This window comes from Sabethes cyaneus, chromosome 3 (genome assembly GCF_943734655.1).
Source record: "Sabethes cyaneus chromosome 3, idSabCyanKW18_F2, whole genome shotgun sequence".
Lineage (NCBI taxonomy): Eukaryota > Metazoa > Arthropoda > Insecta > Diptera > Culicidae > Sabethes > Sabethes cyaneus.
In genome coordinates, this window is record NC_071355.1 from 136,132,472 (window position 1) to 136,276,650 (window position 144,179).

At 38.0% G+C, this 144,179-nt stretch overlaps 1 protein-coding gene across 3 annotated transcripts; it reads right to left on the reverse strand.

The window, feature by feature from the left end:
• Positions 1-8,774: 8,774 nt before the first annotated feature.
• Positions 8,775-75,759, reverse strand: LOC128742487 (ras-specific guanine nucleotide-releasing factor RalGPS2). 3 transcript variants are annotated; one of them, XM_053838864.1, is made up of 10 exons: positions 75,640-75,759; positions 74,855-74,941; positions 74,672-74,767; positions 73,679-73,899; positions 73,299-73,623; positions 73,020-73,245; positions 35,099-35,324; positions 34,796-35,047; positions 9,165-9,485; positions 8,775-9,109 (listed from the first exon to the last, which is right to left on the reverse strand). In XM_053838864.1, exons 3-10 carry the CDS (start codon positions 74,729-74,731, stop codon positions 8,857-8,859), a joined length of 1,884 nt encoding a protein of 627 aa, XP_053694839.1. In that variant the 5' UTR covers positions 74,732-74,767; positions 74,855-74,941; positions 75,640-75,759; the 3' UTR covers positions 8,775-8,856. The 3 variants fall into 3 exon arrangements, with proteins under 3 accessions (XP_053694839.1, XP_053694838.1, XP_053694840.1); XM_053838863.1 differs by having other exon boundaries at positions 74,855-74,950; XM_053838865.1 differs by lacking the exon at positions 74,672-74,767 and having other exon boundaries at positions 74,855-74,950.
• Between the last annotated feature and the right edge of the window lie 68,420 nt (positions 75,760-144,179).

The following is a 144,179-nucleotide window of genomic DNA, read 5'->3' on the forward strand; positions in this document are numbered from 1 at the left end:
TGGTTCCATTTGATTAATTAGTTCTCGAGTTATGAGGAAATTTGTATTTCATTTGTATAGGAGCCCCCTCTCCTAAAGTGCGGAGGGGTCCTAATTCACCATAGAAAAAATTCTGCCTCCAAAAACCTTCACATGCCAAAATTGGTTCCATTTGCTTGAATAGTTCTCGAGTTATGAGAAAATTTGTATTTCATTTGTATGGAAGCCCCCCCTCTTAGTGGGGGGAGGGGTCTCTAACCATCATAAGAACCTTCCCTGGCGCCAAAAACCCCTATATGCAAATTTTCAATCCGATCCGTTCAATAGTTTTCGATTCTGTAAGGAATATACGGGCAGACAGACAGAAATCCATTTTTATAGGTATAGATTTGTATGGGAGCCCCCCTCTTAGTGGGGTGAAGGACCTCTAATCATCATAAGAACCTTCTCTGGCCCAAAAAACTCCTGCAGGCAAATTATTACGCCGATCGGTTCAGTAGTTTTCGATTCTATAAGGAACATACGGACAGACAGACAGAATTATAGGCACAGAGAACAGACTACCAGGTAATTGACAAAAAGTGTGTAAAAAGTTTTTATGTAATCTACGAGTAATCCTTCAATAGAGCACCCCTCGAGCAGTAAGTGGCAAACTAAATCTTGATGTCGCTGCCATCGCTGGTATGTAACTCCAGCACAAAGAAATATTGATAAAGGTACGTGAATATTTTTTAATGCGTTTGGCAAACTATTTCTGGAGGGCGCTACCGACAGATTTTACACACAAAAAATCGATTGCTTCCTTCGAGCCTGTTAATCTGTTCTCTGTGTTATAGGTATAGACGATTCATGTGGGTATTTGCGGCCCATTAAGCGGAAGCCTGACCAATAATCAAGTAATACGTCGAAGTCACGAATGAACCAAACTGTTAAAGTGACTATGATCTAACAAAAAAAAAGTAATACGTTGAAACTATATTTATTCGAGGCAAGATTTTTATACCAATTGGTAAAATAATATCTAAATATCTGAGTGTATTTTGCTCTTAACAAAACGCTATTAAATTTGAGTTATAGTCGTCAGAAATGATGAAGTTGCTGCGACTATTTTAGGTCCAGTTTTTATTGTGGTGTCTGTGTTGTTTAAATTTCCGGCAGGATGAAAAAGCCTGCATGGTACAAACGAAAACAGTTATAAAGAAATCCCCCGAATAACTCAATGAATCAATTGTACTGCGCGGACGCCCGCTGTAATTTCTTAATTGCGCAATTAACAATAAACCAATAGATTTTTGGCATTTTGTTGGGGCATGTCAACCTGATTTTTGGCATTTTTGGGGCTTGTCAAAGGCTTATCGTCAACCAAAAACCAGCTGTATCTATTTGAAGAAGCTTGACAAATTGCGATAAGTAAATAGCACCCTCCAGGGGCAAAAAAGCCTTGGGCTTAAATGTCTTTGACTAGACCCTTCTTTATCGACAGACTTCATAGTCAGCTTCTAGAGTACAGGACAGTTACAGGGTCAGTGAAACAATCCTACTGACTCTATCCAGCAGCACCGCCTAACCGAGATTCGAACATACGACGACTGGCTTGTTAGACCAGCATCGTCTCTCGGAGCTAACTGGGCGGTTACCACCCAGGGGCCTATTCGATAGATTTGTGTCCTTCAGATGGATGGATAACGTTTCGGTGTTGCCTACATTCCGGCTCATTTAACATAACTAGTATTGCAGTGACAACAGCTTGTGTACATCAAATCATTTATATACACTAGCACCAGAAGCAAGTGGTTGTCACTCAAAAACTAGCTTGATAGAAGAGTTTCAGGCGCATTTGCCTCGTATATTTGTAGTAGTGTAAATGGAGTACCTCATTTTTAAGGGAATCAGCACTGGGGGGTTGAGAAGAGGAGGGGGGGGGGTCCAAATAAGTAAAGGGGGTTGCGTGTCTTTTGCAGTTACCGATAGCAGTTGTGTAAGTGATTGTGAGAAAAAAGGGGGTTCCACCGAGGAATGATATTGTGCATCCAGCACTAAATTGGTCTTCCGAAAAAACGGCAAACGATTTTTCTTCCGTACGATACCGTACATTAAAACTAGTGTCGGAAGTAATGCGCTGTATAGCAGATGACACTAGGTTTAATATACGGTGGAAGAAAAATCGTTTGCCGTTTTTTCTGAAGTGCAATTTAGTGCTGGCGACACAATATATGAAAGAAAGCTTTGTTTCGTTTCCGTTTTAGAAATTTTCATAGAGCAAACCAATGCATAGAAGGGAGAGCTGACTAGGAAGGAGTAGACAAGGGGGGGGGGGGCACGGAACGTGACTATAACTCTATGTTCCATAACTCCAGAATGTCTGGATGTAAAACAACGTTTGTTAAACACATGTTTTTTTACATAAAAGAATCAGCGCAGGGGGTTGACATAAGAGGGAGATGGGGAGAAAGCTCCAAATGGGAAAAAGGGTGCGTTTCTTTTGCATTTGAAAAGATAGCAGTGGCTGGATGGGGGAATAGAGTGGCCATTATCAAGGGGGAGGTTCAAAAACGTAAAAAAGGTTTTGTGTCGATTTTTAAGTAGGGATGCTTTACCGGTTTTACCGAAATACCGGTTTTTACGCGATCAAAAACCGGTATTTTCGGTATTTTTTACATGGTAAATTTAATTAAAAAATTACTCAAGAAACTTCCATTGCCGTTCAGATTGTTAACGTATAGGGCGATTTCAATTCAATGCTTCGAGGTTCTGGAAATAACAGCCCAATTATATAATTTTAATAAACGGAAAATATTTATCTAAATATCTATGAAAGTGACTTTAACAAAAATACAATTAAGAATATTGCGCAACAGTAAAGATTTGCCATACACATTGTAGCTCTTCAGAAAAATTTCAGTGAAAAATTACGGAGTGCTTTAAAAAATGTCATAGCATATCACGGAAGAAGAGTTCGTTTATGGACCCGTTGTTGGCAATTCTCAACGGATAGACAGGATGACTGTTTTCTGAAACCACCATCAAAGATTGCATCGCTGCGAGCATAGACTGACTTGTAAGAACCATTCATACTGCGAACTGTGAAACGAGCTATGTTGGCTTGCTGCCATTCCGACCATGTTCAGTTCCTGAGCAATTATTTATCCTCCGTCTTAAAATGCGTGTCTCAAAAATCACTAATGCTCTATGTCACTCAAAATAATTCGAAAAACCAGTAAATATTTCAATTACTTGGCACCACGTGGGCTTCAAATGGTGAGTTGACAACCTGGAAGGAGCGTCAAACACAGCTCTGGTCCTCACAAGCTCCCGCCTCACGCCTCCACGAGTCATATGATACCAAATGCGGCGTAGCCTGGCCAATGTTGTCAATCTGACAATAGCGAAGTGAGGACGTGTGACGCGAATACTGGCGCGGTAGCCATAGCATGGCGGTAGAGGAAATGCTTCGTCAAACACGAGCATCTGTTCACCAAGGAGGGGCGGCTCAAACAGCGTCTGTTCTCCATGTTAGGGGCGGCTGATTATTATACTCGTCCTTATGCCAACAGGGACTCTAAACAGTGCTGTGCACGATGGTCCTCCGGCGAGACAGGGGGTTAGGGGCAGGCCCAACAAGCCGCCCTGGAAAACAAAAAGTTACCAACAACGAAGAAGAAAATAGGGATCGGAACAATCGGCGTCGACCTACACGACGAAATAAGGGCTACGATTGGAAACTCGGGACATGGAATTGCAAATCGCTCGGCTTCCCGGGTTGCGATAGAATAATATATGATGAACTACATCCTCTAAACTTCGAAGTCGTAGCACTGCAGGAACTTTGCTGGACAGGACAGAAGGTATGGAAAAGCGGGCATCGAGCGGCTACTTTCTACCAGATCTGTGGCACCACCTACGAGCTGGGAACCGGCTTTATAGTACTGGGAAAGATGCGCCAGCGTGTGATGATTGGTTGGCAACCGATCAACGCAAGGATGTGCAAGTTGAGGATTAAAGGCCGTTTCTTCAATTGCAGTATCATCAATGTGCATTTCCCACTCGAAGGGAGACCCGATGACGAGAAGGAGGCGTTCTACGCGCAGCGGGAGCAGGTGTATGATGGCTGTCCGCGACGGGACGTGAAAATCGTCATCGGTGACATGAACGCGCAGGTAGGACGGGAAGCTTTATATAGACCGGTAATCGGACCAAACAGCCTGCATGCCGCAACGAACGACAACGGCCAACGATGCGTACATTTTACAGCTTCCCGCGGTATGGTAGTCCGAAGTACCTTCTTCCCCCGCAAAGATATCCACAAGGCCACCTGGAGATCACCAGACCAACGAATAGAAAACCAAATTGACCATATTCTAATCGACGGTAAATTCTTCTCTGATGTTATAAACGTTCGCACCTACCGCAGTGCGAATATTGATTCGGATCATTTCCTAGTTGCAGTCTGCATGCGCTCAAAAATCTGGACGGTGCATAACACGCGTCGAAGCCGTACGCCGCGACCCAACATCGAGCAGCTACGAGACACCAGGAATACGCGCGGCAGCTGGAAGCAGCGCTACCAACAGAAGAGCAACTCGGAGCAGCAACTCTTGAAGATGGTTGGAAAGGCATTAAGATCGCCATCGGTAGTACTGCTCTAGCGGCACTAGGTACAATGAATCCGAACCGAAAAAAACGATTGGTTCGACGGCGAGTGTGAGCAATTAGTGCAGGAGAAGAATGCAGCACGTGCGAGAATGCTGCAACGCCGTACGAGGGCGAATATGGAGCGATATAAACAAGCACGGAACAGGTAAAACTCGGTCTTCCGGAGGAAAAAGCGCCAACAGGAAGATCGAGATCACGAGGCGATGGAAGAACTGTACCGTGCTAACGATAAACGGAAGTTCTACGAGCAGTTAAACCGTTCGCGCAAAGGCTATGTGCCGCAGGCCGATATGTGTCGAGACTCAGACGGCAATCTTCTCACGAACGAACGTGAGGTGATCGAGAGGTGGAAGCAGTATTACGACGAGCACCTTAACACCAATGTAGCTGAACATGGAGGTGACGATATGGCAATAGATCTTGGAGCACGTGCAGAAGATGACAGAATACCAGCCCCCAACCTCTAGGAGGTAGCAGAAGAGATCGGTCGACTGAAGAACAATATAGCGGCTGGGACTGTTCAGCTACCCGGCGAGCTGCTGAAATACGGTGGTGACGCACTGGCTAGAGCGCTGCACTGGGTCATTGTCAAGATTTGGGAGGATGAGCTACTACCGGAGGAGTGGGCGGAAGGCATCGTGTGTCCGATCTACAAAAAGGGCGACAAGTTGGATTGTTGCAATTACCGCGCAATCACACTGTTGAACGCCGCCTACAAGGTACTCTCCCAACTTTTATGTCGTCGATTATCACTATTTGCAAAGGAGTTCGTGGGGCAATATTATGCGGGATTCATGGGTGCCCGTGCCACCACGGACCAGATTTTCGCGCTTCGGCAAGTGTTGCAGAAATGTCGCGAATACAACGTGCCCACGCATCATTTATTCATCGACTTCAAATCGGCGTACGACACGATCGATCGAGATCAGCTATGGCAGATTATGCACTACAACGGATTTCCGGATAAACTGACGCGATTGGTCAAGGCGACGATGGATCAAGTAATGTGTGTTGTTCGAGTATCAAGGGCAGTCTCGAGTCCCTTTGGATCTCGAAGAGGGTTTCGGCAAGGTGATGGGCTTTCATGTTTGCTGTTCAACATCGCTTTGGAGGGTGTGATAAGAAGAGCGGGTATAGACACGAGTGGCACGATATTGACGAAGTCCGTCCAGCTTCTTGGTTTCGCTGACGACGTTGACATCATTACACGTACCTTTGAGAGGATGGCGGAAACGTACATCGGACTGAAAGCTGAAGCCAAACGGATTGGAATTGTCATTAATGTATCGAAAACAAAATACATTAAAGGAAGAGGTTCTAGAGAAGTGAATGCTGACCTCCCTCCCCGGATTCATTTAGACGGTGATGAAATCGAGGTGCTAGAAGAGTTCGTGTATCTGGGCTCACTAGTTACCGCAGACAACGACACCAGCAGAGAAATACAAAGACGCATTATGGCAGGAAATCGTGTCTACTTTGGACTCCGTAGCACGCTGCGATCGAACAAAATTCGCCACCGCACGAAGTTAACAATCTACAAGACGCTGATTAGACCGGCAGTCCTTTACGGCTATGAGACATGGACTATGCTCGTGGAGGACCAACGCGCCTTTAGTGTTTTCGAACGGAAGGTGTTGCGCACCATCTACGGCGGAGTGCAGATGGAAGACGGAACGTGGAGGAGGCGAATGAACCATGAATTGCACCAGCTGCTTAGGGAACCACCCATCGCTCACATCGCAAAAATTGGTCGCCTGCGATGGGCTAGACATGTCGTGAGGATGTAGGACGACTGCCCGGTTAAAAAAGTTCTTAATAACGATCCGACTGGAACGAGACGGCGGGGCGCGCAGCGAGCAAGATGGATCGATCAAGTGGAAGGCGACCTGCGGACCCTACGTAGACTACGTGGCTGGCGAATTGCAGCCATGGACCGAGTGGAATGGAGACGACTTCTTCGTACAGCAGTACAGAGGAAACCACGGTCTGGAGCTGATTAAGTAAGTAAGGCACCACGTATCAGAGATGTTTCAGCATGAACAGGGCTTTAAAAAAATTAGTTAGAAAATAAGCTGTCAATTTGGACCACAAGACCATATATTTTGGTATTACTCAAATTGTATGCAGTTTCCCAGTAAAGTCTGTCTCGTTTTAGAGTTGACACGATAAACACTCTTTCCGTACTTATTTCTTTTTAAGAGAGCTAGTCACTTAGCTGTTTCAAAAAATTGAGTACCATTGATTAATAGAAACATTTTCTATAAATTTAACAATTTTTAAATTTATTTTTCAAGAATTGGCTTTTACCGGTTTTTTACCGGTATTGAATTTATCAATATCGAAAAACCGGTTTTCGAAATACCCCCTCGGTATTGGCATCTCTAGTTGCTAGTAAAAACTGGAATAAAAATTTGCTTAGTTAGAATAGCCGGAATAAAAATTTGCTTAGTTAGAATAGCCGGTTGGGCTGAGCGAATTATACGGGCTCCAATCATCGCTTCGAACGTCTCTGTCCGATCTAAGAAATAAGCATACGCTTTACTTAAGCGATGACTAGACTTTCAGTATTAATTTATCATAAGTGTCAGTATCTAGTCCGCTTATTGAAAGTTCTTAAACAAAGGTTTTCCTATGCCACATATCAAATTTATCGCTGGGAATTGCTCTTCCTTTTTCTGTGGACACCGGATGAAGATTCTCTACCTCCGGAAGTTTTTTCATTAAAATTTGATATGACACGATAAATTCTCTTCGCGTTCTTAAATATTATTTTATTAATGAACTAATCAATTTTTTATGCCAAAAGAAATTGAGTACCATAGATTATGGAGAGATCTTCTTCAAATCATATAATTTGTAAATGTGGTTTTTAAGTATTGAATGTATGCTTATCGACTGTGAAACTATATTTTTTGGGATAGTTTTTCGGATGGTTGTTGTTCAATACCGAAAAACTGGTTTTCGTAATACCCCCCGGTATTGGCATCTCTATTTATAAGGATTACCGAGAAAAAGACACTTTTATAAGTAGCTGAGGGACAACAGGAGGAGAACTGACAAAGGGAGTAGACACATTCAAATGAAAAAAAAAAATGTTTTGTTTCTTGCATTATGAGAATTTTCGTTACAACAGAAGTGGCTGTGCGACAAAAGCGCCCCGAGTAAAATTTATAAAAAAAAATCTTCCGAATATTGACGAACAAGACACAAACACGTATCACTTAAAATAAATTTCAATTTCGGGCAATTTTGCGCTAAAAAGTTTTTGAACGCTGAATTTTTTTCTTAAATATTTAAATATAGCTCATTATGCGTCCTAGCAACAAACAGTCTTAAGAGAAAATGTGTATTTTAAGATATTGCAGAACATTTGAAAGAAATGAAAAAGAGCGTGTGCAAAATTATTGAGCATAATTGATTTTTAGGTGCTCTTTTCAAAAAGACCATTATATTTCGCAACCAGTAGGAGATAGTCACTACACTCAAGTCTTTTTTACACGGTTTGTTTCTTTCGATTGCTCAAGAACGGTGCAACTTGAGGACCATTTACAAACTACGTGACGTATATCGGTCTTCTCCCAAATGTATTGAGAAATAAATGAATGGACCCTAAGTTGCCCCGTTCTTAATAACCGATAAAACAAACCGTGTAAAAAGTATTTGAGTAAAGTTGCTTATTTTAGTATATTCTGCTACTTTTTTGAAGATGTTTCGGCTTATTATCTTATGTGTTCGTTCAGAATAGCTATTGAATTTATCATATCTGATGTACATATTTTGTCGATAGGTAACCTACTTTGCGCTGTGCGCTCGATATACCCTGTGATTGGTGCTGTAGGCTTGCGTTCGGATGATCAACTGCTAGTGTCTGCCGGGAAGGACTTCGTCCTAAGTATATCCGTTGCTTTCCTTATCTCCGTCCCGTTTCTTAGGTAGGTAGAATGACAGGTAATCAGTGAGTTTTTACCTGGTTCCTCATTGTATAAGTTGAAGATAAACCGAAAGAGTTGATAAGCAATCCTTTTCAATTGTTATCAGCAGACTATTTGTTGATAAATGAAAGTTCGATAAAAATTTGCTTTCGGATAAAATAACATTATTAGTCGAATATTTTGCAAATTAGAGACTATATTTCCGACAGCTTTTAGAGAGCCCATGCTGTAACTATATTTTATCTACAGTTAAGCAATGTCACATTTAAAATCGTTTTCACATAGAAACTTATTACTCAAACGACATCAGATTAACTTGAGGTTTATCGGCGATTTCTGGAGTGAGCTGTGAGATCACAGTGCTTAAAGCCTTCAACCAAAGTGCATTTAGCGTTGTTGAACCAGTTCGAAATTTATAGATATGACCGAGCTGTTGATTAACTAACTGAAAAGTCTCACTTTGCCCGATATCTTTCGCTTCTACATGCCAACCTTCTAGGTTACATATTTTCGATGGTTCGCGTTTGTAGTCACTTCTTTCATTTCTAAAATAAATTAACCGTTTAATAGAGCTGTCTGTTTTAAATAAAATAGCAATACCCTTTGAATGTTTTAGGAGAGAAATAAATTAGCGAATTTGCCCATATCTGTACCCAATACCGCTGCCAGGAAGACACAGTAGACTTACGTCTGTGCTTCATGAGTGTTTTCCGCCTTAAGCAACCTTGGAATCCTAGAAGTTCTCCATCAGTTTCGAATCCTTTAACACCATCAGAACTGCCAGTTGATGCGGCATCTGCAGATACTTTATTCTCCATTACCGAATCATCAAGCAAATGCCGAGGTTTGACAAATGATTCAGTTAATTGAACCGAACTTTCAGTACTTTGTACAGTTGTACACGAAATTTTGTTAAAAATGCTGTAAAATTTGAGTAAAACATTAGTAGAGAAGTACAATTATTACGGTACCGCCATCCAGGGTGACATTGGGTCACGGGGTTAAGATTATGCCAAAAACTAACAATGTTTGTTTATAAAAATATAGTAGGTCTATGCAAGTTGATGGCTCAAATTCAAGATAACTTATTTATTCATAACGTGGAATGAAACACAAATAATATTAGCGATCAGTTTGGCTTAAAAAGGGTTTCAAACTATAGGGTCAAAAATACTGAAAAAAAAACGTTTACAATAAACGTTTATGTGGGACAAACCCCAACAAGAAATCGCATCAACTTGCTATTCTGAAGATAGATAAAGTATTAATTTACAGTGTATTGAAAGGTTATTATACTTTGGGCGGCTTTTGATTACGAAAATAATTTTTTTCTAAACTTTGCACTTTCCAAGCTTCACGTGGTGAGATTGTGCCAAACTATAACAATCGGTTCGGCTTGTGCAATTCACATATACAATAAAATAGGTCAGTGTACATCAATACATTTGCATTGTTTTTTTTTTGTATGGGCTTATCACTTTGACTACAACATTATTGATCTATTGTAATGTTGCCCGGGTGTATGCTGTATTCTGCACTGCATTTCTGTGCTTTATCGTTATTGAGCTTTATCGTTATTGAGCTTTATCGTTTTCATTGTTTACTAGCGTGTATAATATTTCGGCAGTATTATATTTAGATTGCATTATCTTTTTAGGAGCAAACAGTATCGTAAGTCTGCTAAATAATTAAAATTCATGTTTACTTTTTCTCTAGAAATATCAGATCCTTTGAATAAACACTTTAATGTGAGACAAATATGCTATACCTTATATATATATATTTATATATATATATATATATATATATATATATATATATATATATATATATATATATATATATACTAGCTGACCCGACAAACTTCGTATTGCCACAAATTAACCTGTGTTGTACATAAATCATGAATCTCGTCCTGAATGATCTAGTGTTACTATAGATAGTTTTTGTGGTCTTGATAAATTTGGTTCCATTTGCTTGATTAGTTCTAGAGTTATGAGGAAATTTGTATTTCATTTGTGTAGAAGCACCCCCTCTTAAAGTTGGGAGGGGCCTAATTCCTAATTCACCATAGAAAATATTTTTGCCTCCAGAAACCTCCACATGCCAAATTTTGTTCCATTTGCTTGATTAGTTCTCGAGTTACGAGGAAATTTGTATTTCGTTAGTATAGGAGCCCCCCTCTTAAAGTGGGGAGGGGTCCTTATTTACCATAGAAAATATTCTTGTTCTCGAAAACTTTCACATGCCAAATTTTGTTCCATTTGCTTGATTAGTTCTTCAGTTATGAGGAAATTTGTATTTCATGTGTATAGGATCCTTCCCTCCTAAAACGGGGAGGTTTCCCAATTCATCATAGAAAAAATTTTTGTCTCCAAAAACACCCACATGCCAAATTTGGTTCCATTTGCTTAATTACTTCTCGAGTTATGACGAAAATTGTGTTTCTTTGGTACAGGAGCCCCCCCCTCTTAAAGTGGGGAGGGGTCCTAATTTACTATAGAAAATATTCTTGCCCTCGAAAACCTTCACATGCCAAATTTGGTTCCATTTGCTTGATTAGTTCTCGAGTTATGAGGAAATTTGTATGGAAGCCCCCCCTTTTAAAGAGGAGAGGAGTTATAATTCCCCTTATAAAGAGGGGAGGGGTCTCAATTTACCATAGAATAAATTCTTGTCACCGAAAACACCCACATGCCAAATTTTGTTCTATTTGCTTGATTAGTTGTCGAGTTATGCAGAAATTTGTGTTTCATTTGTATGGGAGCCCCCCCTCTTAGTGGGGGGAGGGGTTTCTAACCATCACTAAAACCTTTCCTGGCCCCAAAAAACCTCTACATGCATATTTTCATGCCGATTGGTTCAGTAGTTTTCGATTCTATAAGGAACATACGGACAGACAGACCAATCTGTCTGTCTGTCTGTCGGGATGTTCTTTATAGAATCAAAAACTACTGAACCAATCGGCGTGAAAATTTGCATGTAGAGGTTTTAGGGGCCAGGAAAGGTTTTAGTGATGGTTAGAGACCCCTCCCCCCACTAAGAGGGGGGGCTCCTATACAAATGAAACACAAATTTCTGCATAACTCGAGAACAAATCAAGCAAATAGAACAAAATTTGGCATGTGGGTGTGTTTGGTGACAAGAAATTATTCTATGGTAAATTGGGACCCCTCCCCTCTTTAGAAGGGGAATTAGGACTCCTCTCCTCTTTAAGAGGGGGGGCTTCCATACAAATGGAATACAAATTTCCTCATAACTCGAGAACTAATCAAGCAAATGGAACCAAATTTGGCATGTGGGTGTTTTTGGAGACAAAATTTTTTTCTATGATGAATTGGGACTCCTCCCCACTTTAGGAGGGGGGCTCCTATACAAATGAAATACAAATTTCCTTATAAATCGAGAACTAATCAAGCAAATGGAACCAAATTTGGCATGTGGGTGTTTTTGGAGACAAAAATTTTTTCTATGATGAATTGGGACCCCTCCCCAATTTAGAAGGGGGGGCTCCTATACGAACGAAATATAACTGGAGATCTAATCAAGCAAATGGAACAAAATTTGGCATGTGGGTGTTTTCGAGGGCAATATTTTTTATGGTGATGCAGCGTCAGTGCCCAGTACGGGTAACATTGACCACCGGTGGCCGCGACTGTTACCATTGACCGAAGCTGCGCGACAGCGACAGTTTTACCTTTCTGTACGGCTGTAAGGTTTATTTCTATGCCAGTCTCAGGGGCAAGCGCAAATGTTTGCACATGGAAAATAACAAACATTGTACGTCGAACGTGCGATGGGAGTTAGCTTAGTACATGTGTGAGGGGTTTCGCGCGCCAACTGAAACTCTCATAGAACTTAAGTTCCGCTCTACTCTCTCTTTGTTTTTCTCAGCAGCTGCTCTAGTACTTCTTGCTACGAGCAATTAAAAGCTGTTATAAATACGGGCGGCAACGCCACGAGCAGGGAGGATGGTAATTTAAAATCTCAAGTGAAAAGTGGATCCCCCGGTGGGGGATTCAGATTCAGATGGATGGTAATTGTAGTTTTAGGAATAAACCAGGAAACCAGGAAACCAAACACCAAAAATGTGCTTTTTTTTATCTCCGTAGCGTTTAGGCTACATCTCCGTAGCGTTGAAGCTACAGTGAATTCTCCCCACTTTAAGAGGGGGGGGCTCCTGTACCAATAAAATACAAATTTCCTCATAACTCGAAAACTAATTAAGCAGATGGAACCAAATTTGGCATGTGGGTGTTTTTGGAGACAAAAATTTTTTCTATGATGAATTGGGACCCCTCACCACTTTAGGAGGGGGGGGGGGGGGTCCTATACAAATGAAATACAAATTTCCTTATAACTCGAGAATTAATCAAGCAAATGGAACAAAATTTGGCATGTGGGTGTTTTCGAGGGCAAGAATATTTTCTATGGTGAATTAGGACCCCTCTCCACTTTAAGAGGGGGGGCTCCTATACAAATGAAATACAACTTTCCTCATAACTCGAGAACTAATCAAGCAAATGGAACCAAATTTGGCATGTGGGTGTTTTTTGAGGCAAGAATTTTTTCTATGATGAATTTGGACCCCTCCCCACTTTAGGAGGGGGGGCTCCTGTACAAATGAAATACAAATTTCCTCATAACTCGAAAACTAATCAAGCAAATAGAACCAAATTTGGCAAGCGGAGGTTTTTGGAGGCAAAAATATTTTCTATGATGAATTAGGACCCCTCCCCACTTTAGGAGGGGGGGCTCCTATGCAAATGAAAAACAAATTTCCTCATAACTCAAGAACTAATCAAGCAAATGAAACCAAATTTGACATGTAAGCGGTTTTGGAGGCAAGTTTTTTTTCTATGGTGAATTACGACCCCTTCCCCTTTTAAGAGGGTGCTCCTATACAAATGAAATACAAATTTCCTTATAATTTGAGTGCTAATCAAGCAAATGGAACCAAATTTGGCATGTGGGGCTTTTAGGGGGCAGAAATTTTTTCTATGATGAATTAAGACCCCTCCCCTGTTTAGGAGGGGGCGAAGGGGTCCCATACAAATGAAATTCAAATTTCCTTATAAATTGAGAACTAATCAAGCAAATGGAACCAAATTTGGCATGTGGGAGATTTTGGAGTCTTGAATTTATTTTATGATAGTTAGAGACCTCTCGCCCCTGTGGTAGGGGGATATGGACTCTCATACAAATAAAACAGATTTTTTTGCGAAACTCAAAAACTAATCGAAATCTAGAAATTCGAGACTCTTCCATAAAACATTAGTCAATAACAAGACCACAAAAGCTATCTATAGTAACACTAGATCATTCAGGGCGAGACGGCCGCAAGTGTTGCCGGTGACCCGTCGTCGGAAGCGCCGCCCACTGGGGGAGGCAACTCCTCGCAGAAATCACTACTGTCTAGGTTTATTTGTTTTCCTAGGTCTACCTGGGTTTCCTGGAACGAGCGATAGCGAGTAAGGAGAGGATCGCGAAATGGGACTTTCCACAAAAAAGTTTTCCGTGAAATGGTACATTCCACTTTACGTTTTTCGCAAAATGATATTCGGCGAAATGTTGTACAATCATGGCGAATATTACTATCCGCTTTCTGGCTATGCAATGAGGGGACAGGGGAGTTGTTTTCTACTTTACTGTATAATTTGTATATTAAACTACCCATTCCTGGTAACTAATAAGCATTAACATAAGCAGCAAATCAGCGTATCTGGCATTTTATACTGCACGTTGTTGTATATTATGTTTTTGACTGCATAGGTGTTGTAAATTGGCATCTAAAATTGTATTCAAATTCTTCGTGTCGGTAATTAGCTGTAAATTAGCATTGTCAGCACTATAAGAAGGTTATCAGTAAAGTAGCTGTATATTTTGCCAAAATAGCATTTAATTAGCATTTAAGGCGACTTAAATGCTTATTAGCCTACATTGAAGTAGCATTGGTGATACTTATTAATTACCTGGGATGCTTTCATAGTTACGTAACTGAATCATCTAAGGTTGAACTCCTCAGAAACTTGCAAAACTCGAGATTGTGACAAAGATCATCCAAGATTCATGATTTATGTACAACACAGGTTAACTTATGGCAATACGAAGTTTTTCGGGTCAGCTAGTATATATATATATATATATATATATATATATATATATATATATATATATATATATATATATATATCTATACCTATAAAGAAGGATTTCTGTCTGTCTGTCTGTCTGTCTGTCTGTCTGTCTGTCTGTCTGTCTGTATTTTGTTCCTTATAGAATCGAAAACTACTGAACCAATCGGCGTGAAAATTTGCATGTAGAGGTTTTTGGGGCCAGGGAAGGTTTTAGTGATGGTTAGAGACCCCTCCCCCCACTAAGAGGGGGGGCTCCCATACAAATGAAACACAAATTTCTGCATAACTCGAGAACTAATCAAGCAAATAGAACCAAATTTGGCATGTGGGTGTTTTCGGTGACAAGAATTTATTCTAGGGTAATTTGAGACCCCTCCCCTCTTTATAAGGGGAATTATAACTCCTCTCCCCTTTAAGAGGGGGGGCTTCCATACAAATTTCCTCATAACTCGAGAACTAATCAAGCAAATGGAACCAAATTTGGCATGTGTGTGTTTTTGGAGACCAAAATTTTTTCTATGATGAATTAGGACCCCTCCCCACTTTAGGAGGGGGGGCTCCTATACAAGCGAAATACAAATTTCCTCATAACTCGAGAACTAATCAAGCAAATGGAACCAAATTTGGCATGTGAAGGTTTTCGAAGGCAAGAATATTTTCTATGATGAATTGGGACCCCTCCCTACTTTAGGAGGGGGGGCTCATATACAAGCGAAATACAAATTTCCTCATAACTCGAGAACTAATCAAGCAAATGGAACCAAATTTGGCATGTGAAGGTTTTCGAAGGCAAGAATATTTTCTATGATGAATTAGGCCCCTCCTCACTTTAAGAGGGGGGGCTCCTGTACAAATGAAATACAAATTTCCTCATAACTCGAGAACTAATCAAGCAAATGGAACCAAATTTGGCATGTGTGTGTTTTTGGAGACCAAAATTTTTTCTATGACGAATTGGGACCCCTCCCCACTTTAGGAGGGGGGGGCTCCTATACAAACGAAATACAAATTTCCTCATAACTCGAGAACTAATCAAGCAAAGAGAACCAAATTTGGCATGTGTGTGTTTTTGGAGACCAAAATTTTTTCTATGACGAATTGGGACCCCTCCCTACTTTAGGAGGGGGGGCTCCTATACAAGCGAAATACAAATTTCCTCATAACTCGAGAACTAATCAAGCAAATGGAACCAAATTTGGCATGTGAAGGTTTTCGAAGACAAGAATATTTTTTATGATGAATTGGGACACCTCCCCACTTTAGGAGGTGGAAGCTCCTATATAAGCTAAATATAAATTTCCTCATAACTCGAGAACTAATCAAGCAAATGGAACAAACTTTGGCATGTAGGTGTTTTTGGAGGCAAGATTTTTTTCTATGATGAATTAGGACCTCTCCTCACTTTAGTAGGGGGGGCTCCTATACAAATGAAATACAAATTTCCTCATAACTCGCGAACTAATCAAGCAAATAGAACCAAATTTGGCATGTGGAGGTTTTTGGAGGCAAAAACATTTTCTATGGTGAATTAGGACCCTTCCACACTTTAACAGAGGGGGCTTCTACACCAATGAAATACAAATCTATACCTATAAAGAAGGATTTCTGTCTGTCTGTCTGTCTGTCCTGTGTTCCTTATAGAATCAAAAACTACTGAACCAATCGGCGTGAAAATTTGCATGTAGAGGTTTTTGGGGCCAGGAAAGGTTTTAATGATGGTTAGAGACCCCTCCCCCCACTAAGAGGGGGGGCTCCCATACAAATGAAACACAAATTTATGCATAACTCGAGAACTATTGCTTGATTAGAACCAAATTTGGCATGTGGGTGTTTTCGGTGACAAGAATTTATTCTAGGGTAATTTGAGACCCCTCCCCTCTTTATAAGGGGAATTATAACTCCTCTCCCCTTTAAGAGGGGGGGTTTCCATACAAATTTCCTCATAACTCGAGAACTAATCAAGCAAATGGAACCAAATTTGGCATGTGAAAGTTTTCGAGGGCAAGAAAATTTTCTATGTTGAATTAGGACCCCTCCTCACTTTAAGAGGGGGGGCTCCTGTACAAATGAAATACCAATTTCCTCATAACTCGAGAACTAATCAAGCAAATGGAACCAAATTTGGCATGTGTGTGTTTTTGGAGACAAAATTTTTTTCTATGATGAATTGGGACCCCTCCCCACTTTAAGTGGGGGGGGCTCCTATACAAACGAAATACAAATTTCCTTATAACTCGAGAGCTAATCCAGCAAATGGAACCAAATTTGGCATGTAGGTGTTTTTGGAGGCAAGAATTTTTTCTATGATGAATAAGAACCTCTCCCCACTTTAGGAGGGGGGGCTCCTATACAAATGAAATACAAATTTCCTCATAACTCGAGAACTAATCAAGCAAATAGAACCAAATTTGGCATGTGGGTGTTTTCGGTGACAAGAATTTATTCTATGGTAAATTGAGACCCCTCCCTCTTTATAAGGGGAATTGTAACTCCTCTCCCCTTTAAGAGGGGGGGGGGCTTCCATACAAATTTCCTCATAATTCGAGAACTAATCAAGCAAATGGAACCATATTTGGCATGTGGGTGTTTTTGGAGGCAACCATTTTTCCCATTATGAATTAAGACTTCTTACCTTTTTAGGAGGGGGGGGGCTAAAACATTAATCAATAACAAGACCACAAAAACTATCTATAGTAACACTAGATCATTCAGGACGAGCCGGTCGCGAGTGTTGCCGGTGACCCGCCGTCGGAAGCGCCGCCCACTGGGGGGCTTGCAAAACTCGAGATAGTGACAAAGATCATCCGAGATTCATGATTTATGTACAACACAGGTTAATTTGTGGCAATACGAAGTTTGTCGGGTCAGCTAGTATATATATATATATATATATATATATATCATTTGTCATTTATTTAAAAATTCATTGGATACAGTGCGGTCTTAATGAATACTAATAATAATAATAAAGATAATAGTAGAACAAAAACTTAAATACAATCTACCTTAGCACAAACGCTAAAGAAACAGTCAACTATGTTTTAAATTTTTTAGGCGTAAAAGTGTTTAGACTAATCTCATGTTTTTAGTCTTGACCTTGAAATGCGGTCATACATATACATTAGTATTTTTTGAAACGGTGGTTCTACAATATATTCTACAATATATTAATAATACTTATGTTTCAATAGTTTTCGAACAAAAAAGCACTTTTACATTAATATTTTGTTTTGAAACGGTGGTTTTACAATTGATGAAGGGACGGTAGGGGAAAGAAATGAAAATTTTTGGCGATGGGGGAGAAAGAGCGGAAAAGCGAGGAGGGGGGGGGGGGGGGTTATTGGTAGCTACGCTTAACAAGTAGTCGTTTTGACTCCTACGTTTTGTCCAACGCTGGAAGGTGCATGGGTCGAAACAACCTATAATCTGAGATTATAACCGGATTCGAACCCACAACACCCGCCAGTGCATGTGGCTCGCTGGTACTTGTACCTTTGAACCATAGAGGCACATATTGGTTCAACAGTTTACCGTCTCATTAGGTGTTACAGAGACCACAGTTCGCCGGAAGAAGCTGCAGAAAACACTTTCTCAGGGCAAACATATAGTTTTAGCGTTGGAGAGGAGGTCCTATAAACTTTAAATGACTTGTTTTGCTTATTAGTAAAATCAAGTTCTATTAATATTTTTTGAAACAATGGTTCTACCACAGACAAACAGACGAGACATTCGCGTTAATTCCATCGTCCAACCAAAAACCACTCATTTTTTCAAAAAAGCATTCGCAACATGACCACACCGCGGCGCGCGAGTGCTGCTTCGAGTTTTCAGTTATAAAACCATTCAAATGTAAAAACCCTTCAGCGTAAAACCCTGCAAATGCAAGCTACTCCGCGACATGCATAACAGAGGATGCTAGTGTGCAAGCAAAATGCGTAGGACGATGGTTTTCAAAGGATTTTCTTCTATGTGTCATGTCAGTTCGTCAGTGGTTCTACAATTGATGAAGGGACGGTAGGGGAAAGTAATGATTTTTTTTAAATGGAGGGGAAAGAGTGGAAAGGTAAGGGAATGGGGGGAAAACGTAGCCACGCTTCGTCGCCCATTTTCCAAAAAAAAATGATTACTTTCCCTTACCGTCCCTTCATCAATTGTAGAACCATCGTTTCAAAAAATATCAATAAAATATGTTTGACCGCATTTCAAAGTCAAGACTAAACACTCGAGGTTGGTCTAAAATCAAGTTCCCCAAACGGGTAAGGCAATCAAAAATATTGATTTAGGATTAAGGTTAAATTAGGATACTTTTTTCGCTTGTCTGGATGATCCAATCCTGCAGTTACTGCAGTTTCCGGTAAGCGGCTAATTTAGTTTTTCCTGCGACACCCTGAATCTTGACACTTTCTTAGCTGTCTTTCAAAACAACGTACAGCTGTTTTAGAAGTCATTTCCAGAATTTTCATTGTTAAACACAAGTTATGACAGATTTTTGAATAGCCTGCTTGTGGTTGCAATATAAACATGTCGGATATCTCAATTCTCCCGACGTTTTCGCAAAAACAGGGGTAAAATACATCCACACGAATAACGAAAACCTTGTGTAACTATTTAAACATTGTCGTTTTTGTTAAATTATACTATATTTTCAAGTGCGTCAAATAAGTAACATTTTGCGTCAAATAAGGCACATTGCAAAATTCATGCGTTAATTTAGGAACCCCGAGCATCTCACAAAAACTTGATACAATAAAAAGAATTCAATGCATATTTACTGTTTGTTTATTTTTTACATATTCTTTGCTAGTCTAAGAATTCAATGCATATTTACTGTTTGTTTATTTTTTACATATTCTTTGCTAGTCTAACTATTGCTGTTCAAAATCTTGATTGGCCAAATCGTTATTTTGTAATTAATGTTTACAATTGAAAATTTCTTAACCACGTCAAATTTGGTGCTTCCACGGTACATGTGCATTGTTCATAGATACGCTACTATTTATTAATTAGTTAATTAACTTAACTTTATGTTTTGGCACCATGTCTCCCCTAGAACGGGTAAGATTGTGCCAAAGTTCATGTAATTTTAATATAATTTAACTATAACTGGCAACCATATCGAAAGCGGAACGCTCTGTATAATAGCTACGGAAAATAGCAAATAATTATTGTTTTATACCAAAATTATCACTTCTACTAGCGCTATAGTTTTCGTACTATAAAAAAGTCTGTGGATGTTTTCCTGCATACACTCCATGATTCCAAAAGAAGAACTTCGTTTTTATTGCGAGCAGGCTTGTCCTGCACTCAGTGAACTTATTTTGTTTTTTTAACTGTAGCACCTTAGCCAAGCAAAATGCGAAAATATTATATATGGGTCATTTATAGAGTAAATTATTATCCATAAGATTGCTGAACTAAGTATTGCTCTATCTTTAGTATTTACGGCGCACTCCCAGTTCACACTGGCATCGCACCTTAGACATAGCAGTGTGTAAATGGTCTTGATTTGACCACATTTTATTTTTTGTGATATTGTACTCTTAAACATGAGTGCTGCTATGGCTTTGAAATTGAAAGTGACCCTGAACGACTGCATCAGATACGTGTACAACATTAATCGCCGAACGTCAGTACGTCATTTGCAGAAACAGCTTTCGGGGTGTCCCTTCCGATGTTTTACGCCTTTCTACGCTATTCAAATCGTTGCGTGATAAAATAGACCATGGTAATTCAAAAATCGACGTAAAAAACCGCGTTAAGTCAAAGTCGTTGAAACCGACCAAACTCAAAAATCGCTGAAAACTCCGCGTTAATTGGAAAAATGATGTAAAAAACCGCGTTATTCAAAAATTGCCATAAAAAACGCGTTATTTCAAAAATCGTAAAAAAACGTGTAAAAAGAGACTTGAGTGTAAGCACCGGTTGTATGAAACAAACCTGGATATTCGAAAATTTTCTTGTAATTGCGAAAATTAATATCAAAAAATACGCCTTGTTTATAAATTTAATATAATGGTGATAGTACTACAAAAAAGCAAAGCAAAGCCTAGGTGCTACATTCCGTTATCGAAACTTGACCATCTGTTTTTTATACGACAGACTTAGCAGTCAGCTGTTAGAGTGCAGGACAATTGCATGGCCAGTTGCTGCGATCTTATTGACTCTAACAGCCTCTCCCGGGGGCTCCGTAGCCGCAAGGTTACCGAATCTGCTTTGACAAGCGAGTGATCGTGGGTTCGAATCTTAGTAGAATCAAGCCATTCGATGTCAAGTGACTTTAGCATGGGTTTATTCTCAGGCCTCTCATTTACCCCTTCCTTCCTGCTGAATTCTATATGTAATGTCGCGTTACTTCACGATATAAATCACAAGTCATTACGGTTTCGAACTACGGTTTATTTATTCATATCAACGTATAACAAAATGTGGTCGCTTGTATCTTCTCATTACATTTCGGTTTCATTAGTTCTAAGGAACTTTTAATATCTCTTCCAAGCATTAGGTGCGCTGGTGACATGCCGGTAGAACAGTGCGTAGCTTTCCTGTACCCCATTACAAAATTTGAAACGATACAGCAAACACTTTTGTTTTGTTCACGTAAGTTTTTCAGCAGGGAGGATTTGGAGGTTTTAACTATATTCTCTGCAGCACCATTTGTAGCGGGATGACCCGGACTTGCCAAACTGTGGCGGATACCATTGGCTGATAAAAATTTTTGTACTTCCGCCGCTACAAATTGGGTTCCATTATCGCTTACTAACTCATCAAAAATTCCAAACCGAGCAATACATTCAGACAGTTTATCCAAAACAAATTGTGAGTTGCAGGTTTTTGTGGAAAAAACCTCCACCCATTTCGATAAGGCGTCAATAATAAGCAAATAGTACCATCCTTTCACCGGTCCTGCAAAATCCACGTGAATTCTACTCCAAATTTTGCTTGGTGGTTTCTAAGGAATGAGCTCAGCTTTAGGGGGCGAAGCGCTATACAGTAGACAACTTGAACAATTTTTAACAAAGTCTTCAATCTCTTTATCGATACCAGGCCACCAAAAGTTACTTCTGGCAATACTCTTACTTTTTACAATACCCAGGTGTGACTGGTGGAGTTTCGTCAACACGCTCTTCCGTAGCGTCGTGGGAACTACAACTCTGGGTCCACGCATAATGACGTTACCTTCCACTGATAGCTCATTGATATACCTTGAAAAACGGATGATTTGGTGGAATTTGGCCTTCCTTTTTAGTCAAAAATATGAGTAGTTTTCCAAGGTCTGCATCCTTTTCAGTTTCAACCACTAATTTATCCTTCGAAATTAATCCACATTCGTCCGCATTGATAACATTAAGATACGAGTCTTCCTCTTTCCAAATTTTTCAGGACTCAACTGGGAACCGAGAAGCAAAGTCTGCAACGTCATCAAACTGGCAGCAGGGTTACCGTTGATACGCGCCTTTCAATTGCTCTTAAAGTTTTAAAAATAATTGCTGTTTTTTGAAGATCGGTTTCATACAAGTGGTACAGCTGTGTTATATGAGTGTCACACTTGCGGTGTTTTATCAAGTTTAGTGATTTCGAGTGCAAATTAATTAAATTTGAAATAAAAGGAATGCTCCTTGTGGAATATTGTGTTCTATAGATATCTTAAAAGGCCTTATCGCTTTGCAGCAGTGGTCGTGCATGCCTTGTGCTAAAAATATGATTTCAGTGTGTTAAATTATACCTGCTACAGTGCTCGTGAAGGACCGTTAATCATTAGTTGTGAAATATGTTGCTGAAACTTTTAGACCAATGCGCTTGGTACTACCGCCGTCACTCAGTTGTGGTACTATACCGTGGACCCCCGTTCGTTTGACCATTTTTAATCTGAACACTTTTTAATTTGAACCCCGCTGGTTTGCACGACGTGCAAATTAAAAATGGTTCAAATGTCATTCTCAACATGACATCATTTGTTTATGTAGACAATGCACATAAACACGATTTGTTTGTACTGACCTAGTGTGTTTAATCGGTTTCACATTTCGTTTTCCTAACGATTAAGATAGAAATTCGATCAGAAAATGCTATATTCGCACTATTTGCTAAAGTGGTGGAAGGACTGAGTGTATTGATATGCGTTTGATTGCGTAAGTGTGGGTGGTGCTCTTTCTCGATCAGGCGAATTCGTTTTATACACGGCTATACATCTAATAGTTTGGGTATAATTTCGTGCGTTTGTTTGAAAACATAGCTTTGGCTAGAGTAGTGTGAATGAGTACACTGATGTTCTCTAGTAGCATTACTCAACACGCTTTCCTTTACGTGAACATATGCAGTGTCTGTATCTAACAACGGAGCTCAGCTGATTGGATACGGCTATACATCAAATAGTTCGGGTGCAATCCGGCTACTACCATCGTTTGATACAACCTAAGTATATTGGCTTAAAATTGAATTGTGCGCTCGACTTCTATCACGCAGCGCACACAGTGCAGTGCTACTGTATGCCCGTCTGTGTTGTGCTCTCTGAGAAGATTTCCAGTTGCATGCGGCTATACATCCAATAGATCTAATGCGATCTGTGCGAGCCTTCCAGATAGAACGACACGACAGCGAGGACAAACGTATGTCTGAATGTTTTGATTGTACAATATAGGAGCGCTGTGAATTGCGGCTTACGTAGTATGATAGCACGGTGATTTGTAAGTTTAAATGCATATTTAAAGTACAAGGTAGGTTTTTATTTACACATTTCTGCAAGCGGTAACGGTAGACTGTCACGAGCCGATAGAATACACTCCACAAAAAGCATCTTTTCACTGCGCACGCATCTAGTTTGCGTTAGCGCACTCATTTAGAAATCGCAATCAAACTGTACTGCTGTATGAATTCGTTCATTCACAGATTTTAAATTAAATAGCTACTGGATTGTTTTTGTTTTATTTAAATTTTAAACTTTTCGACGATGATGGTAGAAAATGAAATTCATTGCGTGGAGTGTAACAAGAAGGAGGCTGATCCCAATAAAGTCATTACGTGTTTATACTGTTTTTCTAGTGCGCATTTTAAATGTCGTAATATAAACGGCAATGCGGTTAGACGCATTAAAGAATCTCCCTATTTCTGCTCATCGGATTGTTCAGCTACGTACCAACGAATCATTAAAATGAATCATAACAATCAGTCGATGGTTTCAGCACTTGCTGCTGAATTAAAAACTGCTGTGGCTTGTGAAATGGAAGATGTAAAAAAAGAAGTAAAACTTATCACTTCTGCAATTGACGCATCCCAGGAATTTTTGTCTTCCAAATTCGATGATATTCTTGCAGATTTTTTAGAACTGAGGGCCGAAAACGAGTTGTTGAAACAAGAGGTCAATGTGCTCAAAAAGTCGAACACCACTCTCACTGAGGTCGTTCGCAAACTTGAATTAAATGTTGACAAATCCAATCAATTGACCACTTGTAACAACGTTATGTTATTTGGCATCCCAGTTACAACCAATGAGAATACCTCCGAACTTGTAGGGAAAACTTTAGCCTCCCTTGGAGCATCGTCAGGGATTGACTCAGTAGCATCATCTAGTCGAATTTTTGCAAATACTAAATCTGGTAATCCTCTAGTTCCGATTAGAGTTGTCTTCAAAAACGCAGAGGCAAAAGAAGAGATTTTTAATAAAAAGAAATTGAAGGGACAGTTATTTTCAACGTCAATTGACCCTTCACTTTTACTAAATGGGAAAGCTACTACTATTTCAATTCGTGACGAGCTAACGCCGCTTTCATTAGAAATTATCAAGGAACTTCGCGAATCTCAGAAAAAACATAATATAAAATATGTCTGGTCTGGTAGGGGCGGTGTTGTACTTGTGAAAAGGAACGAGAGTAGCAAACCTGAAATCATAAAAAATCGAGTGGATCTAAAAAACTTTATGTCACGTTTAATAAATTTGTCCGTTTCATCTCCCTCTCCAAAAAGAATAAGAAGTATTACTGAAAAAAAATTAAAATAATAAAAGTTATAAATGCTAAAAAAAATTTGTAAACCAACATTATAAAATGGATACTCCACAAATACAAAATAATCTTCACGAGAGCATAGATGATTTTAAAACACAATATCAGCATGGTAATGGTAGAAGCTTACGGATACTTCAGTGGAATATTCGCGGAATGAATGTATTGGAAAAATTTGATAACATACTATATTTTTTAAACGATTGTGATATAACAGTGGATGTAATTGTAATTGGCGAAACATGGGTGAGAGCGGATAGTGCTTCAATTTTTGAAATTCCCGGTTTTCAGTCCACATTCTCATGCAGGGAATCATCTCATGGGGGGCTGGCGTTGTACGTTAACAACAAAATAATGCATAACATTAAAAATAATTGTTCTTTGGTTGGATTGCACACCATTCACGTTGAGCTTACTATCGATGGGTCTTCCTTCGATGTTATTGGTGTCTATCGACCACCTTCCTTTGATTTTCATAGATTTCATGACGTCTTGGAAGGCTGGTTGCATGATGCAAAAAAGAACACGCCATGTTTCATTGTAGGAGATGTAAACGTCCCAGTCAATCTGATTGGCAACAATGTTGTGATTAAATATAAAAATTTATTGGAATCATATGGCTTCATATGCTCAAATTCAATTCCTACTCGGCCAGCCAGTAATAATGTTCTTGACCATGTAGTATGTAGAACAAGTGACGCTTACCGTCTACGCAATGATACGATTGCCACCAACGTAAGTGATCACTCGCAAATTTTGACTTCAATAAATCTTGCTGGGAGACGACAAAAACAGGTTCTTACTAAAAGAATTATTGATAATGTGAGGCTAACTACGATGTTTAATGATTATATGAACAGTATTGTATGCGTGGATAATGTTGAAAATTGTTTTTCAGAAATAATTGCGAAATACAATCAGTTGCTTACTTTGTGCACAAGAACATTTACGACTGAAATAACTGTTAAAAATGATTACTGTCCGTGGATGACATTTGAATTATGGAGGCTAATGAAGATTAAAACAAAATATCTAAAAAAAGTAAAAAGAAACCCTTACGACGCGAACCTTCGGATAATGCTAAATCATGTGACAAGAAAAGTTGAAGCCACAAAAAAACAAAACAAGAAATCATATTATAAAACGCTTCTGAGTACTACTTGTCACTCAAAACTTTGGAAAAATATAAACACAATCTTTGGGAGGGAAAAAGGAAAGGAAACAATAAATTTATCTCAAAATGGAAGTAAAATTTCTGATGCGCAGCACGTCTGCGAAATTTTCAATAATTATTTTTCTAATATTGGCACCAATCTTGCGCGTAACATATCAAATCCTTTGAACGTTAGTCCTACTAGCAACGTTAGATGCGTCTCTAATACAATCTTTTTACGCCCTGCAAGTATTAATGAAGTTACTGCTCTAATAAAAGAATTAGATGTTAATAAGAGTTCAGGCCCGGATAACATTCCAGCAAGAGTAATAAAGGGTAATCCCCAAGCATTTGCGTTCATTTTGTGTCAAGCCTTCAATAAAATTCTTGATACTGGTGAATATCCCAACTGTTTAAAAATTGCTAGAGTAGTACCAATTTTTAAAGCAGGAAACACTTTAGATGCCTGTAATTACCGTCCAATATCTACACTATCGGTCTTTAACAAGATCCTAGAAAAACTACTTGTAGCTCGATTATTAGATTTTTTGAAGGCAAACAATGTTTTTTACAAATTCCAATACGGCTTTAGGCAGAAATGTGGGACTACGACAGCTATAACAGAGCTAATAGACTACATAGTCAGCGAAATTGAGTCGAAGAAACTTGTTGGAGGGTTATTCCTTGACCTTAAAAAGGCCTTTGATACCTTGAATCACAATATTCTCTTAAAGAAACTGGAATTATATAGAATAAGAGGAGTGGCAAACAATGTCATTCGCAGTTACTTAACACAAAGAATGCAATTTGTAACGATTGGTGATGCACGTAGCACACTCCACAAAATTGATGTAGGGGTGCCTCAGGGTAGCAATATCGGTCCACTGTTGTTTTTGATTTACATCAACGACATTGGCAATTTAAACTTGAAAGGGATACCAAGGTTATTTGCAGATGATACGGCATTATTTTATCCTTGCGTTGACATCGGCAGTGCGATATCGTCAATGGAGCATGATTTAAAAGTTCTTTCTAACTATTTTGATGCTAATTTACTGTCACTCAACTTAACGAAAACAAAATATATGGTTTTCCACTCACCTAGGAAAAAACCCGCCGATCACGTTAACCTATGCGTCAACGAAATATCTATAGAAAAAGTAGATGATTTCAAGTATCTGGGTTTTTACCTTGATGCAACGTTGTCTTGGGACCGGCAAATCAAACATATGCAGCAAAAAATTTCATCATTAGCCGGCGCAATGAGAAAAGTTAGCTACTTCGTTCCTAAACACGTATTATTAAAATTCTACTATGGTTGTATTCACTCCCAAATTCAGTATCTAGTTCTCGTGTGGGGCCACGCCAGTAAATCGAAAATTAAGAAAATACAAGTTTTGCAAAACAGGTGCTTGAAAATAATATTTCAACTACCGATACTTTACCCAACGGTTCAACTCTACACAAATAATAGCCACACAGTTTTACCCATCTTAGCCTTACGTGATATGCAAACTGTTATTCACATGCAGAAAGTTTTACATCAACCAGACTATCACCATAATATGTCTTTAAATACTGGTAATAGACTGCAAAATACCCGACGAGCAAATCTCATACAGCGTGATAGAGCCACCACAAATCTTGGTCAGACGCGAATTTCATTTTTTGGTCCTTCAATTTACAACGCTCTGCCTAACGAATTAAAACAAATCACCAACATCGATCTGTATAAATACAAAATTAAACAATATTTTAAGACAAACATAATCAATTACATAATTTGAGCGTATCAACCATGCCTATGTAAAGTAAATCGTAAATTAAATTTAACTTCTCTCTACCAGCAGCTTAATCAGAATTATTATTAGTTATAGTTATACTGGGCCCCTTAAAAAGGAATATTAAATTCCACTGGGCGCCCATTAAATAGTTTTTTAAATAATTTTATGTATCCTCTTTGTTTTCCTTAGCTTAAATTAATTTCTTTGTTTAGTGTGTTGTCCAGTTCTCTTCTAAGCTGAGGTTTCTGTAAGTGTCCGATACCAGGGGGCTCTCTGTGTGAGCTTTTTGGTAACGGGGGTGAGCGGAGGGTTAATTATAATAAAAAAAAAAACGTTTGCCTGTGATTTAACATAGTCTATGTCATAATTAAAACCAGATAGGAAATGCGCCCATCTTTGCATTCGACTAGCCGCAATTGCTGGAATTCCTTTTTTGGATGAAAAAGAGACAATAGCGGTTTATGATCCGTTCGCATTGTAAATTTGTTACCTGCCAGATACACAAAGAACTTGTTTACTCCATATATAATCGCCAACGCATCCCGGTCAATGACACTATAATTAGCTTCTGATGGGTGAAGTACCCTAGATGCGAATGCCACCGGTCGTTCAACACCGTGATCCTTTTGACTTAGCACAGCCGACACACCGACATTTGAAGCACTGACGAACTGACATGACATTTAGAAGAAAATCCTTTAAAAACCATCGTCCTGCACATTTTGTTTGCACACTAGCACCCTCTGTTATGCATGTTGCGGAGTAGCTTGCATTTGCAGGGTTTTATGCTGTAGGGTTTTGTACATTTGAATGGTTTTATATCGAAAACTCAAAGCAACACACGCGCGCCGCGGTGTGGCCATGTTGCGAAACATGCTTTTTTGAAAAATGAGTGCTTTTTGATTGGACGATAGAATTATCCCGAGTGTCTCGTCTGTTTGTCTGTGTTTGAAGCGTCGCACGTGAGACATAATGCAGCAGACGGATTGAAATGAGCCAACGTAACATCTTTTCAAATTTCTTGTTTGATTTTCTGAAACGCCTTGCTACACTCTTCCGTCCATTCGAATTTGACGTTTTTCCGTAATAGTTTATACAAAGGATTCATGATGTCTGCTAGTCCAGCAACGAATTTGGCATAATAATTGACCAGTCCCGCAAATGCTCTCACCTCGGTCAACGATTGTGGTTCCGGAACATCTCTGAAACGATCATCTGTCTTTTTAAGACCGTTCTTTGTAATGATTTAACCCATGAAAGTCACACTGGTCTTGAAAAAATCACATTTTAGATTTGTTTAATTTTAGACCTGCTGGCAAACGGTTCATTTGGTAAACACTTTGGATAGTGGAAATTGCACAAAGTTTCTTAGAATAATCATTCAATTCGAACTGATTGTATGCTTTGGATAGGTCCAACTTAGAAAACCGAGTTCCACCGTTCAGTTTGGCAAAAATTTCTTCCGCTGTTGGTAGTGGGTGCTTGACGTCTTTCAAATGACGATTGAGAGTCACTTTATAGTCACCGCAAAGCCTTATACCTCCATCCCGTTTTACCACCGAACCAACTATGTGCCCCACTGACTGCTATCAACTCTAGCAATAATTCCGCTTTTTTCCATTTGATTTAATTCCGAAGCAACCTGCTGCTGAAATTTATACGGTACTTGCCGGGGTTTCTTAAAAGTCGGTTCAGCCCCATCCATCAATTCTAAGTTTACTGTCCCGTATACGTAGCGACCCAGGGACGTAGCAAACAAGCACTCGTGTCTCGATAATAATTTTGCTAACTCCGGTTCAAAACTGGCAACAATGTTATTCACGATAGCCAAGCGCACCCCAAAAGCATTCATGAAATTTTTACCTAACAACGGTGGCCCTTCTTCCTCTACCACCGCGAACAATATTCTTCTCACTTTACCATTATATTCGATTATCGGTAGTATCGTACCCACCACTTTCATCTTATGCTCTGAGTATAACTGGAGTTGTAGATTAGATGTTTCGAGTCGCCATCCTCTGAACTTTGCTTTGTAATAGTTTACCGAAATAACAGATACACCCGCACCGGAATCCAAACCCATCAACATTTCTTCCTCTAGCACTTTGATTTCCATTTTTAACCAATCCAACTTATACTGGGACACTGACAACTTGTGCAAACTGATCGTTTCACACTTACTTATATAGTTTTGCTGCAATTGAACCTGCTCCTCTGCCGTGTTTTCTCTGCTCTTCGCATGATCGCTGTCGTCCGACTCCGTACCAGCGAAGAAATTTTTCTGCACCTCGCAAATTGCAAATGACCTTCTGGTTACACTTTTTGCATGTGTATTCTCGGAAGCGGCAATTTTTCCGGTAATGACCTGACCGACCGCACACAAAACACTTCACGGTTGCCTTATTCATCAACTGTTCCGGTCGTCGATTTTCCTTCCGCATGCCACTAGATGCCCTTTTTCTGTCAACGAAGTTTAGCGGTGCTTCCATTTTGTCAGCTTCATACTTCAACGCCAATGCTTGTGGCTTGTGGCTTTTCCAGAATAATCGCTTCGTTCTCTTCACAGATTCTATCAAACGCTTTGCCTTCTAGTCCATCGATGAATTTATTGACGAGACTGTGTTGTAAATTCTGCTCAAACTTACAGTTTGCAGCGAGATTTTTAACCCTAACCATCATTGATGTCATTGACACTTTCATGGCCGTGCTCATGCCTCTGCGCTCGTGAAAATACTCTCCTCTCCTTATGTACGACGACCGGCGGGGTAAAATGAGTAGAAAGCAACTTGCATAATTCGGTATACGGTTTCTCTTTTGGTTGATTCGGTGTACACCAGGGATGGTCAAACCGCGCCCGCGGGCCGCATGCGGCCCTTCGTGATGATTCGTGCGGCCCGCGGACTGGTTTGAGGGATGGAGAACTTATGAATAATTTTGTTGGTGACACAGAGGTCACTCAGATCAGTCGTAATACCTCGTGCATATTATAGATATGATTGCTTTCCAGTTAAAATCTTGTGGTGATTCTTAAAAATCGGCTTTTGCTGCCGCCTATGTTACACTTTGATATGCGCAGAAATCGCCAGAGATCATTGCGGCCCGCGGACTCATGGGGCGATCTGATTTGGCCCGCGCCACGCCTATGTCTGGGCACCACTGGTGTACACAAATCCCTCAGCAGCTTATATGTCTTAGAGCTCAAATGGTTAATCAAAACCGCCCGCTTCATGTTTTCTTCCACGCCACTATAGATTCAAAAAACTACTCTCTGTACAACTCCCATTCTTCGCTCTCCGAATCAAAACTGCGAAAGCTAGCGGCGCGTTCCGCCATTTCGCTGCTAAGTATTCCGAAAATGTCGCGTCGAAAAATAACCAGCTCCTTTCCTGTCCAGTGATTTTTCTTCATCAAAACGCGTGCTGGTTTCCCGACTCGTCGCCAATGTAATGTCGCGTTACTTCACGATATAAATCACAAGTCATTACGGTTTCGAACTACGGTTTATTTATTCATATCACTATATATTTACCTACTGAAGCCTCTTGACAGTGCAAAAGTCCCTCCTATAGTTAAGTGTACTGGTCAGAGGAATGAAGGAGTCCTCGCCAGGGACAGCTATAATATGGGATAGTGCTGGCAGCGAGGAATAAGTGGGTAAAGTAGATTAAGCTTTGAAGGAAGGGTAAACCTCCAATACACACAAGCACGCATAAAAAATTTATTTAATAAAGCATATCGCTCACTCAATAGCAATTATAGCAAAAAAAAATGCAATGCAGGTCATACAGCAAACACCCGGGCGGTGATATTACAATAGATCAACTATACTGGTCGCAGTGATCATTCCACACATGGAAAAAACCAGCCTCTCCCAGTCGAGATTCGAACATACGACGACTGCCTTATTAGGCTAGCGTCATACCTCGAAACCAACTGGGAGGTACTACTGGTATAACATAATCAACCATAATTTGTAAATTTATATAAAACAATATTATGCTCGTGCGAGATTTAAGGTGGCTTGAAAACCTCGTGACAAACTTTAATTTATTATACCTGAAAATATCCCGCATTTTGCACCTTACTGGACACCGCAGTCTAAAAGTGCGACTGGCACAAAAAGTGCGACAATGCGAATGCTGTGGGTGAGAAAGAGAAAGAGTGACAACTGCAATGTTGCTGTTTTGTTTTGTCATAAACATTGGCATTAGAGAAAATAATCTGGATTAATCCAGCTGCAAAGCACAATAAAACAATTTGGCACAATGAAGCAAGCCAATATAGTCCCTAAGTTGATAGGTGAACAAAAGCTTCATTCGACAAGTAGTTGGCGCCGCGGTAAAAATGATATTTTTATTTCAAACTGTCAAAACACACAGAAAACTAAAATCTTCAGAAGCGGATTTGATTTTTTTTTAAATACGCGCTTTGGAATCAATCAAATGTTATGGTTGGGTTAGAAAATAACATATATACTTACTATAATTTTTATTTGCTTGCATTTTATTTAAAACTATTAAAATTTTATTACATAATAAATACTAAATAATAAGGACATTGATTCAGCATTCCTTGAATGAAATATTGCTATAATTTTGCTTAAAACCATTAAAATTACCTTAAACAATTAAGTAGAACACTTTCATGAATATATCTGGATCTAAATTTTACGGTCCCGCATCTATAAACATAACCATACAAACCTAAACTAAATCCGGATCTCAATTTACTTGTCCTAAGTACACATTTCATTTGCAACCACCAGTGCGCTAGCTAGTAAATAAGATTTCGAAACCGCTCCGGAAAATTTAATGTTCGCAATATTCATTTTACTGAGATTTAAATAAAGAATATTTTGATTTGTATACCCGTCCAGCGAAAAATTGTAACTGATCATCATTTTCCTAGTTCGGACAGCCAAATGTAGGGGTCGCATGGGCTTCACTAGTTTTGTGTTTATTTGCCTATGAGCTTTGCTTCCAATCAACGTTAATATGCAGAGATAAAGCGCCCTACACGCTAAATTTTAATATTATCAATGTTCATTGTAACTAAACCATCTTTGTGGCAATAGGTAACAAAACATTGAAGTATATATTTACAGGCTTATAATCAACTTAATTGCTAAATTGTGTATAAAACAAGCTAAAGAACAAAAACCTATACTTTTTTGGCACGATCTCACCCCGCAGTTGGTACAACCGCATTATTGTATTATTGATAGATCCTCGTATTGTTTAAATTTGTTAATAAAGTCAGACATTTGAATAATTATTTGTAACGATGACAAATATTTATTCAATGTACGTAGGAAATAATGATGAAATCTCGGGTAAATTTTCAAATAGACCTAAGTGACAATGAGAGATTCTCTTCGCGTCTCCTCTCTTCCGTCTTTCACGGCTACATAAATGCATAGAAAAGGAAATTTTCGAAACATTTAGCTAACTAGTGACTCCGGCAACCGTTTTATGCAAAGCTGATATGTTAAAATGCATTAGGATCGCCGTAAAAAGCGGAAGAGAGGAGATTGTCATTGTCACTTAGGTCTATTCGAAAATTTACCCGAGAAATAACGAAACTATAAATATGTTTTACGTTGTTATCGATTACATCATTCATTTTTTGGACTTAGGTTTTCTTGGCTTATTAGTAAGAAAAAAAAAACGAAATTTTACTTTGCCTTAACGTTTCAACATTATATTTTGTCCTCTTCAACGGGCTGATGCTAGTGTGCATTTTTATTGATATGCATGTGAGTTTTTGGTTCACATTATACGTTTATATTAAAAATATTAAGAAGTTATTATATTAAGAAGTTATTGACGATTCATATAACAGGACGCACAATGACTAGAAATACTCAGAGTATAGTGTCTACAATGAGTAGTTGTGACTCAATGAGACCGCATGAGGTGAGGAAGGAGATAGGTTCTGTAAAGGCTCCCATACACGTACGAACATGTTGGTCGAAACCTGAATGACCCGGCAACACTTTGTTTAATTCCAGATAAATGTTTAGTGTTAATTTGCTCCCATTTGACAGATAAAACACAAGCTCATTTTGTTTCAAACCGATAGACTGTATTTGCTGGTCTAGTGGATTGCATAGGGCAGGTCGGTTGATTGCCTGGCAGGAAAGCAATTTGCTTCTTATTTGATTTGGTAGAAAACTCTATTTTAACTCTTGCTTTTGAACCTTCTCTGTCACACAAGGTTTTCTAAAATTTCAAAATCGAAAAGTATATTTTTCAGCGAAGTACTAAAGTCATTAGATGTCGCATAATTTTTTGCAATTAGATGAAAGATAAAAAATGGATCCCCAGTGATTCCTTGGGTTCATAAAGGACATTTTGTAATGAAATAAACAAACTATTTTTACACGATTTTCGGAATTTACGCGGTTTTTCGACGTGAATTTAGTAATTTACGCGTTTTTTACGTGAAAATTTTAGAATTTACGCGATTTTTTAAGCGAATGTGCTCTGATTACGCGTAGTTTTGGAAATCACGAGGTCATTTTTCCTCAACTTTTGGAATTTAGGCGGTTTTTAAGCGAATTTTGGAATTTGAACGGTTTTAAATTACGCGGAATGTATCCTTCGTGTAAGAAGCGACTTGACTTGACGACTTGAAAGTCGTCATTTTTAACAATAAAATTTGATAGGAAAACATAGCAATGGTTTTAATCAATCAATTCTGGTTGAGTCCGAAATTTTTTGAGTGAAAATTTTATGTGTACACACGAACTTTACCAGAATTACCAGCGAAATAAGCAATTAAACAATCCAGCAATTACTTATTAAAAAATTTATCAAACGCAGTATCCCCGGTTTGATTGTGAAATTCCTGACTTTTCCAGCTCACTAATGGCTCCCGGTTTCCCGATCTCCGATATTTGAATCGCTACAAACAATTGGTATGGAAAAAATTATTTGAAATTTGAGAAAGTGTTTGACGCGAAGATTAATTAGGTGAACTGGAAAATTTCGATAGACCCGAAAATATATCGTGGTGATGACAGGTGGGGTTCACACCCACGTTTTTTCGGCTGGTACCCGACTGTTTTGAAAAAAATATCCTATTATTGACTAAAGCTATATCACACATGAAATAAAACGATATGAAACGATATGATATGAAATTAAAATATACTTACTTTGTCCCTAAACTACGACATTTCCTGTGTCCAATATATCTATTGGAAGCTGTGTTTACAAGTGAGTTGGAAAAGCGCATTGAGTTAGATTTTGCTGGTGACAAATTCAAAAATGCTAACGAAGACGTGTTCCCTTGTCCACTGTCGGTACCTGGAACTGACGTCGCTTGTCTAGAACATGAAGTTTTTCTATTGTTAACTTCAACTGATAGCGCTGATAATGACGGTAATGGCTCCAAATAAAGTGACTTCCTGTTAATGATGAAGCAATTATTGTTGGTCAGTTAAAATAAACGTACATACTTGTATTGGTCTTCTTCAAATATGTTTTGCAGTTCTTCGATATACCGGACGGAGTTCAGATAATTGAGAGTCCTTGCTATTGGCTGAATGCTTGAGTAATCTGATCCTTGGTAATTTGAAATCACCCGCAAAATATTATTCATTTTAACACGTCGTTGTTCTGGCTCCAACCCACTTTTGTGCGGATGAGCTAAATCTATATACACTAAATCAGTCAAAAACAAACCTGAAAATATATTAAGAAAAAAATTTCTCAGTTCAAGACCGTTCTACCTTCAAAATACGCGTCAGTGTATAGCCGAAACATATAGGTAGGGGGACCCGGGGCAAGATGAGCACCCTAAGCTCAGCTCAAGTCTTGGTCATGAAAAGCACGATTTTTCTCCAGCTAACCGTTGCTAAACGGTTGTTATAACTTTCCTATACTATTTTGATTTGAAATATTTGAAACTGTATTGAAAAAAACTTGATAAGAAAATAATTGTTTTTTCACCCGTCTAAAACATACCGGGGCAAGATGGGCACCTGTTTGATAAATGAATTATTTGCTTTTAGTAACATTCCTAGTTTTTAGAAAAACCTTAATTACTAAATATAAGTTAGTAAAAAAGCCAGTGGTGGGGCTGACATTTTTAAGCAACTCGAGTAGTTTACCAACAGTCACTTTAAAGTCTCGAGCTTTAGGGGTTGAAGTTTATTAAGGGATTCGTAAAGTTGCATGGCTGTTTATGAAATTTTCTGAGCCAGTCCTATCTGAAAGCATTGCAGTTTTATAGAATGAATGAGATTTTTTTTATTTTGCTAGCTTGAATGCCAAAGCTCCAAGAGAGTCACCCCATACTTACTAACATTTTTAATTTCAAGGATGTGATGGATTATCCCTTTCTCTCTTTTTTGATGAATATGGTCTTAAATGGCCTCATTCCATTGGTATACGTTATCTGCTCAAGCATTTTGAGGTAACATCGTAGGACTTACATCGGCAAACCATAGTTTTGTGTGTTTCTTCTAATGGAATAACCTTTCACATTCAACGCGTCGATGACAACTCGAAGATCGTTATTCATTAACCGTTTCGTCCCGAAAAACGTTTACGGCAATGGAAATAATGGAATTTAGCGATTATTTTTATTTTTACAAGTTATGTTGTAAAGTTTAAGGGTGCCAATCTTGCCCCGAGAAATGGTGCTCATTTTTCCCCAGCAAAACGCCATATTTTTGAAATATTATCTATACCTATAAAGAAGGATTTCTGTCTGTCTGTCTGTCCGTATGTTCCTTATAGAATCGAAAACTACTGAACCAATCGGCATGAAAATATGCATGTAGAGGTTTTTTGGGGCCAGGAAAGGTTTTAGTGATGGTTAGAAATTCCTCCCCCCACTAAGAGGGGGTGCTCCCATACAAATGAAACACAAATTTCTGCATAACTCGACAACTAATCAAGCAAATAGAACAAAATTTGTCATGTGAGTGTTTTCGGTGACAAGAATTTATTCTATGGTAAATTGAGACCTTTATAAGGGGAACTAGCTGACCCGACAAACTTCGTATTGCCACAAATTAACCTGTGTTGTACATAAATCATGAATCTCGGATGATCTTTGTCACTATCTCGAGTTTTGCAAGCCCCCCAGTGGGCGGCGCTTCCGACGGCGGGTCACCGGCAACACTCGCGACCGGCTCGTCCTGAATGATCTAGTGTTACTATAGATAGTTTTTGTGGTCTTGTTATTGATTATGTTTTATGGAAGAGTCTCGAATTTCTCGAGTTGGATTAGTTTTTGAGTTTCGCAAAAATTTCTGTTTTATTTGTATGAGAGTCCATATTCCCCTACCACAGGGGTGAGAGGTCTCTAACTATCATAAAATAAATTCAAGACTCAAAAATCTCCTACATGCTAAATTTGGTTCCATTTGCTTGATTAGTACTCAAATTATAAGGAAATTTGTATTTCATTTGTATGGGAGCCAACCCTCTTAAAAGGGAAAGGGGTCGTAATACACCACAGAAAAAAAATTCTGCCATCTAAAACTCTCACATGCCAAATTTGGTTCGATTTGCTTGATTAGTTCTAAAGTTATGAGCAAATTTGTATTTCGTTTGAATGGGAGCCCCCCCCCCTCCTAAAAAGGTAAGAAGTCCTAATTCATAATGGGAAAAATGGTTGCCTCCAAAAACACCCACATGCCAAATATGGTTCCATTTGCTTGATTAGTTCTCGAATTATGAGGAAATTTGTATTTCATTTGTGTAGAAGCCCCCCCTCTTGAAGTGTGGAAGGATCCTAATTCACCGTAGAAAACATTTTTGCCTCCAAAAACCTCCACATGCCGAATTTGGTTCTATTTGCTTGATTAGTTCTCGAGTTATGGGGAAATTTGTATTTCATTTGTATTGGAGCCCCCCCTCCTAATGTGGGAAGAGGTCCTAATTCATCACAGAAAAAATTCTTGCCTCCAAAAACACCTACACGCCAAATTTGGTTCCATTTGCTGAATTAGTTCTCGAGTTATGAGGAAATTTGTATTTCGTTTGTATAGGACGCCCCCTCCTAAAGTGAAGAGGGGTCCCAATTCATCATTGAAAAAAAAAATTGTCTCCAAAAACACACATATGCCAAATTTGGTTCAATTCGCTTGATTAGTTCTCGAGTTATGAGGAAATTTGTATTTCATTTGTACAGGAGCCCCTCCTCTTAAAGTGGGGAGGGGTCCTAATTCACCATAGAAAATTTTCTTGCTCTCGAAAACCTTCACATGCCAAATTTGGTTGCATTTGCTTGATTAGTTCTCGAGTTATGAGGAAAATTGTATGGAAGCCCCCCCTCTTAAAGGGGAGAGGAATTATAATTCCTCTTATAAAGAGGGGAGGGGTCTCAATTCACCATAGAATAAATTCTTGTCACCAAAAAAAACACCCACATGCCAAATGTTGTTCTATTTGCTTGATTAGTTCTCGAGTTAGGAGGAAATTTGTATTTTATTTGTACAGGAGCCCCCCCTCTTAGAGTGGGGAGGAGTCCTAATTCACCGTAGAAAATTTTCCTGCCCTCGAAAACCTTCACATGCCAAATTTGGTTCCATTTGCTTGATTAGTTCTTGAGTTATGAGGAAATTTGTATGGAAGCCCCCCCTCTTAAAGGGGAGAGGAGTTACAATTCCCCTTATAAAGAGGGAGGGGTCTCAATTTACCATAGAATAAATTCTTGTCACCGAAAACACCCACATGCCAAATTTGGTTCTATTTGCTTGATTAGTTCTCGAGCTATGAGTAAATTTGTATTTCATTTGTATAGGAGCCCCCCCTACTAAAGTGGGGAGAGGTTCTTATTCATCATAGAAAAAATTCTTGCCTCCAAAAACACCTACATGCCAAATTTGGTTCCATTTGCTGGATTAGCTCTCGAGTTATGAGGAAATTTGTATTTCGTTTGTATAGGAGCCCCCCCCCCACTTAAAGTGGGGAGGGGTCCCAATTCATCATAGAAAAAAATTTTGTCTCCAAAAACACACACATGCCAAATTTGGTTCCATTTGCTTGATTAGTTCTCGAGTTATGAGGAAATTGGTATTTCATTTGTACAGGAGCCCCCCCTCTTAAAGTGAGGAGGGGTCCAAATTCAACATAGAAAATTTTCTTGCCCTCGAAAACTTTCACATGCCAAATTTGGTTCCATTTGCTTGATTAGTTCTCGAGTTATGAGGAAATTTGTATGGAAGCCCCCCCTCTTAAAGGGGAGAGGAGTTATAATTCCCCTTATAAAGAGGGGAGGGGTCTCAAATTACCCTAGAATAAATTCTTGTCACCGAAAACACCCACATGCCAAATTTGGTTCTATTTGCTTGATTAGTTCTCGAGTTATGCAGAAATTTGTGTTTCATTTGTATGGGAGCCCCCCCTCTTAGTGGGGGGAGGGGTCTCTAACCATCACTAAAACCTTTCCTGGCCCCAAAAACCTCTACATGCAAATTTTCACGCCGATTGGTTCAGTAGTTTTTGATTCTTTAAGGAACACAGGACAGACAGACAGAAATCCATTTTTATAGGTATAGATTATAACTCCTCTCCTCTTTAAAAGGGGGGGCTTCCATACAAATTTCCTCATAACTCGAGAACTAATCAAGCAAATGGAACCAAATTTGGCATGTAAAGGTTTTCGAGGGCAAGAATATTTTCTATAGTAAATTAGGACCCCTCCCCACTTTAAGAGGGGGGGGCTCCTGTACCAAAGAAACACAATTTTCCTCATAACTCGAGAAGTAATTAAGCAAATGGAACCAAATTTGCCATGTGGGTGTTTTTGGAGACAAAAATTCTTTCTATGATGAATTGGGACCCCTCCCCGTTTTAGGAGGGGGGGGATCCTATACACATGAAATACAAATTTCCTCATAACTGAAGAACTAATCAAGCAAATGGAATAAAATTTGGCATGTGAAAGTTTTCGAGGGCAAGAATATTTTCTATGGTGAATAAGGACCCCTCCCCACTTTAAGAGGGGGGGCTCCTATACAAACTAAATACAAATTTCCTCATAACTCGAGAACTAATCAAGCAAATAGAACCAAATTTGACACGTGAGTGTTTTTGGAGACAAAATTTTTTTCTATGATAAACTGGGACCCCTCCTCACTTTAGGAGAGGGGGCTCCTATACAAATGAAATACAAATTTCCTCATAACTCGAGAGCTAATCAAGCAAATGAAACCAAATTTGGCATGTGAAAGTTTTCGAGGGCAAGAATATTTTCTATGGTGAATTAGGACCCCTCCCAACTTTAAGAGGGGGGGCTCCTACATAAACGAAATACAAATTTCCTCATAACTCGAGAACTAATCAAGCAAATGGAACCAAATTTGGCTCGTGGGTGTTTCTGGAGACAAAAATTTTTTCTATGATGAATTGGGACCCCTACCCACTTTAGGAGGGGGGGCTCCTATACAAATGAAATTCAAATTTCCTCATAACTCGAGAACTAATCAAGCAAATAGAACCAAATTTGGCATGTGGAGGTTTCTGGAGGCAAAAATATTATCTATGGTGAATTAGGACCCCTCCCAACTTTAAGAGGGGGTGCTTCTACACAAATGAAATACAAATTTCCTCATAATTCGAGAACTAATCAAGCAAATGGAACCATATTTGGCATGTGGGTGTTTTTGGAGGCAACCATTTTTTCTATGATGAATTAGGACCCCTTACCTTTTTAAGAGGGGGGGCTCCTATACAAACGAAATACAAATTTCCTCATAGCTCGAGAACTAATCAAGCAAATGGAACCAAATTTATCATGTGGGTTTTTTTGTAGGCAAGAATATTTTCTATTGTATATTGTCTATGGATTTCCCTACTTTAAGAGGGGGGGGCTCCTATACAAATGAAAAACAAATTTCCTCATAACTCGAGAACTAGTCAAGCAAATGGAACCAAATTTGACATGTAAGTGGTTTTGGACGCAAGATTTTTTTCTATGGTGAATTGAGACCCTCTCTTCTTTAGAAAGCGAGTTATGGCCCATCTCCCCTTTAAGAGGGTGGGCTTCCATACAAATGAAATGCAAATTTCCTCTTATCTCGAGAACTAATCAATCAAATGGAACCAAACTTGGCATGTGGGAGATTTAGATGGCAGAAATTTTTTCTATGGTGAATTACGACCCCTTCCCCTTATAAGAGGGGAGCTCCCATACAAATGAAATTCAAATTTCCTTATAACTTGAGAACTAATCAAGCAAATGGAACCAAATTTGGCATGTGGGAGATTTTGGAGTCTTGAATTTACGATTATTACGATATTTACGATAGTTAGAGACCCCTCACCCCTGTGGTAGGGGGATATGGACTCTCATACAAATAAAACATAAATTTTTGCGAAACTCAAAAACTAATCGAACTCGAGAAATTCGAGACTCTTCCATAAAACATTAGTCAATACAAGACCACAAAAACTATCTATAGTAACACTAGATCATTCAGGACGAGACGGTCGCGAGTGTTGCCAGTGACCCGCCGTCGGAAGCGCCGCCCACTGGGGGGCTTGCAAAACTCGAGATTGTGACAAAGATCATCCGAGATTCATGATTTATGTACAACACAGGTTAATTTGTGGCAATACGAAGTTTGTCGGGTCAGCTAGTAAAATATAAAAGAATCACTAGAAAATATTTTTAAACGATTCAATTGGGAAAGTACATGTTGTTCAATCGTAAAAGAGCCGTAATCTACAAATAAGCATCTTTTATTTATTTAAAATGCTTCTTTTCTGATGGCAAAATATTATAAGAAATCAAGGCCGTCAGAACGATAATTTATTTTTCCAACAAGTGCGTGATATTTTATGTTCAACGCTATTATATTACTTCGTTTTGGCACAATTTAATAGTTTGTAGGAGTTTTTAACCCAAGGGTTTTCGCAGCTGTGAAATGGCGGGGTGCCCATCTTGCCCCGGGTGCACATCTTACCCCGGGTGCTCATCTTGCCCCGGGTCCCCCTATAACGTAAAAAAGTTGTAATAAAAGAAAAGACATGTAACTTTTATACCATTCATCGGAGCCAAGTAGACTGGTGGAAAGTCGATGATAAGCTTCGGAGTTGGTCGTTTAGAAACTTGCAAAGGGAATCAGGACTAATCAGGACTGAGGAATTGACAATAGAGGGTGCTAATAAGGGGGGACAAGGGGTGGAGGCGACACGGAACGTGGCTGAATGTATGATTCGCCATAACTCCAGCACGTCTGGATTGTTCTTTATCAAACATCGTTTGTCAAACACAAGTTCTTTTGACATAAAAGAATCAGCGCAGGGGTTGGCAAAAGCAGTTGTACAAGTGGCTGGATTTTTAAAAGAGGGAATAGGGCCGCCATTAACAAAGGGGAAGTTCGAAATCGTAAAAAGGGATTTGTGTCGATTTATAGGGATTACCGGAAAGAAGATCGATTTAGAAGTGGCTGGGGATAACAGGAGGAGAATTTACAAAGGGAGTAGATACATTCAAATGAAGAAAAAATGTTTTGTAGCTTACATTGCATGCATTATGAGAATTTTCGAAGCTGTGAGACAAAGGCGCTTTGAATAAGATTGGGCACACTCAGCTAGTAGTTAATAAAACTTCCCAAATGTAGTTGTAGAATAATTCCCACAATTTTTTCGAATAGCTTTGAATTGAGTCACGCGAAAAATTACTGGAGGGGGTGCATAAAAGCTTTCTTTCCAGTCCATTAGGTTTAATGGTAACTTAAATCTATAAATTTAATGTATGCTACGATAGTTGTGCTGTAATTAAAAAAACAAATGTTTCAAACCCTTGACCCTTCATTATCGACAGACTTCGCAACCGACTAGTTGGAATACAGCTGTAACTAGTCTATGTTGTTTTGATTACTACTACTTAGCAAAGCTGCAGTCATTCTAGGCCGTTATCTGATAAAAACCAATTTGTACTCGCGAACGACACTCGTCAGCCGCAGACATGTGACCCGGTTTCAGTGCACTTCGCCGACTCTCGTACAAATATGACTCCGCACATCGGTGCCGATTTTTTTGTTAGGTTCGGTTTTATGTGTGTTAAGTTTATGCACCGTGCGGCACCGGGCGAAACCCCGACAGCCGAGCGCCCCACTCATACTTTGCTTTTTTTTCTTTCTTTCGTGCTATCTGCGCTGCGCTCCGAAAACATTCTGTACATTTCGTTTAGCGAATAATATGGACATGAAAGTTAAAACGATTAAAGTTTAAAATAACGAATTTTTAAACCATACTTTATTTGAATATTAGATTCACATCTCTCAATTGAAAACCCGTTTTCGATTGAAATGCGCAATTTAACCAAATCAAGATTTATAAAAGACAGTAGGATAGCTTTTAACCCGCATGGGACATGCATGTTCGCACATTAAATATTTCGGAACAAAACACAATCTGATGCTTTGTATAAACGAATTAACAATTAGTTCGAAAAAACTGTTCTTGAATCGAAAAATTAACTTGTTTCGAAATATTTTCAAAAGCACGGAAAGAGAACGGTGCCCAACGTCCTGACAACTCAGTGACGTACACCGAATATAAACGAATGAGAAAACCCTGATTTAATCCACCTATTGGTGAAAGGAACTTTTGTTATACGGTCTTACTTGCTATTTGAGATAGAAATCGACACGTTTGGTTTACATGAAATTTTTGGAAATAAGTTTACAAAATTTGAACCAAATAGAAGCACTTATAAATTTTGATAATTCCTTTTCTGAGTAAGTTGTTACTAATGAGGGTAAGTGCAAGTAAAAGTAAGTTGTAAGATGAAATATTATTCTTTAACATATATATTGCGTAGCAAAGGTCTAGTTTATAAGTTTTTAAACTATGCATAATTTCCTGTAATGCCATTCTATTTGATTCACAACAATAAAGTTTTCTTGAATAAATTTCATCAATTTTTATTAACTTTCGGTTACTCACGCTGTTGTATTTTGTACAACATGTGTAGGTTTTTGAATGCCATATTGTTATAAAGTTACAAATCGTATGTTACGTATATACTAACGTATATTCTTCAGTAAACTTGTTATGAGCAAAATGTCAGAATTATTCAATGCATTAATACTTTAAATTGTTAGGAAACAACATTAGCATAAACCGACATCACAGAAACGAAGCAAGTAGCATGTGAGGTGTACCGCAATTGGCGCCAACTGGAATTTCCTATCGTTTCTTCATACGGAAAAATGGTGTCTGTATGCAGCAAAACTACCAGCAAATGTAAAATGTTTAAGATGTATCCGTCTGTTGGTAGTCGAGTAATTCGGGGTCAAAATCAGGGTATTTTTTATAACCAAAGTTCTTCAGTTCCTAAACAAGCAAACATACAGGTATACTAAATTCAGCAAAGTTGTGTATTTTTACTATTTGTACAACTTTGCAATACGTGAAAAAGTCACACAATAATTACAAAAAGAGTTAGAATAGAAAAACTGACTTTACAAATTCATATACAATAAATAAGATTTTTCTATCTTCACTGAAGAGATAGAAAGTTACTGTCTTCAGCAAAATTTCTTGCAATAATATGCTCTAAAAGTTTGCAGAACACATGTTATATTGAAACTGAAGAAAATTAATTTTTTTATTTCGCTTTTAGGGGGATTAATCAAAATTCAAATTCTACCAGACGATAGAGCTTTCAATTTTAAGAAACTCTTCCAAAGGTTTAATAAACTTAAAACCAAGTTTTATTAGTCAAAACTCTAGTGCGCACGTTTTCTTTGGTTTTGGGCTGTTGTGCGCGCAATTAACCGTGTTATAAAAGTTAGCGCGAGTGTTCGAGGGTTAATATCTTTTGACCGATAAAACCAACTCTTATGAAATTTTGCATATATATTCGTAGTGTGAAAACCTCTCGTTTGATATTAAAATAATTGAAATTAGGTAAATTATCTTGGTTAAAATCATTATAAATTATTGTTAATTTTGGTGTGGTGTATTCGGTTGCTCATAACTTTCAAATTAAACGTCCAATCAAAAAACCATTCAATAGTGATCTATTGAATGCTAAATGCTAATTCTAAATTACCTGCCAAATGAAACTAATAGCGCGTAAATCGGTTTGGCCATCTCTGAGAAACAGGCGTTCATTTGTACCTTGTCAAAACAGGTTTTTCAAGGCTAACTTTTAAACTGCTTGTCCGTTTTCAATAAAACTTAGCAAAACGTTTAGTAATAGTAACAGCTTTCGTTTGGTACTAAGATCGTTAAAATTGGTTGCGTGGTTCCGAAGAAAACCGTGTCACGTAGTTTTCACATTTTTGCTTATAATTTTCAAACGAAAAGTCAGACCACGAAACAATTTAATAGTGATATACTAGGCAATAATACCTTTCAAACAAAAGTAATAGCGGATGAATCGGTTCAGCCATCTCCGAGAAACAGGCGATAGAAAATGAGCTGCACACACATACAGACATTGCTCAATTCGTTGAACCCTATCGATTGGTATATGACACGTGGCCCTCCGGGCCTTGGTTCTATTTCGCGTTTTTCGACCAATTTCTAAACCTTTGTTTAAAGAAACTGACTAAAGAAGTGACAAGTAACTCATTTTCAGTTCGTCAAAACCAAGTACGCATGAATCTCGATGAAACCTTCTGAATCTTTTGCTCGAAAACTTGCGGAGTATCAGTCGATGAACGCGGCAGAAATTAATGATTGCAAGCAAACGGCAACAAATACCATTGTATCACCACGAAATCGATCCGTGCTGCCTAACGAAAACACCGGGCAATCAAATTTGTATCGTACAGTTCATAAAATCGCCTAAATGTTGAACTCGAAAAAATATTGTTCGAACTTTTCCTAGCAACTTTGAACAGAGTCACGCACAACAATCATCGTTGAGCAAATCAGGTTTAATGATGACAGGAGGCCGTGACTGTGACTGAGCTCCAATGTCTTTTCTTTAGTCAGATTCTTTACCTTTGTTATATAGTATAACAAAGGTAAAAAGCAAAGAATGAAATCATGCAAGCCGTCATGCGGCCCGTCGTTAGTACCGTACTCGTTGGTGCCCAACCGAAGGTATAAGCACTTCGATCGGGTTTTCGTGTTGTCGGGGAGCGTGCCAGTATGTAGCAACGCCAGTGCGTTCTATTATCGAAAGCACCCAGTGTCGTGCGCATGTGGACGGGTGGCAACCGAGTCGCACCGGACGGTGTTTATAACAACTTGCAGTTTATATTCTCAAAGCGCAAAGCAAAACGGGAGATTGACTGTTTGCTTCTGCAGAGATGCCGCTTGAATTGTAAGACGGCAGCAGCGCAAGCGGGAGATTGACTGGATTCAAAAAAACAGTCAAATGATCGTTCAAAAAGCGGAGTTTGAATGCGGAAAGTTCGCATTCACGGCAGTCACATTCAACTTGCGATCCCTTTTCAAGCCCTGATAACAAGTCTGCAGCCGAGCTTCAAAATCACCCGAACCACATGGCTTTTTTCGTTGAGTGAATTCGCAGCGAAGGAATAGCAAATCATCCTTTTCAAATCGATGATAGAGTTGATCGCTATAGGCACAGACAAACAGACATAACTTTTGGAAGAAAAATCAACAAAAATTATCGTACCTCACATTTAGCCTGAACACTAGCACCATCTATGATCGACATTCCCAAATATCAAATAGCAACAGGAGTATCCCTCAAAGTAGCAAGTATTTTTTATGGGGAATTCCCCTTCTTTCGTCAAAAAGCGCCACTTTGACCAAAACTGAGACATTCCCAACTAAGCCCAAATTTGAAATGACGGTTTAATCGTTACGAAGAATGAAAAACGAGTGTTATGTCTGTTTGTGTGTGCTATAGGTATAGCCTAACATTTTTTTCATTCGTATCTTACTTGCTTGCTGATTATTAACGGTGCTGTATCGCGCTATTCTTGAATACTTAACAACACTGCTTTGTCATGCCGTCACGTCGTTGCTTATTCACAAAATTTAACGGGCACTCTACTATCGTTTTTTTCATATGATAACGATTGCGTTTTATAGCACTCAACCCTCTACAACAATTTCTTGAACTGACATCAATTTTTGCTTCAATATTGCTTCCCTTAGCGTATCCGATATGCAGTTGTCGAATACTGGTTCGGTATTGCGTATCGGTTGCAGCATCATAATCGCAGACTTCTCAACTTACTTTTGTGTTATTTTCCGGAATAGGTCACACCTTTCATATGACACGTTCAGCGCAACAAAATGCACATTAGCGGACCTGGTAAACTTTGTACTACTACCAATTAAATTAAATGACGTAAATAGAGGTTTTCCGTCAAATTTTTTTTTTCATGAAATGTTCTGTTTTGACAGTATAATCAATATATACAGAATGCCAGTGTCGCTGGTGATTCATGGATATTTTGGTGGCAAACATGTTGCTGGTTCGTGTCTTGGATACGGGAACTACATTGTCAAATTGCCCATAAGAAAATTTTCCTGCCGACGAAATACCCCAAAACGACCAAATCGGGTGATTTATCCTACGTGATTTACGGAAAAGCAGAAGGATTTTTTGATGGGTTGCCTTTTTAGTTTGACAATCAGCTTCCCGTTTCGAATCGATCACTCACACATATGCGCATACAGTGTAAATACGTAATTTTCAAATGTGTGATGTTTACCACGAGCACTGCAGCGACACTGGCATTCTATATATATTGATTCTACTGTTTTGACTCCTAGAAATGATACCCATATAAAACCTCTGACTACTGTAAAAATTAAAAACTAAAATACGTATATTTCAACCCGTCACTTCTCGGATGTATTACATGCCTTTTTGTACCAGTGTCCTCTATTTTCACCACTTCGAAACCATTTGTGCCACTCTTGTGGCAAGACACGGAACAAAAAAGAAAGTAACCATTAGCTTTTCATTCGTTTTGTCATTTTCACTCAATCGCTGATATGTCAAAATCTGTTGTGCAATGCTGCCAGAAAATCTGAAAATTTTGATAAACAGTGCAGCCGAAACGAATTTTTTCAAAACTCAACATTCGTGATTTGGTGAAAAGAAATTCAACATTCTTGCAATTTGTATTGTTTAAAAAATCGTAGTGAATTCTATAGGCAACGAAAAAAATATATTTTTGCGCCATTGTCACTCGTATTGGGAGTACTTTCGAGAAAAAATAAGAAAAGGAGAGGTAAGATTTGACGGAAACCTCTATTGCAAATTTCGGATTTACCCAAAGTATAGCACAGACAAATAGACATAACACTCGTTTGCCATCCTTCGTACCGATTAAACCGTCATTTCAAATTTGGGCTTAGTTGGAAATGTCTCCGTTTTGGTCAAAGTGGCGCTTTTTGACGAAAGAAGGGGAATTCCCCATAAAAAATACTTACTACTTCGAGGGATACTCTTGTTGATATTTAATATTTGGGAATGTCGATCATAGATGGTGCTAGTGTTCAGGCTAAATGTGAAGTACGATAATTTTTATTGATTTTTCTTCCGAGAGTTATGTCTGTTTGTCTGTGGTATAGGTTAAGTGTTGTATTTTTTTTAGAAGTTTAGCCTTTGAATGAAAGATTACTTCATCTTTCTGGCAACACTATTGCATAATCCTGACTGTGTTTACGGAGCTCTAATTACAGTGGAAGTTTTCATTGTGAAATACAGAAGGCTTAATAGCAAGTGGTATTTACTAGTGTTTTGTGAACCGTAGTTTTGTTCTTGAGACATAAAAGGTAGGAATACGAGAAGTTTGCCACAAATAATTGTAATTTTCTACGTTCAGTGAAGTGAAGTGGATCACATGAATGTAGTAATGGGCGATGTCACATCGATAAATCGAAACATCGATGTTCCAGCATTGATTTTCCGATGTTTCGATTCGATGTGAGCTTACAGGAAAATCGGTCACATCGATGTTAGTTTTTCGATTCAAATCGATGTCCCGATAAAATTAATCCGTTGAAATCAGCACAACTCAGATTGGCGCAATTAACGCAGTTGACTGCGTTGCTATTTCTATAGTTTTTTTGTGCAAAAATCCTGCTTTGTTTTGTAAAAGTATGAATATTTTTCTAAATTTTATCGAAACTTTGCATATGTGCGAACCGACAGACCGGACTATTAAGGAGAATGGCGAGAAGGTACAACATCATACCGTCACTTTGTTTTATTCTTTGCAACAATATATTCATTTAGTTAAAGTCAGAAAAAATCAGGATTTTTTCTCAATATCAGCCAAAACATAAGGATTTGTCAGCATATCAGTAGACACGCAAAAAAATCGGAATAATCTATACCTATAAAGAAGGATTTCTGTCTGTCTGTCTGTCTGTCTGTCTGTCTGTCTGTCTGTCTGTCTGTCTGTCCTGTGTTCCTTATAGAATCAAAAACTACTGAACCAATCGGCGTGAAAATTTGCATGTAGAGGTTTTTGGGGCCAGGAAAGGTTTTAGTGATGGTTAGAGACCCCTCCCCCCACTAAGAGGGGGGGGCTCCCATACAAATGAAACACAAATTTCTGCATAACTCGAGAACTAATCAAGCAAATAGAACCAAATTTGGCATGTGTGTGTTTTCGGTGACAAGAATTTATTCTAGGGTAATTTGAGACCCCTCCCCTCTTTATAAGGGGAATTATAACTCCTCTCCTCTTTAAGAGGGGGGTTTCCATACAAATTTCCTCATAACTCGAGAACTAATCAAGCAAATGGAACCAAATTTGGCATGTGAAGGTTTTCGAGGGCAAGAAAATTTTCTATGTTGAATTAGGACCCCTCCTCACTTTAAGAGGGGGGGCTCCTGTACAAATGAAATACCAATTTCCTCATAACTCGAGAACTAATCAAGCAAATGGGACCAAATTTGGCATGTGTGTGTTTTTGAAGACAAAATTTTTTTCTATGATGAATTGGGACCCCTCCCCACTTTAAGAGGGGGGGGGGGGCTCCTATACAAACGAAATACAAATTTCCTTATAACTCGAGAGCTAATCCAGCAAATGGAACCAAATTTGGCATGTAGGTGTTTTTGGAGGCAAGAATGTTTTCTATGATGAATAAGAACCTCTCCCCACTTTAGGAGGGGGGGCTCCTATACAAATGAAATACAAATTTCCTCATAACTCGAGAACTAATCAAGCAAATAGAACCAAATTTGGCATGTGGGTGTTTTCGGTGACAAGAATTTATTCGATGGTAAATTGAGACCCCTCCCTCTTTATAAGGGGAATTGTAACTCCTCTCCCCTTTAAGAGGGGGGGGCTTCCATACAAATTTCCTCATAACTCGAGAACTAATCAAGCAAATGGAACCAACTTTGGCATGTGAAGGTTTTCGAGGGCAAGAAAATTTTCTACGGTGAATTAGGACCCCTCCCCATTCTAAGAGGGGGGGCTCCTGTACAAATGAAATACAAATTTCCTCCTAACTCGAGAACTAATCAAGCAAATAGAACAACATTTGGCATGTGGGTGTTTTTTTTGGTGACAAGAATTTATTCTATGGTGAATTGAGACCCCTCCCCTCTTTATAAGAGGAATTATAACTCCTCTCCCCTTTAAGAGGGGGGACTTCCATACAAATTTCCTCATAACTCGAGAACTAATCAAGCAAATGCAACCAAATTTGGCATGTGAAGGTTTTCGAGAGCAAGAAAATTTTCTATGGTGAATTAGGACCCCTCCCCACTTTAAGAGGAGGGGCTCCTGTACAAATGAAATACAAATTTCCTCATAACTCGAGAACTAATCAAGCGAATTGAACCAAATTTGGCATGTGTGTGTTTTGACGTAGGACTACGTCTTACGGCAAGTTTTGAGATAGGGTGTCATTCCAAAAAATCGAAAAATGCGAGCGTCACGAAGAATGAAAGGTTTTGAGCGCTAATAGCTCAGCGGTTTTCCGATCGATTTTCAATATTCTTACACCAATCGATCAGAAAATCTTCTAAGAATTGACACAAATGAAGAAAAGTATGGATTCTTGATGTTGAACTATTGAAAAATTGAAAATAATGAACCTATGTTTTACCAGAATTCTCGCTTTGTGATTGGTTGGAAGATTCTTTACGATGATCTAAACCTATACCAATTTGATATCTGTGCTTGGGAAGTAAGCCAAAACAAGTGACAGTTTCCTAATTTCAACAAGATATCTTAACACCGCGGTTCAACCTAGACCATTATGATGTCCTTGCTTGGGAAATACGCCAGAGAGAGTAACAAAGCCCCCTCGTGCCAACAGATTTCTTACGAACGCGATTAAACCTAGTCCAATTTGATGTCTGTGTTAGGGAAGTGTGCCAGAAAAAATGACACAAGTTCGTTGTCCCAACCGATCGCTAATTCTTTACTGCGACACGATTAAACCTCGGCGAACTTGATACCTGTGTTGGAAAAATGTGCTACAGCTGTAGTGTTCGGTTATAATACGACTCTGTATGAATACGCATGCTTGCCATTTCATTAGAAGTGTAGTGGAAAGATGTGCTGTTGATAAAATAGGATTGAATTGGTAAAATCCCTTCAACGTGGGAAACCATGGATAATAAAAACAATCTTTAATTTCAGTAAGGTAGCAGGAAAGCAATAATTTGTGTTCTTGATTTTGTTAAATTGTTTTCAAATGCACAATCTTTTGAGAATTGAACGTATGCAATGTTACTACTTTGATAAATGTTACATATAACGCATGTAGCATGGATATATGTTGCATATAGCATGTATACATGAAGAATCGAATGATTACAAGCATGAATACATGCCACTATCACTACAAAGAGACTTACGTAGTCCTGCGTCACCTATATATGCGGTCGTGTCTTGTACACAACCCCTCTGATTTTTGGAGACAATTTTTTTTTCAATGATGAATTGGGACCCCTCCCCACTTTAGGAGGGGGGGTCCTATACAAACGAAATACAAATTTCCTCATAACTCGAGAACTAATCCAGCAAATGGAACCAAATTTGGCGTGTAGGTGTTTTTGGAGGCAAGAATTTTTTCTGTGATGAATTAGGACCTCTTCCCACATTACGAGGGGGGCTCCAAGACAAATGAAATACAAATTTCCCCATAACTCGAGAACTAATCAAGCAAATAGAACCAAATTCGGCATGTGGAGGTTTTTGGAGGCAAAAATATTTTCTACGGTGAATTAGGATCCTTCCACACTTCAAGAGGGGGGGCTTCTACACAAATGAAATACAAATTTCCCCATAACTCGAGAACTAATCAAGCAAATGGAACCATATTTGGCATGTGGGTGTTTTTGGAGGCAACCATTTTTTCCCATGATGAATTAGGACTTCTTACCTTTTTAGGAGGGGGGTGGCTCCCATTCAAACGAAATACAAATTTGCTCATAACTTTAGAACTAATCAAGCAAATGGAACCAAATTTGGCATGTGAGAGTTTTAGATGGCAGAATTTTTTTTCTGTGGTGTATTACGACCCCTTTCCCTTTTAAGAGGGTGGGCTCCCATACAAATGAAATACAAATTTCCTTATAATTTGAGTACTAATCAAGCAAATGGAACCAAATTTAGCATGTAGGAGATTTTTGAGTCTTGAATTTATTTTATGATAGTTAGAGACCTCTCACCCCTGTGGTAGGGGGATATGGACTCTCATACAAATAAAACAGAAATTTTTGCGAAACTCAAAAACTAATCCAACTCGAGAAATTCGAGACTCTTCCATAAAACATTAATCAATAACAAGACCACAAAAACTATCTATAGTAACACTAGATCATTCAGGACGAGTGTTGCCGGTGACCCGCCGTCGGAAGCGCCGCCCACTGGGGGGCTTGCAAAACTCGAGATAGTGACAAAGATCATCCGAGATTCATGATTTATGTACAACACAGGTTAATTTGTGGCAATACGAAGTTTGTCGGGTCAGCTAGTGCTGAATAAATCCGAGCATCGGCCGTTCCGTTTCCTTCATTTGCCAACATCGAACATCGATTCAATTAACATCGATGTCTCACACTCGATTTAATCGATGTGCCGATGTTTTTGAGACTATTGACATCGATTCAAAAACATCGATTATTTTTGTTTCGATGCCCAATACTACATGAATGGAGATTTAAGCAAACGCTTACAGAAACGCTTGGTTATTGTATGCAAGTTGACCTAGCGAACAATTTTGCTTGATAGGTCTTGCATGAATCAATTGCAAGCAACACATCATGGGCAGTGTAGCCATTTTATTTAGCCGGTTCATGTTCACACATCTATTTATTTATTATTTACTTATTTACTATTATCATTTCTATTATTCTATTTAATACTTTATTTTTATTTTTTACATCAACAACAATCGATTGTTGGCAAAAATGTAAACAAATTAATGTAATCAAAATTTGTAACAAATAAATTAATATCCTGTTTTTATTTTTTACCTTTGTTATACAATATAACAAAGGTTTAGGAATTGGTCGAAAAACACGAAGTCGATCTGAGGCCCGGAGGGCCGTGTCACATATACCAATCGATCAGGTTCGACGAATGAGCAATGTCTGTGTGTGTGTGTGTGTGTGTGTGTATGTGTGTATGTGTGTGCGCTTCAATTTTCAATCGCCTATTTCTCGGAGATGGCTGAACCGATTCGTCTGCTATTACTTTTATTTGAAAGGTATTTTTACCTAGTATATCACTATTAAATGGTTTCGTGGTCTGACTTTTAGTTTAAAAGTTATAAGCAAAAATGTGAAAATTACGTGACACGATTTTCTCCGGAACCACATAACCGATTTCATCGATCTTAGTACCAAATAAAAGCTCTTACTATTGCTAAACTTCACGCCAATTTTTATTGAAAACAAAAAAGTGGTTTAAAAGTTATGCTTAAAAAACCAGTTTTGACAAGGTTCAAATGATCGCCTGTTTCTCAGAGATGGCCAAACCGATTTACGTGCTATTAGATTCATTTGGCAGGTAATATAGCCGGATAGATCACTATTGAATGGTTTTTTGATTGGATGTTTAATTTGAAAGTTATGAGTAATTCAATACACCACACCAAAATTAACAATAATTTATAATGATTTTAACCAAGAAAAATAACCTAATTTCAATTATTTTAATATCAAACGAGAGGTTTTGACACTACGAATATATATGCAAAATTTTATAAGAATTGGTTTTACCGGTCAAAAGATATTAACCTTCGAACACTCGCGCCATCTTTTGTAACACGGTTACTCGTGCGCACAATAGCCCAAAACCAAAGAAAACGTGCGCACTAGAGTTTTGACTAGGAAAACTTGGTTTTAAGTTTATCAAACCTTTGGAAGAGTTTCTTGAAATTGAAAGCCTTATCGTCTGGTAGAATTTGAATTTTGATTAATCCCCCTAAAAGTGAAATAAAAAAAATATTTTCCTTCAGTTTCAATATAACACATTGATGTGTTCTGCAAAGTTTTAGAGCATATTATTACAAGAAATTTTGCTGAAGACAGTAACCTTCTATCTCTTCAACGAAGAGATCTTATTTATTGTATATGAATTTGAAAAATCAGTTTTTCTATTTTAGCTCTTTTGTAATTGTTGTATGACTTTTTCGTGTATTACAAAGTTGTATAAATAATAAAAATACACAACTTTGCTGAACATAGTATACCTCTATGTTTCCTTATTTACGAACTGTAGAACTTTGATTATAAAAAATACCCTGATTTTGACCCCGAATTACTCGACTACCAACAGACGGATACATTTTAAACATTTTACATTTACTGGTAGTTTTGCTGCACACAGACACCATTTTTCCATATGAAGAAACGAAAGAAAATTCCAGTTGGGGCCAATTGCGGTACATCTTACATGCTACTTGCTTCGTTTCTGTGATGTCGGTTTATGCTAATCTATTTTCCTAACAATTTTAAGTAATAATGCATTGAATAATTCTGACATTTTGCTCATAACAAGTTTATTGAAGAATATACGTTAGTATATACGTAATATACGATTTGTAACTATATAACAATATGGCATTCAAAAACCTACATATGGTGTACAAAATACAACAACGTGAGTAACCGAAGGTTCATAAAAATTGATGAAATTTATTCAAGAAAACTTTATTGTTGTGAATCAAATAGAATGGCGTTACAGGAAATTATGCATAGTTCAAAAACCTATTAACTAGACCTTTACTACGCAATGTATATGTTAAAGAATAATATTTCATCTTACAACTTACTTTTACTTGCGCTTACCCTCATTAGTGAGTAAGTCTCAGCAATTTCATGAGAAAAGAAACTATCAAAATTTATAAGTGCTTCTATTTGTTTCAAATTTTGTAAACTTATTCAATTTCCAAAAATTTCATGTAAACCAAACGTGTCGATTTCTATCTCAAATTGCAAATAAGACGGTATAACAAAGGTTCCTTTCACCACTAGGTGGATTAAATCAGGTTTTCAGTTCTATTTTAATGTTCACAGTTCGGCTAGAAGTGACTTTTGATTAAAATGGAATCGACCGATACAACTACTAATGTACACAATGAGAACAATTCCGTCATAATGGAAGTTGACGATGTTGAGAGACTGCAAAGCAAGTCGCTGGAGGATGTTGCTTCATGCACCTCGTCTATTCTCAATACACCAGAACATGATGCCCTTGATGATGCTATGAGCGATGAAGATGGTGGTATAAATATTGCGACATTTGCCCCTGTTTAGACTACCCCGATTTACACGATTATCACAGTCGAATCTCGCACACGATTTCGCTCAAGGAAAAAGAAGGATAAGAAGGAAAACGAAGTCAAACTCATAAGTTGATTAAACCAAAAGCCACTCTAGTGTCAGATTAACAGTGCAAAATGCGGTATATTGCATTAAACGATTATCACAGTAGTCTAAAAGGGGCAATATCACCATCAAGGATATTCGTCAAGAAGCTAGTCCAGCGTGGCTATGATGCTAAGGAATCCCGTGAAATAGTTCAAGGGAAGTCTCTCTCTGTTCTTTCGGCAAAAAGAACGAACAAGGCAATGGACCTGAGCGCATCTAGTGACGGTAAATCAGATCCAAGACGAGTTAAAGACTCGGCCAGGGCCAGAACAAGTAATTCTGCCTCGGCACCTACTGGTTCTAATTCGGTGAACCAAAGATTTATTATTGCAAGAAACCATACCTCCGGGCTTTTCAACAGCCAAGACGGTGATGGAAATCTTACAAAAATTAACCAACCTTATTACAGTACTGTAACCAGTCGTGTTAAGGTAGGAATACTCCCAAAAAATTACCCTGTTACTGAATTAAGTACGAATCAGCAGAATCTTGTTGAAGACGCAATTTTCGATGCAGTAGTTCTTCAACGGAAGGAAAACTTGAAACCGAAATTCGCCAACTGTATTTTTAAACCAGTGTACATGATCAACAACTGTTTCGATAAACAAAACATCTGAGTGGTTGAAAAATCTTGTGCCCACTCTTGCACCATGGAAAGATGCGGAACTTCTGACCATTGACGAGATCAACATTCCTAGGCCGGATATCCTTGTCACTGTCTTCCCAAAGAGTATAAAATACAACAATAACACCATACACAACACAATAACACCGCTTATCGAAAGCCAAAATGATAACTTGATTACCGATGCGTGGTGAATCTTTAATCGCTCAGTAATTAACAATTTGCATATTGAGTGGGCATTCACGATCGACGGAGCGTCGATGAAGACGCTAGTTGATCGAGGCATGCGCATCAATTAATTACAAATTTGGACAAGTCTTTATTAAGAAGTCCAACAAAGGCCCGGGCAAAACTAAATATGAAAGCATCAAAACAGATATATCCAGCGAAGGGCGGAAAGACAACTATGGACAAGTTGGTAACACGGTTTGGACAGACCTAGAGGGCTATATCAGGGGCGCCAGCGGTGCTAATGGTAAACAGAACTCAGGGTCGGACAACACCAATAGCCTCTCGTCCCAAAGGGGTGACCCACCCCCTTCGACAAACTATGAATGTTCTGCTGATATTGCTGGTCATTCTGAAGGTCTCAACTATGAATGCTCAGAAACAGACAGGCACACATGCAATTGGAAACCATTCCAATCAGAGGGATAATAAAACGCCCCTGAAGAAGGGTATCAGTAAAGATGCAGAATAAAATAAAATTCATCCAGTTTCCTTCATCACGCCACGGGAGCAAGCAGCGTCCTGCAGGAGGTTCATTTACGAAAATTTGGACGTGGCTCTAGTTCAAAAGCCGTGGTTCAACAAGAATAGAATTCTAGGAATCTCTACACAAGCATGTAAGCTTCTTTATGAGAGCGCGCAGGTTGCTCCAAGAGCAGCAGTTCTAATACGGGAAGATATACAATTTATTCCTGTTACAGAATTCATGAATAGAGATATTGTGGCAATACAATTAGAGGTTCCAACGACCCGGGGAAAACGGATATCGTAGCTTCGGCCTATTTACCAGGAGACAACGTTGAAACACCAGCAACAGAAGTTGTAGCGCTAGTTCAACACTGCAAATCGAAGAACAAACAGCTCATTATAGGGTGTGACGCAAATGCCCACCATACAGTTTGGGGCGGCAGTAACATCAACTTTAGAAGTGAGTGCTTGTTTGAATATTTATTATCGCATAATATTAATGTTTGAGAATTGGTATGTGTCGTATGAGCAGTCATTATCTGATCATAAACATATAATGTTTAATTACAACTCTGGGGATCTTTTAATCGAGCAATTCAGAGACCCAAGGAAAACCAATTGGGATTCCTACTTTTCCAAACTTTTGAACGATGATTTTATGCAGATGGATAATATAGCTTCCATTGAGCAACTTGAAAGTCTCGTCAACATTTACGACTAATATCATGACAGCTTTTGAGGAAAGCTGCCCATTGAAGCGAAAAACTTCAAGCAAAGACGGGTCATGGTGGAATTGTAAGCTTGAAAAGCTTAGAAAATTGACTAGGAAACTTTTCAACAAAGCCAAGGCTACTTCTAATTTTTTTTTTGTGGGGTGTTGAGCTGGAGCTGCCTGGCAGCTTGATTTTCAAGGTTCAACCCAAAAGAATAATAAATTTTAGCTTCTATCTTACAACAGTACTCCAGATGGACTAGCCTATGTTGGCCGGTTGAACACTGGTTGGCCAGTACTGTCTTTAGATAGGTTTTCAAAATAAAACAAATTGACTGTAGTGCGATGTGGTTGTTCATGGTGGCTGAATATGAGTCTGAAGACGAGTGATAAGGTCAGATGAATAGGTACGTCACGTCGAGTATTTCTCCCGTCTTAGCTAAGAAACAGGTATCAGCATTTGTGGCTCGAACAGCACGTTCTTCGTTTCTTAGCGCGAAGCTAAGAAACAAGTCGGGAAACAAATTTGAACTTGGTAATGCTTTATCGATTTAAAGATTCTTTATAGGATTTTAGAATTTTTAAACTATGTCTTTGTCTTTTTGAGTCTTTAGAGATAATGTCACCCACTAAAGGGGGGGGGAGGCAAATGAGGAGCGTCCAATATAGCTCGAGACATCCCAAGCCCCTACTTAGCGCCTCCACGTGGCCATACCTGGTAATGCTCTTTTGAGTAGCCAAGCTAGGAGGTGCGATGCTGGGTGGTTCCTGGCTGCCTGATCTGAATGCAAACTGCCCTGGACTACACACTTAAATGGAAGAACTAAATATTAACCCTTCTAAAACAGTTATAAAACCTTTTACAAGAAGAAGGAAATACAGTAGGGTAAGAACCCCACAATTCGCCCTCACCCCAGAATTCGCCCTCCCATTGTTCGTTCGAGTCGCCAAGCAGTACGGTCGCATTTTAAATCCACTCCCGGTCTGTCGTGTTTTAGTTTGTTTGTTTTAAAAACCGTCGCGAACGTTCACCGTGCTTAAGGTTTAAGTTTGGATAACACAGACCTGCGTAATAAATTTGAGCTTAATTAATTTGATTGTGAAGTCAAGTGAAGTGAAGTGACAATGATCTGTGAAATTTGCCAATCAGATTCAACCACTGAAGAAGTTTTGTGGGTTTGCATTGGCTGCAATCGTGGCTTTCATGCAGCATGTGTAGGTGTTTCGGTTCAGCGCGGCTCGTTACGAAGAAGAGAAAAAAAAATTATAGATCCGCTGTCATATATCCTGCCTTGCTGCAACACTTGCCAAGCGTTAATCACCTTAAATTTTGATATCAAAGCGCTGGTAAATCAACAATCCCAGCTGTGCGAAAATATAAACACAAACACCGAGGTCGTTCATCGCACGAGTCAGCAAAATAATGAGCACATAATTCAAGAAGCGATGGATCGCATTGAAGCGCTTCTCGGTGACGTGAAAAAAGAGCTGACGACGTATAGGAGTGCTGTTACCACTGGCCTAGTTAGTGGAATAAAAAACCACCTGACGTCATTGGTCGACTTGGCAATGCAGACATCGAATAAAAACGTAGTATCTTCGATGCAATCGATGTCGTCAGGGATGTCGGAACTCAATGACGAAATAAAAAGACTTTCTACCGTGACGATTGATATGGCGGCTGAATCAACCATGCAGCACTACCCAACAATAGGGCTGGAAATTCTCGATGAGTTAAAGTCATTGTCAGCAAACCTCACAGCAATGCAAAATACTGTGCCACCGTCAATGGTATCTGACTCATTCCCCAGTTTGTCAACAGAATTAAACAATAACGAAAAAACTGATTCTTCAGGATGGCGATTTTTGGGTACGAAGAGGGTATGGAAAGCTAACTGGGAGGAATACGACGCACGTAAATTACGTCGTTTAAATCAGCAAAAGCAGGCAATAAATGCAAGACGCAGAAGGCAGCGTAGAGCAAGAAACAATAATACACACAATGTTTCTAATAATGTGGATAACGGTAACTCCAATCAGAATCACGTTTTTAACCATAACAACAATAACAGCAACAATAACAACTACAACAACAGAAGCAACAATAACTACAGATACAATAACAACAGGAGTAATAGAAACAACTACAATCGGAATAGCAGGAACAGTAACAACCGGAATAATAGAATCATCGGTAATAACAACAGGCATTACAATTATAACAACAACAACAACAACAACAACAACAATAACATCAACAACAACAACAACAACAACAACAGCAGCAACAACAACAACAACTACAGGACTGGTAATCGTAATAACAGAAGTAACCACGAACCCAGTAATAGTAGAAACCATTACATTAACCAACGTAACTCTAATTTCACTGGCATTCAAAACCGAAACATGTGGCTGCCACCTGATAGAGAGCTTCTTGCGGCAGCGAAAGACCAGTTTTCAAGGCCGCCAGCTAACTATCATCCGTCAATACAATTCCAGAGAGGTGAAATTTTAAACCCGTATCCACCTAATGAATTACCGTCGCGCTCTTATAATCTTATGGACCCAAGGAATTCTCTACCTACAGCATGTGAGGCATGCTCCTGCCGACATTCGTGTTTTACGAACATCCGACGCACTCCCTAGAGGAAGATTTAACACCATCTGGCGTGAACTCAGTAGTACAATCAAAATCAGAAACAGAAATTGTAGTGTACTGTCAAAACCTCAACCGCATGAGAGGTTCGTCTAAGATTAGACATATTTGTAATAAAATTTTAAGTTGTTCCTTTCCAATAATTTTGGCGAATGAAACTAGTTGGGATGAAAGTGTTAGAAGTGAAGAAGTTTTTGGAAATGCTTATAATGTTTACAGAGATGACCGAAACTTTCAGGTTTCTGAAAAGAAGTCCGGTGGTGGTGTTTTAATTGCTGTCTCAACTAAACTTGATTCCGACATTATTATTACCACGAAATTCAAAGAATTTGAGTATATATGGGTAAAAGTACTGGTAGCGGGCGAAACACACGTTTTTTGCTCAGTATACTTCCCTCCAAATAACGCAACTAAATCTGCTTATGAAAATTTTTTCAAGGTTGCTGAACAAATTTTTTCCAAATTTCCCCCGGAAGTGAAAATTCATATATACGGTGATTTCAATCAACGCAATGCCGGTTTTATTCCAGACACTGAAAATGAGGACATCTTACTTCCAATTGTAGGCGAAAATGAAACGCTACAGTTTATTTTTGACAAAACTTCTAGTTTAGGACTTAATCAAATCAATCATGTGAAGAATCAGCAAAATTGCTTTTTAGATTTATTGTTAACAAACATGCATGAAGACTTTTGTGTAACCGCTTCATTGACTCCACTATGGAAAAACGAAGCATTCCATACAGCCATTGAATTTTCTATATTCGTACATGAAAATAAGAGACCCCTTGATTGGGAATATGAAGATGTCCACCAGTTTCATTTGGCAAATTATGATATCATTAAATGTTGTCTTAGCACATTAGATTGGCAAACCCTTTTCAATTGTGATGAAGGTATCGAAACCTCTGTAGAAATCTTTTACAAATTATTAAATGAAATTATAAATGAGCATGTCCCCCTAAAGAAAGTAAGGCGACATGGCTATTCAAAATATCCTATTTGGTTTAACCAACAAATAAAAAACTTGAAAAATCGCAAACAAAAAGCCCATAAAAGGTACAAGAATAATGGCAGTAACGCAAATCTGGCCCTTTACTTAGATATTTGTAACCAACTAAATGTAGCCATTGATACAGCATACGAGCAATATAATTCCAAAACCGAAAGTGAATTAAAACGTCATCCAAAAAATTTCTTTAATTATGTAAAAACTAAATTGAAATCGAACAATTATCCGACAGAAATGTATCTCAACGAAACGGTTGCTGATAACCCAGATGAAATTTGCAATCTATTTTCAACTTTTTTTCAAGGAACTTATACTGCTTTTTCGGAAACAGATAGGGATTACAGATATTTCGTTTTCCTCCCAGAATTTACTACTGATATCACTATCAAAAAAATCGAAGCACATGTTATTTTAGAAGGGTTAACTAAGTTGGATGCCTCCAAGGGTTGCGGACCCGACGGTATTCCTCCCGTGTTTTTGAAAAAGTTAGCATTAGAACTTACAGCTCCATTGTATTGGCTTTTTAACATGTCACTAGAATCCGGCAATTTCCCTAAGGCATGGAAAACTTCATACCTCATTCCAATTTTTAAAAGCGGTAAAAAATCTGATATAAGTAACTATCGAGGTATTGCTATTATTTCTTGTATTCCCAAACTTTTTGAAGCAATCATTAATGAATCGTTGTTCAATCAAGTCAAAAATAGAATATCAAATATGCAACATGGGTTTTTTAAGGGCCGCTCAACTAATACAAATCTAATTGAATTCATTAGTTATTCGCTGAATGCAATGGACAAAGGGAGCTATGTAGAAGCATTATATACTGATTTCAGCAAAGCATTTGATCGCGTTGATATACCCATGCTATTATTTAAATTACAAAAAATAGGAGTCCAATCAGATCTGCTTAAATGGATCGAATCCTATCTGACTAATCGTCAGCAAATAGTCAAATTTGAAGGGAAAAAGTCAAACCCTCTAGAAGTAACCTCTGGAGTTCCCCAAGGTTCACATTTAGGCCCTATTTTGTTTATTTTATTTGTGAACGATATCTCTTTCTTGCTGAGAAATGTTAGGGTATTAGTATATGCCGATGATATGAAGCTCTTTTTAGAAATAACAAACGAGGAGGACGTCAGAGTATTCCAGCTCGAAATACAGGTTTTCTATATTTGGTGTAACAAAAGTCTTCTTCAACTTAACACTCATAAATGTAGATCAATAGCCTTTAGTAGAAAAAGAAACATGCCAAACATTACAATTTCTCTAGGAAATAATTTGGTTGAAAAGTGTGAAAAAATCAGAGATTTAGGAGTTATATTAGACTCAAAACTAACATTTATTGAACATTATAACACAATTATCAACAGAGCTAACAGTATGCTAGGATTCATAAAAAGATTTAGCTACGACTTCCGTGACCCATACACAATAAAAACACTATATCTTGCATATGTGAGGTCAATATTAGAATACTGTAGCATAGTCTGGTCACCATTTTCATTAATACACCAGGAACGAATAGAATCAGTACAAAAACAATTCGTGCTGTTTGCTTTGCGTAAACTAAATTGGACAAGCTTTCCTCTTCCCTCTTATGAAGCCCGCTGCTTGCTTATAAATATACAGACACTAAAACAGCGACGTGAGTTCGCCAAAGTGTCATTTGTAAACGATATTGTTTCACACCGTATAGATTCTATGGAAATTTTATCCAAACTCAGCTTTTATGTACCGAACCGTCAATTGCGGAACCGAAATATATTTAGCATAAGTCACTGTCGCACAAACTATGCCAAATTCGGGCCTTTAAATCAGATGATGATCGCCTATAACCAACATTGCGAAAATATTGACTTTACTATGTCTAAATTAAAATTAAAACAATACTTTAATTCTACGCGCTAGATGCAAAAAATGTAAGCAATATTATGTAATTTAAAAGTTGCACTGTTCAGTTTTCTTTGTAGACTGTGTTGTAGTGATAGAACTAATATAATGTAATAACTAATGTAAAAGGTCTACTATGATTTGACGACTAAATAAATAAATTGGTATTCCCGGGATTTAACTCAATATATAGTTGAATTATAAGTTGATAGTTCAATTTATATTCAATTTAACTCAGTTTTCAGTTATTTGAATAGAATTCGTTGTGTTGTTTTATGTATTTTAATGATTTTATGTGGTTTGAAAAATAGGTATTGTATTTAAGACGCGATTTTTCCATTCTCAAGAACGAGCACGAAAAATAAAATTGAGGAAAAGTAATGGAAAATCGTATCTCCTTGCACTTTTTTCGCATCAATTTTCAAATTTCATAATTGTGCTTTTATTTTAATATTTTATCGCAATTCTGCTGAAAATAGAACATAAATGCACTGGGCGAAAACTGGGTACTGTAAATCATATGAGTTCCAAAATTCGCCCGGGTCGAATCTGTATATACTTAACCGAAGTTACTGCGTGAACCAGTTTTCGCCCTCATCTTTCAAACATATACAAATATGCCACACATAAGCAAAAGCAAGTCACAATCGATTAGTTTGTTCGCTGATTTATGTTTATCAAAATGGTGAGTAAAAGTATCGAATAAATAATATTTTGATGCAGAAAGCACATCATATCTTCATTTGAATTCATCTAACAAAAGAATTACCTGCTAAACATGGGCTAATGGAGTTTCTACCAAACGAAATATTGAATTAGCAATAATCGACATCGAAATTGATAATAAGGTTAAAACCGCACGAATTAGTAAGATGCGCATAATATTCTCAAAAATCACAATTTTTCTTGTCATGAGAATAAATCTGACAACGTGGAAAACCACGCGAAAAATCCGTCTACTATTTTAAAGCATATAAGCGCAATAAAATTGTTGTCATGGATAAAACTTTGAAAAGTATTTAAAGTGCAATGCAGACAACAAAGAAATAATCGTGGTGATAAAATAGAATATTTCGGTAATATCATGAAAACTCTAATATCTTAGCATTACAAACCCGGTCTAGCCAAAAATGCTAGTTAAGAATTCCAAGTTATGTCAAAAAATATCCTAGTTGAGTAGGTAAGATGGGTATGCTTACCAGTTACCAGGAATATTTAATACAGTAAACCGTAAACAAACATATTTTTTTGGCAAATTACAAAAGAAATATTGCTCGTTCAAATATAAAACGTTATTCCTATCACATATAATAATTATGAACTTGTCAAACGTTAACATATACTTGCAACGCCATACACAACCAGTAACTTCAAGCGGCACACGGACAAACAAAATGGTTTCAAGATTTAGTTTCAATGAAATGCAAACCTGGTGCAATATTATTATTAATAATTGGTGCCTCGAAGGTTCGAAGCTATGAAAAATAATACATCTTCTTCTTGTGTGACTAACGATGAAGGCTGATAATAAAAATATTCACGGCTACTGTTCAAAATTTGATCCTTTGAGCTTGTCATTGTCACAAAAAAAAAAAGATTTATGCTGCACTCTACGTGAATGTTGAAAAATTATGAATAGCATGTTAAAATAATTTTATGAGATTAAAAGTCTTCTGGGTGTAGAAGAACGTTGATGTTTTGAAGTGCATTTATGTATTATGTCGCAAAAATGTATATTCCAAGTATCTCAGGTGCTAATAGTCGTACTGAAAAACCAACATAAATGTTAGGTACATGTTTTTTAACGGTATACCGTGAAAGCACCTAATTCCGATCACCTAAGGCATGATTCATCTTTGAGTCCCTACTGAAAAATATAGCGTTGATATTTATTAACACAGTATGTGTCTTTAGCAAGTATTTTTAATTATGTTTCATGGAAAAATACTAAAATGCCTAAATTATTTACCGAAAGTTAAAAAAATGCATCATAGTATGATGCATCAGTGCACCTAATTCCGATCATCAATTATCAGGGGTGATTCTAATTCCGATCACAGGTGTATCTAATTCCGATCACGTCATGATGAGCTGTTAAAGCAAAAAAACTTTTGTCAACTCGTACCATATGGATCTCAAATGTGTTGCTTTTATGTAGTTTGACGATAATCCCCCTACCAGTCATCTTCTGCTTGCGTTAATGATCATTATTATCATTAGCTTAATATTCATAAAATTTGTGTACTCAAAAGATCGGCAAGCGGATTATAAAACTTTCCTCTTCTTTAATCTTTGTTCAACTGTTACAATTACAATAAAATTGGGTCACTTCGACATTTTCATAAAGCTTTGATCATAAATAATAGTAAAAATCATATCAGAAAGGTTGTGTTCCAGACATGACCGCGTAGTTGGCGTAGAACTACGTGAGGCTGGTTTTCACAAAGAAACCTCGAATATTAAAGAAAACTTTTTTCACCATATTGGTATATGTGTAGCGTAAAATAGCGTAAAGTGAGAAAAAAACAAACAATATAATAATAATATTATCTTGCTGTACCGTATTTATGGTAGGTGAGCTATTTTGTGATATCAAAAACGAATATTTTTACCAGTGCCAATGTCGGAGTACTTCAGTATAGAAATTTGCTATACGCATCCAGCTATTAACAAAGTTCTAGGAGAAAACTTAAGTCCTCAAAATAATATGTTATTGTTATATTAAAAGAACACGCATTAATAAGATAGTTCATAACTGCGCTGTCGCTGTCGCTTGTTTGCAGCGTTAGAAAAGCAAAACGTCTGAGCCTTTCAGTTGGCTTGGAGGTACAGCACTGGTTTAATAACCCGGTCAAATGAATATATCAAATTTATAACAGGATGAGATCTAGAAAGTATTTTATAACAAAGTATCCTTTGCGTTTTGTTATAAACTTGGTCTCGTTAGCAGTTGAAATTGTAACAAAATTTGCTCATGGCATATCACAAATATATCAAATTATGATATAATTTTATCTAGTTTATATCCACATGAGTAACAAAAATCAGTATTCTGTCTTGCTGTATATTCAAATTGTGACAAAGCGATTTATAAGTAACAGATCGAGATAGAATCTTGGTAGAAACATCTATAACAAAGTTTGATAGAAATAACTTGAGCTGCTAACTTGAGAACTTGAGCAACAATTTTGTAAGATTTTTGCTAGAATCATCTGATCAGGAAGCTAGACGTCACATGTTCGAATCTCGACTGAAAGAGTTAAAGGATTTGTGGCACAATTGTCCCGTATTCTTACAGGCTACGAAGTCTGTCGTATAAAAACAGAAGGTCAAAATTCCATCAAATCGGAATGTAGCACCTAGGCAATACTGTGCTCTGTAGTAAACAAAAAACACGCAACTTTATTTTGCTTCTTTGTCTTGAATCAGCAGCAGCCACAAGCTTGATGCTTGTGAAAATGCAGAGGATTCCCTGGTCTTTATTAGCACCAAGTATTGGACTAACATGCCTTCCTATCCCACCAGGACCCGCATTCGGACGTGGCCGGTGTCTGTATTGATCAGTACGCAGGGACCTGATAAGGTTGCACAACAAGGAACAGTGCGCTGTCCTAAGCATGCTTTTTCCAGCCATCATTTTGCAATTTTCATCGGTCCTGGTCAACTTCTTTCATTCTTCAACAATCTTTCATTCTTCAACAATCTTTCATTCTTCAACAATCTTTCATTCTTTCGGTGGCTTAACGCCAAATTTTGGTTGACACCCTGCCGTAAGACGTAGTCCTACGTCAAAAAATTTCGATAATCCTACCATGTTATCATGTTGCAATCAATCCTAAAATACAAATAGTGACTTCGTTAGCTTGCATTTTGCCAGTTTATAACTTTGATATAGTGATCGGAATTAGAAGCAGAAAAAAAAATTATGTTCATAATTCCGATCAATTACTTTAATGGAATAAATTCCGCAAATACAGCATTTTTTCAGCCAAATTGAATACAGAACGGTTATATATGCTTGTATCTATTAGTTATCATAGAATAACGAAGAAGGTAATATGTTTTCACGCTGTTATGATCTTAGCAAATTTGATCGTGCGCTTAGCACTTCGGCTAAGAAAATACATTTTGATGGCGTTTTTTGCTTCTGCCTGTCGAATTTAATTTATTTTGAAGTGCATGATGCGCCAAAGGCAGTCATTTTTCAACAACTGACACATAAACACATAGCACAATAACTAAGCGTGCTCATTTACTACAGATTTTGGCTCAATTTTCTAAAAATTGACCATTTAGGTTGAGTGATCGGAATTAGGAGCTGATCGCAATTATGTGCGGTCACGGTAATTCAATACCCGATAGCGCTTCTGCCTGTTTTCCAAAATTGATAAATCATAGCTATTCATCGCGATGAGTAAAATGCGAGGTATTCGTTTTTGATTGGCATCACTAGCGATCAAATCATTGTATGAAAAAGAGTGAGTAGGTATAATTCGCTTTTCTCTCACTCTCATTAAATAATTCTCAGCTAGAAAAGCATTGCCAGAGAATTTGGCGTTATGGAATCACCTTTGAGTGTGTTTCGAACCGAATCAGTACTTTTATCGATGAATAGCAACATTCACGAAATAATAGTAACAACAATTCTAACATAATAATTGTGGTTATTTGGAAAATTTGCAACAAATAACAAGTGGGCGAAATTTGAGTCACATAGGGGTCGAATTTTGGATCGCTGTGGGCGAAATGTGGTACTAGAGGTTCCTGCTCAAAATTGAGTCTTTTACTATCAAATTTCAATTTTCGCTATTCCGAATAGCCAAAATAGATAGAATATTAATATATAATCATACTTGTCTGAGTTCAGGGCTGATTTTATAATAAAATGGCGATTTATTCATTTTACAGCATAAAAACCTGATAAAAGGGGCGAATTCTGGGGTCGTTACCCTATTGCAGCTCCACAGCTGAGGGGAGTCCAATTGCAGCTATCCAAACGTACAAAATACTTGGATGTTATACTTGACCATAAGCTAAATTGGAACGATCATCTAGAGTATGCAATCTCAAAAGCAAACAATGCTCTTTGGGCTTGCAGCAATACATTTGGCAACAAGTGGGGTCTTAAGCCGAGGATGATTCACTGGATCTATTCGGCAATAGAGGTTTTCCGTCAAAATTTTTTTTTTCACTAAATGTTCGGTTTTGACTCTTAGAAATGATACCCATATAAAACTTTCTTTATTAAAGCCTCTAACTACTGTAAAAATGAAAAACTAAAATACGTATATTTCAACAGGTCACTTCTCGGATGTCTTACATGCCTTTTTGTACCAGTGTCCTCTATTTTCACCACTTCGAAACCATTTGTGCCACTCTTTACTCTTGTGGCAAGCAACAAACGAAATGAAAAAGAAGGTAATCATTAGCTTTTCATTCGTTTTATCCTTTTCACTCTACCGCTGATACACATATGTCAAAAACTGTTATGCAATGCTGCCAGAAAATCTGAAAATTTTGATAAACAGTGCAGCCGAAACGAATTTTTTTAAAACTCAACATTCGTGATTTGGTGAAAAGAAACTCAACATTCTTGCAATTTGCATTGTTTAAAAAATCGTAGTAAATTCTAGAGTCAACGAAAAAAATATATTTTTGCACCATTGTCACTCGTATTGGGAGTACTTTTGAGAAAAAATAAGAAAAGGAGGGGTATGATCTGACGGAAAACCTCTATTGTGAGACCCAGACTAACATATGCTTCACTATTGTGTGGCCTAAAACCACACAAATAGCAGCTCAAAAAATGCTTGGAAAGCTACAACATATGGCGTGCTCCTCAATAACTGGAGCATTGACCAGCACACCTTCCAAAGCTCTAGATGCTGTTTTATATCTTCTACCGTTGCACCAATTAGTACAACTTGAAGCAGAAAAAGGTGCTCTTAGGCTTAGGCGTGTTAAACATTTTCAAGATGGAGATCTCAATGGACACCTACGAATCCTCCGAGATTTTCAACTGAACACTCTGGCAATCATGAACGAAGACTGGATGGAAACTAGGACAAACTTCGATATACCCTTCAAAGTAATTGAAACCGATAGCAGATTATCGTAAGAAGGTGGTCCTAAGACTCGTCCGGGATCATTCCTGTTTTACACCGATGGTTCTAAAATTGGCAAATCTACAGGAGCTGGGGTTACTGAACCAGAAATCGACATATCAATTCTAATAAGACAGTGGCTCACAGTCTTCTAAGCAGAAATACATGCCATATCAACTTGTACAAACATTTGCTTGACTAGGAAATACAGACATGCCAATATCTGCATTTTCTCCGATAGTCAAGCAGCTCTAAATGCGCCAGTCAAAGCTGGTTTGGGAATGCGTCATCTCCCTAAGACAATTAGCTTTAACTAACAATGTTAATTTATACTGGGTACCAAGTCATACAGGTATAGAAAAAAATTAAAAGGCCGATCTCTTAGCGAGAACTGGTTCCTCAACTGAATTCATTGGGCCTGAGCTATTCTGCGGGGTGTCTACATCCTGCTTAAAAGCTGAGCTCAAAGTCTGGGAATCAACGATTGACAACGATTCCAACATTACGACAATCAAAGCGTTTCATTACGCCATGCAAACACATCACCCGCAGCTTAATCAGGTTGAATAAAGAAGTGGATTTGAGTACGCTGACCGATCTTTTAACCGGACATTGTCCGAGCAGATATCACCTCAAAAATATAGGTAAGCTGACAGATGATATATGTCGCTTCTGTAATTTTGAGGTCGAGACCTCGGAACACATACTGTGTCAATGCAGCGCACTAATTCAACGAAGACTGCGTATTCTCGGAGAGGGCGTTCTAACGCCTAGCGAGGTATGGTCTGCTGAAACAAAAAAGGTACTGAAATTCATTAAGGGAGTCATACCTTCTTCGGGGGAAATGCAAATTCAAAGGGCGACCAACACTCTGACTCATAGTGAGGGAACGAACTGATTATGCAAACAGCAAATCGGAGTATACCACAATAGATCTAACTAATGGTCGCAGTGGTTCAGGCCCCCATAAAAAAAAGATTACTTGATTTTCGCAGGACGTCTGTTTCTTACAACTGTGCTAAACCATTAGTTAAAAATGGCAGACTTTCCGAAATCCAGGGCCGATATCCAAAGGCAAAGAGGTACTCAAAAAAGGGATATTAATGACTAAATGAACAGAAATAGTAACTAAAAACTAACCAAGCAGTTAAAATAGTGACTGAAAAGTGACCGAATGGAACAAATCTGAAATTTCGATGATACAGCTATTAAATTAATCAATGCAATACACAATGGGATTTTTTCGTAAAAAGGTCGTTTAATATCTCTAAATATATCACTAAACACAATCGCGGACAAGAGATGTCTCTAAATTAATTATTGAATTTTCTGTATTAATGAGACCTTCACTGCCGCTGGAAGCATATCTGCCCCATATTACAAAACACGAAAATGAGAATGCCATAATTTTCAATTTGGTATACAACTTGAAAACCTTTTATATGAAATGATATAGGTATGGAGTGAGACAAATATGCGTCCATTTTTTTAGTGGGATAAATATATTGCCTTAAATTTTTTATCGAGATTTTCTAGTATAAACACTACATTTTCGACTATCGACGTCATCCACAAAATCAAGAAACATGTGAGATCTCGTTATGATAGTTCCGTTCCATTCCATGTTTGCTCTTTGTATTGCATCTTCCAAGGCATCCCCTTGTTTTAGTCTATTCAACATCACGAAAACGACTGAGTTCTCACCCACTATTCTGACGCATGATTTTAACCCCCAGCGTCACACGAATCAGCGTAATTAGTTTCGATGGAAAACCATGTTCTAGCATTAACTGCCACAGCTCATTTTGTTTGACTGAATCGTGCGCCGCCCTAAAAACCAGCATCAAATGATGTGTCGGCAAGTTGTACTTCCGGAACATGTCTAGTAACTGACGCAGGGTAAACATGTCATCCCCGTCGTGCAGCGACCCTCACGAAAACCACTCGCCGACGAAGGACTCCGCTAACGATCTCAGTCTACAGAATAGGATACGGCAGAGCACATTACAGACAGAATTAAGCAATGTAATGACTCGTTAGTTTTTATACTCGAATCGATGTCTCTTTTTAAAAACAGGGACAGTTACAGGACAGTGCAATTTGTTAAAACTAGTAATGCGAAAACTTTCAATATTCAACTCGTTTCAGTTAGTTTAAAGTATAAAACATTAGCACACGCGGAAATTTTCTTGGGAATCCACTGGAATTTTTGGATTTTACAAAAAATCATTGTTATAAAAGTTACAATGTAAAATACACGTTATTATTTTTTTAATCAATGATTCGATCTTTAGGACCGGTAGTACCGGGTCCAGTAAAACCGAAACCGCCACCAAATTATTTGAAGCTTTCGAATAACGAATTTAGGAAACAAAATCAGAATACGGAGATCTTTGTGCTTTTTGAGCATTCTTGCCATTAAAGGATCTACCAGGAATATTTTTCAAGTCTTTCGCGTGATACATTGACCAAAAGCAGATGAAATCTCAAAGCCATTATCTGCGAATAGATAACGGATAAGAGAAGGTATCTGTGAACGATAATAAAGAGGATGACGCTGAATTGCTATACATCGCTAAGCTTATTATATCGGCTTAAATTCTACTTTGCTAAGCAATAGTACTAAACCTAAAGTTTGAAAAATAAACACATTTACTGAAAAACAACATTTCTATTGGTTCCGAATAATCCCCTAATAACGGTATTTTACCGGTATTTTCTAAATGCCTATAAATGTACCTTTATACCTGTTACGGTTTTAGTATTTTCTACACCATTCCGAAATACCGATCTGCTTGTCACCAAAAGCGTTTAATACCTACAACCCTATAGCGCATCGACCGCTCATGTTTCATTATCATTTTGCAGGAAATTTTGACCAATTTTCAAAAATCATAGTGGCATCTTGCGCCGTTTTACGCCAAGATCTCAAGTTTGATGAATTCTGAAATTGGAAAATTAAATGATACTAATAACATTCATGCATGTGAATTGTGAACATGCATATTGCATCAAACACAAAATTAGGGTTAAACTTTTCAATTCTTGATTGAATCTAGTTCGTGCACGCAGGTATGTATTTTTTCTATGCATAAGAAAGAGAATATTTTTCATTCCTTTGTATTGCCTGCGTATGCAAGTTCTAGTTGCTTCTTGAGGATAGTTTACAAAGCCGCTCGTAGTCTCTACCAGTACTCAGTTTAATTTTGCAACAATAATTATATTTGAAATCAAAATTCTCGTTAGCAAAATATATACGAAATCCTGTAGTGAGCTACGATGTTTAAACAAACTGTATTTTGTTTACCATATCATTTCTGTTATCTAGAAATTTCCTTAAAAGGAAAAAATAACTATAGTCTTTTAAATGTAAAAAGCGGAAGCGGAAGTAATAATCCGTAAGTGGTATTTTCAGCATTTTTGGACAACTTTTTTTAGTTTTCGACCAGCTTTTGTATGGAGAGGATCCATTATAGTGTGGTTGCCGGCGAGCACGAGGAAGATTTGTTTGAAATTATCAAATAACATTACTTTGCAAAATAAAAATCACGAATCTTGTTGAAGGAAATTCTTACTCACAACATCAAACTATTGGATATGAGTGTGCAAATATTTCTGTTGGCATAATATTGTCAATTGCAAGGAAAATTGTACCATCCAAAGTGCGATATCGCTCATAAAAGTGCTATTTTGCATTAAATCGTTTCGGTATCTTCGGCGCACTTTTTCGTTATCTTCCAAGCAATAAGTGCGCCGAAAATACCGAAACGATTTAATGCAAAATAGCACTTTTATGAGCGTTATCGCACTTTGGATGGTACAATTTTCCTTGCAATTGACAATATTTATATTACATATATTGTATGTTTTATTTAATGCTACAATTAGACACAAATAAAAATAGAAATACTCACCTAGATAAGGAATACATGGAAGCTTGAGGCTTTCAAGATAAACTCTTAACAATGCCCAGTTATTGTCATCGTGAAAAATTTCTGCAAGTTTTTCAAAAAGTTGCTTATCTTTTTTGGAAACATGCGACCAACTTTTATCCAGTCTATAAACACTGGCACTTTTCAAGGCTGACGTAATTGCAAACAAGGAATGAAGATTGTTCAGTTCGTGAAGATGTTTGGCAACCTAAATAAGAAGGCATATAACTAACAGTAATTCAAATTTTGCAGCTTTCATACCTTTATGAAATGTGTGATAATTTCCGCTCTTTCCTTGGCAGACATTCCGTTTAACACTTCTTGCACTGTCCAAAATATTGTGTGATTGAAACGTTTTGTAAATGCCACTACGTTCGGTGAGAGTTCTGCTTTATTTTTCTTATTCCATGCACAGCTTGTAAGTTCATCCGGCTGAATTGCAGTGAAGATAGGAAAGTCAAGCAGTGTTAATTGATCAGCTAGTTCTTCTGGCGCAACCCGCAAACAACTTATAATGACTGAATCGATATTAGCAATACTAGAGTTTGGTGGTAAACTCTGCGATTTGCTGGGAGTTGAACATCGTCTGAAAAAGATGAACAAACTAAAATAATGTCATAATGGTTACTTACTACGTTTACTTGTAAGTTGTAGCTTTGCTGCGATCGATTATAGATTCAATTGGATTTACTGAGTCCATGGAGTGTTTCTTGTAGTGCTGGTATTTTATCCGTTGGTTATTAATGGCACCTTCTTTTTCCAACGTACCGATAAGAGGAAATCCCGGTCCACTATGCGTTGATACATCGCTTTGAGGAGATTCATCGCGCAAATTCTCAAAAAACAGGTTCTCATGCGAATACTAAGGAAGATACATCATCTTTATTTTTTATTTCATATTGCAATGTACTTTATCGCTTATTTTAATATTAATTTCATGAGAGGTGCGACCAGGGCAAATGGGTAAAAAACCCATACTCCGAATAGATGGAAACTAAAGTTTCTACAACTATAAACTATCGTAATATTTAACTTTATTGAACTTTCGTACCAACGTAAGCGCATCATAATCACAAGATATAATCGTGGACAAGACACAACACTTATAACTCTTACAAATTGTTAAATCGCCTCTCGTTTTGAAGATAAGCATATGATGCCTGAGACCGATCGACGTGTGAATTGAAAACAATTTATTTATTTTTTACAAATTTGTGTTGACTCTTGTACGCGATTAATCTTGTGACTTTCGCAATTTGCTTATGTTATTGGTTTGAGTTGCCTTGGCTAGAAGTGGGCACCGCTCTTCAGCTAACCGCTAGCTTTTTAACCAGCGAGTAGCGCGTTCACTAGGTTTTAACTGTGTTAGCCTTTTCATTAGCTTCCGATAAGTTAAAGTGCCACTAAATTATTCAGTGGTACATACCTTTATTGATCGGAAGCCAATGAAAGCTAGCACATTTAAAACTTTCATCCGAGATTTACAATCAACGTTATGCAGTTCAATTTGTGTCAGTACAAAGTTAATCGGAACAGCCAGTGAGATATAAAAATATCATTGTGACAAAAATTCATACATAATCTACGGATTCTTCGTGGCAGCTTTAGTGTTGGTAGCTATCATGTACGCTTACCTCCTGGAATCGTATATTATCGGAAGATATATCCCGAGTAATTTCTGAATAACGCATCATTTCATACGCATTATTTGCAGTACGGTATCGCGCGCCCTGAAATTTTTGTTATTTAAGCTATTTCATGCTATCAAAATTTGGTAGTCTATAGATGTTCTATGTTCTATGTATATATGTTCTTACCTTACACAGTATTACAGGTATAAAGAGATTTCGTTTCACAACTTAATAGATGCAGTGCTATGTAATCCAATAATTAAACGTACTAAACTGGCAAAACTGGTAGAAATTAATTTCGTAGTTTGCATATAGGGCTTTTGCTACACACACATGCAAGACATCTGTTGGGCACACATTGCATATTTTTCTATTCGATGCAGCAAAAACGTGCTGCATAAAATTATCATTTTTTCTAAAATTATTCATCATTTTAAAGCAACTAATAGTCAAAATAACCGACAAATGTTCCCTGAAATATATGCTGACTTTTGGTGACTAAGGTTTCGGTGAATTCGCGCTAAATCAGTGTCCCAAATATACTGTTTTTTGAAGCAGTATACGGCATAGGCCAAGTTGAAAGTAATGGAATAGAAAATTGGTTTTAGCATAATAAATTGCTTTCTTAGCCGAAAGCAACTGCTGGCTATTGATATTTGTTTAGTTTTATCCCGCTAACATAGGTCATAGTTACATTTTTGATCATTGCTACCGCGTCTTAGCTTATCTGTTGAAAATAATTTTTTATTTAGTAAACAGATATATTACCTTGCCATATGTATGAAGCAATTTGTAATTTCTGTTTTAAATAAAGAAAATAAATCAATTAAAAAATTTTGCCCATCCCAGCCCGTGTGTTTTATATGGAGCTGTCACTTTTGCCTGCCCAACAGATCTCCAATACATATGCACTCTGCAAACACCCTATTATACAATTCCGGACAGTGTCTATTGATAAGCCAATTTCTTACTGTCAATTTGTTTATTTAACGCGACACAAAAAACAAAGTCATATTATTTATCGCTAGGTGTATACGTTATTTGTAATATATTTTTAGCTTATACCAAGCTCTAAAATTAATCACAATTGGGTTTACTATACAATTTATCTTTTCAAAATACTAAAAACCACTATGGTCATAGCAAAAAAAATGCACATAACAAACACTCCGTTCAGAAAAAGCTAACATGTAGCATATAAAGTACACTTTGCGAGTTCAGCAAATTTTTACCCCACCAAAACCACCAACTGGTGGCGAGCACAAAAACTAATAATACAGTGCTACACCGAAAAAAATACAGCCTCCATTTGTTAATTCCCGACTTCAAAACTAAAAGAGATTGTTAAAGCCTGTTCGCACTTTCCACGAAACTTGCGTGAAAACAAAAATACTTCTTTCTTGTTTTTTCTCACACAAAAACCATACAAATATCAGCACCTTCGTAGTAGCGAATTGAATCACGACTGCATTCCAGCTGATTCACTACTTGGGCCGACTGCAAGCAAGGCTATATGGGTAAAAACAGTATAATCAATATATATGGAATGCCAGTGTCGCTGCAGTGCGCGTGGTAAACATCACACATGTTCAGCTAATGTATTTATTGACCAAACTCGTGACTTTAGTCATGACCTTGAAATGCGGTCAGGCATATATAAATATTTATTTTGAAACGATGATTCTACAATTGATGAAGGGACGGTAAGGGAAAGTAATGAAGAAGGATTTTTTTTTTTTTTTTTTTTTCCAGCGCCTCTGTGGTTCAAAGGTACACGGGTACCAGTGAGCGACACGCCCTGGCAGGTGTTGTGGGTTCAAATCCGGTTATAATCTCTGATTACAGCTTGGTTCGACCCATGCACCTTCCAGCATTGGACAAAAGATAGGAGTCACAGCGACAACTTGTTAACCATAGCTACCTATTACCCCCCCCCCTTCCTTTCCACCCTTCCCCTTCATTCCCGAAAAAAAAAAAAAAAAAAAAAAAAAAAAAAAAAAAAAAAAAATCCTTCTTCATTACTTTCCCTTACCGTCCCTTCATCAATTGTAGAATCATCGTTTCAAAATAAATATAATGTATTTATATTATATATGCATATGTGTGTGTGCCTGAGATTCATTACAAGGGGAATCTCATTGTCAAACTTTGACAACCAGTTTAAAATTTCAAATATGGCTGCCAAGTAATGTGATTGGAAACTTCGCTTGCTTCAAATTTCTGAAAAAATCGGTGCAAAAGGGCGCAGTTGTGGTATTCAATTCATCCGGACGAAAAGAAAAAGAACGTTTGAAAACTTTTCACTGGCATGAAAACACAGCGATGAACGCACTGATGACAGCACCAGAGATGCCATATTTTCTAAAAAAATGTCTGGAACTGCTCGAAAACTGAAAAAATCGAGCAGTTTTCCGGCTACTCGAATTTTTCAGTTTGAAAATAATCTGCGAAAATCTGCACACTTTTTTAGGAAGTATGTGAAAGTTTAAAGAGCTTTGAACAAAAATCTGCACCAAAAACTGCAAATATCTGTAAATTTAAAATAATCTGCAAGACCGTTCCAAAAATCTGGAATTTGCAGACAAATCTGCAAGTCTGGTATCCCTGAACAGCACCAACCAGCGCACAGATAAAGAACAGATAAATAACAATGAGCAACTTTGACAATGAAGTTCCCGATGCACAGAATTATTACAGATTTTGTTAGCATCATGTTTACCACAATGAGTCCTATAAAAAACAGCGACACTGGCATTCTATATATGATTCTACTGTATAAACGAGGGGCAAGACACTGTTGAAAATATATTACTTTTCCCTATGGATATATTTTTTTAACCTTAATATATTTACCTTTCCCACCCATAATATAACCTAAAGCCTTATAAAGTTATACATTTAAAGGGCGTAATATATATACAGTCAACTTTCGCTAATTGCACTAAGCTCTTAGCCCATTTAGTGAAAGACTTTCGTCTGGGCTGAGATGTCAAAACCGAGGGATATATCGATTGTTTTTGTCCAAATCGTCGCAGACAGGTTTATAAAAATATACACTTATATTAAATACAGAATCAAAGTGGAACCTAATCTTTTCGTTGTTGAAATTTAGTTCTAGATTATTTGACAAGTAAATAGTAGAATTTCATGCGACAATGTTAATATAGGGTTAGCAACATAAGGCTGAAATTCGATTGCTCTGAAGAGCAATCTGAACAAACAATCGCTTGTAAGTTTAATAATTATTTCATCGATAGTGTTTCTTCAATTGATCAATCTATTGAATTAGATGATGAACCAGATGAAATAAAACAACCGATTGCCACTAACTGTTGTTTTAGCGATTTTCATCCAATAACATTAGTAGAACTTAAAAATATTTGTTTTTCGTTACAAAAAACGACTGGAATTGATAATGTTAACGCTAGAGTCGTACAAGATTGTTTTCATGTCATTGGACACGACCTGCTGAGCCTTATAAATGAATCATTGCAAACTGGGCACGTGCCACATGTTTGGAAGGAATCGTTAGTGGTTCCGATTCAAAAAATTGCTGGGACGATTAAAGCCGAAGAGTTTCGCCCTATCAATATGTTGCACACTTTAGAGAAAATTTTAGAGCTTGTTGTGAAAGGCCAGCTGTTGAACTATATTAATAATAACGATTTGCTAATACTAGAGCAATCAGGATATCGGGAAGATCATTCTCGTGAAACTGCATTGAATTTGGTGTTAGCAAAATGGAAAGAGAATATCGAGCGTAAAGATACTATTGTTGCGGTGTTTTTGGATTTGAAACGTGCTTTTGAAACTATTTCTAGGCCCTTATTGTTGCAAACAATAAAGCGCTTCGGAATAACGAGTACTGCATATAAATGGTTTGAGAGCTACTTATGTGACAGAACTCAAAAGACAATTTTTAATGATTTTATCTCAGATCCCGTGACGAATACTCTAGGTGTACCTCAGGGGAGTGTATTGGGGCCTCTATTATTCATTATGTACATTAATGACATGAGACGAGTTTTACGTTTCTGTGACATCAATCTTTTCGCTGATGATACTGTGTTGTTCATAGCAGCTAAAAATCTCGATTATGCCATAACACACTTGAATGTAGATTTGCGCTCGCTGAGTAGATGGTTGAAATTCAAACAATTGAAGTTAAATATTAGTAAAACCAAATTCATGGTAATATCGCGCAACCGTTTGAATGATCACGTTGATGTAGAGATTGACGGCGAAATCATTGAACGGGTACACGAGATTAAATATCTTGGTGTTATTATTGATGACAAACTCAAGTTCAATACTCATATTGACAATGTCATCAAAAAGATTGCCAAGAAGTACGGGATTCTCTGTCGTTTGAAAAAAGAGCTGAATACTTTCAGTAAGATTCATCTCTATAAATCAATCATCTCTCCCCACTTAGACTTTTGCACTTCCATATTATTTTTAGCGAATGAATCACAAATATCGAGGTTACAGCGTTTGCAAAATAAAATCATGCGTTTAATTTTGCGTTGCAATAGATTCACTTCCTCAACGCTGATGCTGGATGCTTTGCAATGGTTGTCGGTGAAGCAACGAATTGTTTTCTTGACAATGGTGTTCATATTTAAAGTAGTTAACGGATTGCTACCTCGATATTTGTGTGATCGAATTGTAAGGGGTAGTGACATCCATAGATATAATACAAGAAATGCGGCAGAGATTAGAACACCTAATTTTATAACTGGTGCTTCTCAAAATTCTTTGTTCTTTAAAGGAATTAAGATATACAATTCGATACCTAGGCACATCAGACGTACAACGACGCTATCAGAATTTAAGAGACAATGCATTTCACACGTAAAGGCTGTATTTTGAGCTTAAATGATATTTGACGAAGTTCTTGCAACTGATTATTTAATTTTGACACCTGTTATTATAGTATTTTTTTTTTAGAGATTAATGAAGCACAATGAAACTATTATGTTCGTCATTATGGTGATGATGGATTTTGTAATTGTTAATGTAGTTTAAAAAAAAGAGAAGTCTTCAAAGGTTTGAGAATCGCGCGCGATAAACAGATATAGAGGACTGATTTAAAAATTTGACTGTTCTTGCTATTAGAAATATCTGACTTAACTACTAGTAGTTGACAAATTCGTGATTGTTCAGGAAGATTTGGATGCTTCTGCTTGTTATTAGATGTATAATTTCCTAGCCAGTCAAGGATTTTTTCGGGTTGGAAATTTTCTTGATTTCCCTGGGTGGGGATGCTCTTATAAGTCTCATACTAAGTTGAAGGTTGGACTTGTGCTTTGCTTGCTGATTACAGCGGGAATGGCCTCGTCGGGACTGCTTCGATTTAGTAGCGGACTAAACTGGGTATCGGCTTAACCTAAATTATATGAACATCTTGGTAACTGACAGTAGGTTGCAAATTGGTACTGAAGATTCTTGGTTTGGCAATAACTTGAAAAATTATATATTTTTAATAGTTATAACTTGTATTTGAATACTATCGAAGGAATTTATATCTGTGTTAAAAACCAGATCGTTTTGTTTGTTTACCTGGTTCAAATGTATATTCACTAATTATCTATTAGATAAATCGACTACCTCAAACCTTTGTAGGGGAACGAGGTGGGCTCCATCATCACTCTACCTAGAGAAGCCGTAGAGAAATTTTACGTAGAGCTCTACCACGCACTCTACGGGGTGTGTCCACTGGGGAAACTTGTAGAGCGTAGAGTTCAACCAAACACTATGTCAATATAGCGTTTGGTAGAGTTCTACGCTCTATCTAACCTGCTAGATAGAGCTGTAGAGAACAATTTCGCTTTTGAATCGATTTCGCAACATGACGCCATATTTTCTGATGCAACTGCTGCGAACAAATTGTGTAAGGGTAAACGGGGTAACAACGCCCGCCGGGGTAAAACCGCCCACCATGGTTTTACAGGGCCTTGCTCAAATTGGTGTTAAATGTTGATGACAGTCATATTACTGAATGCGTACGCAATATTTTACAATACCTTTTACAGCAATATCGTATAAACTATCGGAGAAATAAATAAAAACAGATTTTTCGTCATAATCGTTTCGTTTTTTATAACTTTGTTCCCGCAGAACTTAGGGTTCATTTTATTCAAAACGTTGAAACTTTTAGTAAATCCAGCCCATATCGCATCTCTGATCCTGTCTTCATCCGACAGTACCTAAATTAGGTAACTGTTCATGCAGTTTTGTTGAAATAAATAGTGAAATGAGTAAATCGGTCATTTGGGGGTAAAACCGCCCACAACGAACGGCGCAAGATCGTCGTGCAAAATGCAAGTGCGATAAGGAAATTTTAAAAATAATTGCACAGTTTGGATCAAAGAATCTCAGATTTACATAAAACAATGTAAATGTCCTTAGGTTGTAGCTGGTAGACTGTTTTAAATAATTTAAATTGCCAATTTTCCCTGCGGGCGCTATGGACATTTTCTTGTTTTCTCGGATATAGCTTTTTTTAAGAATTCCTCCCTCTTGGAACAAATATCATGGAATAAACTTTTTTTTTATGAATATATAGCAAATTTTCTTAGAAATGCAAAAATAATATGTATCAGGTTTATCAATCAATTTTAAATGTCAAAAAATTACCCACCGGATCAATTACAGGAACTTTAATACCCATATTGTTATATTTTATCTTAGATCCTCTCAAGTCCTTAAAGATTAGCTCCAGGATGCTTAACCTGATCCACCTTGTTGTCTAAGCAAACTACACGGTATCAATTTCAAGACTGTTGGTACCTATATTACAGATATTCTTCTAATACGTGTGGTTGCCGGACACTCTTTCGAAATTGCGGATCTCGGGGATCCATGTATTGTTTGATGGCAAACTGATTCAATGTGTTTAAATTAGATAAATTCACGATTCCAATGCCACCAGTATCGTTCAAATCGGTTGAATATTGTTAAAGTTATACGCTATGGCGGTTTTACCCCGTTAGTGGGCGTGCTTTACCCCGCATGGAAAAAATACTCTATTTTTTGGACGTGTTTCCAAATCGTAATAAAAAATAGAAAATCATTACAGATATTTATGTTTTTATTTTTTACATGTAGGCAATAGATCAATTGTTCATTTAAAGCAGATAAATTAGAAATTGAGCCACAACTTTTTTTTACACAGGTGGTTTTGCTTAAGTTTTGCGGTCTTGCCCCGCTTACCCTTACCTACGTATACAGTCAACCAAAAAAGTATTCGGACAGCAGCGCATAAAATTTTCTTTTAGAAATTTCGCACAGTATTTTTGCAAAGAATGATAACACATATTTTTTAAAACAATATTCAACTAAAGCATATTTAGATGCACAACAAAAATTCGGGGAAAAGCTTTCCGTTTTGAAGATAGGGTACATACAGTTTGAATTGCTCAAAAATGCAGCCAAAAAAGTATTCGGACAGTTAACTATTAGTTGTAACAAATGTCCTTTCTCGCTCAACTATTACCTTGTAGAACCATTTACATTCTTGATGACCTATTTTAATCTGTTTGGGATAAAATTAACAATTTTTCAAATATCCCTCTGTGAATTGCTGACCATTTTTTTACAAGAGCTCGGTTTAAGTCATTGTGATAAGAAATCAAATGATTTCTCATTTAAAAATGAAATTATCTGAAATGATGTTCAAAAGGGTTGAAATCTAGACTGAATACTCATGTTTCGATAGCTCTAGGACAATTGTATGGTGCCTACCGCTTACAACTATCGACAGTATGTTTAGATTCAACATCCCGGTACAATATGTATGTACCGCACAATTACAATTTTGCTTTAATTTCATCTAAAATTGTTCAGATAATTGAGTTTACACTTAGTTCTATCCAAAAATATATATCTTTGCTACCTCGGAGCTTTCCATGCATCCCAACAAGGTATGACACTAACCGCATTGCTTGTTTACTTGCTGACGAGTGATTTTTCTCTTGTAACCCTTCTCTTTTAGTTATTCTTGCATAAAGGTTGTAGATGTCATACCTTGTTGGGGTGCATGGAAAGCTCCGAGGCAGCAAAGATATATATTTTTGGATAGAACTAAATGTAAACTCAACTATCTGAACAATTTTAGGTAAAATTAAAGCAAAATTGTAATTGTGTGGTACATACATATTGTACCGGGATGTTGAATCTAAACATACTGTCGATAATTGTAAAATGGAAAATAATGATGGTAATGACGAAACTGATTCTGGTGATATTGAAATTCAGGATTGCAATGAGGAAAATGATTATGGTAATGACGAATCTGACGTGTGTGATGGCAGTAATGACGAATACAAAGATAAAAATGCAGTAAATGATGGCAATGACGAATCTGATGAAAGTGATCCCAGATAACACAAAATCGTAATAGAAAGTTCACATTAAATCGTTTTCATGTCAATTTCACATTGGAATTGTATAATGATTAGAGTATGTCAAATCGAAGTTTATTTGTTTATTTGTTTAATTAAAATTCAACTAACAAAAATGTCTTATTGAATATTCTAAGTCATGTTCATAAAAATCTTATACTGTTTAATTTTTGTACAAACTTATACGACGGTTCGTTGAACTCAAAAAGGTTTTCAACGGCGGAGAAAGTTCGAATGCAGGCCGTTATTGGTTCGTAAGATCCAAAGGTTGTCCGGTGGAATCGCGGCTGCAGTAATCCGGTCGATCGAAGTGAGCGTTGCGACGCACGAATGTTGAAGGCAGACAGGATTGTCGGTGAATCGATCTCACCATTTAATATCTTCGCCACACACACTGCTTGCTGAACTTTCCTGCGATGCTCGAGTGTCTGGAGACCCAGGAGACGACATCTATCGGGGTACGGCGGTAGATTTGCTGGATCACGCCAAGGTAAACCTCTCAACGCAAGCCTCACAAAACGTTTTTGAACTCGTTCGATGCGTAGATTCCATGCCAGCTGGTAAGGGCACCATACGAAGCAAGCATTTTCAATGAGTGGACGTACTAATGAGCAATATAGTGCCTTCAGACAGTGTGGATCATTGAAATCACGAGCGACTTTAGCGATGAAACCTAGTTGTCGAGAAGCTTTTGCTATTGCAGTGGTGCGATGCAAGTTGAAGGTGAGTTTGGCGTCAAGCAGTACCCCCAGCTCGGTAACTTCATCAACTCTAGTGAGTACATGTTCCTTTATTTGATAGTTGTAGACGATTGGACTGGCAATGCGGTGGAAAGTCATTACTTGACATTTCGGGATGCTGATCACAAGCCAGTTTTTCCTGCACCAATCTACAAACAAATCTAAAAGCCCCTGCAGCCGGACACAGTCATCTATAGAACGAATCACCGAATATAATTTCAGATCATCTGCATACATCAGTTTACATCCCACTCCAAGCTGCGTCGCAATATCGTTGAAAAATAATACAAACAGGAGAGGTCCCATGTTGCTGCCTTGAGGGACACCAGAGCAGTTGGTGAACTGGGAAGAGAAACAGGAGTCGAGCTGCACACGTAGAATTCTGCCGCACAAATAGGAACTGAGCCATTTCGTAAAATTCCGAGATGCGCCAAGCCGTGAAATTTTCTGCAGCAGTATTTTATGGTCAATACGATCGAACGCAGCTTTCAAATCAGTATAAATCACGTCAACCTGTGATTTCTGTTCCATGTAGGTTATACAGGTGGACGTGAAATCCATTAGGTTCGTGCTTACGGATCGACCAGGCATAAACCCGTGTTGGTCGGTAGAGATGTAGCATTTTGTTCTGGCGAGGATGAAATTACTCACTACTATTTCAAACAGCTTGGAAGCAGCAGACAAGCTAGTAATACCACGATAGTTCCGTACATTCCGACGATCGCCACTTTTGAACACAGGAAACATAAATGACTCCTTCCAGATATCCGGAAATTTTCCATGCTCGAAGGATTTATTGAAGATAAGGCACAAAGGCTCCACTTGCGCCACTGCACAACGGGCGAAAACTACAGCTGGAATACCATCAGGTCCAGGACAGCACGACCGTTTGAGTTTTTAGCAGCTGACAAAATCATAACTGGAGTTATCTCGAACGTACTTATGTCTACTAAATCAACAGGAACACCAGCAGAAGCGATGACAGCCTCGGAATCAGATGCGGATTTGTCAGCAAAAACGGAAACGAAAAACTTCGCAAACAGCTCGCATGAATCCATAGTGGTTTTAGCTTCGGTTTCATCAAGATACACATTAGAAGGTATGGCGAAGTGAACAATAAGTTGTTTTGCAGTCGTGCGTGTCTTCATATACAATTCATGACTGTGAATTATAAAGCAGGATAGACAATTGCAATATTCTATCTTCTTCTGTTGGGTACTCTCACCACTGCGTCCATTATTTTGAACTATTGTGGTATGCCCCATTGTTTCTTTTACTGTACGCTTCAGGCTTACCTATCACTTATTGAAGAAGTGGTAGGCTGGTAGCTGGAGCGAGACAGGTGCCAATCAGGGATGACTTGGTTTATAAACCTTATAGTCCTGATCGGCGACGCAAACCAGATCTCCCTAGGCTCTAGTAGGCCCTTTTTGAGATACTGCAGTCTGCGTCCTATTAGTGCTCCACAATTGCAGAGTAAGTGTTCCGAGGTTTCGCTCTCGGTATTGCACAGGCGACAAATATCATCTTGCACGAAACCGAGATTCCGAAGATGATATTTACTCGGACAATGTCCTGTCACCAGACCGGTAAATGTGCTGAGGTCTCTCTTATTGAGACTCAGCAGCTTCTGAGTAACCTTAATACTAGGCATTATAAATTTCTTTGATTGTTTGAGCGACTGTACAGCCATCCAATTGGCCATAATCATTCGGCTCTCCCATTGTTTCAACCCACTCTTCATCACACAGTCCGAGATACCGCAGAATGGATCCGGACCTGTGAATGGAGAATTAGAACCACATCTGGCTAGTTCGTCTGCGACTTCATTTCCATCTATTCCGCAATGACCAGGGACCCAGTACAGGTTTACCGAGTTTACCTGGCTCAGTTGCCGTAAGAGACAAATGCAATCCCAGACAAGTTTTGAGAAACACCTAAAAGCTTTAAGCGCTTTTAGTGCCGCTTGACTGTCAGAGAAAATGCAGATATTGGCATGTCTGTATTTCCTTTTGAGACAGACGTTTGCACATTCTATTATAGCTGCTATCTCAGCCTGGAAAACTGTTGGCCAATCTCCCATTGCTATAGATATTCTAAATCTGGGGCCGTACACTCCAGCACCCGTTTTGACTCCCACCTTTGATCCGTCGGTATAGAACTTGATTGAACCACTGCGGACGCTAGGTCCTCCCTCGTCCCAGACCGAACGTGATGGTTCGTTCACCGTGTATGGGATGTCGTAGTTGGTTCTAGCTTTCATCCAATCACTGTTCATTTCCGCAACTGGGCCAACAGGTAGAAGTTTCAGGATACTCAAGTGTCCGATTTTATCCCCGTCGAGTATTGTTTTCCATCGTTTGAGTGTTAGGGCGCTTTTCTTAGCCTCTAACTGAACGTGTTGATTCAGAGGTAGCAGGTGGAGAATAGCTTCTAGAGCCTTCGAAGGTGTGCTTTTCATTGCTCCGGTTATGGCCATGCATGCTAATCGTTGAAGTTTGTTTAACTTTTTAATAGCCGTGGCTTCTGAAGTTTTTGGCCACCATACCAACGAAGCATAAGCTATCCTAGGTCTCACAATGGCGGTGTAGACCCACAACACCATTGTTGGTTTGAGGCCCCATGTTTTTCCCACCATTTTTGAACATACCCATAGGGCAGTGTTTGCCTTGCTGATTATTGAATCTAAGTGTGCGTTCCAAGATAATTTAGCGTCTAGGATTACTGCCAGATATTTAACTGAGACGCTACATTTAATTTCTTCTTTCCCAAGGTGCAGAGACTGTAACTTCAGTTTTCTCTTCCTAGTGAAAGGAACAATTGTTGTTTTTGAAGGTTTAATGCCCAGGCCTTCTTTACTACACCAAGATAGTGTAAGGTTTAAGGCCCTTTGCATTCTATCCGATATCACGTCGTCGAATTTTCCACGAACCATGATGACTAAATCATCAGCAAAGCCCACAACTTCGAAACCTTTTGCCTCTAAGCTTCTCAGAAGATCATCAACTACTAATGACCCCCTTCTTTGGTCATTAGTAGTTGATGATCTTCTGAGAAGCTTAGAGGCAAAAGGTTTCGAAGTTGTGGGCTTTGCTGATGATTTAGTCATCATGGTTCGTGGAAAATTCGACGACGTGATATCGGATAGAATGCAAAGGGCCTTAAACCTTACACTATCTTGGTGTAGTAAAGAAGGCCTGGTCATTAATCCTTCAAAAACAACCATTGTTCCTTTCACTAGGAAGAGAAAACTGAAGTTACAGTCTCTGCACCTTGGGAAAGAAGAAATTAAATGTAGCGTCTCAGTTAAATATCTGGAAGTAATCCTAGACGCTAAATTATCTTGGAACGCACACTTAGATTCAATAATCAGCAAGGCAAACACTGCCCTATGGGTATGTTCAAAAATGGTGGGAAAAACATGTGAAAGAACCCCTCCTTGTGGGCAACCTTTAGTTGCCGTCACCGTTGTTGAGAGCCCTCCTAGCTCCGAGGTGATTTGCCTATGTGTGAGCATACTGTGGATCCATTCGACTATACAGTTATCAAACTGTCTTTTCTTCATCGCATTTACCATTGATAAATAAGAAGCATTATCAAACGCCCCTTCGATGTCGAGAAACGCGCCTAATGCTGTTTCTTTCGTTGAAAGAGACTTTTCAATTTTTGTCACGAGCGTGTGTAGTGCTGTGATTGTAGATTTCCCAGCTTGGTAAGCAAACTGGTGTTTCGATAATGGATATCTGATCATGTATTCAGACTTAATGTATTCATATAATACCTTCTCCATAATTTTCAACAATACTGATGATAAACTAATTGGTCTGAAGGCTTTTGGATGTGATTTGTCACGTTTTCCTGGTTTGGTATAAATACAACTTTTACCAATCTCCATGTAGACGGAATATGATTCAGTATCAGACTTGCCTTAAAAATCTCGATTAGAGATGGAATTAGCGCTGATTCTCCATTTTGAATCTGCGCTGGGAAAATCCCATCTGCACCTGCCGATTTAAAAGGTTGAAAGGATCTCACTTCGTTTTCCATCCTAGCCCTAGTGAAAGCCATCCCTGCGACTCTGGTTGCAATCTCTTTTGTTCTCTCAGATCCCGAAGAGTTTCTTTGAGAACATCCTATGTCACAATCAGAGTCGGAGCTGGCAGCAGCATGAACTGAGGAAGATCCCGTAAAGTGAGTCCCCATCATTAAGTCTAGTACTTCAGTCGGAGATTTTGTGAACGAACCGTTGAGAGTACCGAGTCCGTTCGAATGATCCTTAGCAAGAGTCTTGTTAAGTCTTGCCACAATTGGAGTACTTTCAATGCTTTCACAATTGTGTACCCAAGATTTCCTTTTTGATCGTCTTAGTTCTTTGCTATATTCGGTTAGAGCTCTCCTATATTGAGTCCAGTCCGAAATAATCTTTGCTCTATTGAACAGTTTTCGCGCCATTTTGCGAAGCCGTTCGAGCCTTCTGTTCCACCAGGGAACATTCCTAGTTGAAGTAACTCTTTTAAGTGGACAATTACTGTTATAAGCAGAGACTATCGTTTGGTTTAAGACCTTTGAGGCCGACTCAAGTTGTTGAACCGACCTAATTCTTGTAGTGAGGTTTTTCGTTTCGAGCTCAAGCGCATACTGATCCCAGTTGGTTTTCCTAGGATCTCGATATGCGACCTGTGACACTAGGCCACCCACCCATTCAAAAATAATGTGCCTATGATCAGACAGCGATGCTTCGTCCGACACGTGCCAGTTCTGTATTTTCTCTGAAATTACTGGACTGCACAGGGTCAGGTCTAAGACTTCCTCCCTGATAGCATTAATGAATGTTGGTTCATTGCCTCTATTAGCAATATCGATATTGTTTGACGAGAGAAATTCTAAAAGGCACTCACCTCGATTGTTGATGTCAGTACTTCCCCACAGAGTGTGATGAGCGTTGGCATCACAGCCGATGATAAAGTCTTTGTTGACTTCTCTGCAATATTTTACAAACGCCGCAACCTCTTGAGTGGGAGCCTCAGGACAATCACCAGGAAAATAGGCCGATGCTATGATAATATCTGATTTTCTCCTGGCGGTTGGTACCTCAACTCTGATCGCGACGATGTCTCGTTTAATGAACTCTGTAATGGGAAAACAATTAATATTTGCATTAACCAGGACAGCAGCTCTCGGAGAGTCATGCTTGTCATCATAGTATAACTTACATGTTCTAGTTTGAATACCTTGTATTCTTCCTTTGTAGATCCAGGGCTCTTGAATCAAGGCCAGGTCCACAGCATCTTTGATAAACCTCCTGGAAAGTACGCCCGATGCAGCTTTCGCATGATGGAGGTTTATCTGCAGAACCTTAGTGTTCTGCATTTTTGTGAATTTTCCGCTCACTAGCATTTGGGAGAGACGGATTCCCTGGAGGTTTAGACCTCATGGTGGCAGTTTTCTTACTGCCAGTACCCGAACTCGGTTTGAATCGAGGGGGGGGCTGGCTTCGAGTGGTTTCGCTTTTTGCACGGATCTTACAGGAGTTTCCTGGACCACTTGTGGAGACCACTGTTTTGGTTCCACTCGGCCCTGGCACCGCCATACTGTCAAGATCCATGGGCATGGGAGACTCACCTCGATGAGTCTTCTCTTTACCAGAATCACTGTTGGGAGCCATTTGAGCATTCTGTGGAACCTTCTGTTTGGTTCCAGTAGCTCCATGGATCCCCTGGTTGTTAGGATTCTTGGAGTTTTGAGACTCAGCGCCAGCGGACCCTTGATTCACTTTGACTTCGCTAGTACTGGCCTCAGAGATTTGTGCCTCCATAGGCTGACTTGTGATTTGACGTTGCCTCGGAGTTGTTTTTCTCAGCCGGGTTTCGCCGAACCGAAAATTTATGATGAAGTCCCTATTCACGAGTTGACGCATAGAAGCTTCATCAATTGTTAGCGACCAATCCGCATGTTTCCCATTGGGATTAGTTCGCTGCAAAATTCGCCATTTGTCAGTAACTAGATTCTCATTCTGACTCTCTATGAGTCTTCTGATTCTCTCGTTATCGAATGACGCGCTTTGTGGGAAGAAAGCATGATAGATTTCTGGACGCGGAATGTTCTTTGCATCCAGAGCAACGAGTCTTGATCCTTCCCATAGAGATAAGCCAGGAACCACTTCCTTCAACCACTCCGAAGTCTCCTGGTCTTTAAAAGAAAGAACCAGGTACCCGGACTTGTACGAGCAGTTAAAGAACTTAGGTTTAACCTGCTCGTTATGTTGTTGCTCTATGACTGTTAGTAGAGCATCTTGTATCGAATCCAGTTGTGCCGTACTCAGTTCAGTGCTGGGATAGTCCTCAGAGAGAATCCTAACTCTGATCTGACTTGCGGCCTCCCTGTAGGAGACACCAGTAGTGGAGTCCGAGGGAAGCTTGGGGGCTTCTCTCGTAGACCTCACCCCTGTTCCCCCCATTCGAACGGGATGGGTGGTTTGCTTTCGCACGACCTGTCCCACTCGCTCTCTAGGGTTTAGAATTCGCTTCTGTTTTTTGGGGATCGGCTTTTCTCCGCTGCTAGGCAGCTCCGATCCTCGTTGCCTTTTACCTGACACAGCAGCAGATTGAGCTAACACTTGCTCCCGTGCCTCCTTTGCAGGAAGCCCAGAGGCAAGCAAACTCTTTAATTTCTTTTTCTGAGCTTTTGTCAGGTTCCGTTTCCACGGAATTTCATTCTCAGCTGGACCTTCCACTTTAGGTCCAGATCTGATTGTGACGGTTATTCCGTCGCTTTCATCATCCGTCGACTCACAACGAGTCGGCGTGTTGAGAATAGACGAGGAACAAGACGGAACCTCTGCTAACGCATCGTTCAATTCCTGATCCTCCCCTATGCTCATCTCCTCCTCCTTCGTTTCCGGCAGAGACAGGCTGCCGGAGCCCTGTGTTTTATTTATATTTAGACTCTCCATATGAATCCCACGAGTAGCTCGGTAAAAGATGATCCGCTGCATCAGTGACCGGCTTAATGCAGTAAGGGCAAGAATACTGGGGAGGGTGCCCTGGTACTCCACAGGCTCCGTTAGCGGCTGAGTATTTCTAGAACCCCCTCCACCATTCATCCCTCGGCACGGGTCGCATGACACCTTGGATTAGGGGTTTATCCATTTAGATTTTTACGTGATAGCCATGGATAACAGCTATTAAAACCATCCTTCTTAGGGGCTTTGGACCCTCTGCTCAGGTTCTTAGTATTTCCAGGTTCATTGAACATGTTACTACCAAGATCCGTCATTTGCAGGCGAAGTTATTGCAATATTTGATTATATCTTAATCATATATTCAGGAGTATTTAGTTGCGTGTTATAAAAACTGCGAAAAATAGAATTACAAATAGTTGTCAAAATTTTCGCACGTATATCGCCTCCACTCTGGTACATATATGTTCTTATATGGCGTGAAATATAACTTTTTCGTTCAGATATGATTTCGTATACCTCAATTACAATCGAGATATACAAACCAAATGGTTTACTGGGATGATTGTAAAGACGAAACTAATTAAGGTGATGATGAAAGCGATGACGCTAATAACGAAAATGATAATGGTAATGCCAAAATAGCAATGGTTATGACGAAAATGATGAGGGTAATAACGAGAATGATAATGGTAATTGCGACAATGATAGTATTGATGATAGAAAATGAGAACGATATTGATAAAAATGATAGTGATAATGACGTAAATGATGATGGTAATGTCGAATGTCGAATAATGTATGCAGACGATATTGACGATTTGGTTATTTTAATTATGTTAGTTTTGTTGACATCGATGATGATCATTTTGATAATGCTGATGATTTTGATGTTGATATTGATGCTGATTTTAATTATTTCGATGGCGTAAATGATGATGATTTTGAACGTTTTGATGATGTTGATGATTTTAATTATGATGATGGTAATGGTAATGACGAAATTGATAGTGGTTATGATGAAAACGATGCTGATGTCAAAAATGATGATGGTCATGAGATTTTTTTTTGATTAATTAATCAGAAGAGTAGAGGAGGGGGTGAATGTAGGGAACGAGCCGAGTTAGATGAATCAGCGTAAAACAAATCTAATGAAACTGAATTATTTACTTGCGTGTAACTGAAACCCCTTGCATAGGAAGAATACCGTCATACGAACGATAAGAGACAAGGAGAGAAATGAATCGTTCAATATGAGACTTACGCATACTGTGGCATGATATAGCATGCTCTAAACAAGAGTCAGTTTTTGGACGAACGTAGACTTTGACGGACTGTATTCCGGAGGACTCGGTTGGAAATAACCGACGGACACGACACTAGGTATAACAAAACTAACGAAAAACGTATTCTTATATATAAAAATGGAAGTGAAAAAGTTCGACCGCGCATCACTTGAGAACGGAGCGTCCGATTTGAGCCGTTTTTTCTTTATTGTGGTCGTTTCCACCACTGCTATGTTTTTACGGCGAGAAAAGTTGAAAAATTTACTCGGAAGATAGGAAAACTCGAAAAATTAGTTTTCCATATAAAACCCGCAACGCATTGTATGCGCCATGTCGTTGGCTACTATGATCATCGTACGATTTTTTGCAGCACCGTTGTCGTATTCAAACAAACACGTGGTCACCTTCATTGGAATCGCCACATCTAACAATGCTATTAAACATTTTGGGGGTTCACAATTTCAGAAAATAACCAATCAATAGGTCCAACTTATTAATCAACCTTAAACTCAAGCCTAAAGTGTCAGCAATAAAATTCGTTAATTTCATTCATTCGTTCATTCATTTATCAAATTTATGAAACAAACACGAATCATTTTTATTCCTTTTTACATCGGATGCGTAGCCAAAAGATGCAGGTTAACAAAAGGTTTAAGCACTAAATTCACTAAATTGCCACTTCCCAATCGTCAAATGAAGAATACATTTTACATATGTTAACGGATTATGAGCATATTCGGTTTAACTGAATATCAAGCTAATAAATCAACAGTAAGAGCATATGATTTAGAATTTAAAAAAAAAGTGAACGAAGCAACTATTATACATCGTATTTAAGGGATCAGTCCCGGCGTAGTGATTATCATTCACGCCTTTCACGCCGAGGACCCGGGTTCAAATCCCAACCCCGCAGAAGTCACGAATGACCCAAGCTGGTTAAAGTGACTATAATCAAAACAAAAAACAATCATATTTAACTTTCAGTCGATTTCATTTCGTATTAGACTCTTTAGAAGTGTAAAAAGGTTTATAAAATGACGCTTTTATGTTAAATTGTTTTAGTGCGTGAATTACCAAAGGAACAATACAGCGATCAATTGATTTTGTGGAATAATAAAATTTGGTTTGTTTTGAGAATTGAGAATAACAGTTATCGAGATTCAGCGATGCAATTCCTTTGGGTAATTCTTATCAATAGATTTATGAATCAAAAAAAAAAAAATAAAAATCTGATGACTATTGATATTGAATACATATCAGAATATCAGAAAAATTGGCCCTTAAACTATCGAGAAATTCCAAAGTTGCAGCAGACGATATTGGCCGTCGTACCAAATTTTACAACAAATATATTAACATCCAGTATTACTATTTTTAACCAGCAGAGTTTAAAAAACAAGACTCAATGCAACTACCACAAACACGACTGTTGATATTGCTGGGATTGGCAAACCGACTTTTACACCGATATGCATTTCTTACTAATGACTTAATACAGTTGTTAAATTTAGACATTCTCTGAAATCCCACCGTTTAATAAACCAAACGCAGAACTCCTTAGATAACGGCAAAACTTGACTTATACCTAGAAAATATCCCTTTTTCTAAAACGCAGCAGGAGTTCATCTGAAGTTTACATATCGTATATTTAGCCCAATTTGTGGCAGTACGAAGTTTGCCGGGTCTTCTAGTTTAAAATAAATTAGTTAATTATTAAAATTATTAAAAATTAGTTTTACAATTACATATTGCGAAAATTAGAACCACCCCAACCATCAATTACATCAAAAGAAAGGCCTTTCTAAATGAAAAGTTTCTTTTCCGGATACTGAAAGGCCGTTTTTTCTAATTTCATAGAAGAATATAATTTTCAATTAAATTTCCATTTCCGTTTCTATGAAAAATAAAGAAATGTTTGGCATTCATCTTATATATTTATATATATATATATATATATATATATCTATACCTATAAAAATGGATTTCTGTCTGTCTGTCCTGTGTTCCTTATAGAATCAAAAACTACTGAACCAATCGGCGTGAAAATTTGCATGTAGAGGTTTTTGGGGCCAGGAAAGGTTTTAGTGATGGTTAGAGACCCCTCCCCCCACTAAGAGGGGGGGCTCCCATACAAATGAAACACAAATTTCTGCATAACTCGAGAACTAATCAAGCAAATAGAACCAAATTTGGCATGTGGGTGTTTTCGGTGACAAGAATTTATTCTAGGGTAATTTGAGACCCCTCCCCTCTTTATAAGGGGAATTATAACTCCTCTCCCCTTTAAGAGGGGGGGTTTCCATACAAATTTCCTCATAACTCGAGAACTAATCAAGCAAATGGAACCAAATTTGGCATGTGAAGGTTTTCGAGGGCAAGAAAATTTTCTATGTTGAATTAGGACCCCTCCTCACTTTAAGAGGGGGGGCTCCTGTACAAATGAAATACCAATTTCCTCATAACTCGAGAACTAATCAAGCAAATGGAACCAAATTTGGCATGTGTGTGTTTTTGAAGACAAAGTTTTTTTCTATGATGAATTGGGACCCCTCCCCACTTTAAGAGGGGGGGGGGGGGCTCCTATACAAACGAAATACAAATTTCCTTATAACTCGAGAGCTAATCCAGCAAATGGAACCAAATTTGGCATGTAGGTGTTTTTGGAGGCAAGAATGTTTTCTATGATGTATAAGAACCTCTCCCCACTTTAGGAGGGGGGCTCCTATACAAATGAAAACAAATTTCCTCATAACTCGAGAACTAATCAAGCAAATAGAACCAAATTTGGCATGTGGGTGTTTTCGGTGACAAGAATTTATTCTATGGTAAATTGAGACCCCTCCCTCTTTATAAGGGGAATTGTAACTCCTCTCCCCTTTAAGAGGGGGGCTTCCATACAAATTTCCTCATAACTCGAGAACTAATAAAGCAAATGGAACCAACTTTGGCATGTGAAGGTTTTCGAGGGCAAGAAAATTTTCTACGGTGAATTAGGACTCCTCCCCACTCTAAGAGGGGGGGCTCCTGTACAAATGAAATACAAATTTCCTCCTAACTCGAGAACTAATCAAGCAAATAGAACAACATTTGGCATGTGGGTTTTTTTTTTTGGTGACAAGAATTTATTCTATGGTGAATTGAGACCCCTCCCCTCTTTATAAGAGGAATTATAACTCCTCTCCCTTTTAAGAGGGGGACTTCCATACAAATTTCCTCATAACTCGAGAACTAATCAAGCGAATTGAACCAAATTTGGCATGTGTGTGTTTTTGGAGACAATTTTTTTTTCAATGATGAATTGGAACCCCTCCCCACTTTAGGAGGGGGGGTCCTATACAAACGAAATACAAATTTCCTCATAACTCGAGAACTAATCCAGCAAATGGAACCAAATTTGGCGTGTAGGTGTTTTTGGAGGCAAGAATTTTTTCTGTGATGAATTAGGACCTCTTCCCACATTAGGAGGGGGGCTCCAATACAAATGAAATACAAATTTCCCCATAACTCGAGAACTAATCAAGCAAATAGAACCAAATTCGGCATGTGGAGGTTTTTGGAGGCAAAAATATTTTCTACGGTGAATTAGGATCCTTCCACACTTCAAGAGGGGGGGCTTCTACACAAATGAAATACAAATTTCCTCATAATTCGAGAACTAATCAAGCAAATGGAACCATATTTGGCATGTGGGTGTTTTTGGAGGCAACCATTTTTCCCATGATGAATTAGGACTTCTTACCTTTTTAGGAGGGGGGGGGGGGCTCCCATTCAAACGAAATACAAATTTGCTCATAACTTTAGAACTAATCAAGCAAATGGAACCAAATTTGGCATGTGAGAGTTTTAGATGGCAGAATTTTTTTTCTGTGGTGTATTACGACCCCTTTCCCTTTTAAGAGGGTGGGCTCCCATACAAATGAAATACAAATTTCCTTATAATTTGAGTACTAATCAAGCAAATGGAACCAAATTTAGCATGTAGGAGATTTTTGAGTCTTGAATTTATTTTATGATAGTTAGAGACCTCTCACCCCTGTGGTAGGGGGATATGGACTCTCATACAAATAAAACAGAAATTTTTGCGAAACTCAAAAACTAATCCAACTCGAGAAATTCGAGACTCTTCCATAAAACATTAATCAATAACAAGACCACAAAAACTATCTATAGTAAAACTAGATCATTCAGGACGAGCCGGTCGCGAGTGTTGCCGGTGACTCGCCGTCGGAAGCGCCGCCCACTGGGGGGCTTGCAAAACTCGAGAAGTGACAAAGATCATCCGAGATTCATGTATGTATTCATGATTCATTTATGTACAACACAGGTTAATTTGTGGCAATACGAAGTTTGTCGGGTCAGCTAGTATATATATATATATATATATATATATATATATATATATATATATATATATATATTTTATTTTTATTTTATTTTATTTTATTTTTGTTCTTTTCATCTGACCTTCATAGGTCTACATGAAGTATGACGGGGGTGGGGAAAAGCTCACTCGAGGTGGTCATAATAGAACCTTCCTCGAATGTGCATAAAAACCCCACCATCTTTTATAATGCATTACATAATATTATATCACTTCACATACAGCTTACAGTAGGATTATGTTGTCATTACTAAAAAGCTACATAAAAAGACATGCTACAATATACTGCTATCTAGTAGTCTGCGGCGATATACGGATGAGCTCTCGTTAAAATTGAATAGGTCAGCAAACTGATTGAACTGACGGACCATTGATGCGATTGGTGAGAAGGCTGCATACTGGGTTGACTGAAATTCTACCTGAAGCATGGTTCGCGGCCGTAATACTCTAGAAGGGGCGTAGAATCCGATGTGTGCTAGAAGATCTGGAGCATCGTACTCGGCAGTTATCAGTTTGACTATGAACACAGCTTGTGCAGCACGTCGACGTTGGTCTAAGGTCTTGAGGCCCAATAAGCGACAACGATCTTCATAGGAGGGCAGATTGTGAGGATCGTTCCAATGAAGATTGCGCAAGGCGTAACGAAGAAATTTGCGCTGAATGCTTTCTAGCCTCTCAATCCAAATTTCCTGATACGGGCACCAAACAATACTGGCAAATTCTAGTTTCGAACGGACTAGCGAACAATACAGAGCTTTGAAGCATAGCGGGTCGTTAAACTCGCGAGTAATTTTAAAGATAAATCCTAGTTGACGGCTTGCTTTTTCGATAGTCGTTGAGATTTGTGGCCTGAAAGTTAGTTTCTCATCTAGTATCACACCTAGATCTTTCACCTGTTGCACTCTGCTGAGTTTGGTGCCGGAAATATTGTAATCAAATTGGATAACATGTTTTGTACGATGGTAGCTGATGACGAAACATTTTTGTACACTTAATGACAGCCGATTCCTCTCACACCAGTCGCTAAATATATTTAAGGAATTCTGCAGCTCTACGCAATCTTCCATTTGCCGGATAACGACATATATCTTCAAATCGTCAGCAAAAAACTGTCGTCCGACTCGATCAAGAATCAGCGCTGCATCATTTACGAATATTGAGAATAACAGAGGACCCAGGTTACTACCCTGCGGTACTCCTGACTGATTCGTAAATGTAACAGACTGGCTATTTCCAATCCGTACGTAGAGCTTCCTATCAACAAGATATGATTCTAACCAGTTACAGATCCTCTCAGTACAACCTAGTCTCTTCAGCTTGCTCAGAAGTATTTTGTGGTTGACAGTGTCGAAGGCGGCTTTTAGGTCAGTATATATTGTGTCAACCTGCGCTTTGGAACTTATACTTTTGATGCAAAAAGAAACGAAGTTAACGAGGTTAGTTTCCACTGCACGTCCCCGAAAAAACCCGTGTTGCACTGTACTGATATAATTACGACAGGCAGCAAATAATGTCTTATTCACGATAGTTTCGAAGACCTTAGACTCCGTACACAACGAAGTTATTCCTCTGTAATTTGCGACATTATATTTATCACCTTTTTTGAACACCGGAAACATACAGGATTTTTTCCAAGCACTAGGGAACCTTTGCTGTTGGAGAGACAGGTTGAATAAAAATGTTAACGGAGCTGCCAAGATATCTGAACATTTTTTCATCAGTGCTGGTGGAATTACACCAGGCCCGGGCGAAAAGGACGGCTTCAGATTACTAACAGCAGACATTACAGTCTGTTCATATATGCAAAAACTGTCCATTTCAAGTACAGCAGAGGGAACGTCGAATAGAGCCTGCTCTATCTGCGTAGCAGTGATCGAGTCGCAGTTGAATACGCTTGAAAAGTGTTGCGCAAATATATTGCACTTCTCAGCAGCCGAGGAAGCATTAACACCGTTAAGAGACATAGTCGAAGGAAGTCCGCTTTCTTTCCTCTTGGTGTTAACAAAACTCCAAAACTTATTCGGTTTCCGACGCAAATTGTCCTGAACGTGACAGACATAACGGTTGTAAAGGAACCTGTTGTAGCGACGATACTTGTTACTGGCAATGGTAAAGTTGTGCTTCATGATCGGACAGCGACGTGAGGTGTATGCACGGAGGGCCTTCGCTCTAGCTCTTTTCATTCGACGAAGCTTACCGTTGGACCATAGAGGCTTTCGCGGGGGTAAGCGAGGAGGTACAGTGATGCTTATGCATTCACGTATCATCTGGTCGTAGAAAGCCACGGCGTCATCAACTTCAGTAAGGTGCTCAAGCGCACTCCAGTCAGTTTGTGATAAAAGGTCACGTAACAATTCAATGTTCGCTTTACGATAATCAAGTTGGTTTGAATCGTGTATGTCCAGGAATTGTACAGGTCGACGAGTAGTTAGTTCCACACAGAGAGCGGGACGGAATGAATCAGGAACAACGACAGTTTCCGGTGCTTCAGAAACGTGGCAAGTAGAACAACAATCCTCATTTACAAACACAAGATCCAGACAGCGTGACTGATGATTGCAAATAGCGTTTAGTTGTCTGAGTCCCAAAAACGCAGTACCGTCAAGTAACAAACGACTAGTGGAAGTAAATGACGATTCAAGTGGGTCAGCAGTTGCATACCCTCGTACTGACGTTCTCCATGCTAGACCAGGTTGGTTGAAGTCACCCAAAACTAGTAAAGTATCGCTAGCTCCCATTCTGGCAGATGCAGACTCGAATACATTCAATTGGTCCTGTATGACACTGCAGTCGGACCGTTTTTCAGGTGGAATATACACGGCCGCAATAAATATGTTTTTGGTTCCAACAACTATTTTAACCAGAAGCGTTTCGAGACTTACCGGAACTAATTCGACGATTTGGTAACTAGCAAAAGACGTCGAAACAGCTATTAGTACGCCACCTCCACGCGAATGTATGCTGTTGTTTACGTTGCGATCGTTGCGGAAGACGGTGTACTCATCGTCGAATAGTTGCAGCGAATTAAGGCGACTGTCCAGCCAAGTTTCCGTCAACACGTAAATATCGTAGTCGTTTTCCAAAACAGCCAAATAGACATCGTCGATTTTAGTCCGGAGCCCTCTTGTGTTTTGATAGAAAACTCGAAGCTTATTTAGATCATCCTTAGCCGCATCAGGAAGTTGGTAAGGATTAGCCGATGAATTACTGTAAGGTTGGTTTTGGTAGTAGATGTAACTCCGGTCCGTGGTACTAGAAATATATATATATATATATATATATATATATATATCTATACCTATAAATAAGGATTTCTGTCTGTCTGTCTGTCTGTCTGTCTGTCTGTCTGTCTGTCCGTATGTTCCTTATAGAATCGAAAACTACTGAACCAATCGGCATGAAAATATGCATGTAGAGGTTTTTTGGGGCCAGGAAAGGTTTTAGTGATGGTTAGAAACCCCTAACCCCATTAAGAGGGGGGGCTCCCATACAAATGAAACACAAATTTCTGCATAACTCGACAACTAATCAAGCAAATAGAACAAAATTTGGCATGTGGGTGCTTTCGGTGACTAGAATTTATTCTATGGTAAATTGAGACCCCTCCCCGGACAGACAGACAGACAGACAGACAGACAGACAGACAGACAGACAGAAATCCTTATTTATAGGTATAGATATATATATATATATATATATATATATATATATATATATATATATATATATATATATATATATCTATACCTATAAATAAGGATTTCTGTCTGTCTGTCTGTCTGTCTGTCTGTCTGTCTGTCTGTCTGTCTGTCTGTCCGTATGTTCCTTATAGAATCGAAAACTACTGAACCAATCGGCATGAAAATATGCATGTAGAGGTTTTTTGGGGCCAGGAAAGGTTTTAGTGATGGTTAGAAACCCCTAACCCCATTAAGAGGGGGGGCTCCCATACAAATGAAACACAAATTTCTGCATAACTCGACAACTAATCAAGCAAATAGAACAAAATTTGGCATGTGGGTGCTTTCGGTGACTAGAATTTATTCTATGGTAAATTGAGACCCCTCCCCTCTTTATAAGGGAAATTATAACTCCTCTCCTCTTTAAAAGGGGGGGCTTCCATACAAATTTCCTCATATCTCGAGAACTAATCACGCAAATGGAACCAAATTTGGCATGTGAAGGTTTTCGAGGGCAAGAATATTTTCTATAGTAAATTAGGACCCCTCCCCACTTTAAGAGGGGGGGCTCCTGTACCAAAGAAACACAATTTTCCTCATAACTCGAGAAGTAATTAAGCAAATGGAACCAAATTTGGCATGTGGGTGTTTTTGGAGACAAAAATTTTTTCTATGATGAATTGGGACCCTTACCCGTTTTAGGAGGGGGGGATCCTATACACATGAAATACAAATTTCCTCATAACTGAAGAACTAATCAAGCAAATGGAACAAAATTTGGCATGTGAAAGTTTTCGAGGGCAAGAATATTTTCTATGGTGAATTAGGACCCCTTCCAACTTTAAGAGGGGGGGCTCCTATACAAACGAAATACAAAATTCCTCATAACTCGAGAACTAATCAAGCAAATGGAACAAAATTTGGCACGTGGGTGTTTTTGGAGACAATTTTTTTTTCTATGATGAATAGGGACCCCTCCCCACATTAGGAAGGGGGGCTCCTATACAAATGAAATGCAAATTTCCTCATAACTCGAGAATTAATCAAGCAAATGGAACCAAATTTGGCATGTGACAGTTTTCTAGGGCATGAATATATTCTATGGTGAATTAGAACCCCCCCACTTTAAGAGGAGGGGCTCCTATACAAACGAAATACAAATTTCCTCATAACTCGAGAACTAATCAAGCAAATGGAACCAAATTTGACACGTGGGTGTTTTTGGAGACAAAAATTTTTTCTATGATGAACTGGGATCCCTCCTCACTTTAGGAGGGGGGGCTCCTATACAAATGAAATACAAATTTCCTCATAACTCGAGAACTAATCAAGCAAATGGAACCAAATTTGGCATGTGAAAGTTTTCGAGGGCAAGAATATTTTCTATGGTGAATTAGGACCCCTCCCAACTTTAAGAAGGGGGGCTCCTATACAAACGAAATACAAATTTCCTCATAACTCGAGAACTAATCAAGCAAATAAAACCAAATTTGGCACGTGGGTGTTTTTGGAGACAAAAATTTTTTCTATGATGAATTGGGACCCCTACCCACTTTAGGAGGGGGGGCTCCTATACAAATGAAAAACAAATTTCCTCCTATACAAACAAAAAACAAGCAAATGGAACCAAATTTGACATGTAAGTGGTTTTGGACGCAAGATTTTTTTCTATGGTGAATTGAGACCCCTCTCTTCTTTAGAAAGCGAGTTATGGCCCATCTCCCTTTTAAGAGGGTGGGCTTCCATACAAATGAAATGCAAATTTCCTCTTATCTCGAGAACGAATCAATCAAATGGAATCAAATTTGGCATGTGGGAGTTTTAGATGGCAGAAATTTTTTCTATGTTGAATTACGACCCCTTCCCCTTTTAAGAGGGGAGCTCCCATACAAATGAAATTCAAATTTCCTTATAACTTGAGAACTAATCAAGCAAATGGAACCAAATTTGGCATGTGGTAGATTTTGGAGTCTTGAATTTATTTTACGATAGTTAGAGACCTCTCACCCCTGTGGTAGGGGGATATGGACTCTCATACAAATAAAACAGAAATTTTTGCGAAACTCAAAAACTAATCGAACTCGAGAAATTCGAGACTCTTCCATAAAACATTAGTCAATACAAGACCACAAAAACTATCTATAGTAACACTAGATCATTCAGGACGAGACGGTCGCGAGTGTTGCCGGTGACCCGCCGTCGGAAGCGCCGCCCACTGGGGGGCTTGCAAAACTCGAGATTGTGACAAAGATCATCCGAGATTCATGGTTTATGTACAACACAGGTTAATTTGTGGCAATACGAAGTTTGTCGGGTCAGCTAGTATATATATATATATATATCTTCTTATATATAAAAATGGAAGTGAAAAAGTTCGACCGCGCATCACTTGAGAACGGAGCGCCCGATTTGAGCCGTCTTTTCTTTATTGTGTTCGTTTCTACCACCGCTATGTTTTTACGGCGAGAAAAGTTGAAAAATTTACTGGGAAGATAGGAAAACTCGAAATATTATTTTTCCATATAAAACCCGCAACGCATTGTATGCGCCGTGTCATTGGCTGCTATGATCATCATACGATTTTTTGCAGCACCGTTGTCGTATTCAAACAAACACGTGGTTACCTTCATTGAAATCGCCACATCTAACAATGCTATTAAACATTTTGGGAGTTTACAATTTCAGAAAATAACCAATCAATAGGTCCAACTTATGAATCAACCTAAACCCGAGCCTAAAGCGTCAGCAATAAAATTCGTTAATTTCATTCATTCGTTCATTCATTTATCAAATTTATGAAACAAACACCAATCATTTTTATTCCTTTTTACATCGGATGCGTAGCCAGAAGATCCAGTGCAGGTTAACAAAAGGTTTAAGCACTAAATTCACTAAATTGACATTTCCCAATCGTCAAATGAAGAATACATTTTGCATATGTTAACGGATTATGAGCATATTCGGTTTAACTGAATATCAAGCTAATATATCAACAGTAAGAGCATATGATTTAGATTTTTTTTAAAAATAGTGAACGAAGCAACTATTATACATCGTATTTAAGGGATCAGTCCCGGCGTAGTGGTTAGTATTCACGCCTTTCACGCCGAGGACCCGGGTTCAAATCCCAACCCCGCATGGAATAAGGGATCAGTCCCGGCGTAGTGATTATCATTCACGCCTTTCACGCCGAGGACCCGGGTTCAAATCCCAACCCCGCAGAAGTCACGAATGACCCAAGCTGGTTAAAGTGACTATAATCAAAACAAAAAAAAATCGTATTTAACTTTCAGTCGATTTCATTTCGTATTAGACTCTTTAGAAGTGTAAAAAGGTTTATAAAATGACGCTTTTATGTTAAATTGTTTTAGTGCGTAAATTACCAAAGGAACAATACAGCGATCAATTGATTTTGTGGAATAATAAAATTTAGTTTGTTTTGAGAATAACAGTTATCGAGATTCAGCAATGCAATTCCTTTGGGTAATTCTTATCAATAGATTTATGAATCATAAAAAAAATAAAAATCTGATGACTATTGATATTGAATACGTATCAGAATATAAAATTGACCTAAGGTCTTTTCGAGAAATTCCAAAGTTGCAGCAGACGATATTAGCCGTCGTACCAAATTTTACAACAAATGTATTAACATCCAGTATTACTATTTTTAACCAGCAGAGTTTATAAAACAAGACTCAATGCAACTACCACCAACACGACTGTTGATATTGCGGGGATTGGCCCAACCAACTTTTACACCGATATGCATTTCTTACTAATGACTTAATACAGTTGTTAAATTTAGACATTCTCTGAAATCCCAGCGTTTAATAAACCAAACGCAGAACTCCTTAAACGGCAAAACTTGACGTATACATAGAAAATATCCCTTTTTATAAAACGCAGCAGGAGTTCATCTGAAGTTTACATATCGTATATTTAGTCCAATTTGTGGCAGTGTGCCGGGTCTTCTAGTATATATATATATATATATATATAATATACACGGTTATTGGATACTTTGCATGTTTTGACCCCAATAGATAATTTTTAGATTTCACATCTGAATGACTTGAGAACGGCTGAGCCTAAGAAACAGTTTAGAAACTGTTAGAAGCCGTACAGGGCGGTAAAGACGGACACGTCATATTTCATTAACAATAATTTTTTGAAGCAAATCAATGATGGGAAATGTTTCTGTAGACTGAATGAACACTTTTAAATTAAACTGCCGATTTCTAGCAGCGCAGTAGTCAAATTTATAAGCAAAACAAAGAAAAAATGCGTAAATACGCTAACTGATGTAATTTTGTGTGTGAAGGAAATAGCTGGTAAATCGTTAAAAAACTATATTTTCGTGCTATATCGACGACATTGCGTTAGTTTGATCCTTCACTGAATATTCATTCGAAGTCAATTTTTGAATATTCAATAAAAAGTTTTTGAAGTTTGAAAAAATGGTATCCAAGTCGGAAAAGACGGACACCCAAAGGTAGGGAAAGACGAACACAAAGATTTAGAACTCATTTTGCCCAACAACGATTTAAAATTGCAAATACTTACTTATTATATATGTAAAAGTAACCAGAAATCATATAATTTTCAAGTACATATTGTCTTTACCGCCCTTCCCCTACTTATAATTGGTTATTGTAGGGCCCCCAAGTAGTTTTCGTCCATAAGTTTTATCACAGAACAGAAGTGGAAATAGAAATCCAAACACGTACATGCTACTTTCTACAGATACTAGCGAGTAGCGAGTCACTTTTTTCCACGAAAACACACGAACGCATACGAATGCATACGAAAGCATATGAAAGCTGCTATGCGATTGGCAGCAAGCGTTCTGCTTATATTGCTGTTATTCGCTTCTATGCGAAAACCTTCCCAAAGAAAAATAAAAATCAAAAACCCGAATTAGTCCACCTAGCGGCGTGACCTAGCCTTTCTACTGCCACAATAGTCATTATTTAATTTCTCAAGAACATCTATAATTAACTTGACTATATTTTTAAATATCCGTTCTGTATTCCTCAAAATCCTTAATTGCCAGTAAAATTCACAACGTATTGCGTACCGTCATCCGGGGATACTTGCAACACTTTTGAACTTTGACTTAGTATAACTTTCGAAGTATACCGTTTAGGTCCAAGTGTAAGTAACCAAAACTTGTATAGTGGTGAGTACTTTTGATTTAAGATTATGAGAAAAAATATAAACTAAATTAATCTGTAGAAAGAACCGAAAATAGGGGTGTTGCAGGGGTTACTTGCAACGCTTTTCTGATTTTGCGTTTCTTATGATTTTATATCTGATTTCAAACCGTGAATGATTATTTTGAGATATTTTGAATGTATTTGTAGTAAAACAAAAGATACTGGAGGCGTTTTTTGTTTCACAATTTCGTCTATCGCTTTTTTAAAGATATTCGGTGAAAATGCAGCATGTCGGCGAACTCCAAATTGCCGTTTCAAGGCACATGGAATATTTCACAATTTTAATTTTTCTGAAAATGGTGGTAGACAAAATAACATCGTACAAATGCTAACTTACTTTGTACATACTGTCTATTACGATAATTTTCATTTTTACAAGTGCTGCAAGCCGCGCCATATTGGAAGTAACAACACGAATTCATCGTTTCTTCGCCAAGTTCAAAATATAAACAAAGTTCCAAGTTGCTATTTGTTAGCTTATATGATGCACTTATTGTGTACAGGAACCAAACAATAAAAAATAATTCCATGGCAATGAACTGACGCAACTTTGCACATCCATTTTTTCTACTCTGAAAGTGAAATTACTTTCCAATCATATATAAACAAGCAAAACAATGATGTAATGGATTAAACTTAACTAAACAATAGGTAAACATCCTTTCTTTAAAATGGCATTGAATACAAATGGTTATGTTAACAAACAAATGCGTTAGAGCTGTCAAAAGTGCGATGCGCCAAAGTGTTGCAAGTAACCCCGGTGTTGCAGGTATCCCCGGATGACGGTACAATAATTATATTTTCTTTCCTTGGGTGAAGAAATACTTGTAAGCGTCATTTATGTTACTTGATGAACACCTTATTTAGTTTTATATTATTTACGTGAATTTCTATAAATTTATAGATTTATGTAAACACAAAAGATAATTTTTGCAGATTTGAATGAATATATATATAAAATTAGAAATTAACCCTCTAACGGGTCTACAGACGGCCTTAACTTTCGGGCTTCAGAGTCACATACGACAAGATTCGTATGAATTTGAATTGACAATATGAAATACCTATGTGTTCATAGCAAATTTTTTGATATTTTGATATTATTACCACGCGTTCAAAAGTTATAGTTTATCTTTGAAAAACAAGAGTTCAAAAAAATTATTATATTTCGCGTTTGAAGAAAAAGGATATCTATAACAAAATGATTGATCTCAAAATTTTACTATTAGTTTGCTTGGCTTCAATTTTGCAATATATCTGAATTAGAAATAAATAACTGAATAGAGCATGAGATATGAAAAAGAGAAATGGAACTATAAATGGTGTTCCTTCAGATAATTATTTTTGCATGAAAATCAAAACTTAAGCTTCTTTTGAATGTACTTTCATGAATAGATAGTCATTACCTTGATCACGTCGTTTTTACAATGTATCCCGTTAGAGGGCCAGAAAGACAAGATGAGGTCGAATAGTGCAAAAGCTGCGCCATAAACATGCTTGAGAATGGGAAAAATGATCCATATGATTTCCAGTGCTTGTCAATTCGATTTATTTATTAAAATATGATACATGACATAAGATTACTGTCTTTTAAAGTGTCACTAACGAAAACAAATCGTACAAAATTACTACCGTACAATGTTTTCCTCCTATTTTTCATATAAAATTTCTAAGCTCTAGTATCTATTGATTGGAAAGAGCATCTATTGATGCGCCAAAATTGTTTGAAGTTTATTTGGAAAAATCAACTCACTAGTATTTTTAATCCCATACACCACTATACCTACATGCTTAAATTAACAGCTTTTTCTCGCCTTTTGCTTTTTTTGTACAATTGTGAGTATAGTTGTTGTCTTTGTCAAGCTACTACCAACAAAACAAAAAAAAGTTTGTTCAAATACGTTGTATAGTTTCTGAGAAAAAGGTACATGAAGTTTGAAAATCGTAGCTTTTCAGGAGCGGCGTTTTATTCCATCGAGGTTGTTCCGCGCCGCACTGGAACGCTTATGTGTATGATCGTTTTTCGGCCACTTCCCGTGGTCGGATCATTACAAAATTAGTATCAAAATAAGGAAAAGACTGCAGAAACAAAATCCGAAATAAAAAACTAATGGTATTTTCAAAAGTTTTAGTCGTTTATGTCCCCTTAATAGATATTTGGTTGCGCACATATTTCGTTGCACAAGCGATTTCCGAAAAAAACAGCGCCGCGGTCTCAAAGTTTCGCCACATCAATGAGCTTTTAAAGAGCTTTCAGCTTTTGTCGCATAAAGAAGCTTAGAGTAAAGTAAACACACGAAACTGGCCTTCAATGCAAACAGATTAATTAACTATCATATTGACCCTATGCATTATTCAGTTGCTGCTGGAAATCTTAAATGAATCGGAATGTCTGGATAAAGAAAACAAACCATATTTCGAGATGTTCGTAGTCGATGTGGTTGGCTGCGGATCAGCTGGGTTTACATTTGCAAGCGCTGCTATTTGACATATATTACTAATCTGTCTTTCTGTCTGTCCATATAGATTCTATTATGTTCCATATAGAATCGAAAACTACTGAACCGATCATCGGCGTGAAAATTTGCATATAGGGGTTTTTGGAGCCAGGGAAGGTCCTTATGATGGTTAAAGACCCCTCCCCCCACTAAGAGGGGGGGTTCCCATACAAATGAAACACAAATTTCTGCATAACTCGATAACTAATCAAGCAAATGGAACCAAATTTAGCATGTGGGTGTTTTTGTATGCAATTTTTTCTATGGTGAATTGAGACCCCTCCCCTCTATAGGAGGGGAATAATGACCCCTCTCCTTTTTAAGAGAGGGGGCTTCCATACAAATGAAATACAAATTTCCTCATAGTTCGAGAACTAATAAAGTAAATGGAACAAAATTTTACATGTGGGTGTTTTTGGAGACAAGAATTTTTTCTATGGTGAATTAAACCTCTCCCCACTTTAGGAGGGGGGCTCCTATATTAGCGAAATACAAATTTCCTCATAACTCGAGAAGTATTCAAGCAAATGGAACCAAATTTGGCATGTGGGGGGTTATGAGGCAGGACTTTTTTTAATGATGGTTTGAGACCCCTCACCCCTGTGGTAGGGAGATAAGAACTCTCATACAAACAAAAGAGAAATTTTTGCGTAACTCATAAACTAATCGAACGAGAAAAATTTTAGACTCTTTCATAAAACATTAGTCAATAACAAGACCATCAGAGGCTATCAATAGTAACACTAGATGATTCAGGGCGAGACGGACACATGCCGCGAGTGTTGCCGGTGACCTGCCATCGGAAGCGCCGGGCACTGCGGTGGGGACAGCCCCCCGTAGAGTTCACCTCTATCTAGGTTTATTTATTTTCCTAGATCTACTGACCTCTATTACTTTCCTTCAGTTGGGTCACCCCTGAGAAATGGTACTTTCTACGAAAAGATTTACCGTGAAATGGTACATCCCTTGTAAGGTTTTTCGCGAAATGCTATTCTGCGAAACTCTATATTCCGCGTTATGGTCAACCGAGAATTGGTGTTCCGCAAAATGGTATTCGGCGAAATGGTTTGTAATGATGACGAATATTTAAATGCTATCCGCTTTATTTTATCAAGCTAAGCAATGGGGGAGATGTTTTCTGTTTTACTGTGCGGAAAATTTGTATTTTAAACTCCCCAGAAACTTGCAAAACTCAAGATTGTGACAAAGGTCATCCGGAATTCACGATTTATGTACAACACAGTTTAATTTGTGACAATACGAAGTTTGTCGGGTCAGCTAGTAGATATGTAAAAATGGATTTCTGTCTGTCTGTCGGTATGTCCCTTATAGAATCGAAAACTACTGACCCGATCGGCGTGAAAATTTGCATGTAGGAGTTTTTGGGGCCAAGAAAGGTTCTTATGATGGTTAGAGACTCCTCTCCCCACTAAGAGGGGGAGCTCCCATACAAATGAAACACAAATTTCTGCATAACTCGAGAACTAATCAAACAAAAGGAACCAAATTGGGCATGTGAAGGTTTTTGTAGGCAAGATTTTTTTCTATGATGAATTAGGACCCCTTACCTTTTTAGGAGGGGGGGCTCCCATACAACAAATTTCCTCATAACTCCAGAACTAATCAAGCAAATGGAACCAAATTTAGCAAGTGGGTGTTTTTGTAGGCAATTTTTTTCTATGGTGAATTGAGACCTCTCCCCTCCTTAGGAGGGGAATTATGACCCCTCTCTCCTTTAAGAGGGGGGGCTTCCATACAAATGAAATACAAATTTCTTCATAACTCGAAAACTAATCAAACAAATGGAACCAAATTTGGCATGTGAAGGTTTTTGGAGGCAAGAATTTTTTCTATGGTGAATTAGGACCCCTCCCCACTTTAGAAGGGGGGGCGCCTATACAAATGAAATACAAATTTCCTCATAATTCGAGAACTAATCAATCAATTGGAACCATATTTGGCATGTGAGTGTTTTTGGAGGCAAAAATCTTTTCTATGATGAATTAGAACCACTCCCCTATTTAGGATAACCCGCTCAGATAGCTTCGAGGTACTATGCTGGTCTAACAAGCCAGTCGTCGTATGTTCGAATCTCGGCTAGGCGGTGCTACTAGATAGAGTCAGTAGGATTGTTGCACTAGCCCCGTAACTGTCATGCAGCCGGCTGCGAAGTCTGTCGATGAAGAAGGGTAATGACTAAAGACGGTTATGCTCAAGGCTTTTTTTGCCCTGTTTAGGAGGAGGGGCTTCCATACCAATGAAATACAAATTCCCTCATAACTTGAGAACTAATCAAGCAAATGGAACCAAATTTTGCATGTGGGACTTTTAGGGGGCAGACATTTTTTTATGGTGGATTCTGGTGGTCAATTTAAGGCGACTTAAATGCTTATTGGCTTGCATTTGAATAGCATTGGTGATGCTTATTGGTTACCTGGGATGCTTTCATAGTTAGGTAACTGCCAAAATGAATCATCTAAGGTTGAACTCCTCAGAAACTTGCAAAACTCGAGATTGTGACAAAGATCATCTGAAATTCATGATTTATGTACAACACAGTTTAATTTGTGGCAATACGAAGTTTGCCGGGTCAGCTCGTATTACATATATAATCATGATCCAATAATACACCATTATAACACAACAACATAATAAAGAAGAGCATAATACAACTATGACCTGTAACCCAAAGACTATAAATAAGTGCAACGACAGAAGTAATTAATCAAATCTTTAAACTACACTAAAACAATAACATCAATGAATGGGAGGGTACTTGTTTGAAGCAGTGTGCTTAGGAAGAGTGAAGTGGTCAACTTTCTAAGGTTAACCTTGATCCGGGTAACAATACATTGTGGATAATGAGCGGGCCCTTCTCCCCACCTATTGGGGTCATTCTGCATTGGGAGGGATTACTTAACGATTGACTCATGTGATCTAGTTTCTGGTAGGAGACTCTTTAATACCCCTGGTACGTGCGAGTGATGTTGTTTGCCGACCGATTCCTTTTTTGGCCTTTCATGGGAGCTGGTAAACGTGACCAACCGTTATATTTGTGCAATTCCCCTTGTCAAAATAGGCACATTGCTATGCACAGTTGTTCTGCTAAGATAGGTGGTAGTCCTCAAACATCCATACATACCAAGGGCCGGTCACTCGGCACAGCCGTTTTTATATTAGGCGACTTGAAACGAGCCGAACTGTGCCGATGCTGTACCGAAAGTGCCGAACTGCAAGATTTGTTAAATTCGTTAAAATCTGATAGATCTGGCAACCGTGCGAAATGATTTTGACAACTGGCAGTGCTCCCATTTCATATGTAAAATTGAACCGGAGGTGTGTAAAGCCCTATAAATGTTATTTTTAGAACGCTTTACAGGTGTGTCGTTTGATATCTCTGCAATGCCGGGGCACTATGTGCTGAGTGTCCGACCCCTTGATACATACATAGATATTTGTAAATACTCAATGACATAAGAGGTTTCATGCCAGACGTCATTATAATTCGCACTGTAGAAACCACTCGACGCGGAGAAGCGCTTTGTGAACAAAGTACGTCTTACCTGTCCAAGAGTCGGCTGGAAAAGGGGCCGATACACGAGCAATGTTCTTGCCAATGATAATCGCACACTGTGACAGCTTCATATGACAGCGTTGCCAACACTTTTGTCGTTAAGGGGGAAGTAGAGTGACTATATATCGAGTCCTGTGTGCACCTCACATACATGTGTCTAACATCCTCCTCCTTCTCTAAAGAAAGAATCCCGCTCTAATAAACCAATGTTCCTTTCAGTTCCTCTAAATATTGAGAAATTTGTAATTTCATAATTTCGATCAAATTATTTGGTATATGAAAACTATTATCGTCTCACATAAGTGGAAACTGCAAACAAATAGACGAGACACCAGCGTTAATTCCATCGTCTATACAAAATACATTCAAAAAACTTGCTTCATAATTTCGCAGTGCATTGCTTCGACTCTTCGAATATTGACTATTTAGTACGTTTAGTATCCCGCATTTTGCACCTTACTGGACACCGCAGTCTAAAAGTGCGACTGGCACAAAAAGTGCGACAATGCGAATGCTGTGAGTGAGAAAGAGAAAGAGTGACAACTGCTATGTTGCTGTTTTGTTTTGTCATATGCATTGGCATTAGAGAAAATAATCTGGATTAATCCAGGTACAGCTGCAAAGCACACGGAGCGAAAAAGCTCCAGTTTGTTTCAAACAAAATGATTGTTGTTTTAAACCCCAATAAAATATTTTTATAACAACCTGAAAATATTGTTGTTTCCAAACGAGATTCTGTTTGAATCAAGTAAATAACAGTTTTGAATTAAAAGTAAAGTATTTTCAATTTTGAAGTTGACATTGATGTAACAATAAATATTTTCATTTCAATCATACATTTCAGTTTGAAACAAAACGAAATTTTTGTTTGTGCGTAAAACAACCATAAATATGGTTGAAACTACATTTTTATTCTCCGTGCACAATACAAAGGTAAAAACCCTACAGCACGAAAACCTACACGGAGAATAAAAATGTAGTTTCAACCATATTTATGGTTGTTTTACGCACAAACAAAAATTTCGTTTTGTTTCAAACTGAAATGTATGATTGAAATGAAAATATTTATTGTTACATCAATGTCAACTTCAAATTTGAAAATACTTTACTTTTAATTCAAAACTGTTATTTACTTGATTCAAACAGAATCTCGTTTGGAAACAACAATATTTTCAGGTTGTTATAAAAATATTTTATTGAGGCTTAAAACAACAATCGTTTTGTTTGAAACAAACTGGAGCTTTTTCGCTCCGTGTACGAATATGAACTACTTCGCAGCATGCATAACAGAGGGTAGCAGCGTGCAAGCAAAATGTTTAGGATTTTATCACATGAAAAGAAAACACCGCTCTTTGCTATCGTTAATATGAAAGAGATTATATTCAAAATACTTAATATTTTATCACAATATGCTGTATATAAATACAGCACTTTTGCTAAAGTCGTCGCCTATAAATTCTAATTTATAAATTAAGTCAATTCTGTCTTGATTTTATTCGCTTTTATGGCATGCTCGCACATGAGAACTCACACAAGTGATTAGGAATTCAATAATATCGAAATAAAATAACGGCCATTGGTAAATTATGTGTTAAGAATTTTGGTACATCTGGAAGCAGTTAAAGTGTCCGATAAACATTAATTTTCTCTACATAACCCGAACTTTACTGTCAGTGTATACGCAGACATTATTTGCCATGTAAACTTAAAAAAATTTCTTTTGCACCCCTAACAGTCACAAATTCTGAAATATTCAGAATAAATGGCAGTCAAACACGTTCTGCATACAAATATGCCTGGTTTAGAGATTTTGTGTGCCCCCCAGATCACTAACACACATGCATTTAGGAAAAAAGCCCAATAGAGTTTATTAACAGTTTAGGCACCCCAACACGAACTACGCGTGTAATGCATGATTTTTGCCTAATTTTCGGAAACAACTGGAGCTGCGGGATTGAATATGTCACGCCATCGACAGGCAACTATGCTTTGCCGCCAACATCTCAGCATGAGCGAAAATGAAATAGCATTTCATCACTTCGTTTCATTCGACTGCCAGCAGCTTGATTTGGGCCCGCTGTCAAATTTGGAGCCCAGGACATGCTGTCGCTGACGTTCACTGCAGCTCGGTATAGAGATGTCGATGGGGTGGAATATGTACATAAACCAAAAATATCAACTAGTCATGTTGCTCCGTTTGTTCCATTACTGTAGAACATATATGTCGGTCAAATTTTCATTCTGTTCAAAATTCAAGCAAATAGTTTGATAATTTGCTGGCATTTGAGCTAGCGTAAAGATAAAATTTATTTCGTGCCTTGGTGACAAAGGAATGCATCTCTTTTATTTACTGCATTATTTGCCTCATTTTCAAGCACCAACACAATCATCACTGGAAAGCTCTACCTATAGCGTTATTACAGTAGAATCAATATATATAGAATGCCAGTGTCGCTGCAGTGCTCGTGGTAAACATCACACATTTGAAAATTACGTATTTACACTGTATGCGGATATGTGTGAGTGATCGATTTGAAACGGGAATCTGATTGTCAAACTAAAAAGGCAACCCAATAAAAAATCCTTCTGCTTTTCCGTAAATCACATAGGATAAATCACCCGATTTGGTCGTTTTGGGGTATTTCGTCGGCAGGAAAATTTTCTATTGGGCAATTTGACAATGTAGTTCCCGTATCCAAGACACGAACCAGCAACATCTTTGCCACCAAAATATCCATGAAACACCAGCGACACTGGCATTCTATATATATTGATTATACTGTTATTACGACTGTTACTAACTCGTCACCGCTCAAACTGCTCGATTTATTTTGACAACTCAATCATTTCGTTGGATCGTTAAGAATTTGGCAACTCTGTAAATTTCGACTGACTGACAGCAACTCACTACTCACATATTGCTAGCCGTAATCATTACGACATACTAAACAGAAAACCAACATCTTTGAATGCTGATTTTTTGTTTGTTTGCAATCGTGGTGATATGTTTAGAAGTAAAAATACTTGCGTATAACTGGCGCTTTTCACTATACTTGTACTTCTTAGCGGCCGTCCCCAACACACCATTTAATTAATCCAGACGGTTTATCTTACGCACCTGTTTTTTTGTTTGTGTTGTTTTTTACTCACGCAATTGTTCCAACTTGCTATTTTAGGTGGTTTGCCTTACACACCAGCGGCTGTCCCAACTTGCAGATTTTCTTTTCCTTACCCACCAGCGATTGTATCAACTCGCCGGTTTTTTATAGGAGGGTATTCCTTGCCCGCCAGCGGTTGTCCCAACTCGCCGAGATTTTTTCACGGGAGATTTTTCTTACCCGCCAGCGGTTGTCCCAACTAGCCGAGTTTTTCACGAGGGTTTTCCTTACCCCCCAGCGGTTGTCTCAACTCGCGGATTTTTTAGGTGGTTTTCCTTACACACCTTCAAGTCTTGACGGTTTTCTTTACTCGTCATATTTCATGTGGTTTTCATTACACACACGGCGGTCGTCTCGGCACGCCATTTTATCTTTGGTCGTTTTCCTTACAGACCATATTTTAGACGATTTTCGTTACACGTCACTTCGATAATTTTAACAAACCTCCGTGCCGAGTGATTCTACGAGAGCAAAAAAAACTATCAACTGTTCGAAATAGTAGGCAGGAATCGCCAATGTAAATACTCAATGACATAAGAGGTTTCATGCCAGACGTCATTATAAATCGCACTGTAGAAATCACTCGACGCGGAGAAGCGCTGTGTGAACAAAGTACGTCTTACCTGTCCAAGAGTCGGCTGGAAAAGGGGCGGATACACGAGCAATGTTGCCAGTGATAATCGCGCACTGTGACAGCTTCACATGACAGCGTTGCCAACACTTTCGTCGTTAAGGGGGAAGTAGAGTGACTATATATAGAGTACTGTGTGCACCTCACATACATGTATCTCACAATATTTAACTTAACTTTATGGTTTTGGCACAATGTCACCCCCTAGAAGGGGTGAGATTATGCCAAAGTTCATGTAACTATAATATTATCTATGTTCGTTGTAACTAAACCATCTGGCAGTTGATAATTTAACATTGAAGTATATATTGATAGGCTTTGAGTTAACTTAATCGCTAAATTGTGTGTAGAACAAGTAAAAGAACAAAAACCTATGCTTTTTTGGCACAATCTCACCCCGGCAGACGGTAGTTCTAGGTTAAAAATTGATGGATAAAAGTTATTTTTCCATTAACGCATTATTCTAAAGAAATAAGTTGTGGAATATTTATGCTAAATTTATTTTTATTTAAAATAGCCGTAAGCAAAATTAAAATAACAAGAATAGTATTTGCAATACTTAAATTTATGCTTATGATGAAATTAACAATACGATATCTCTAAAAACTAAATTTAAGAAAAGAAAACAATCGAATCAGGTTGAAATTGTCAATAAACCATACTAACTGTTTACCGATATTACCGAATTATAAGAACTGTGCAGTACATAGCATGATTTAAAGACCTAATCTTTTCTCTGAAACAGATAGCACTTTGAAATTAAAAAAAAAAACAAGAAAACTTAATCAATATTGGAGATAACTATCAGTGTATAGCGTTCACATGTTATTTGTATTATTTTTACATATCAAGGAAGATCTTATAAAAAACGAGGAAAATCGGCGACAAACACTTTTTTACATTTTTATTCACCGATAATCGCTCCTAAATGGTTCACTGTTATAACTATCTGACACTGAATACCTTTGATTGAAAAGATATGAACAATATGTTTGAATAATTTCCAATATTTTTCTTTTCAACCACAACCAATACATCTAACCATACATTGACTTTTGAAAAGATATACTGGCTTTTGATGCATGCTACTAATTTCGATTTCACAGTGTTGTAGTTATGTTCATTACGGCAGATTCATTTCTCTGCTCACTGTTGACACTTCATTGCCGACAATGGGTGTCTTCGCATGTACAGCGGCGGATGGCGATTGTGCATTTCCAGGTGTGAGAGTAGCGTCATCTAAAAACATTGGATTCTTCACTTCCATTTCTCCGGTCTGCATGTAACAAAAAAAATATGATAAAACATTAACATTAATAGATATTCTACTGAATATAGAATTATAACATATGCCGTCACTTTTAATGATGATGATGATGATGGTCCCACCTCATACCCCTACAACGGCTTGAGCGAGACGATTTATCTATTAAGATATTTATGTAATGACAATGTAGCCAGGTGCAAAGCAAGTAACGAACTGGCTTCTAATGCAGACATATCAAACTTTCAAGTGAATATCAACATTCTCAAAAAATGTCCAAGGCTCGTCCAAAACGTTTCCAACCCGAAAATTATCTGGACTTGATTAGGAATTGAACCTAATATTTAGAAGCACAAGCCGGTCAGAGTTGGTTCTAGATAACGATCTAGAACTACGAGGGAGGTCTTGCAGAACTTTGGTGCTCGATATACAACTCCGCAACAAAGCGATGGTATATGAGTTCCAAAGTCCACAAGCAAACCCAAGCCTGTCCAGCTTCCGCTCCAAACCCTTTGTTCAGGACTTTAACCTGATCATTCAATTTCCAGATTGTGTATGTCTGTTCTCGCGCGCGTGGCTCAAACATGTCTAGCCTTCTCTAAACTTTTTTTAATTAATAATAATAACAATTTCAAATCTATCATCATCGGTGAACATGATAACTTACTATATCCACTAAATATACAAAAAATAAATAAATATACAATCTTCTTAAATTAATACAAAAAAATATCATCACATTGTGTCTATAAAGTAGATTTTATGTGTGAAATGCAAAGCCTTTTGAATTCCGCCATTGTTGCTGCACGTTTTATTTGTCTGGGCATCGAATTGAAAAAAATTATTCCTTTGTACAACAGAGAGTTCTGTGATCTTCCAAACAAAAAATGTGGTGTTCTTGCATCTTCCGCGTTTCTAGTGTTGTACGAATGCAAATCTCTTCCTCTTTCAATTCGGTCACACAAATATCGAGGTAGCATCCCGTTAAGAATTTTATATAGAAACACCATTGTCAAAAAATAAACTCTTTGCTTCACAGAAAGCCATTGCAATGCGTCCAGCATAATATATGAGGAAGTGTATCTATTACATCTTAAAATTAATCGCATAACTTTATTTTGCAAGCGCTGCAACTTCAATATTTGTGTATCGTTTGCAAGGAACAGGATGGATGAGCAAAAATCTATATGTGGTGAAATGATTGACTTATATAAAAGAATTTTACTACTAATCGTCAATTCATTTTTTAAACGGCACAAGACACCGTACTTTTTCGCCATTTTTTGATGAAATTATCAATGTGAGACTTAAAGGTTAACTTGTCATCAATGGTTACTCCAAGATACTTTAGTTCATTTACGCGGTCAATTGTCTCACCATCAATTTCAACGTTTACGTCTGGCTTGGAGTTGGCTGAAATGATCATATATTTTGTCTTGCTAATGTTGAGCTTAAGCTGTTTAAATTTCAACCAATTCGAAAGATAATGTAAATCTTGGTTTAAATGTGTGACAATTTCATTAGGTTCCTTAGCCGCAATGAATAGAACAGTGTCGTCCGCAAACAAATTTATGTCGCAGAGCCGTAAAACTCGTTTCATGTCATTGATATACATTATGAACAAAAGGGGCCCCAATACACTTCCTTGCGGTACACCAAGTGTGTTGGCAAGGGAATCAGAATTCAAATTATCAAAGCGAGTTTTTTGAGTTCTGTCACATAAATAGCTTTCAAACCATTTATATGCCACTAGCTGACCCGACAAACTTCGTATTGCCACAAATTAACCTGTGTTGTACATAAATCATGAATCTCGGATGATCTTTGTCACAATCTTGAGTTTTGCAAGCCCCCCAGTGGGCGGCGCTTCCGACGGCGGGTCACCGGCAACACTCGCGACCGTCTCGTCCTGAATGATCTAGTGTTACTATAGATAGTTTTTGTGGTCTTGTATTGACTAATGTTTTATGGAAGAGTCTCGAATTTCTCGAGTTCGATTAGTTTTTGAGTTTTGCAAAAATTTCTGTTTTATTTGTATGAGAGTCCATATCCCCCTACCACAGGGGTGAGAGGTCTCTAACTATCGTAAAATAAATTCAAGACTCCAAAATCTCCCACATGCCAAATTTGGTTCCATTTGCTTGATTAGTTCTCAAGTTATAAGGAAATTTGAATTTCATTTGTATGGGAGCTCCCCTCTTAAAAGGGGAGATGGGCCATAACTCGCTTTCTAAAGAAGAGAGGGGTCTCAATTCACCATAGAAAAAAATCTTGCGTCCAAAACCACTTACATGTCAAATTTGGTTCCATTTGCTTGATTAGTTCTCGAGTTATGAGGAAATTTGTTTTTCATTTGTATAGGAGCCCCCCCTCTTAAAGTGGAGAAATCCATAGAAAATATACCATAGAAAATATTCTTGCCTACAAAAAACCCACATGATAAATTTGGTTCCATTTGCTTGATTAGTTCTAGAGTTATGAGGAAATTTGTATTTCATTTGTGTAGAAGCACCCCCTCTTAAAGTTGGGAGGGGTCCTAATTCACCATAGAAAATATTTTTGCCTCCAGAAACCTCCACATGCCAAATTTGGTTCTATTTGCTTGATTAGTTCTCGAGTTATGAGGAAATTTGAATTTCATTTGTATAGGAGCCCCCCCTCCTAAAGTGGGTAGGGGTCCCAATTCATCATAGAAAAAATTTTTGTCTCCAAAAACACCCACGTGCCAAATTTGGTTCCATTTCCTTGATTAGTTCTCGAGTTATGGGGAAATTTGTATTTTGTTTGTATGGGAGCCCCCCCCTCTTAAAGTTGGGAGGGGTCCTAATTCACCATAGAAAATATTCTTGCCCTCGAAAACTTTCACATGCCAAATTTGGTTTCATTTGCTTGATTAGCTCTCGAGTTATGAGGAAATTTGTATTTCATTTGTATAGGAGCCCCCCCTCCTAAAGTGAGGAGGGGTCCCAATTCATCATAGAAAAAAATTTTGTCTCCAAAAACACCCACGTGCCAAATTTTGTTCCATTTGCTTGATTAGTTCTCGAGTTATGAGGAAATTTGTATTTCGTTTGTATAGGAGCCCCCCCTCTTAAAGTGGGGAGGGGTCCTAATTTACTATAAAAAATATTCTTGTCCTCGAAAACCTTCACATGCCAAATTTGGTTCCATTTGCTGGATTAGTTCTCGAGTTATGAGGAAATTTGTATGGAAGCCCCCCCTTTTAAAGAGGAGAGGAGTTATAATTCCCCTTATAAAGAGGGGAGGGGTCTCAATTTACCATAGAATAAATTCTTGTCACCAAAAACACCCACATGCCAAATTTTGTTCTATTTGCTTGATTAGTTCTCGAGTTATGCAGAAATTTGTGTTTCATTTGTATGGGAGCCCCCCCTCTTAGTGGGGGGAGGGGTCTCTAACCATCACTAAAACCTTTTCTGGCCCCATGAAACCTCTACATGCATATTTTAATGCCGATTTGTTCAGTAGTTTTCGATTCTTCGTTTTCGTATGTTCCTTAATACGGACAGACAGACAGACAGACAGAAATCCTTCTTTATAGGTATAGATTCCTACAATACCAAATCGCTTCAAGGTTTGTAACAATAAGGGCCTAGAGATTGTTTCAAACGCGCGTTTTAGATCCAAAAATACAGCAAGAATAGTTTCTTTAGCTTCGATTTTTTCTTTCCATTTTGCTAGCACCAGATTTAATGCAGTTTCACAAGAGTGTCCCTCTCGATAGCCTGATTGCTCTGGAATTAGCAAATGATTATAATTTAAGTAATTCATAAGCTGGCCTTTGACAACAAGTTCTAAAATTTTTTCTAATGTGTGCAATATGTTAATAAGACGGTACTCTTCGGCTTTATCCGTTCCATTAACTTTGGGAATAGGAATCACAAGTGACTCTTTCCAAACTTTAGGCACGTGCCCTGTTTGCAACGATTCATTAACAAGGTCCAGCAAGTCGTGTCCAATGACATGAAAGCAATCTTGTATTACTTTTGCGTTGACATTGTCGATACCAGCCGATTTCTCTAAAGAAAAACAAATATCCTTCAACTCTGCAAAAGTAATAGAGCGAAATCCATCAAATCTTATATTTTCAGAAATCGGCTGTATTATTTCGTGAGGTTCACTGACCAAATCAATACTTTGATTGATCAGCTGAACGCTATCAACAAAATAACTGTTGAATCAGTGTGATTCGAGCTGTCGTTCAGATCGGTCGCATATTTTACTAGCTCCTGGTTTTTACCCAGGGTTTAAAATTATTTCTTTTGCGGTGCCTGTTGGTTAGGTTACCTATAAATTCACCACGTGTGTAATCAGTCTTTCTAAAGGTTACCGAAAGGCTAAAGATTTTTAGTGTATCCATTTTTGTCTACCTATTTTTTGAAAAACTATTTTATTTCTTCTAAATGTCAGGTCGAAGTAAGAAAGCTCGCCTCGGGAAGAGAAAGAGGGATATACCCTCTCTAAATTCTAGCGTTGCTAGTGAAAATCAATTTTCCGTTCTCTCCGAGCAAGAAGCCGGAGATACTAATATTATTAATGAAAAAAATATCGTTAACAAAAGGGGTAAAATTCCACCTATTGTGGTATATGTTACCGAATTTCAAAATTTTCGGAAGGAGCTTTCTTTGCGAGTTCCTACCGCTAAGGTCAATTATCAAATCGGCCGTAGAGGCGAGTGTCGCGTGCTGGCCGAAACGGAAGACTCGTTTAATTTGCTTATTCAGTATTTAACTGAAAAGTTGTATAAGTTTTATACATTCGACAGCCGGAATGAAAGACCATTCAAGGCTGTTTTAAAAGGTCTCTCAACCGATCAATCCGTTGATGAGGTCAAATTTGAATTAACGGAATTACTTGGCGTTTCCCCTATCCAAGTAATTCAAATGAAGAAAAAACGTCAAATTCGGGAAACCGGGGGCATTTCACAGCAATTTTACCTGGTTCATTTTAACCGAAATCAGGTAAATAGTTTAAATATTTTAGAAAAGGCATGTGTTTTATTTCACGTGCGTGTAAAGTGGGAACTATACAAAAAGTTTGGAGGAAATATTCCTCATTTAACTCAGTGTCGCTCATGTCAAAAATATGGTCACGGCACAAAAAATTGTCACTTGGACTCCAAGTGCATGATTTGCAGCAGTCCTTCACACAAAAAGGACGATTGTCCAGTGAAGGAGCAAAACCAATTTAAATGCGCAAATTGTGGTAATAATCATAAAAGTAATTCTTTTGATTGCCCTGTTAGAATCGCTATTTTACAGCGAAGAAATCAGGGTAAACAAAATCCTAAGCGTGAGCAAATTCCACCGGTAGTTAGTGCAGAACCTGTGAATTACCTACCCGTACAAGCTAGGTCAGGTAAATCATATGCTTCAGTCTTAGCCGGAAACTTGGACATACCTGTTATTCCAGGCAGTTCCAAAAAAACCATTAATCCTGGGCCACCTAGGGACGATGCCATTAATGATGACCTAGGTATGATTACCCAGGATAAACTTTTATTTTTGCAACAAGCAATGTCTACTCTAATGACTTCTTTGTTGCAAACAAGTTCCATGACCGAAGCTATTCGAATTGGAACAAATTATACATATGAAATTGTAATGAAGTTGAAGTTCAGCAATGACTTTAAATAATTCTATAAAATTTCTAAATTGGAACGCTCGTTCATTAAAAGCGAACGAAGATGAGTTTTACAATTTTTTAACTGTCAATAGAGTGCACATTGCAGTTATTACCGAAACTTTTTTAAAGCCAAATATCAAACTAAAATATAACCCCAACTACGTGGTACATAGGTTCGATAGAATTCAAAGTTCTGGCGGTGGAGTTGCTATTGTTATCCACCGTCAAATTAAACATCGCACTCTTCCTCATCTTGAAACAAAAGTTATTGAAGCTTTGGGGATTGAAGTTCAAACGGAACTTGGAATATTATTCGTTGCGGCTGCGTATCTCCCTTACCAGTGCACAAACGAACAAATAAATTTTCTGAAAGGCGACTTGCAAAAACTTACAAGGAATCGCTCAAAATTTCTAATAACGGTGACTTTAATGCTAAACACCGATCATGGAATAATGCTCAATGTAATTCTAACGGAAAAATTATTTTTAATGATTGCTCATCTGGATACTATTCCATTTTATGTCCAAATGGGCCTACATGTTTTTCTTCTACAAGAAATCCTTCTACAATTGATTTGGTTCTAACCGACCAAAGTCATGCGTGCAGCGAGTTAATTACTCATGCTGATTTTGATTCGGATCATCTCCCAATCACTTTTTGTTTATCACATGAGACAATTTTAAACCCTATTAAATCTGTGTTTAATTATCACAAGGCCAATTGGGAAAGATACAGGTCTCATATTGAGAATCATTTGAATCATGAAGTAAGTTTGCAAAGTAAAACCAATATTGATTCAGCTTTGGAAGCTTTGAGAAGTGCTATTATTGAAGCCAGGGACAATTCTGTTCCGAAGGTCCAAATGAAATTAGATACTCCAATTGTTGATGACAATCTTCAATTGCTTATTAGGCTGAAAAATGTACGTAGGCGTCAATATCAACGAACTCGAGACCCTGCTATGAAAATTATTTATAAAGAATTACAAAAAGAGATAAAACAAAAATTTACTGCTTTGAGGAATGAACAGTTTGCGAATAAGATTGAGCAGTTGAAGCCTTATTCAAAACCTTTCTGGAAATTGTCAAAAATTCTGAAGAAACCATCAAAACCTATTCCAGCAATTAAAGATGGCGATCATATTCTATTAACAAATGAACAAAAGGCTCAAAGACTTGCTCAGCAGTTTGAAAATGTTCATAATTCAAATTTGAACGTGGTGAGCTCAGTTGAAAACGATGTCTCTCAAAAATATGATCAAATTTCTACTTATAACGTCTCACCTAATGAAGTATTTGAAACTGACTTGGATGAGGTTCGTTCAATTATCAAGAAATTCAAGAATATGAAAGCTCCTGGTGACGATGGGATATTTTACATTTTAATTAAAAAACTCCCTGAAATCACTTATCAACTTTTGGTTAAAATATTTAATAACTGTTTTAAATTAGCATATTTTCCTAACTTATGGAAAACTGCTAAGATTACACCTATTTTGAAACCAGATAAAAATCCAGCGGAGGCTTCAAGCTATAGGCCAATTAGTTTACTTCCATCCATAAGTAAATTATTTGAGAGAATAATTCTTAACCGAATGATGTCACATATTACTGAACATTCCATTTTTGAAGATGAACAATTTGGTTTTCGACATGGGCATTCCACTACTCATCAATTGCTCAGAGTTACTAATATGATACGAGCTAATAAAGCCGACGGCTATTCTACTGGAGTTGCTCTTCTAGACATAGAAAAAGCATTCGACAGTGTGTGGCATAAAGGTTTAATCACGAAATTGCTAAATTTTAACTTTCCAATTTACATTGTAAAAATTTTACAAAATTATTTAACTGATCGATTTTTACAGGTTGTCTATCAGAATTCTAAATCTGATAAATTTCCTGTTAAAGCAGGTGTGCCTCAAGGCTCGATCTTGGGCCCAATCCTGTATAACATATACACATCTGATCTTCCAGAATTACCGGCTGGCTGCACAAAGTCGTTATTCTGCGACGATACAAGCATTTCCGTAAAAGGAAAAAGTCTTCGTGTCATATGTAGTCGACTGCAGAAAAGCTTGGATATTTTCTCCAAATACTTGCAAAAGTGGAAAATTTCTCCCAATGCTTGTAAAACTCAATTAATTATTTTTCCTCATAAGCCTAGAGCTTCTTCCCTTAAGCCAAATAGCAATCACATTATCAAGATGAATGGAGTTGCTTTGAGTTGGTCTGACCAAGTTAAATATTTGGGATTAATTTATGATAAAAAACTTACTTTTAAAGACCACATCGAAAGTATTCAAGCAAAATGTAATAAATATATGAAATGTTTATATCCTCTTATTAACAGAAATTCTAGACTTTGTCTGAAAAATAAACTATTGATTTACAAACAAATTTTTAGACCGGCGATGTTATATGCCGTTCCGATTTGGTCAAGTTGTTGTATTACAAGGAAGAAGAGTCTTCAGAGGATTCAAAATAAAATTTTGAAAATGATTTTGAAGCGTCCTCCTTGGTTTAGTACATTAGAATTACATAGACTTACTGGTGTTGAAACCCTAGAAACTATGTCAAACAAAATTATTTCAAATTTCCGTCAAAAATCGTTGCAATCCTCTATTGCTATGATTAGGTCTCTTTATAGATCATAAGTTAGCTAGGTTAGATATTAGGTTAAGATTTATATTTTTTTCCCTTACATTTAGGTTGTAATCCCTACTGCTAAATAATCTTAATTGTCGTAACAAATCATAAGAAATCAGAATAATAGTATATATTGCAATTCTAATAGTGTTGAAAAGTCACCACTTGTGATTGAACACACAATATGATATAGGATAGTTACTCTTAAGTATTTTATGTAATCAAATATTTGCCCCAATAAAAAAAAAAAAAAAAAAAAACTGTTGAATTTATTCGCTATTACTTGACTCGATTGTTCTTCTGTGCCATTGAAAGTTATGGACCGCGGGGAATTATCTTTACTTTGAATTAACTGTTTTAAAATTTTCCATAACTCCTTGCTGTTATTTTGATGGTGATCAATCTTCCGTTGAATATAATCACTTCGAGCCTTTTTCAAGGTGCATGAATATACGTTACGAGCGGCTGTGTACCTAGCCCAATCATCACTATTATTACTTCTACGAAACTTCTTGTACTTTTTATCTCTTTCACGTTTCAAACGTACTAGATCTAAAGAGTACCAGTTGTTTGTGTTACGTAGTTCTACATACTTATCAAAAACAAGCTTATTGGTACACTCTTTCAGCGTGTTGGTAAGCACAGCTGCCTTATGGTCCAAAACACCAGTTATTGGAAGAAAATCCAAGCTTCTCGAAACAAGCTGAGACACTGCCTGCTTCGAATATCTATTCCAGCACTTTATCTTTACTTTATCATCACAGGTTTGGTCCTTCTCGATTAAAATAAAAATTGTCTCATGGTCAGAAATTTTACAATTGGCCTCTGTAACAGAATGGACCTTGTCAAAGTTTGAAAACACGTGATCAATTAGTGTTCGACTGTGTCTGGAAATTCTAGTAAATTGCCTAACCGTTTGCCTTAAGTTGAAAAAATCTGCTAATTGCTTTAATTGGTTCGAATTTGATCCATTAAGCCAGTCAATATTAAAGTCACCCGCAATAATATTTAATTTATTTAAGTCAACAAAATTATCCCACCAGTTGTCTAAAATTTCCAAAAAGCGCTGATCATTTGAACTAGAGGAATGATATATTACTCCAAAATTTCCAATCGTCATGCCTCTTTCAACTGAAATACCTAGAAACCAATTATTCTCAACGGATTCTTTTGTACGAACGTTGAATTTAACTGATTCCTTAGCGTAAATAGCAACACCACCAGTATGTCTGGAATGGGAAAGGCAAAAAGCAACTTTATAATCCGGTATACTATATTGATTGTAGGCATCAGCGTCCACTATATGAGTTTCGGCAAGAGCTACCAACATTGGACGTTTTATTTCTACAAGATGTCGCAACACAACATAATTTGTAGATAAACCAGCAATATTCAGATAGACTATTTCTAACTTCCTATGGCATTGTGATTTCTTTTGTTGCTATTTACTTGACAATATGTTGCTTTTTCTTTTTTCATACAGTCTCCGATAAACCGGACACTGTGAACTAGATGCTGGGTGTTTTACGTCCAAATTCATTTTAAGTACTCGTTGGGTTGGACTCGGCCCCGTAGATGGGTAACTACTTACCCGAAACCGGTCGGCAAAAAGGTAATTTTTATACTTTGTAAGAACAAAAAGTAAAGTGTCCAAGGCATTTAAGAGTCATTCTAGTTCTTACGTTAGCACGACTACGTAATTGAAGTCATTTTAAGTACTTTATTTGATTTTATACAATTCACGCAATTAAATTAAGTTGAAAAGCAATCGGCTGTTTTGTGATTATCACTGCATTTAGAGCATGCTTCAGTATTTACACACTCTGTGCTTTTATGACCAAATTCTCCACATTTGAAGCAACGCAACACATTGACGGCCTCTTTAACAGGACACTTATCTCATCCGATGCTTACTTTACCAGCATTCATCAGGCTGTTATAAGTGTCCTTGTCAACTTCGATTACCATGTTAAATTTGTTATATTTAAAGCGCGGATTTTCATATTGTGCAATAACTTTGCCCTCGTTGATGCCGATGTCATCGTTTTGACTTTTAAGCAAGTCTACGAAGACATCGGAGGAATGTTGATCACTCATTCCTACAATTTTAACCTTCGGTTTAGCAATTGTAGGAATAACAGCGTTAAACTTTTCACCCAAATTGCTTTGAATGTCATTTTTCACGACTTCAATGTCATCCCCTATTGCACACTCAGCAATAATCGAACCGTTTTTCCCGTTTCTAAAATTACTAATCTTATGTTTTTCGGATCTTAATTACTTTTCACAAAACATCTTGTATCTTCACTAGATTGACAAGACTCGACCGGTTTGATCACAATGACTGGTCGAGCTTTACGGTTCTCTTTTTTCTGTACATTATTCGATTTATTACCAGCTGATCCCGCTAAAACACTCGCGTAAGTTTTATTATTGCTCGAGAAAACGGCGTCATCATTATCAACAATCGCTTTATCGCGACTAATCAACATTTTCTTGCTGGGATTTGAGTCCGATTCAGAGTGAACCGTTCTCTCATTTCGCGACCTTTTTGTATTCATTGAAGCAACATTTCTATCCCGATCGATATAGAGCTTTCCAGTTATGTGTGTATTGGTGCTTGAAAATGAGGCAAACAACAACAGTAAACAAAAGAGATGCATTCCTTTGTCACCAAGGTACAGAGTGAATTTCGTCTTCCGCAGGCTTAAATACCAGCAAATTTTCAAAATATGTGCTTGAATTGGGAACAGGATGGAAAATTTGACTGAAATATGTGCTCTGCAGTGTGGCAAACGGAGAAACACAACTAGTAATCGCTATTTTTCGGTTTGTTCCTCCAGCATCAGCTGTTCCCTAAAATGAGGTAAACATCATGTATATACACGCGTATTTCGTGTTCGCTAGTGTGGGTGCTTGAGCTGTCAGAAAGCTCTATTATCAAATATAGCTTTTTTGAAATCATCAAGTTTTTTGGCCACACTGGATTCAATGCTTGCCATACTCTCACGAAGCGAGTTACTGATAGATTTCAAAATACTATCAATACCGTTAGAAATTGCGTTGTTTATTTGGTTTTCAATTCCACTTTTATTGTGTGTAAGCGACTGAGAGACAGATGATAATATATCCATCATCGCAGTCAACTCACCACGAAAAGCATCATCTTTACCACCGTCATCTCGGGCTGATAAACACGATCCACATTTAAATACAATATTTTCATTGTCATTCACAATTTTCGCTGCTATCTTGGTTAGTGGCGTACAAGTTCTGCAAAATACAGATTTGCATTTACCAACACAAGCAACAGGATCATCGCTGGCCCGAATAACAATACCACATTTTGCACACTCCATGCCGACTTCCATACACACGCACGCCGGCTGGACTCGTCTAGCAGCAACGGCAGGCACTCAAGGCAGTGAACAATGAAAAAAACGCAACAATGAAATTTCAAGCAGCCGCCGACCGTAGCGTCTACTTGCATAGGCGCTATGTGCGGCGCTGGTTTAGAAATAAATCGTTTAAAAAACAAGATAAATGAAAATGAAACTTTTACTTATCTGTCGATGTCACTAAATATGCCGTCGGTTCACTAGCAATAGATCACCAATAGCACTTCATTTCACACAAAAAATATACTTTTAAACTAGACACAAATGATACGCAAGCTACCATGTTCACCATATCATCAAAACAGATTAAATTGTATGAGCATGTAAAAATAATGAAAATACGATAATACATTTTCGAACTCTCACAAGACTCTTTCTAATAATCAGAACCTACTTTAAAAAATCGGCACATCAAACTTACATGTTTGCAAAGTTTGATGGAGACCCGTCCAGGCATTTCGATGTTACAGTGGAATATACATTTATACTCACATTCTTTGACTCCCATGATGACTCCTCCCAGTCAGCTCCCCCCCTTCTGTCCCACAGCCATTTATGCAACTTATGCTGATGAATGCGTTCACATTAAAAATCAAGCATTATACACAATTAACGGTTAAGTTGACCGGGCTAATTACCGCTCTCCAGCAGCAAAAACTACCAAGGCAATTTTCTCTTCAACAATCCGAACGTTCACAATTCGTGCATATTTGGTATGCTTTTAAAACGTTTGTTTTCGACAAATCAAAACAAGAAATCCATAGGGTGCGCGCCTAGCGCGTACATGAATTTCAATAGAGTTACCAAATATTCACATTAAAAATAAACTCACCTAATCTGAACGAGGACACCTTCATATTAGCGGGAGTTCACGGTATAGATAGAAGATAGATAAACGGATATCCCAATTGACGGCGGTGGTTCCACCAGGTGGCAGCTTCAAGCCTCAATACAAAAGCCCTCTTCGCCTCGGGATTCTCCAATATTGGCGTATATTCAACTGACATCACACTTTTTCCTCTTGTCATTGAACACGTGCGACATTTCTAAGCCATAACAAAGTGATAGTTGAATCACAGACAAACAGACGAGACACTCGCGTTAATTCCATCGTCCAATCAAAAACCTCTCATTTTCAAAAAAGCATGTTTCGCAACATGGTCACACCGCCGCGCGCAGGTGTTGCTTCGAGTTTTCAGTACAAGTGTAAAAACCCTACAGCATAAAACCCTGCAAATGCAAGCTACTCCGCAACACGCATAACAGTGATGTGCAAGCGGGTGCTAGTGTGCAAGCAAAATGTGTAGGACGATGGTTTTTAAAGGATTTTCTTCTATGTATCATATCAGTTCGTCAGTGGTTAAATGCAATATCGGTGCTGCCCTTGTTATGTACAGCAAGAAGACTTCTTCTCCACTTTCGGCGAGGCATATGGAATCAATTTCGTTTTCTGTTCTGTCGTCACGTGAAACCTACTTGACTTTATGTGCTGGTCTGTGGGGGAAGAATAATCTACCAATGACCATGTTGTTATTACCAAAGTACTCAATACACAGCTTCCCGTTTCGCTCATCCTGATTCGCGTTGACGGCATTAAACGATCTCTTGCACACTCATAGAACTGCCCGTATGTACGTGTGGGTAAAAATCTGTCAAAATGCTTCGATCTCTTGTGCTCTTTAAGAAATTCCTATTCCGCTTCACCCCTACAGTAAACTTTTGGAGGTGGCAGTAGCTTACGTTCGTCAACGCGAATGCGTTCAAGGGTTGCGTTGTTTGAGCCAGTCTATTATACGTTGAAGTACCCTTCGGAATATTCTCAACCGCGCTGTTCGGCTGGCTATAGAAACTGTCTTTCTCTTGCAGGTTGGCAGCCTCTGTTGGCACATAACACTGGATTGTAGTAAGATTTTCAACCCGTGTTCCAAGTACTTTAGAGTAAAGCACAATGCAACCTAGGAGATGTGCCAATGGTAATCCGGATGACGAACACATACACCGGTACGCAGACAGCTTCAATCCGACTAACGACTAATTATCCAATGTGGAGAGAAAAGTCACGTCGCGAATCACTGCTTGGAGCCCCTTAGGCGTATGATTTGCAAAAAGGAAGATGAAAACGATCACGTGTCGGGAGACTTTGAATGACCAGTTTATAAAAGACAAAGGCTGGCCAAAAGTAACGGAGGCTACCCAAATAAACCTTCATGATTGTAACATTGTACAGCAACTGTTGTGGCAATCTACAACAGAAACAAGGTGCGATATAGTAATCGTTGCGGATCCGTATCAGATTCCGCCAATAGTCGTAATTAACAGATAGAGCAGGTATGGGGATAATACATGTAATGTAATAGGAGTAGGAGTTAGTTGACGACTAATTTCTCCTTAATACCAAATGGAAAGTATTTTAATGAGCTTTTCAGAAAAAAATATTGGACTGAAGCCCAAACTTTTTTTTATTATCCCAAAAACATTGAAAACATTCACTTTTTATGTTTCCATGGTGTGTAGACCAAACAAACTCTAAGTTTTCATAAAGTGTCGAGAATTCAATGGAGACGCATGGTTTTTGTTTTTACTTGTAATAAAAGGGGATTTTGACAAAGAAATGCGTCTCTGAAATAAAACACAATGCGATTCCATTACATGGACGCATCTTTATTTCTTAAAAAAAGAGTATCTCAAAAAATGAAAATGTCACAGGTCTGTTTTTTTATATAGTACTAGCTGACCCGACAAACTTCGTTTTGCCACAAATTTACCTGTGTTGTACAGAAATCATGAATCTCGGATGATCTTTGTCATAATCTCGAGTTTTGCAAGTTTCTGAGGAGTTCAACCTTAGATGATTCATTTTGGCAGTTACGTAACTATGAAAGCATCCCAGGTAACCAATAAGCATCACCAATGCTATTCAAATATAGGCCAATTTTGACTATTTTGGCAAAATATACAGCTACTTTTCTGATAACCTTCTTATAGTGCTGACAATGCTAATTTACAGCTAATTACCGACTCGAATAATTTGAATACAATTTTGGATGCCAATTTACAACACCTATGCAGTCAAAAAGCTAATATACAACAACGTACAGTATAAAATGCCAGGTACGCTGATTTGCTGCTTATGTTAATGCTTATTAGTTACCAGGAATGGGTAGTTTAATATACAAATTTACAATTTTTCCTCACAATAAAGTAAAAAACAACTCCCCTGTCCCCTCATTGCATAGCCGGAATGCGGATAGTAATATTCGCCATGATTGTACAACATTTCGCCGAATATCATTTTGCGAAAAACCTTAAGCGGAATGTACCATTTCACGGAAAACTTTTTTGTTGAAAGTACCATTTCGCGATCCTCTCCTTACTCGCTGCCGCTCGTTCCAGGAAACCCAGGTAGACCTAGGAAAACAAATAAACCTAGACAGTAGTGATTTCTGCGGGGAGTTGCCTCCCCCAGTGGGCGGCGCTTCCGACGGCGGGTCACCGGCAACACTCGCGGCCGTCTCATCCTGAATGATCTAGTGTTACTATGGATAGTTTTTGTGGTGTTGTTATTGACTAATATTTTATGGAAGAGTCTCGTATTTCTCGTGTTCGATTAGTTTTTGAGTTTCGCAAAAATTTCTGTTTTATTTGTATGAGAATCCATATCCCCCTACCACAGGGGTGAGAGGTCTCTAACTATCATAAAATAAATTCAAGACTCAAAAATCTCCCACATGCCAAATTTGGTTCCATTTGCTTGATTAGTTCTCAAATTATAAGGAAATTTGAATTTTATTTGTATGAGAGCCCCCCCTCCTAAACAAGAGAGGGGTCTTAATTCATCATAGAAAAAATTTATGCCCCCTAAAAGCCCCACATGCCAGATTTGGGTCCAATTACTTGTTTAGTACTCCAATTATAAGGAAACTTGTATTTCATTTGTATGCGAGCCCCCCCTCTTAAAAGGGGAAGCGGTCGTAATTCACAATAAAAAAAATTCTGCCATCTAAAACTCCCACATGCCAAATTTGGTTCCAATTGCTTGATTAGTTCTCGAGATAAGAGGAAATTTCCATTTCATTTGTATGAAAGCCCACCCCCTTAAAGGGGAGATGGGTCATAACTCGCTTTCTACAGAAGAGAGGGGTCTCAATTTACCATAGAAAAAAATCTTGCCTCCAAAACCACTTACATGTCAAATTTGGTTCCATTCGCTTGATTAGTTCTCGAGTTATGAGGAAATTTGTATTTCATTTGTATAGGAGCCCCCCTCCTAAAGTGAGGAGGGTTCCCAATTTACCATAGAAAATATTCTTGCCCTCGAAAACTTTCACATGCCGTATTTTGATCCATTTGCTTGATTAGTTCTCGAGTTATGAGGAAATTTGTATTTCATTTGTATAGGAGGCCCCCTCCTAAAGCAGGGAGGGGTCCCAATTCATCATAGAAAAAAAAATTGTCTCCAAAACACCCACATGCCAAATTTGGTTCCATTTGCTTGATTAGTTCTCGAGTTATGAGGAAATTTGTATTTCGTTTGTATAGGAGCCCCCCTCCTAAAGTGGGGAGGGGTCTCAATCCATCATAGAAAAAAAAATTGTCTCCAAAAACACCTACATGCCAAATTTGGTTCCATTTGCTTGATTATTTCTCGAGTTATGAGGAAATTTGTATTTCATTTGTATAGGAGCTCCCCCTCCTAAAGTGGGGAGGGGTCCCAATTTACCATATAAAATATTCTTGCCCTCGAAAACTTTCACATGCCAAATTTTGTTCCATTTGCTTGAATAGTTCTCGAGTTATGAGGAAATTTGTATTTCATTTGTATAGGAGCCCCCCCTCCTAAAGCGGGGAGGGGTCCCAATTCATCATAGAAAAAAAAATTGTCTCCAAAAACACCCACATACCAAATTTGGTTCCATTTGCTTGATTAGTTCTCGAGTTATGAGGAAATTTGTATTTCGTTTGTATAGGAGCCCCCCCTCCTAAAGTGGGGAGGGGTCTAAATTCATCATAGAAAAAAAACCGTCTCCAAAAACACCTACATGCCAAATTTGGTTCCATTTGCTTGATTAGCTCTCGAGTTATGAGGAAATTTGTATTTCATTTGTATGGAAAGCCCTCTTAAAGGGGAGAGGAGTCATAATTCTACTTCTAAAGAGGGGAGGAGTCCCATAGAATAAATTCTTGTCACCAAAAACACCCACATGCCAAATTTTGTTCTATTTGCTTGATTAGTTCTCGAGTTATGCAGAAATTTGTGTTTCATTTGTATGGGAGCCCCCCCTCTTAGTGGAGGGAGGGGTCTCTAACCATCACTAAAATCTTTCCTGGCCCCAAAAACCTCTACATGCCAATTTTCACGCCGATTGGTTCAGTAGTTTTTGATTCTATAAAGAACATCCCGACAGACAGACAGACAGAAATCCATTTTTATATAGAAGATGTAAACTAGCTTGCCATTGAAAGTATAAAGAAAAACCTGATTTAATCCACCTAGTGGTGAAAGGAACCTTTGTTATACGGTCTTACTTGCTATATGAGATAGAAATCGACATGTCTTCGGAACATAATTCATCTATTAGTTAACGTTGCATTGTGCGTTGATTTACATAAAAATTTTGGAAATTGAAAAGCTTACAAAATTTGAACAAAATAGAAGCACTTACAAATTTTGATAGTTCTATTTCTCATGAAATTGCTGAGTAAGTTGTTACTAATGTGGGTAAGTGCAAGTAAAAGTAAGTTGTAAGTAGAAATGGTATTCTTTAACATATACATTGCGTAGTAAAGGTCTAGTTTATAGGTTTTTGAACTATGCATAATTTCCTGTAATGCCATTCTATTCGATTCACATCAATAAAGTTTTCTTGAAAAAAATTCATCAATTTTTATTAACCTTCGGTTACTCACGCTGTTGTACTCTGAACAACATGTGTAGGTTTTTGAATGCCATATTTACCAATCGTTGTTTAACTAACGTATATTCTTCAATAAACTTGTTATGAGCAAAATGTCTGAATTATTCAAAGTAATAATACTTTAAATTTGTTAGAAAAATAGATCAGCATAAACCGACAGCACAGAATCGAAGCAAGCAGCATGTGAGGTTGGCCCCAACTGGAATTTTTTCACGTTACTTCATATGGCAAAATGCCGTCTGTATGTAGCAAAACTATCAGCAAATGTAAAATGTTTAAAATGTATCCATCAGTTAATAGTCGAGTAATTCGGGGTTAAAATCAGGGTATTTTTATAATCAAAGTTCTACAGTTCCTAAACAAGCAAACATAGAGGTATACTATTTTCAGCAAAGTTGTGTATTTTTACTATTTGTATAACTTTGTAATACATGAAAAAGTCATACAACAATTACAAAAAGAGCTAAACTAGAAAAACTGATTTTACAAATTCAGAAACAATAAATAAGATTTCTCTGTCTTCGCTGAAGAGATAGAAGGTTACAGTCTTCAGCAAAATTTCTTGTAATAATATGCTCTAAAACTTTGCAGAACACATCAATGTGTTATATTGAAACTGAGGAAAAATAATTTTTTTATTTCACTTTTAGGGGGATTAACCAAAATTTAAATTCTACCAAATGACAGAGCATTCAATTTCAAGAAACTCTTTCAAAGGTTTGATAAACTTAAAACCTAGTTTTCCTAGTCAAAACTCTAGTGCGCACGTTTTCTTTGGTTTTGGCTAATTGCGCGCGAGTAACTGTGTTGCAAAAGTTGGCGCAAGCGTTCGAGGATTAATATCTTTTTACCGGTAAAACCAATTATGAAATTTTGCATATATATTCGTAGTGTCAAAATCTCTCGTTTGATATTAAAATAATTGAAATCAGGTAAATTATCTTGGTTAAAATCATTATAAATTATTGTTAATTTTGGTGTGGTGTATACGATTGCTCATAACTTTCAAATTAAACGACCAATCAAAAAACCATTCAATAGTGATCTATCCGGCTATATTACCTACCAAATAAAGCTAATAGCGCATTAATCGGTTTGGCCATCTCTGAGAAACAGGCGATCATTTGAACCTTATTAAAAGTGGTTTTTTAAGGCTAACTTTTAAACTGCTTGTCCGTTTCCAATAAAATTTGGTAAAAAGTTTAGTAATAGCAAGAGCTTTCGTTTGGTAGTAAGATCGTTAAAATTGGTTGCGTAGTTCCGGAGAAACGCGTGTCACGTAGTTTTCACATTATTACTTATAACTTTTAAACGAAACATCGGACCGCAAAGCAATTCAATAGTGATATACTAGGCAATAATACCTTTCAAACAAAAGTAACAGCGGTCAAATCGGTTCAGCCACCTTCGAGAAACAGGCGATAGAAAATGAGCTGCACATACACACATACACACATACACACATACACACACACACACACACACACACAGACATTGCTCAAATCGACGAACCCTGTCGATTGGTATATGTGACTTGGCCCTCCGGGCCTCGGATTAATTTCGTGTTTTTCGACCAATTTTTAAACCTTTGTTATAGTATAACAAAGGTAAAAACGAATATATTAAAATTAAATGTTTTAAGTAATTTTAAGAGGCTCGTACAAAAAATGTTTTTGCAATCATAAAAAACTTCGAGCGTCAGTTTATTGTTTTTTTTTTTCTGAAAAACGCATTAAAATACCTTTTATTTGGTAATAAAATGATTAAAATCGGTTCAATGGTTCAAAAGATTAGAATTTTTAAGGAAGGAAAGGTGGCAACCATAGTTTCTAGCGGAGACGGGGTGTGCTCGTTAGCGTTACGGTATATAAAAATCTCACAAACATGAAATGTTAAAAATATGCGTTACAAATTAAATGGAGGTTACTTTTCGTATTTGACATCAGCATTATTATACCCATTCTGTGTATAATTACATACCACAGATGCCATATAGTAAACTATAAAATATAAAGAAATATTCTCTATTATGCATAAATGCATGAAATCTTCCAAATTTTCATGCCAGATGGTTCAATTGACAATTTAAAAAAAAAGGTATGATAAAACCGGGTCAAAATGGTAGACAAAATCGGGGGTATCTAAAATCGGGTGTAGATTAAACCAGGTGTAGATATAATCGGAATACCACTGTATAACGTTTAAGCAAAAATATTCCTTTAAAGAAGACTGGCATCTCTTCCTCGCGTTCACAACAAATGACAGAAGCAATAGCGCACCGCTCCCGACAAAAGTTGAAGCTGTGTGTACATGTATTGGTCAGAAAAGACGTGTGCGAGTGTGGCAATGCATTGCATACGGGTTTGTGTACATCCATATTCTAATATAAACACACTTGATATGTGACAGTTCAACTTTAACTCGGCAGATAGCATTGCTGTTACTGTCGCTCGACTTTTGGCAGAGTTGCCAGTCTTCTTGTTTTGGGTTTAAGTACGTTATTATTAGTCTTGTTTTTAGTGATCAAAATTAACGATATTTTTGATACAAGGGCAATATTCTTCGTGGTTGTAGGCTCAGATGCAACATTCCTGACTCGTGCTGATCTGGCTCTGCATCCTATCCCCATGAAGAATAACGGTACAACCCTTCCATGACCTCACTGCTTGCATAGATTACCATGGGCTCATAAAAACGACTACATGATACGAGGGAAGATAACGGCTGACAGTTGGGACTCATAAGCATGGATGAGCTTAACAAACTTTCTGGTTAACACTGAATATAACACATCGTGAACGTTGCTATCCACCTTTTCGCGTACTTAATGGCGGCTAGTGGGTACACTTTTCGAAAATGTTTATCTGCTTTCTGCAACTCCGCTCAGTTACGCCTACGCTTGTTATTTCTACAACAACAATCAAGGGTGGAAATGTGAACTGGACGTAAATAAAGTTGCCAAAGGCATGCTAATATTTTCCGAAAGTTAGACCCACTAGCCGCCATTACGCACGCAAAAAGGTGGATTATAAAACACAGAAGTAACATTTTAATATTGAAAACTTGATGTAACATATAAAAAAGAAAATGTTAATATTGATACTTAAAAATGTTATTTGTACATTATATAAGAAAAATATATAGTTTGTAATGTTACAAAATTATTTCTTCGTAAAGCAGATGTTACATTGTAATTTCGGTACGTTTTAAACATACTAATGCGATTCAAAAGTGACGGCGATAAAGCGATTAAGTATAAATCGTTTTGTTCGCGCAAATTAGGGTCCACTATGTGCTGAGATATTTTCTTCCGTGACCAGGATACTGATCTATCCGTCCCATAAACTTTATAGTGTCATAAGTGGTTACGTTAGCTTTCAGACAGTTCAAGCACCCACACTAGCGAGCACGGAAGGCGTGTGTATCTACCTTTTCGCGTGCGTAATGGCGGCTAGTGGGTACTACCTTCGGAAAATATTAGCAAGCCTTTGGCAACTTTATTATTGTTGTAGAACTATGAAGCGTACGTGAGCGTAGTTGCCAAAAGCAGATAAACGTTTTAAAAAGTGTACCCACTAGCCGCCATTACGCGCGCGAAAGGGTGGATACATGATGTTTGTCTCATTTTGGGGACAGCTGAAGTTGGATGATTGATTATGTAAACAAACCGAAATATATCAATTATTAGTTGTATTGATGCTCCGTCTGACACATGTATCACTGGATAGCTCTACAGTCTACGCTAATCAATTGTGCTATTCAAAATCCTGTAGAAGCAGGTGCATGAGTAAAACTGAGTTTCGTTAATGAAAAGTCTGCTGTTCCAATCTCCAGTAAATCAAATAATATTATTTTTAGTAATAGTAGAATTTTTTGTTTGACTCAACCCAAGATTGGAAGGAAATCCCGCTGGTTTATACTACCTGTCTATCATTTTGCACTACCATGTAATGATAACCTTGGCACTTACCGTTCTGGCCATGTCAATGCCAGAAACATATTACACTTATTTCAATTAGCGCAAAGATTCAATTTGATACAGATTATTATTTTATCAATTATACTGACCGGAGCTAACCCGGGACATTCGTACACGGTATAATCGCCCTCCTCATTATCATCTTCGCTCTCTGGGTCAGACTGATTAGTACTTTTATCCAAATTGTGGTTTTCCATAGCGATAATTTGTTGCTTTTGGTGTTGATAATGGTACATTTGTGCACTTTGTGCCAGTTTCTTATCACCCGTAGGTGATGAATCTTTATTTGGGCCGGTAACACCATAGGCTGGATACTCTACGTCTGCAGCCGCTTTAGCTTTCTTATGTAATCTGGAAAGTCAGAAAAATTAAAATGCTTGAGATTAGGATTCAATAGCCTTATTCATTACTACGTGGAAGTCACGTGACTTTCAAATAGAATGACATTTCATAAGACATACTTTTTGATCAAACGTGTAAAATCTGTGAAATATTTAAAGAAACTTCCACCTTAATTCCATGAGGATTGCTATAGGAGATGATCTAATGAGTTTATTTGCAGTGCAACTCCCGATCCTGTCGATATATCGAAACAATTTAATGCTAACTGAGGTTTTTGGAGCGTCTCAGTAGAATATGAAACCCAATATTAAAGAAAAGAGATAACTTTTTCCAAATTAAATTCCACTATTAGTATTTATTCGCGACAGATACGTATTTCGTCTACGACTTGCAAGCTTCATTCAAGTTTGGAAACAGACACTGATGAAGTCTGCAAGTTGTAGGCGAAATACGTATCTGTCGCGAATAAATATTAATAGTGGAATTTAATTGGAAACAGTTTTCTCTTTTCTTTAATTTCAAATTTAATCCTAACAAGATATCGTTTTTATTGATAACGCTAATGTAGTTAGGAAATCAGCACAGATATTAAAATATTCAAGATTGTCTCTGCGTACGTTGCGTAAACTTCTTGAAAAAAAGTCAGCGAACAAATTGGGGAAAGACGTCTACAATAAGACAATTTTTTTATGATAGTGTTAGCTATCAACGAGCTCTGCAGTCCATTTGAAACGTATGCCCTTCTGGTTATCTAAAAAAGTCTCCTACAATGTACCGCATATTATTATTACCCTAGTCAACATCAAAATCGCGCCTGACTTTTAGTCGTCGTCACTTGAATCAATCACCAACTTCAGCTGAAGCTTGCTTGAAACGTACTGTGCAACAAATGAAATAAGTCACTTGATATCCCAAGTAACAATTTCAAGTTTTATTACGTTCGTATAGCGGTTTTCATGACCAATTTCATAAAACCGCTAATAAAACTATGAGCTCCACCAGAACTTTCTGATGACCGCTATAAAACTGCTTTCTGACCAAGTGGCCCACTCCTCAGAATGTTTTCATAACCGCTATAAGAATCACGTTATAAACTCAAGTAGTCGTATCACGCTCTGCTGAAAGCAGCAATAAAACCGATTAAGCTTTCGCTGCTTGACAGCCATCGCCATAATTTAAAAAAGCTTTTCGCTTTTTGCTTTTCGCTTTTTGTTTTTCGATTTTCGCTTTGCTAGCAAACGCCATATAAGTTCGCTAGCTTTGTCAACTTGAAAATATATCCGTGAGCAGAAAAGCTTTAGTTTTACTGACAGATCATTCTGGACGATTTGGTTTATAGCGGCCAGAATAAAATATCCCATAGAATATTTATTAAATTTTAAGCAATTTCGTTGCTTTGCACTATGTGCGCATTTAACTTCATCGTGCATTTTGATATGATAGGTCGATAAAATCAGCGCGCCACTGAAATTTAGTAATTTTCGAAAACTAGTTGTTTTAACAAATTGAAAATATTCAGTTAGTCAATCTCAATTTCTAGCAAAATAATTTTAGTTGCCTCCTATGACAGGAAACCTGATTGATAATGACCTTCTTTCTGCAAAACACTTTGCTTTGATGAATTGTTGTTTTCGAGCTAAACAAAATACTAAAATATGGCAATATGGCTTCGCATAAAAAAATGATTTTGGTGTTGAACTTTGGTATTCTTCATAATAGCAGCAAAAAAACCGTTTGGTTAGAGTGTTACCATTTTAATTGCTCTATAAAACTAACAGATTTATTGCGGTTTGACAAGTAACCGCGATAAGATCAATTTTGATTGGTGCGCCATTTTGTGTTGCTACGCCACACTTATGGTAAGTTTATAGGAGACGTGATGCAGCCAACAAGCTTTAACGTGGTAATATAAGCAACCACAATAAATTCGCTTTATTTACAGTTTTATTATGGTTTTCTAGCTAGCTATAAGTGTGTTTGGACTCGTATCCTCTTGGTAAAGCGCAATACCACAATAAATCCAGTGGTTATGATTCATACCGCGATAAAACCTTTATAAAATTCAAGTAAAACCAAGCGGCTTTGAATTGTTACTTGGGATATGAAGCGAAGGAAAGAGAAAGTCAGTTTTATTTACACTCAACTCTCTTATTACATGGTTTATTTTTATGATTTTTTAATTAACGCGATTTTTTTATGACGATTTTTGATTAACACGGTTTTTTTACACCATTTTTCGAATCAACACGGTTTTTTCAGCGATTTTTAAATTCAGCGGCTTTTTCGGTTATTTTTGAATCAACGCGGTTTTTTACGACGATTTTTGAATTAACGTGGTTTTTTTACAACATTTTTCGTATTAACGCGGTTTTTTTAAACGGTCCCTCAGTTTAGTCGTAATGCCTCGTGCATGTTATGAATCTGATTGCTTTCCGGTTTAAATGCATGTTCTGTGTGTGTGTCTGTGTGTGTGTGTGTGTGTGTGTGTGTGTGTGTGTGTGTGTGTGTGTGTGTGTGTGTGTGTGTGTGTGTGTGTGTGTGTGTGTGTGTGTGTGTGTGTGTGTGTGTGTGTGTGTGTGTGTGTGTGTGTGTGTGTGTGTGTGTGTGTGTGTGTGTGTGTGTGTGTGTGTGTGTGTGTGTGTGTGTGTGTGTGTGTGTGTGTGAGTATGTGTGTGTGAGTATGTGTGTGTGTATGTAACGCTTTCAATCTCACTCACTTTTCTCAGAGATGGCTGGACCGATTTTAATGTTCTTAGTGTCAAACGAAAGGTCTAGGTGTCCCATAGGTCGCTATTGAATTTTATACTGATCGGACTTTTAGTTCAAAAGTTATGTATAAAAATACAAAAAATATGGGACTTTATTATCTCATAGGTACCTTAACTGATTTGAACAAAATTGATTGCATATGAAAGGGGAGCCTTTCAAAACCTTAACTTCCAAATTTCATGATGAATAGGCTTGTGGTTTGAAAGTTACATAAAGAAATGTGATACAAACATATTTAAAACATATTGTGATACATATAAGCATTAATTCTATGGGAAATACTTTACAATTCGTGTGTAACAGTCGAGTGAGACAGTTGTTTGTTTTCGCTGCTCCGAAGTTTTTATCTTTTTGTGACGATTTATTGAGTGAATTTCACCAAGTTTTTTCCTAACGTACTTTGTGACTTACTTAGTGACTATATTCAATGAAGTATACGTAATTAGTGATAGTATTTGCCGAATATTCTGCTGATCAACAGCCGTTGCCTCATTTCATCTACGATAGCACCAAGCTACGCGCTCTATTGTACCTACTGTTCCAAAACAAAGTTTAGATCGAATAAAGCGAAATGGATAGAAAGCAGTGTGGAGAATGCAAATATGAAATTAATGATCTCGAGCCACTTCGCTGTGCTGTGGTTGCTGCGAAGCGTTTCTACATATAAACCAACAGTGCTGTGGTATTAATGCCCGTGGGTTGAAAGAATCCTTTGCAGCCGGAAAATTTTTATTAATTTGCTCAACCTGCAGGGCTGAGCTCAAAGGCCGCAGTATTAGCCGCTATATCGAAGAAACGAAACAATGCCAGTCACAGCCTCCCGTTGCCGATCTAACTACACAACTTCAGCAGCTCTGCGGTGTTGTTGATGCGCTAAGCAATAAAATTGACGGTTTTGCCTATAAACCTGTACCCGTTGCTACTCCATCCATATGCGATACTCCAGTTTGGCCCGCGCGTGGTGCAAAGCGGCGTCGTGATGAACACCAGCCCCTCATTCGAGCGGCTGCTGAGCGTGGAACAAAAGATATCAGTGTGAACGATTTGTCTGTTCCTTCTATTCTCCCAGCTGCACAAAATAAATTTTGGCTATACTTATCCGGCTTAAACCCGCTCGCTACGAACAGTGACGTGCAAAAAATAGTCTCTTGTTGCTTGGATATTTCGCATGCTTTCGAAGTGATACGGCTTGTTCCAAAGGACAAAGACGTTACTAGCCTGTCATTTGTATCATACAAAATTGGTCTTGACCCTGCGTTAAAAGAGATAGCATTGGATCCCTCTTCGTGGCCTGCAGGTTTAATGTTTCGAGAATTCGTTAACCAGCCAAAAAACGCATTCCGTCAGTCGAGGATGGAGCAAATGTCTTAATTGAAGAACAAATTGCCCCTGCGGACTCGCCTCACACTGTCACCGATTCAACTTACTCTGGATGCGCACCGACTGGATCTGGCCCGGGGCGCACTGATTTAAGCAAATTGGAAGCCCCTAATCCGCTCATCACAGTCGTGCCACTGCTGCCAGCGATCATCAGCCGTCCCGGTCCTGTGTATGAGTACGGAGAAGGGGTCTTCCAGCTTGCTAGCATGGGCAAGTATAATTCTATCGATAGCAATTCGACACCTGATTTCCTCGAACCTTCCAGACATTCACATGCCAACCCTCACCAACTTGACTATGACGCTTCTGGACTTCGGATACTGTATCAAAATGTCCGTGGCCTTCGGACTAAAATAGACGAATTCTTTTTGGCTGCTACCGAATGTGATTACGATGTCATGGTATTGACTGAAACGTGGTTAGATGATCATATTCACTCTGTGCAGCTGTTTGGTAACCTTTTTAACGTGTATCGTTGCGATCGCAATCGCAATAACAGTAATAAGACACGCGGCGGAGGAGTTTTGATTGCTGTCTCAACCCGACTGATTAGCTTTGTTAATCCTACGCCGGTTTGTGACACAATTGAACAACTGTGGGTAATAATCACAACACCAATTCGCAAAATCAATGTCGGTGTAATGTATCTGCCCCCTGATCGCCGAAACGATGTCAACGCTATTGAGCTGCATGTGTGTTCCATCAGCTCGATTATGTCTCGTTTGCAGTCTGCTGACTTTTCATTGTTACTCGGCGACTACAACCAGCCGGGATTGCGATGGATTCGATCGAACAATAATGTGCCTGCTATCGACTACCTCCATTCAAATATTTCGCCTGCCAGCTCCGGCTTATTGCATGGTTTCAACCTGCATGGTCTAACTCAAATCAATTATGTGACAAATAGCAACGATCGTCTTCTTGATTTGGTACTAACTAACAATGTTACTTTGTGTGAGCTGTTTGAGGCTGTCGAGCCACTTGTACCTCTTGACTCTAATCACCCGGCACTGATTATAACGGTACACCAAACCTTGCCGGTTCAATTTGAAGATACTCCAGTGGAAACGTGTTTAGACTTTCGCAGAGCAGATTTTGATTCTATAAGCAGTCTTGGCATTCCCCTCGGTGTATGCAAGAGGCGCGCGCAAAAATCACCACACACTTCCATTCCTAGCGACAGCAGAGCGTGCGATGGCGTATACACCACTGTCTAACGTCCCGCATGTGCACTGATGTTTGGATTGCCTACTTTCAACACACACCCTTGCTTTGAATCACCAGTGTGCGGAATAACGAGGGAGAATAACTCTGCTGTGATCGCACCGCAGTGAGCACTTCGCGAAATAAGCAAGCAAGCAAAAACTGCAATTTGATAGTCCTCTAAGCATTGTTGAATGGTATACCTTATTGATGCATTTAATAAATCAGTCGTGTTTTGTAGCAACATTTGACAATTTTAAATACGCAGAAAGCCAAATTTGAAACAAACTATGGATTTATAAAATGAATAGCCTACACATCAAATTTAACAATGCATGCATAAAGGTTACACAGTGGACTCAGAAAAGTCAATCGATTGGGGAATGGGTCGATTAACTTTTCCGAAATATTAACTTTTCTGAGTAGTCCTAAGAGT

Excerpts from the sequence above, each read along its gene's own strand:
- LOC128742487 (XM_053838864.1), bottom strand. The coding sequence starts at position 74,731 with ATGATGCGTTATTCAGAAATTACTCGGGATATATCTTCCGATAATATA. Across the intron at positions 73,900-74,671 it reads ATAATATACGATTCCAGGAG|TATTCGCATGAGAACCTGTT; the intron begins GTAAGCGTACAT and ends TATCTTCCTTAG. Across the intron at positions 73,246-73,298 it reads TTATCACACATTTCATAAAG|GTTGCCAAACATCTTCACGA; the intron begins GTATGAAAGCTG and ends CTTCTTATTTAG.